The sequence below is a fragment of the Furipterus horrens genome, unplaced genomic scaffold (genome assembly GCF_987537825.1).
Source record: "Furipterus horrens unplaced genomic scaffold, mFurHor1.1.pri manual_scaffold_2, whole genome shotgun sequence".
In the NCBI taxonomy this organism is placed as follows: domain Eukaryota; kingdom Metazoa; phylum Chordata; class Mammalia; order Chiroptera; family Furipteridae; genus Furipterus; species Furipterus horrens.
In genome coordinates, this window is record NW_028327172.1 from 3,473,459 (window position 1) to 3,614,480 (window position 141,022).

Genomic DNA, 141,022 nt, shown 5'->3' on the forward strand with positions numbered 1-141,022 from the left:
ACATCCCCTTCTCAGAGCTCTTGTCGCTGCTCCGTCCTCGGCTGGAGGCACGCTTAAGGTTCCCATAAACGTTCCCTGGCAACCAAGTGATCCCAGCTTTAAAAGATAATTTCCTTGAAATCTTTCCCATTTCCAGACATAAAAATTATTGAACTAATGTGAAGGAACAGAAAAATTTAAGAAATTCCTTATTGACACAAGAACACTCCATATTAAAGAAGAAAAAATTCACATTTGCCAGCTCTTAAAAAGAATATTCTCTATTATGTAATTTTTTATGTTTTTTGAATACTTATCCAAAACACGTCTGGTACTTGGTTATTCAGAGTTAGCCAGATACCAAAAGAGTAATTCAAAGTAAAAGATAATACCAGCAACCGAAAAACAAAAGAGAGTAAACACGTCTGCTGGACGGGCCAACGTAACGGGAGCTTCAGGCACAGAACATCTCGGGGAGAAGGAGAAACCAACAGCTAACCTCTAAGTAATCTCAACAGCAGTAACAGAAAAAGGCAGGACACACTGTCAAAGTGCTAAGGAAAAATAATTATCCACCTACACGTGGGTGTCAGCCAAAGATGCCTTTTAAGAATGACACAGATAGATAAGATAGACAGTCTGTGCAGAAAAAGCGCTTGAGGACAATACGAGAAACACGGTACAGAGGACAGTGATGCCTCAGTCCCCTTCAAAGTGGGCACCTTGGGACCTCAGCGTTCCCCCAATCGCCAGTTGCTTCCTCGTATTTTCCTAAATTTCATCAATGGTCTAAAATCTCTTCCCTTTCAAAGGAGATTTTAGTTTTGGGAGAAGCCAGAAGTCACAGGGCGCCACATCTGGGCTGTAGGGGCTGAGTCCCCTGGGTGATCTGATGTTTCACCGAAAAACTCCGCACGAGACGTGATGATGCACGAGCAGGCGCGTTGTCCTGATGAAGCTGCCCATCACCGGTTGCCATGGCTGCGGCCTTGAATCATCTGAATAGTTTCCGTGAAGGAACGTTCAGGCGTAAGGTAAAATTAGATGCAGACTCGCTGCTCTACTCACTCAGTGGTTTTAAATGCGACGGCCACACAGCACACCCGCTCACTCAGCAGCGTCTACCGCCCCCACTGACGAGTACAGTGAAGTCATCCTTGTCCGACAGGCGCATTCCAGCCCACTCTCCCTGATTGCCAGGTTACATCAACGTGGCAAAAACTGTTCTCATTATTTTAACAATGGCTGGACTTTTTCCTGATAGATCATTTATATATCTATACATACATACACAAATATATACAATATATACATATGATGCCTAAAATTTGTGTAATTTTAAGAGAAACAAAATGAATATTAGGCACTAGCAGCATTAAAATTGGGAAGAAGTATAAGACTATAAAGTATTGTAAGGTTTTAATAAGGTAAAGGTATGCATTAACTTTAACTGCAAGTTAAATATGAAATGCCTAAGATTACCAAGGAAAAAAAGTGTCCAATTAATATATTACTGTGTTTGTATATATGCGGTGAAGAGGAATGAAGAAAAAATTCCACAATACAAAGACAAGGAAAGGAAAAAAACAGGAAAAAGCCAAAATAGAAAGCACATAAGATAATAGAAATAAACTAAGTATTTCTATCTCAGTGTAAATGGACTACCTCATCAGTTTGAAGTCAAATTATAAAAATGCAATCTAGCTGTGTGTTGCTTTCACAAGTCATACCTAAAAAAATGTGAAGGCCACACAAAGTAGTGAAAGGACAGAAGAATAGTATCAGACCAACATTAGTGAGAAGTCACTTGGCACAGTTATACCAATATCTGACAAAGCATACTTTAATGGAGAAAACATTCCTAGAAACAAAGATTCACAAATTGTGCAAGTAACTGGAAATTTAAGAATTCTAAACTTACAGGCACAAAGCAAAAACGAGAACTACAGGAACCTGACACATCTCCCATAACTAGATTCTAACAGCACCCTTATCTGTAACTGACAGCACAAGGAGACTAAACCAGTTAAGAATACTAGTTTAAGTGTGAATTCAATTAATGTGTTTGATCTAATAGACATGAAAAAAACCTCACCTTAAAATTAGAAATGCACATGGAATATCGGTAAGAATTTGCCACAAACTACACAATGTTAAAACTGCCTCAACCAACTTCAAAGAATCGAAATCACATTGGACCACATTTCATTAACACAATCATGTCAGCAATCAGTAACAAAGATTTTTTAAAAAAGATATTGGCCCCTGGCTGGTGTGGCTCAGCTGGCTGGGCGTCATCATCCTGCAAACCAGGGCTCCTGCCTGGGCTGCGGGTCTGATCCCCAGGCGGGGCTCTGTCCCTGGTTGGGGTGCATGTACGAGGCAACTGATCAATGTTTCTCTCTCACATCAATGATTCTCTCCCCCTTTCTCCCTCCCTTCCCCTCTCTCTGGAATCAATAAAAGAAAAGAAAGAGTGTATACATCAAGATTTTTCAAAACACTTTTTCAACTTCTAAGTCAAATAAGAAATCAAATGAAAATCTGAGTATATTCAGAACAAAAATATAAGCAGTTCGACACAGTAATACTTTGGGACACAGCAAAACTGGCACTAAAAAGGGGAGGGTCTAGTAGAGGAACCAGTATGAACGGCCCGTGGACATGGACGGCGGGGTGGGGACTGACTGTGGGAGCGGGGGTGGGTGGGGTGGGAGAAGAGATGGGTGGGGTGGGAGGGGAGCAGTTGGGGAAAAAGTGGGACAACTGTAATGGAAAAAACAATAAATTTAAAAAAATTAATGACTAATGCAAACTGTTCAAAAAGTGAATATGAGGGATTAATTACAAATAAGGCAGAGATTCAAAAGACAAGAAATTAGAATTTTCTGCTATTATATGTAAAAATGCAGACAAAATAAATTTTAGAAAAATATAAATGACCAAATGTGACTAAGAAAAAAAATAGATTCTAATGATCCTGTGGCTGCTAAAGCAACCACATCAGTAATTTTGACATCTCAGACAAAAAGCACCAGGCCCCGATGGTTTTATGGGCAAGTTTTACAATGCCAAACACTGAAGAAACAAGGATTTCCAACTTTACACAAAAACTCTTTCAATAGAATAAAACAGAAGAAATACTACAACTTATTTTATTAGACTAGAATAACCTTGATGATCAAAGTCATCAAGGTTGACACAAAAAGTAAAAATTATAGACTAATTTTATCAACAAACATAGATCCATAAATCATAAGATATTAGCAGGTAAAAAACAAAACATACCCCCCAAAAGTTTTTTTTTTTTTTAAAGAACATGTCATGACCAAGCTGGATTTATCCCAGAAATGTAAGGTTAATTTCAGTACTACCTTTTAGAGCCACTTTTCACCTTACCAGGTTAAAAGGAGAAAAATCATATTATCATTATCTCAACAGATGCTGATAATGCATTCAATTAAGTTCAATACCCACTTGAAGTTTTTTTTAATTATCTATAAACTAAGATGAAAGGAATCTTCCTTAACCTGTTAAAAAGAAAGGACAAAAAAAATGCCCACACACTTGAAGGTGGAAGATAAAAGCCTTTCCTTTAACCCAGGAACACAATGATGCAGGCCACTGCCACTTACATCCCCCATCACAATGACTGTCCTGAAACAGTGTGCCCAGATATAAAAAGCAAAAGAGCTGAAAAGAAATGAACTGTCAATTTTCAAATATAAGATGATCATTTACATAAAAACCCCAAAAGAGTCCACAGGGAAATTAAGTTAGAGACGTTACTGCATATAAGAGCTGCATATAAAGTAACCTGCATTTCCATTTACCAGCAAAGAGAAATTTTAACTTAAAAGTTATTTACAACAGAAACAAAAAAAATCTATAAAGTACTCAAAGAACAAATCTAATAAAAGATGTGCAAGACTTAGAGCGAGACACCCTTGAGGCTTGTTAACAGACAACTACCTTTGCACCCAGAGCCTGTCCCCTCTCCCTGGGGAGCATGAAGGCTGGAAGGAAAGGGGGGACCCTGAGACCCAGTTTTGCCCTTTCGTTCCATGCTTTCAGTAACTTCTTTTTAAAGCTTCCATAAACACAGTGGAAAGGCAACTCACAAATTGCAAAAAGATATTTGTCACACATAACTAACACAAATTATTAATCAGAATATTAGGAACTACAAATAAGACAAATCAAACAACTCAGCAACAACAGGCACTTCGCAGAAGCGGGAACCCAAGAAGCCGAGAAACTCCACGTCCTCAGCAATCCGAGAAAAGAACATTAAAACCACGCGAAAATAAAATAACTAAGGCGGGCAAACTACTTGCACGGACCTTGCTCTGAAGAGACACAAGCGGCCCCCAGCACAGGACAACAGCGTTAGCGCTGGGGAAAGGCAAGTCAGAATCACAATGAGAGGCTACAGCATTTCCTAGTGGAAAATAATAAATGTTGGCAAGGGCCCGGAGAAATTCGAAACCTGCTGCAGGGTTGGTAAGAACATAGCGCGGTGGAGCCACTGTGTGAAACAGTTTGGTAGCTCTTCAAAATCTAAACATAGTTACCCACCCCGGCCGGTGCGGCTCAGCTGGCTGGGCATCGTCCGGCAAACCGAAAGGTCGCCCGCTGGGCTGCGGTCCGGTCCCAGGTCAGGGCTCATTCAGGAGGCACCCGCTGATGCTTCTTTCTCACATCGATGTTTCTCTCCTTCATCAATGTTTCTCTCCCTTTCCGTCTCCCTCCCTTCCCCTCTCTCTAAAATCAAAAATTAAGATTAAAATTAAAATAAAGTTACCACACTACCCAACAATTCCACTCCTAAGTACATACCAAGAGAAATAAAAACAGATGTCCACCCAAAGATTTGCACACAAATGCTCACAGCAGTATCATTAATAGTCAAAAAGGGGGGACCAACCCAAACATCATCAGCTGATAAATGGATAAATAACAGATACGTATATCCACACAATGGAATATTATCTGGTAATAAAAAGCAATTAAGTACTGATACTGACACACTACAACATGGATGAATCTTGAAAACATTCCGCTAAACTAAAGGAACTAGCAACAAAAGACCACATAAAGCGTAATTCCATGCATACGGACCGCCAGGACGGGCGGCACAGGAAGGAGAGAGCACAGCAGTTGTCCAGGCCTTAGGCAGAAATGGTGACTACTAGTGGGTATGAAGTTCCTTTTGGGGGCGACGAAAATGTTCTAAAATTAGACTGTGGTGACCACTGCACAATTCCGTGAATATACTAAAACCCACTGAATTTTTAGTACGCTTTAAGTGGGTGTACTCTACGGTATATGAATTATATCTCAATAAAGTTTTAAAAGATATATTTTTAACTTATTTATTTTTAGAGAGAGGGGGAGAGAGGGGAAGAGAGGGACAGAAACATCACTGTGCGGCAGCCTCTCACGATCCCCCCAACTGGGGACCTGGCCGCAGCGCAGGCCTGTGCCCTGACTGGGAATCAAACCTGCGACCCTCTGGTTCACAGGCCGGCGCTGAATCCACTGAGCCACAGCAGCCAGGGCAATAAAGCTGTTATTATTTTAAAATGACATAAATGTTCACACCCAACAAACTGGCCAAGCAGGAGAAAGAAGTGTGACACCACCAGAGGCAAGCGCCGTGCGGAACAGCGCTGGTGGGAGGGCAAACTGGACGAACGCCGGGGAAGGTGATCTGCACCCTCTACTCCAGTTAGAGACGCGCAGGCCCCCCTGCCCTGTAAGGGCCACACCACAGAGAAATGGTTCTGCACTCGTTCACAGCAGCTCAGCCCTTTACTGGGAACAATCCTACCCGCCAAAGACAGGACAGAGAATCAGAGACATCTTCAGTCTGGGAGGGGACACAGCAGGGAAGAGGGACGAACTGCCACCACACACACCACTGTGGACAAGCGTCACGCCCCACGCCCACGCCACCACCCCTCCCCGCTCCAACCCCAGGCCCACCAGTGGGCCACTGCCTGACCCGCGCGCACGCCCGCCTCACTAGGCCACGGAGCACCCCCGCCTTTCCTCTCCCGCAACCGTGAGCCCGACTCGCCCCCCTCTTCTCTGACCCCCGGAAACCCTCCCGTGTCACTGCGGAAGACAGGAGGAAACGGCACCTGCCCCCACTCTCCCAGCACAGCACCAAGGAGGCGGCTGTGGACGACGCCCCGCGGCCCCCCAAAGCAAGGCTCCAGCAAGCGTCCCTCTCCCGCCTCACCCGTCGCTCCCTCGGGACAGACTCATTCCCCACCAACAGGACAGAAACGCCCTACTCTCTCCCGTCCCAGCAAACCTCCTCAGGGCCCCGCGCCCCACAGCACTGGGGGTCCTCGCCTCGGTCCTTCCTGCCCACGCTCACACCCCGCTTTTCCTGCACCCCCTCTGGGACCTGCCTGCTGAGGTCTTCTGCGCTTTGTGCTGCCCAAGCCGACGGACAAGGCGACCCCCACGTGAGAGGGCCTTGCGGAGACAGCGCGCACAGGTCTCCGTCCCTCCTCCACGACAGCAGCCCCCTCGGCGCCAAGGGGCGGCCCACGGGCCTCCCCCTTGCTGACTCCGGCCCGTCCAGCCCCGGGCCTTCCCTCCCTCAGCGCCGGCCTCTGCTCCCCGCTCCGCGCGCACTGTAACCTTACACATCTCCCGTGGGCCCTGAAAGCGTCAAATGTGGCGCGTCCCAAAGCCAACTCCTGACCTCCGCCCACAGCCTTGGCCCCTGCAGTCTCCCGTTCTCCCTAAGCGGCAACTCCCACCGCAAGCAGAGCCCCCCAGGGCCACCCTCCGTCACGCGCTCTCAGCAACACACGTCCCCGCCTCGTCCCAGACACTTGTCACTGCCACCGTGGTCCCCTCAGTCCCGCTGCCATCGCCCTGCGGCAGGACAGTGGCAGCTATTCTTAACACAGCTTTAAGGGGCCTTTCAAAACCAGAAGTCAGACCTCCCGTCACACAACTGCTTAAGACGCAACAATTCCCATCCAATTCAGAGAAAGAGCCAAACCCTGAGGAAGGCCTGGGTGGCGGGCTCCCACGCCACCTACGCCCCGCTGGCCCACCCCTGCCACGCCAGCCTCTCTCTGCCCGGCTCACTCCCACCCTCCCACCCACCGCCCCAGGCACACGGGCGCCTCCCACCGCACCCGCACGCACGGCCCCTTCACAGGGAGGCCCACCCAGATCACCGTATTCCAACCTGCAAACAGCCCCCTTCCCGGGCCCGCTCACCCCCCGCTGCGGCCCTGACTCTGCCGCGCTTTCCCCACTGAAAGGGAAGCGCCGTGAGGACACACTACCGCCCGTCCACTGTGCTCACGGCCACCGCGCCCAGCGTCAGAACCCGAGCCTTAGTGCCCAAGACATGAGAAGCACAAACGGTCGAGTAAACGAATCTCAGAAACAACCGGTGGGTGGGTCAGCACAGAACAAAACGATTCAATTCATAAAGGGACACACAGAATTAAGTCACATAAAGGATGCATTCACATGTAACACCATAAAGCAAAGCATGAAAATGATACGTGCAGGGCGCGGCTTGCCCTGGGGAGGACACACGGGGCGCCAAAGGCAGTGGCAAGCCCACAGTGGGTTCACAATCACCGGTTTTAACGTTTAATATCTGTACACATGCTGATACGCGTTCTTTGCACATAAGATCTTATTAAAAGTTAAAACAAGCCCTGGCCAGGGGGCTCCGTTCCCCTACACCGGCAGGTCACTGGGTCAGTCCCCAGTCAGGATGGACATATACGGGAGGCAATGATCGATGATTCTCTTTCACATCGATGTCTGTCTGTCTCTCTCTCCCTTCCTCTCTCTAAATTCAATAAACACGTCCACAGGTAAGCATCTTTAAAAAGTTAAAATAAAAGCTAGGCTAGAACAGGACTGGCCCGCCGCAGCCCCCCGCCTGGAAGACAGCACCCCCGTCCCGTGCAGCCGTTCCCGCCACCCTGGCGGGGCTGAGCAGTCACTGAGACCACACAGAATTCAAAGCCTAACACTTTATTAATTAGCCCTTTACAGAGGGTTGTCTGGTATTAATGTAGAATTTATTAAGAAACTGAGTGCAAAATTAGAACGATCCAATCATCCATTAAAACATACTAATTCTTCAAAGCAAATGCGATTTTTCTTCAAGAGCACAGTACACTGAAAAATACTGTAGTTCTACATAACACGCGAGGCTGCAAAGCAAACGAACGCACCTTTATGATGGCAGAGAGATTTTAATAACAATCTAAATGTGAAAATAAAAAACTTGCATACAAACACAAACTCCAGAACCTCCTCTGACCCATGTACCTCTGGCCCATCGCCTGCACATCCCCAAAGCGGCCAGGAAGGCCGCAGAGGCCCTTCACGGGCCCACAACGGTCCCTGTCACTTCTTCAGGGCCCTCACTTCACTTTACACTAGAGTCACTTCTGAAGTTATTTCTATTATTACTGGAAGACTGGTGCCCAATATTAATACAGATGTTACCCTTGCACTAGACCTTGTGCTAATTAGTCTATATTTAAAATTCACTTCACAGATAACGAGAAGAGATGTCATCTAATATCAGGGTTACATGGCTGGAAGACAGTGGGAGCCAAACTCGAAAACCACCAGTTTTAGACCCCGAGCACTCAACCTCCGTAACATACTCTGAACGGGACAGAGAACAGGTACCAGTCCGCGCAAACTCGCGGAGCTTAAAATACCGTGGCTCTGACAGTGTCAAATGCAGAGCTGTTGAGTCCAACGTAATAAAGCAAGAGAACAAGAGGTCCACGGGGGAAAGAAGTCTGGGCAGAGCAGGGAGGCAGTAATTCATTCAAGGAGTGTTATTTAACCGCAAGGGGCCGGGTCCCACGCACAGCAACAGCGGTGGATGAGACCCAGCCACGGCCCAGAGGCAAAAGAAACCTGGTGGACCCATGCGGGCAGAAGAAAACCAGGAGACAGTACCTCTCACCTACGACAATGACAAACACTGACATGTACTGCCATCGAAAGGCAACCATTCACAAGTTACCCTTCATTCTTAACTCTCAGCGAGACCCCTGGTGATGTCGCTCTAGAAGCGAGCGCCCCTCGGAACCGAGATTCCTCAGCTGCCTGCAGGCCCGCTCCCCAGCACGGCCTCAATGTCCCTCTAAGAAGCAATGATCGCCACGTTACGTGCCAGCTCCAAACCACGATTCGCGTGAGCGGAACTCTGAACAGCCAACCGAGTCATCGCCTGTCAATGCTCCTTCCACCACTGCCCCCGTCTGGGGACTGAAAGCCCGTCTTCTCCAAGGTCAGCCAGTGTCCGCCAACGCCTAGGCCACTGTGGAGCGTGCTCTGGTGGGCAGTGTAAAACGGCCGCCTCACTTACCCGGATCAGGGTCTCCGAGTGCCACGCGGCCCAGGCCAGCTCTGCCTTCCCTTCCTGTCCAAGTGTCCTGATGCAGTGCTGTGGTTCACCTCCAGGCACAGCGGATTCAAGGCTCCGACTAGCAATCCACACGGCTTTCTCCGTGTGTGACTCAACAGCCAACCATGCTCTTTATTTCTGCACCTTTAATTTTTATTTGCTCTGCAGCCTTCTTTAGTCTGCTCTCTGATGTCTTAAAAAAGAATCTTTCACTCATCTTTCCTTTAGGCCACCGGACTTCACGGCAGGCAATGTCTGGGGCACACGACCAGTCCACGTCAGTATATGTTCCCACTGTAAGACGTTCTGCAACCAGGAATACCCTGGCCTTCTCCAGAGTACGAAACCAGAGCCTCCTTCTAGCAGTAAAAAGAGGCTCAGAACTTAGCAAACTTTATTGAGATAAATCCACAGCCAACTACGTAGTCTTCACTAATACTTGTAAAACCAGTCAACACTAGCGAGCTGCATGTGACAAGCAGTCAACTGCCCCTCCTCAGAGTAAACCCAGGTCTTCACCAAGTCCATGACATGAAAGTGTCCCAGTTAAGGCGCGAAGCTTTCCAAGTGCTGCCAAGATCCCTTTTACTTGCTTCTTTACCATCCAGCCAACCTACTTGGTATCCAGATGCCAGTTTATCGTGATCTAAAACCTGAAACAAACTGGGTATTGAGTCAACTAGTAACTAGAATCTCCCCCTCCCAGGAAGGAAAAATAAAGGGGGGAGGGAGGGAAGGAGAAAAAGAGGTTCCCGTAGCAACTAAACCGAAGCCAGAGTCAAAGGCCACAACCACCTGCAGCCCCCCTCGAGCCAGACGGCAGCAGGAAAAGCACCGCTCCCCCTTGAGGCGCCGTCAATTTCAAGGAGGCGCGAGAGGCTCGGCGGGAACTCCCACCAAGCCCTGATCAGCGCGGAACCGGTCAGTGGCCCAAGGCTGACCGACAGCCAGCACCCGTGGAGCAGAAGACATTGCAGACCCGCGTTAGCAGCCATCACAGGACGGTGTCACGGGCATAAGAAGAGCATTGCTCCTCGAGACACACCAACACAAGGACGTACGGCACCATGTCCACGGGAGAAACAAAAGGGCGACTCCCTCACTCTTCGGGAAGGGCTCCCGGCCGCCTCGGCCACCCAGCCAGCAGACTCCCCCCGTGGCCTGCAGGGCCGCCCCCCCGAGAGCCTCCTTCCTGACAGCACACACAACTTTAACAAGCCCTGCCCCCCGGTCCCTGCCGCCTCTCCCTGGCGACGCACCCTCAGCCCTGCTCAGGAGCGAACCCCTAACACTACGGCTCCTGACAGCGTAGGGCGCCACGTATCTGCTGATCAAATACGCAAAGACGGGACCAAGCAGATGGGGGGGAGGGCTGCTGGACATTCTCAACTCTGACCATAAGCCATACTTTTTTTTAGATTTTTATTCATTTTTAGAGAGAGGGGAAGGGAGGGAGTGGGAGAGGAACGCCGCCCGGCTGCCTCTCACACGCGCCCAGACGGGGACGGAGCCGGGAGCCCTGTGCCTCGCGGGCCGCCCAGCCCACCGGGCCGCCCGGTCAGGGCCGCAGGCCGGGTCTCAGGACGAAGGGTCCGAGAGTGCCTGCGCGATTTCTCTCTGTGGGTTCGGGTACTAACGTTCGGTTGCTAAGAATCTGTGTAGTTTTTATACTGACGTCCTTCCCCTCAATAAACTAGATCACCTAAGTTCTAACTGTGTGCGGAGAGGCCTCTGCCCTTTCTCTGCCGCTGCTCCCCACCTTCCCCAGGAGGAGAAACCCCCGCCTGGGCCCCAGTCCAGGGCTCAGAGGGGCCCCGTTCCTCGCAGGCCAGGGTCACTGTGGGAAAGGTCACGCACAGCGTATGCCGCCCTTGCCCTCAAAGGGCAGAGCTGGCACACCGACCGGGCCAACCCTCTGGGAATGAAATAACGATGAAGCTGGCGCCTAAAAACAGAACTGACAGGTGACAGACAGGATGAGGGCAAAGGATACAAAACTCAGAACTCACGGGTTCACGGGTCCTCAGCACAGGAGCAAGCGACCCTAGACACCTGGGAGTGTTGCTAAGTTTCAACACAGCACGGAAATTATTTTCATGGGGGAAAGTTTCCTAAGTTATTTTATAACATTAATTCATTAAAAATCTCTTCTGAAGTTCAGCGTCAGGCACTCGAAAGTAATGCAGGTACACCGCCTTTCACGCTACGTACTCAGTGACTTCCAGGATGGAACCGAGGTAAAGCAGACAGCTCACAGGTCGCCGCAGGGATTCCTTGACCCACAAGTGGTCCCTAAAATTTGGGGTGTAGCACAATGGTTCCAAGACCTCACTGCACTTCAGTACTACCTGAGCAGCTTTTAAAAAATACATTAGCAATCCCACCACAAATTTCTAGAGGTGGGATCCACCATCCGTGACCCTAAAAAGTATCCCAAATGATTCCACTGCAGGCCAGTCTAGCATCTGCCTAGAGCAGGTCTCTCTACCTCAGCTCTGCTGCTCCTTGGGGGTGGGTTGTGTGCATGTGAGCGCGCACGCATACAGTGTGCGTGTGCTCCAGGGAAGGACAGACGCCGGCCCGTGCACTGCGGGGTGTTTAGCAGCACCCCTGAATGCCACCTGCTAGCAGCCAGAGCAGCACACTGCCCAGTCCCACAGTAAAAACACCCCCAGACGTGGCCAAATGTTTCTGTGGGGCAAAACCATGCCCTACTTGAGAAGCAATGATCTAGAGTAAATAAAAAGCCAATCAAATGAGCTTCTCTTAAGAAAGAAAAAATATACGAAAGCTGCTCAAAGCCAACGGGCCAGGGCTATTTTTCAGCCCCTCTCACCCAAGACACGAGCGGGCCCTCCTCAGCCCACACCGGGGCTCCAGTCCCGACAGACGGGGTGGACCCCACCACAGCTCTTGGCGCTTTGTATGAAACAAACTCAGTGCTGAGTGCTAGGTGAGCAGAGGGGACAAGAGCTTCCCTGTCACTATCACCTACTCTTCTGAAGGGTAATACAAACATTATAAAATTTTAGACCAATATATACTCAGGCTGCCTCTCAAATATCCAAAATAAAAAACTGCAAGACACAAGTTTACCACAGAAACAAACTAAACGCCACAAGTACGGTTTTTAAGGAAGAGCTGCTGTTCTATCTGCAATAAGTGGCGATATAAAATTTACCTGAAAGAAACTAAGCAAACTTCACCCTGCCCAGTCTTAGTCTTCTGACAACTCGCGTTATGTCCAGCTAGGGTCTGACTCCCGCATTCTCAGGCCCTTACCTGAAACTAGCAAGTGTTTTTTCCCTGTACTTCACACAAAAGCTGGTTTTCTAATCCCAAACAATCTTCTTCCTGTTCCTGAGTAAGCCACACCGGCGAGATGCTCAGCGGCACTGAAGGCTGAGTCTATCAAAACAACACTCGCCGAGCGCAAGCCAGGCCCCCGCCGCGGGTGCCCAGGAAGGGGAGCGAGCGCGGGCCGGAGCTGCAGGCCCCCGAGGAGACGGCCAGAAATGCGCGGAAATGCACAACGGTCTTCAGCGCGTCCATCCAGGCCCACAGCCATTTCCCAAACCATCTCCGCTCCATGCACAGTACAAACCCGAACGCCCGCCCGGGGGACAGCGAGAAGCCCGCAGCCAAGGGCTGGGCGCCACGCCCCGCGGGAGGGAGCGTCCCCCCCGAAGTCAGAGACCCAGGATCCGGCCCGAGCCCCCGCGGGGTCGTCTTTACTCAGCCGCCTGCTAAACGAAACGCTGTGGCACCGCCGCTCACGACGGGCCCGGGAAACTCTTCAACCACCTGAGAAACTGGAAAACAATGTCCACCTCATCTTCCCAGCCCAGCTGCCCCTTCAGTACCGGGTTCCTACAGACGTGCGCCAAGGGCCGGGGCTTTGACACTCGTCTAACTTCCTAATAATACCTGATCGCTAAAAAAGGCAAAGTTTAATTAACAGCCGCTAATTATTAAGCCGCTTCCACAGGCCAGGGCCCTTCCTAGCTGCTCTGCACGAGGGACTCACTCCCTCCTCGTCGTTCCCACGTTCCAGAGGAGGCAGAGGCTGAGGAACCGGCCCCAGGTCACAGCCGCCGCCGCCGCCGCTCAGGGGGCAGCCCAGGGGCCGGGGACCCGGGGACCCGCACCCTGACCCTGGGCGCACACTCACACGCACACAGTGGGACTACACCCGCGTTACCCAGCGCCGCGAGGCCGTCAGGAAACACCGCCAGGGGCCCCTCCCATGAAAGCGGAACGTAAACAGAGCTCTGGGAGACCCACGGAGAAGCTGTGACAATCACATAAAGCTCCGAGGTGGAAACGTCGGGACACGGAGTGACGACCCGGGACCCCCCGCGGCCCTGCCGCCACGCGCCCACGCCGAGCAGGCTCCAGCGGGGAAGCCCTCCGCGCCCGCGGCGAGCGCGCGGCTTTAAGGGGAGGTCCCGGCGGCGGCCACGAGGACCACCCCCCTCGCTCACGCCCGCCAGGGACGCGTTCGCGCCGCGGTCTGCAGCTGAGCCCAGCGTCGGAGTCGCAGACGCGCCCGGAAAGCCATTTAAATGCTCCGAGCGGGTTCCTGCGCTTCCCGAGGAGTCTGCGGCGCCCGAACAGAAACGCACAGAACTTGCTTCCCGGAGAACGAGGTCCGACAATGGTCTTCGCGGGTCCGCGGCGGGCTGTTCGTCCACTGGACCCGCGCCGGGGCCCGCGCGGAGAGAAGTTTTCCGGGGGCCGCGCGCGGGGCGGTGCCCGGGGCGGACAGGCCGGAGAAGAGCGGGGCCCGGCCGGGTGAGGGGCGCGCCCGCCCGCTGCCGCGCAAGGCCGCGGGCCTCACCGCGGGCGCAAAGTTCGCCGCCGGGTCCGCGGCCCGCGACGGGCGGCTGACAGGCGCGGGCGGGGACGGCCCCGGGAGTCTGGGCGCCGCGCCTCCCGGGCCGCGGAGCGACGAATTCCGGGGGGGGAGGGGAGGGGGCCGGGACGCTGCCTCCCCGCACCGCGGAGGCCGGGCGAAGGGACCCCCGCCGCCGTCCACGCGCCGGCGCCCCGAGCACCCCGCGCCGCCATCGGCTCCGCCGCCCCATGTCCCTTCATTACCTAGAGGTGCCGGCGACCCGCCGCTAGTTGCGCTCAGGCGGGAAACGCGCTCACCGACACCATCAGCGAAGCGCCCAAAATGGCGGACGTATCAAGCAGGCCTTGAGTTCCCCCCGCCCTCCCTCTGGCGCCTCGCAACCAATTGCAGCCCTAGCCCCGCCCCCAGCTCCACGTTCATTTGCCTTCCTCTCCCGCCCCCTGCAGGCTATTGGGGCTCCCGGCGTCCCGGTTGCCCCAACTCCGATTGGCTTTCAGTCCCAGTCAGTCAAGCGCGAGGGGCGCATTCTTTTCCCATGGACTTGACGGATCCGGAACCTCTAGGACCCCGGTGTCGGATGAAACAAATAAGAAACCGGGATGAAACCTGGTCGGGTCCCCCTACGCCGTAGCAACAGCCGGGCTTCCCCTTGACGGACGTATCGGAAGACCAATCCGTTAGCCAATGCTTTTTAAAACTCGACTGAGCCAAACCAATCATGGCCGTGGAGCCGGGAGCTGCAAGGGAACCAATAGGGTAGCGAGACCAGAGGGCGGGCGGGTCGGAGGGTCCTTTGGGGAAACCGGTGATGACGTGGTTGCCACAATGTGCGCCAGCGGCGGGACCGTTTCCGAGCTGGGGAATTAGCTCAAATGGTAGAGCGCTCGCTTAGCATGCGAGAGGTAGCGGGATCGATGCCCGCATTCTCCACACCAGAATTTTATGGCGTGAGAGTGTGGTTTGCACGTCCTGGTCACTTAGAGGGAAAAAGGGACTGGTAGTAGGGTCAAGGTGAAGTGCTGGGTTCCCACACTGTGCTCTCACCACTGTGAAGAGTGGAGAAGGGTTTCCCTTTTGTCTTACAGAGGGACTTAGGCGCGATCTACTTTCTAGAGCCGTGCCACAGAGAAGTATCCTATCTTGTCCACTTACTAATAACCTACCTTGTTACTAAAAGCACAGGAGGGCGACATTTGGCGGGGCGGGGCTGAGAAGGGCAGGGGACAAGGTTAGCGCCCCGTGGAACCTAGCTGCAGGTCAGAGAACGCCCCATCTCGCACCCACGAGTGTGTGCGCGGTTCCGGGGAGGCGGGAGGCTGCGGGTGCGCCGCATTCGTGGGCAGCCCTCTAGTGAGCGCCTGCTGTGTCCAGCCTACGGGGCTGCGCGGCTCACGCGCAGTGGGGGACATCAAATACCACCCCGGTAACATCAGGTAGCGGTACCAAAAACAGGCCACAGAGTGGTGGGGTCCTTTCTGAGCAGGTGGCGTTTCAACCCACGGAGCCCCAGGCTCCTGGGCTCAGATGGCAGGGAGACAGACAGACCAGAGGCCCCAAGGTGGGTTGTGGTGGGAGAGGGGCATTGCAGGGGTGATGGGTGGCGCAGGGCCTTGAGGACAAGAGGAGGAACTTGGGGTTTATGCTCGGAGAAGAGCTTCTGGGTGGAGAAGGGCATGTTCAGGACTGACCATGTTTTAGAAAGGACGGTTTGAAGTCAGTAGCACAGGACCAGAGGGGCAAGCCCAGGGCATGGACCTAGGAGCAAGGGGATGGGGGCTACAGAGAACACTGGGACAGGGGTTGGTGCCTGAAAAGAAGGCTGGGTGTGGGCAGCAGGGCGCAGCCAGGGCTGGGACCTGCCCTCTTGGACACTTGGGGAGGGCCCAGCTACCCACCGATTTCTTTCCTCATTCATCATCCAAGGGCTTGCCAGTACCTGCTTCAGGCTCCTCCATCCCAGACTCTGAGGTGGGTCACAGGGCCATGTGCACTGTAATTAAAATAATGTAGTAACCTCGCCCAACCTAAGTGGGCCCCAAAGTCTCCAATTATTGCACCCAGCAGTTCTTAACCTTTTTCATCTCATGACATACATAAACCAATTACTAAAATTCTACACCACACCAAAAAATAATACTTTTTGCCAATCTGGCCACACACACACACACAAAAAAAAAAGGTATAATTTTGATTTATTCCCACTGGACAACAGTTTTGTTGGCTGTTGTCTTTTTTTTATTTGACAATCTAAAGGAAAAGAGGTCAGTGCCCATGACTAGTCAGGTATTGCACATTTTAAAAATTCCTCCGGCACACTGGTTGAAAATCACTATCCTAACCTAATCCAAAGGGTTGAAATCAGGAGAACTTCCTGAAGGAGGAGGCATCTGAGCTCAGCCAATTACCTGAGGGCCATGGGGCTTTAAGGAGGAGAGTAACTTCAAAGCCTTGCATTGGCCTCACCATTGTAGAATTTCAAAATTTCACAGATTACCACCTTCCCCTTTTTGTCCCTAATCCTTCCGTGATTTAATTTTTAATGTTTAACATTTCAACCCATCTACCCTTTCAAAAGATTAATATACGGGACAACTGTAATAGAACAACAATAAAAAACTGGAAAAAATAAAAAGATGTTGGAACAAAAAAATATAATTTCACACATACTCAACAGTATAGAGAAACATATAATGAACACCCATGTGCCCATCGCCCAGCTATTACTCCTTAATTTTGGGAACAGACTGAATGGCTGCCTGGACAGGACAGAGCAGATGTGTTTCCAGGGGAAGGGCAGGAGAGTGAAGAGAGGGTCTCCTAAGGGACCCCCACAATGCAGCCCCTGCTTCTGGGTCAGCAGGAGTGCCCTCTGCTCCCCGCTTGGCAGCCCAGGTTGAGATTAGGGCTTTAATTAGCACCTCAGGGCACGTGACCCAACCTGGAAGAACAGGAATTCTGAACGCTCGGGAGTCGCCCAGCCCTGCCCCTCAGGCAGCCCTGTGGGGCAGGGAACCCCACCTTGAGCTGAGACTCTGGGCACACCATCTAGCTCTGCCAGTCCTTAGCGGTGTGACCTTGACTAGGTGTGTCACCTCTGAGCTTTAACAGGTTCCAGCACCCATTTACCAAGGGCCTGCTACTTGCCAGGCAGACTGGGTGGGGCATCTTCACAGGCATAATCTCCTGGAAGCCTCCCAACAGCCCAAAGGGCGAGTGACAGCACCTTCCTTAACAGATGGGACCAGCTGGCCTTCCCAGATGCACGCCTGACCCCTCCTGTCTGCAAAGGAGCCTTGAGCGTGGTGCCCTGGGCCGGCCTCAGCGCCGGCCTCCGGGCTCACTGCTGCTTGGTACCGAAGGATGGCAGGTGGCCCTGTCCCTAGCATCTGCTCCTGGTCCCCGCCGCAGGAGCGTCAGCAGGGGAGGTGGCTCCCGAAGGTCTGTCCCAGGAACCAGGCTTGCATCTTGAGGTTCCCAGCTACGCCCCCAGCCAAGCAGTCTGAGTCCTAAGGGCCCCTGCCTCCTCTCCCCCTCAGCACCAGGGCCACAGGGTCCAGGGTGTGCTGGGGCCTCCCATGCAGGAGGCTGTCCAGCAGCTGGTCCACTCCCCTGGCTCGGCTGTCACCTCTGTACTTCAGGCCCTGCCGGGGGGCGGGACAATGTTCAGGGTCCTGTTGGAAAGCCCTCCTTCCAGATCTCTGCTCTGAGTCCCCAGCGGAGTGTGCGCCCAGCCCTACGCATGGGGGTCCTTCCATCAGGGTCAGGCCCTTTCTGGCTTCCTCCCTCCACTCTGAATGTGGCCGTCCCCACCGGCCCTGGGAGAACGGCCCAGCTTCGTCATGACACACCACTATTTGCTGACTTCTCTGTCTCCTTGCGCAGACTGAGGACCCCCCTGGACCTGACAGTCTCCTCCAATACCACCCAGGTGGGCGCATGACAGGCCTCGGGCAGCGTTCATTGCCCGCCTGCATGAGGACCAGGCAGCAGGAGCCAGGGCAGGCTAGGCCTCCCTTCCCCGGGTCAAGCGTGGCCTGGCTGCCCCATCCGCTGCCCACACGGATGGCAAGGCCAGGAGGGGCCCCTAGTCCCCAGCCCTGTCTTGATGGGCACAGCAGCCTGGGCTGGCCGGTCAGTGGCAGAGACTGGCTGGGGAACAGGCCAAAGCCCAGCTATTTAATCTGCAAACCCTGATGCAAACCTCAAACACAGGGCCTCGTTCCCCAAAATTATTTATGACTCCAGGATGACAACAGCAGAGACGCGACCAGGCGTGGGGCCCTTCACGACGACAGGACTCAGGCACCCGTGCGCTGGCCCTGCCTGCGGCCTCTGCCCTTCCCTGGGGAGCCCAACGTGCGAGGGTCAGAGGCCGGAGTTCACGACGTGGGGACCCTCACCTCCAACGCACACATGGCACGAAAGAATGGCAGTAATGTTTTAAAAAATTAAGTTTATAAATATTTTCTCCACTGTACAAAGTTTCCCCAGCCCTGCCCACCCATCACTGTTCACATTTCTCCTGTTTTTAAAATCCCAACTATATTTATTTTTTAAATCATAAAATATATTTTTTTCTTTGTTCATATTTAAAACTATTTACAGGGGCGCAGAGAGGCCGCGCTGGCCCGGCCGAGGTCAGGACGAGTCCGTGCAGGGGGACGGCGGGGGCGGGAAGAGGTGGAAGTAGCTCCGCTCCGTGGCGGGCGACGGCGGGCAGCTGTCCTCCGCGGACAGGTACTGGCTGTGCGGTGTGGGCGGGGGCGGGTAGGGGTCTGAGTCCGAGTTCAAATCCAGGTAGTACTTGCTGGCCTTCCAGCGGCTGGTGCTGTAGTCGCTGTCACACACGTCTGTGCTGCAGGGCGTTGTCGGGGGCGCCACGCCGCGGATGATGTAGGGCCTGCAGGGCACAGAGGGAGCGGGATCTAGACGCACGGCCGCCAGACGGGCACGGGGAGCCCTGGCGGTGACCGTGAAGAGTAGGCCTCTCCGGAGGCTGCATAGCTCCCCCGGAATTCCCCAAACAGCCACTAGATGGCAGGTGACACCTCGCTGGAGTCTCCGCTGTGCCAGGCGACTCAGTAGGAGGGCGAGGGGCCTGGACAACTCCAGAGCTTCTGCCTCCGCCTGGGCGGTCCAGGGATGCGCCAGAGCCCCGATCTCTACATAGGGGGGCAGGCCCGCCCCGGGCCCACTGGCCCACCCCCCGCCCACCCCATCAGGTGGCTCACTTAAGGGTGAGGAGCCTCGGGCACCCTGCTGGCTGAGACCACCTGGTTGAAGGTCAGGAGGTTCACCCCGCCACCCCCACCCCAGGCTGTGACCGGGCCCTGCGCACAGGCCAGCACACTGGATTCCACTTCTCCTCAACATTCTCAAGTGCCCCCTTCCGATCCAGGAAGGTGGGGTCTGTGACCAGAACGTGGACCACCTGGTGGAGGGGGTGGAGGGGGGCTGACTAGGCCTGTGGGTTTCTAAGGCTTGAACAGGCCCTCGTAGGGAGGAAGGAGACAGGACCCCCACTACCAAGAACCCACAGGGCAGGTGCCATAGGAGCACTGCAGTGGACTTACATGTGGTCCCTGGCGTCACTGCCAGGGTCCCACAGCCAGACCCCGGGGCCGGAGCCTGGCCCCTGCGTGTCGGTCCCCCACGTGCGGGGCCCGGCCGTGCCGAGGTGGGGCTGGGAGCTTCCCTCCAGGCCCCGTCTGCCTGTGCCGCTCAGAACATGGGTTGGATCGGGGAGGGGGGTGAGGGCCTCAATATGCAAGCCTGGTCCTCCGGTTTGGGGGCAGCCCGGGGAGGGGGAGGAGAGCCCAGGGAGGCAGGGCCGGGATCCGTCGTGGGTCCTCCAGCGCCCTGGACCTGTCTCCTGCCACAGGCTCATCTGGAGGCCCAGGGCGACGCAGGGACTTTCCTACCTGTAGGGTCTGGCGGGGGCGGGAATGTTTGAAGAGTAGAACATGTCCATGTTGTACAAGGAGGGGTCCGTGGCGGGGGACGGCGGCGGGTTCAGGATCTGGGGAGAACCAAGCAGGGGTCACGGAGGCCGGACGCCGCCACCTGGTCCTGCAAGCCACCTACCCTGGTTTCTTCCCAGAGCAGGGGATGCAGGTCCACACGGGCCGACTGGTCTCCGCGGGCCCGCGCCTCCCAGGCCCCTTGTTTGGTGAGGGACTTCGCCTGTCTGGGCCTCGGGTTCCTCATCTCTAAAATGGGGGTCCCAAGGCTGCGTCCCAAGGCTGTCCTGACGCTTGGTGAGTCACCTACAGGAAGCGGCCAGGCCCTTCCTCTGCCCTCTAGTACCTGGCATGGGCCCATGGTCCTTATTCTGGGGAGGGTCCTCCTCAGCCCATATAGCCGCCGTGGGGATTCCTCAGGATTCGACCCCAAAGTTGGGAGGGCACAATACTGGGGGGAGGGGGGTTCCAGAGAGGGCAGCAGAAACCAGGCAGGGAAGCTCCGTGGAAAGGGCCTCCAGCAGCTTCCCTGCACCTGAGGCCTGTGGGGTCCTCTTTGGACATCTGCCCATGAACTTGACTGGAGTTGGTTTCTCTTCACTTCCTCCTCCAAGGGGAGCTACAGGATTTTGCCCCCCCCCTCCCCCGGCTGGTTGTCACTGCTACTTTCCCCAGGGTGGCAGGAGGGTAAGGTCAAGGAGTCATGGAGAAGATCTTCCCAATACTGCAGTGGGCAGACTTCTAGCAAGTTCCACTGGTGCAGCACCTCAGCACCTCCTCAGCCAACTGGACTGGCCCTCGGCCCTGGGGGTTCTTCTTCAGGTGCTCTCTATCAGCTGATCTGCTTTCCCTCACCTCTCACTGGTCAGTTCCCTGGCATCCTGACCCCTGCTAGTAATTCTGTGTATTGAACTTTCTCTGTTCAGATCACCACGTGAACCTGAACTAACAAAGACCACCTGGCAGCCAAGAGCACAGAAAGAGAGTCAGCTGCTACCTACGTCACTCAGTACATCTGATAACGTTCCAGGAGAACCCAAGGTTTAAATATAAAACATGAAACCCTGAGAACATGGAAAGAAATCTTTTTAAAAATAATCAGAGGAGGGAAAGACTTTTTGAGCATGACCAAAAATAAAAAAATAGAATAACTTTACATGCTCATAAAAGAAAAGATTGATCATTTCATTGCATAAATGGCAAACACACCAACACCATAACCCAAATTAAAAGACAGAAGTCTAGGAAAAATATTTTCTACACATGTCTCAGGGAATGGGCTAATTTTATACACACACACACACACACACACACACACACACACACACACACATGGAGCGCTTATAAATGCATAAGAAAAATACCAACAACCCAAAATATAAAGGATGTAAACAGACCCTTCTGAGAAAATAAAACTGCAAAGGTAAATAAAGACCCCAAAAGATGTTCACCATCCCCTGTCACGGGAGGAATACTGAGATCACACCACCACACCATTCTGACCCTAAATTAGACCCGGGGAGAGTGGGTGTGCGAGCGCTGGGAGGAGGAGGGGCTGTCCCCTCGGGAGGGCCAGCGTGGTCACGGCGACCCCCCGAGGCTCGGGAGTCCTCGGCAGCAGCCCTGGAGCCCCCGCCCCCGGACGCAAAGGAAGGACTCGGGCTGGCACTTCTCACTCAGCCTCAGCCTCAAGTGCAAAACGGGGCGGTGGCAGCGCCCCCTTCTGCAGCGCGTGGAGAAGGCACTAGTCAGCCAGGCGGCCTGAAGTGCGCAGGCGCCGCCGGGGCCCCTCGGGCGAGCAGCAAAAAGCAGGGCTCAGAGAGGAGCGCCCGTCTCCCCCAGAGTCATTGGCTGGGTCCCCCAAGTGTCTATGCACCTGCTCTGTGTGAGCTTAGAATGGGGGATACAAGGCATTATATGCCCAAACCCACAGCATGTACGACCCCAAGAGTGAGGCCAATGTCATCTAGGGACTTGGGGTGATAAAGACGTGTCCATTGTAACAAATGTCCCACTGGGGGGTGGGCGGGTTGACAATGAGGGAGGCTGTGCATGTTGGGGAGCAGGGGTATGTGGGAAATCTGTACCCTCCTCTCAATTCTGTGATTTTACCTAAAATTGCTCTGAAAAATAGTGTTAAAAAACAAAGGACACCTGCGAGCCAAGTGTTGCTGGTTCGATTCCCAGTCAGGGCACATGACTAGGTTGCATGTCAGGTCCCCAGTTGGGGGCGTGAGTGAGAGGGAACCACACAGTGATGTTTCTCTCCCTCTCTTTCTCCTTTCCCCTCTCTCTAAAAATAAATAGATAAGTAAACAAATAATTTTAAAAAACCAACAACAACAAAGGACATATGTAAAACTGGTGAAATCTGAGTAAGGTCAAAGGATATTGTATCGCCCTGACTGGTGTAGCTCAGTTGGTTGGGTGTCTTCCCACAAAGTGAAAGATGGCCGGTTAGATCCTTGGTCAGGGCACATGGCTGGGTTGTGGGTTCAGTCCCTGGCTGGGGCGCGCACAAGAAGCAACCAATTGATATTTCTCTCTCACACTGATGCCTCTCTCCCTCTTTCTCGTATCAATGTCCTGATTCCCTGATTCTGATACTGTACTATTGCTATAGACTGAATATGTACATCTCCCCAAATTCATACGTTGAAATCTAAACCCCAATGTGATGGTATTAGGAGGTGGGCCTTCAGGAGGTGATTGGGTCATGAGGGTGGAGCCCTCACCAATGGGATTAGTGCCCTTATAAAAGACACCCCAGGAGTTCCATCGCCCCTTCTACCATGTGAGGATAAAACAGCCACCTATGAGCCAGCAGCTGGCCCTAGCCAGACACCAAATCTGCCAGCACCTTGATCTTGGACTTCGCAGTCTCCAAAACTGCTGTTGCTGTTTAAGCCACCTGGCCGATGATATTTTTGTTGTGGCAGCATGAGCAGACTGAGACCATAGCTATGCAAGATGGTACCACTGGGAAAAACCGGTGAAGGGTAGACAGGACCCCTGTGTTATTTCTTACAACTGCATGTAAGTCTACCATTATCTCAAAATGAAAAGTAAAAACAATCTCCCTCGGTTGGGAAGATAAAGTCCACACTCTTGCATACTTGCTAAGGTACAGATTACCCGGGGAGAGCACACAGGAATCTCGCCACAGGACGCTCCTCCGGAGGCTCCTGCTCGTGGAGAGGGTGGGCCCGCTTCGCACTGTGCATTCTATTGTGCCTTTGAATTCTGTACCATTCTGAGCATGTATTACTGGTGCAAAACCATGTCGTTGACGTAAAAATAGCTGGCTCCATGCAGGTTCCTTTCTGGGGTGATGAAAATGTTCTAAAACTAACTTTGGTGATGGTTGCATATATCTGTGAATGTGCTAAAAACCACTGAATTATGCAATTTAAATGGGTGAATTGTACGGTATGTGAGTTATACAAAAAGAAAGTCGGCTGGTCGGTGTCATCTCTTGCTGCTCCCAACTCCCAGCAGAGCCTGGGGACAGAGAAGGCAAGTTTCCTGGGCCTCCTGCTGTCTGCATGGGAGGCCAAGGAGACCCCTTCCTGGGGCTGATCGGTCTTACATGGGTTTCTGATGCTCTGGCTGGTTACACGGGCACGTGAGAGTCTGAGAGTGGGGACAAGAGGAGTGGAGGACAGTATTCTAAACTCCAGGCTTCTGGGTCCTTGCTTCCTCTGCCCCAAAATGCAGTCGGGTCCTGGAGCCTCTGGGAGACTCAGTTCCCGTCCTGCAAATCTGAGACAACCACCTCTGCGGCCCCTCCCCTGCCCCTGCAGGGCCTGCCAGGGTCAGGTGTGTTTGATGGGGGGGGGGGGGGGGCAACACCCTGGACATGGGATACCCAGAAGGGCAGGAAGGCCCAGTCCTGGCAGGCGGGGCTTGCTGGAGACCCCCGAGAAAGCTCAAGGGGCCGCTCTCACCTTGGGAGAACAGATAATCGCAGAAAGTCAGGTTTCAAAGAATTAAAGACACAGAGCCATGTAAAGTCAGACTCCGACGCTTATATATGCACAGGTTCACGTCTGTGCATCAAGCTCCCCCAGTGACCCACAAGCTGCGCTCTTGGAAGTGGAGGTCCCTCCATCCATCCGAGGGACAGGCTCCCCATGTGGGACCCTGCGGGGGGCCTGGACACTGGGGGCTTCTTTGCTTCACCCTCCGTACACTTGCGGAGCTACTGCATGTGGCTTGCGAGAGCCGGCCCCTCACTCCGCTGGGGCTGCCAGAAGCTCCAAGGAGCATTTGGGCTACAAAAGTCATCCAGGATGCCTGCCCCCCTAAAACTATCTAGCTATCTTCTGGGAACCAGCACAGCTTTGGCAGGGAAATTGGGTGTTCCTGGTGGGGATGCTTGGGGTCGGGGGGTTGGCACAAGCACACCTGAGCACCCTGTCCAGACAGGCCCTGCAGAGACAGCCACTGACAATAGGCCGGTGCAGAACAGAGACAGCCACCCAGACCCCAAAATGCCCAACAGCAACCTGGGAGGTGGGGTGATGGGCGACACTTCCACTCTCGAGGTTTGTCTGTGGTTTCCAGATTACCCGTAAGGAACAAGGAGTACCCTTTTCTGAACTGAAAACAATGTCACTAAAGAGAAAAATGACAGGGCTTGTAGGGGAGGAGGGTGGGCTCTCCCACCACTCCCTGCGGTGAAATAGCTAATAATTCTAGAAACGCTGAGGTCACAAGAAGCGCCCCCTGGCCAGCCAAGGGTGATGCGCGTCCCCAGCCAGCCAGGCCTCCTCCCACCCCTACGCACCGGTGGGTACAGTGTGGCCTTAGTGCTGGAGGAGCTGCTGGATGAGGCCCCGGTGACGTGGTTCCGGTCGTAGAGGGGCACCCCGCCCCGGCCCCCCATCAGGCTCACGGAGCTCATCATGGACTTGCCGCATGAGATGCCTGCGGGGGAAGGGGACAAGGCAGGTCAGGGCTGGGGTACCCCCCAGACCCGGCGCACCCTCCATGGCCCCTGCCGCCCACAAGACTCAGGTTCGGGTGAGGAAGTCCGTCCGCCCCAGGCCCTCCACCCATCACCCGTGTGAGCCTCATCTGTAAAACGGAGACACACAGCACTTCCCCGGGGGCCGCTGTGGGCCTACAGAAATGAGCTCACAGGGCTTCAGCACAGGGTCGTTCAGTGCAGCGGGGGCCCTGTCCTCTGGGGGCTGCAGCAGTGACCCTGCCGCTACCTCAGGCCTCCAGGAGCTGGGCAAAGGCCCCTGACACCCCACTCCTCCATGGAGAAGCAGGCCTCCTCTGCACACAGACGTCAGGGGCCCACAAGGCTGGCTCTGGGCAGGGGGACGGGACAGGAGAGACCAGGGCTGGGCAGGCACTGGGGAATCCCCACGGTGGCCCTGGAGGTGACCCTGGCGACCCTCTCCACCTTCTAGGACACGCTGTGATGTGAACCGGCGTGGTTCAGCCTGGCGGTGCCACCTGGGAACCTAGACACCTCGTGGTAGTTTTAACTATGCGGCAATGGTCCTGACTGCGCTCTGGACAAAGCTGCTCGTTACATGCCCAGCGACCCCTTTGATTCTAGAGATGGCCCAGCTGCCCCCCCCCCCCAGAGGACTCAGGATATGTCCCACGAGAATACTGAAGGTCAAACCCAAAGAGATGTCCCCACAGTCCCGAGGCCACAGGACAGGTCGGAGCCATGCAGCCTCTGTGCTAAGGGCTCAGACACCGGCTCAGCGGGAGCCAGAGCGCTGGGATCAGTCAGGGATGGCTGTGCGTGCACAGTGTGCGGCGTGGTAGCAGCGCGCCCGATCCACGCGCCGCAGGCCCTGCCCAGACTCTTCCACCCGCCTCCGCCCAGGGCCCCTGCACACCTTGAGCTGCTCACCTGGGAAGGGCCCGTGCTGTGAGGCGCCCGGGGCTATGAAATTGAGGGGGACGTGGGGGGTCCCACTGACATACTCGTGCGGGAAGGGCCCATTGGCCCCCGCGTAGCGCTGGCACACCACGCGCTGGCACACAAAGTAGACCCCGCCCATGACGAAGAGGGAGAGGATGATGCCGATGACGGGCCCGATGGCGCTGCTGTGGGCCGGGCTTTCGTCCAAGGGCGGCTTGGTGATTTCTGCCAGGACGGACAGGAAGAGGCGGTCAGCGTTACCTACAAAGGAGCAGGCTCCCCTGTGTGGGGACGCCGTGCGCCCTGGAGGGGCTGGTTCTGCCCGGGCCCGGCACCCACTGACGGAGGGCCAGAAAAAGGGAGATGCTGGGGTGCTGGGTCCAGGCAGCCATGCTCACCTCAGCACCAGCGACCCCTGCCCCCTTGGCCTGCCTGGAGCGCCCTCCTTGCCCTCCCCCTCCTGCTCTGTTTGGCTAAGCTCCACCCTGACAGCCCCTCAACAGTGACTCCCCCTTTGCCTGGGGTCTCCATGGGGGCTAGAAGTGTGTACACAGTGGCTCCTATGAGTCCTGACCTGGACAGGAGGCCCGTGGCTACCAGGCCCGACCACCAGGCAGGAGGCACAGGGCAGGCAGGCAAAGCCGGGTGTCTCCCAGCCCGTCCAGCAGTGGGCTTCACCCGTGCAGAGGGCCCCGGGCCTTCCCTCGCAGGGCTCACTGAGCCCCACAGACATCCTGAGTGGGGACTGTGAGGGGCAGAGTGTGACAGGCCCTGGGCTTAGGGGGCTCAGAGCGAGCTCGGCGCTGCCAAGGCGCATCCAAGGTATCCCTCTGGGACTCCTGCGCATGGGACCGCCAGGTGAGGGCATGCTTCCTGGGCGTGGTCCAGAATCAAAGCCACCAGGGCCTTGGAAGGCTGTCTGTGGTTCAGACAGGATGGACGCTGGAGTCTGGGCTCTAGACTCCGCTTGGACACAGGCCGGCAAGGGTGATTTGCTGCCTGACAGAGGCTGCCGAGCGAGGTTCCTGGGCAGAAGCATGGCATTCTGCACTCAGGCCAGGCCGGGCACAATCAGCCCCACCTACACAGGCCTTCTCCCACGGGGACCTGCCTCGGTGCCTCTCCCCCAGCTGGAATGCCCTGTGGCTCCTGGTCTCCCCTCCCCCTCCCAGCTCAGCCTCCCAGCTTCCCTCACCTCCAGGAAGCCTTCCCTGCCTGCCACCAAGGCCAAGTACTCCCAACCTCCTAGGCAACTTGAACACGGCCCCCAGTATGTTTCCTCCCCCTAGACCCCACACCCCTGGGGCAGAACCTCAGCACCGGGGAGACCCCTGCACCACTGCGGGAAGCTGCTCACCACACATGAGCTCGTCAGAGCCGTCGATACAGTCAGGGAAGGAGTCACACTGCTGCTTAATGAGGATGCACTGGCCGCTAGCACACCGGAACTGGTTGGGCAGGCAGACTGCTGAGAGGAGGGGAGCTTGCATTCAGAGAAGTTGGAGCGCAAGACGTGACTCCCTGCCCACCACCCAGGACCCAGCAACAAAGGTCGGTCTGGCTTCCAAGTGCAGAGCGGACAAATGAAACCCTTTCTAGGACCAGGTCAGAGAGTAGCAAATCCAGCCTTCACCTTCCCTCTGATGACCCCTGTTCCAAGGCCTCTGCAGTGCTGGCATCAGGACTGGCAGGGAAGACACCCTGAGGGTCCCCCTGAGGTACTGATCAGGCTCTCATCAGGGGGCAGGCCCCCGCCCCCGCCCCCAGGCTCTCCCAGGTCACAGGAGGTGAGAGCCAAGTAGAGCATCACCCATGAGAAGCCTTGGCTCCCTAGCGAGGATGGAGCAAGGGACAGGTGATATCTCAGCAGAGCTCAGCTGCGAAGGCAAAGGCACCCCACGCCAGTGACCAGTGCAGCCCACAGCCTCCTGGGCTGGGAGAAAGAGAAAGGCTGGGTCCTGATGACCGCTGCTGCCTCCCTGCTCCCGAATGCCGTCCTGGAAGGAGCCAGAGCCTAGGCAGGAAGGTCGCTACCCAGGGGCGCAGCCACCAGGCATCTACTTGCTCTCTAAGCTCCCACGTGCCCTGCCCCAGATGCCCTGCTCTGGGAACTGCAGACAAGAAGTCCCTGTTCTCAGGACGATTTGGACGGCTTTGGGAACAGAGCGTGGAGCCCAGAGCCGGCACGAGGGCCTGCTGTGAGCACTGCACGTGCCCCAGGAGAAACCTTCACGGTGAGGGGAGTGAGGGCATGGTTCTTAATCAGGGTGCCTGCAGTCCTGGAGACGAGGGCCAAGCATGGTGCTGGGGCAGGGGTACCGCACGGCTCAGTATGCATTCAGGCTTTGAGGACCACAGGTCTCTATCGGTACCTGGGCAACTCTGCTGTTTTAGTGCAAGACAGAAATGAATGAACCTGGCTGTGTCCCCATCAGACGTTATCTACCAAAACAGCCCGTGGGCTGCACTTAGCCTTCAGGCCAGTCCCTGGTCTACAGCCTCCACCGGATCCTCAAGGGGTCTCTTAGCTGGAAAGACTTGGCTGTGGCTTTATAGAAACATCTGGGGAAAAGACCCCCAGACCCCAGCCGTCATCTTCCACCCACAGGCTGCTCGTCATGAATCGGGGTGGCAGGCAGTGACCAAACAGTACTTGAGTCATCTAAGAACAGGGCCCAGTGACTCTGGGGGAAGGCGGGAAGAGTCACCATTAAGAACTCAGTGGCGGTCACGGGGCCGCGGTGCTAACAATATGTGACACGAACCACCAAGCCGGTCACTTAGAAAAGGAAAACTCTCAGGGGGCACAGTCAAGGTCCAGAGGAAGAGCCTGCTGGTCACAGCGCCCTGGGGCGACAAAGCCAATCTCTTTGTAACTCCTGGCTCCATGGGCTGCTGGAACGTCTCAGGAGTAAGTGCTATCCCACACACAGGTCGGACGGAGAAAGACAGCACCCTTTTTGGGGGGTGGGGGTTGACCAGGGTGTCAGCCATGAACATCCAGCCGCCTGCTGGATTTGCCTCGGCTTCCTGTAAAACCCTGACTGGGTGCAGGACGGCAGGGCTGAGTCGCACCGTCCGCCTTCCAGCCCAGCTGCTTGGCAGGGCAGGACGGCGGCAAGACGCAAGGTTTTCCTCGTTTAGCCTAGAAGTAACTTCTTTCCCTCCCAAGCTGAGGAGGGGGCCTGGCAATTTCGTTCCTGGCAAAGGTTTTACGGAAACCCTACCTGTGGGGCCACACAGAGACCTGCGAGGGTAGGACAAGCGACTTCAGGGAAATCACGCTGCTCCAGAAAAGAGTGGGAAGGGCGGAGTCTGGGTAGGGCCAACAGGAGGCGGGGCCTTGGTGGGCGGGGCCTGGGTCGGGCCAACGGGATGGGGCTTTTGCTGGGCGGGGCCTGGGTCGGGTCAACAGGAGGCGGGGCCTTGGTGGGCGGGGCCTGGGTCGGGCCAACGGGGTGGGGCTTTTGCTGGGCGGGGCCTGGGTCGGGTCAACAGGGGGCGGGGCCTTTGGTGGGCGGGGCCTGGGTAAGGCCAACTGGGGGCGGGGCCTCACCATCGCAGTCAGCCTCATCTGACCGGTCCTGGCAGTCAACCTCACCGTCGCAGCGCATTCTCAGGTCCACACACTGGCCCCTCGCGCAGGGAAACTGGGCTGCCGAGCACACAGGGCACCCTTCCTCGTCGCTCTGGTCATCACACTCAGGGAAGCCATCGCAGCGCCAGGCCCCAGGGATGCAGTCGATCTCCCCAGTTGCACAGGCGAACTGATCCGGGGAGCACGTGGGAGGCTCTGGGGAGGGCAGAAACACAGTCACAAACCACATTACCCGGCGGGTGAAATCAGCATGTGTGCTTCCCACTCTGCTACGTCTCCTGTGCGTCTCCTGTGCGCTGCCCTACCCCAGTGTGAGACGAAGGCAGGCCCTGGCTGGTGTGGCTCAGTGGGTTGAGCATGGGCCTGCAAACCCAAGAGCCCCTGGTTAGATTTCCCGTCAGGGCCCGTGCCTGGGTTGCGGGCAGCTGGGGGCAAGCCAGAGGCAACTCATCGATGTTCTCATGAGTCGATGTGTCTCTCCCTCTTTCTCCCTCCCTTCCCCTTCCTCTAAAAATAAAATTAAAAAAAAAAAAATGATGAAGGTGGAGGTAATAATAGTAGCTGAAAGCCATGGATTTTCTTTGGGTTTTTTTTTTTTTTTCATTGAAGGGAAATGGGGCTGGATGCAGACAGGCAGAGAGGAGGGCGCACAAGCAGAGAGAAGGGAGGGGACCCACTCCATTAGGACTGCCCCATTTCCAAGGTTTCCCATCACCATCCCTCCTCTCCTTTGTGAAAACTGAAGCCAGGAAATAGGCCAGGAATTTCTTTTTAATGTTTAACAACAGTCCTCAACACCCTTTAAACCTAAGAGAAAAGTATGCGTCACATAGAAAGAACACATGTAAACATTTCGACATTGGGGGCCTGGTGGCTCCCGCATAACCGCCAGGCTCTCCCCCAGCTGAGGCAGGGGTGTGAGGCAGGGCAGGGGATGTGGGCAAACACAGAAAGAAGCCTGGCCGTCCCCACTGGACCCACCCACCCACCCGGGACGTGACAGGGACAGCAGGAGCCCGGGGCACAGGGTGTCTAAAAGCAGCCAGTGCTGGTTGCCTGCAGCTGAGCCACCAACAAAGGCCATGCATGGGGGCTGGGCTCCACGGGACCGAACAGCAGCAGGTGACACATTCTTCTCAAGCTCACATGGACATTCACCAAGACAGACACATGCCGGGCCATGAGGCAGATCTGAACGAAGTTAAAAGGACAGAAATCATACAATGTCTGCTCTAAGACCACAGGGGAAATCAGTAACAGAAAGATACCTGGACAATCCCCAACTGTTAAGATATTACACACACACTTCTAAATAACACGTGGGCCAAAGAATAAGCCACAGGAGAAATTGTATTTTATTTTTTTATTTTTTAAGTATATATATTTTTCATTATTTTCCTATTACAGTTGTCCCATTATTTCCCCCATTTCTCTCCCCTGTCCCGTCCAGCTCCCCCCTCCCCCACAGTCATTCCCCACCCCGTTGTCCATGTCCATGGGTCATTTATACAGTTGCCTGAATAGACCCTTCCCCTTCTTTCCCCCCTTTTCTCCCTACCCCCTTTCCTCTGGTCACCGTCAGTCTGCTCCTTGTTTCCACGCCTCTGGTTCTATTTTGCTTGTTTGTTTGTTTTGCTCATTAGGTTCCTGTATTAGGTGAGATCATATGGTATTTGTCTTTCACCACCTGGCTTACTTCACTAAGCATCATACTCCCCAGTTCCATCCTTGTTGTTGCAAATGGCAGGAGCTCCTTCTTTCTTTCTGCTGCATAGTACTCCACTGTGTAAATGCACCACAGTTTTTTTGATCCACTCATCTACAGATGGGCACTTAGGCTGTTTCCAGCACTTGGCTATTGTGAATAGCTCTGCTGTGAACATAGGGGTGCATAGGTTCTTCTGAATTGGGGTTTCAGGATTAAGTATATTTTATTGATTATGTTGTTACAGTTGTCCCAATTTCTTTTCCCTTTGCTCCCCTCTGCCCAGTACGCCCCTCCCCTCTAGCAATCCCACCCCCACTAGTTCATATCCATGGGTCGTGCATATAAGTTGTTTGGCTTCACCCTTTCCTATACTATTCTTAACATCCCCCTGTCTATTCTGTACCCACCAATCATGCTTCTTAATCCCTGCACCATTTCCCAATTTCTCCCCCTCCGCCCCTCCCAGCTGATAATCCTCCAAATGATCCCCATACCTATGATTCTGTTCCTGTTCTGGTTTGCTTAGTTGGATTTTGTTTTTATTTTTTAGATTCAGTTGTTGATAGTTGTGAGTCTGTTGTCATTTTAATGTTCATAGTTTTCATCTTCTTTTTCTTAAATAAGTCCTTTAACATTTCATATAACATGGCTTGGTAATGATTAACTCCTCTAGCTTTACCTTGTCTGGGAAGCACTTTGTCCACCCTTCCATTCTCAATGACAGCTTTGCTGGATAGAGTAATCTCGGTTGTAGGTCCTTGCTTTTCATCACCTTGAATACTTCTTGCCAGTCCTTTCTTGCCTGCAAAGTTCCTTTTGAGAAATCAGCTGATAGTCTTATAAGCACCCCTTTGTAGGTAACTCTCTGCTTTTCCCTTGCTGCTTTTAAGATTCTCTCCTTATCTTGAACCTTTGGCATTTTAATGATGATGTGTCTTGGTGTGGTCCTCTTTGGGTCTAGCTTCTTTGGGACTCTCTGTGCTTCCTGGACTTGTATGTCTATTTCCTTCACCAAATTTGGGAAGTTTTCCTTCATTATTTTTTCACATAAGCTTTCAATTCCTTGCTCTTCCTCTTCGCCTTCTGGCACTGCTGTGATTCGGATGTTGGCACGTTTAAAGTTGTCCCAGAGGTTTCTATGCCTCTCCTCATTTTTTTCAATTCTTATTTCCTCATTCTGTACTGGTTGACTGTTTATTTCTTCCTTATGTTCCAAATCCCTGATTTGAATCCCGGTTTCTTTCCCTTCACCATTGGCTTTGTGCGGATTTCCCTTTGTTTCATTTAGTATAGCTTCACTTCTTCCCTTATGCATTTGCCGTACTTAAGCATGTCTGTCAAGTCTGTGAGCATCTTTATCACCAGTGTTTTGAACTCTGTGTCCATTAGGTTGGCTATCTCCCCATCACTTAGTTCTCCCAATGGAACCTTAATCTGTTCCCTCTTTTGGGCCATATTTCTCTGCCTCTTCAACTTAACAGCCTCCACCACAGAAGAAATTTTAAAATATTTGAACTGAAAATGAAAATCAAATTATGAAAATGTGTGGATGCAGCAAAAGCAGTGCTATGAGGCAAACTGATAGCCCTGAATGCATATATTAGGACAGAAAGGATGACAAAGAGACAGAATTCCAGAGGGACTATGACTTTCAAAGGATGCAGGGCAGCAACCAGTGGGCACAGAATCAGGTCCCTGTCTAGCTTCCCACAGAAAGTACTGAGGTCACATCTACCGCCACAGGTCAGCAGGTTCTGCAGGAGCACGAGGTGGACGGGGCATGAGCACCGCGGTGTCCCATCACCCTTGGCAATGCAGATGTGGGAGCAGCCGCCGTTGTCCCGGGCGCACGGGTGGGCCGCTGCAGAGACAAAAAGAGGGAGGGAGTCATGCTCTTCCTCCCACCTCAGGACAGCAGTCCAGAGGGTGGAAGGCATGAGTGCCAGGTGAGAACTCACAAGAACTGCCATTCCTATTGACCAGGCTCCTCCAGACCCTCCCACTTAATTCCCAGGGCAGCCCCCATAAGTCTGTGTCTAGTGTTTGGTAGTTGAGGAAACGGAAGCCGGAGGCAGTTACCAAACTTGCCCAAGATCACAGACCAGCAGGCCTTCACCAGCTCCCAGTGCCCACAGCCATCACTCTACACTGCCCAGCTGTCTGTCTGTCATGGCGCAGTGGGCTGAGTGGTGGCCCCCACAAAGATATTTCCATATCCGAATTCCAGGAATCAGTGAGTCCAACCTTATTTGGAAAGGACCTTTGCAGGTGTAACCAAGTTAAGAATCTGGAGATGAGGTCATTCTGCATTCTCTGGTGGGCCTAAATCTAATGGTAAGACGACAGAGGGGGGAAGACACAGACACACAGGGAAGAAGGCCATGTGGTGACAGCAGTCGAGACTAGAGAGATGTGGCCACAAGGAATGCCTGTAGACTCCAGAAAGGAGAAAGGACAGAGCAGTCTCTCCTCCCAGAGCCTCCAGAGGGCACTGATCTTGGCCTTCCGGCCCCTAGCACACGGGAGAACACATTTCTGTGCTTACCATCAACCTGTCAATGCGCTTTATGACAGGGACCGCAGGGCACAACTACTCACGGCAGTTGAAAGAGCAGGGTGCTGATCCCCCGGGCAACTCACATATTTCAATTCCACTAACACCGCACCCAGCACCTGAATGAGGGGAAGGAGCCTGAGGCGGGCAGGGCGGGCCCTGACCTGCCTCCGATGAGAGGAGATGACAGAAAGCACTCTGCTCCCCTCCCCCAGCAGCCAATACAGAAGTGACAGATTCCCTGTGCCAGAGGTCGCACCCCAGCTCCGAGCAGGGAGCCCAAGACCTCATTTAGACCCATGAGTCTGTACTTTGCACAGAATTTCATTGAACATGGTCACCGGTTTGCCTACAACAGACAAGCACCGTGGCTAAAACATGAGCCCCATCATGTTTATTAGCTGATTGACAGGGGACAGGTAACATCCCTTCTGAGCCCTGCGTTCCTCAGATGCAAAGGAGAATTATTACAAAATCTGCCGAATGGAATAATACAGTGAGCACAGGGCCCGGGAGGCAGGATAGCCACAACGTGGCACGGCCGAAGGGTCCGAGGATAGAAGCTCATCCACTAAGACAGGGACAGCTGAGCTATGTGACAGCAAAGAGCTGGCAGCAGTTAGATGGAGAAGGGAAAGTGACCAGACACAGGCAGAGGGACTCCAGGGAGCAGGCACCTGGTCAGAGGGAGGACGGGGCGCTCGGGGGACACCGGTCAAAGGGGCATCCCCCGGGGCCTTGACAGCGAGCCCCTGGGAAGTGGCCAGACCCTGGGCATCAAGGACAGGGGTACGACGGCCCTGCTCACCCCGCTGGCAGCCGGGTGTATTAATGAATGAAGAACGGGAAAAGAAGGGCACAGGCAGGCACTTATACGCACACCCCTTTCCAGTCCTACACGGGGAGGGTGGAGGAACAAGAGTTCCAGGGAGTAGAGGTCGCTCTCTCCCAAGCCCCTGGGCAGAGCCTAAATGGTGCCCTGATGTCCCACCCTCACCCCCAGCACAGGGGACGGGATGAGCTCGCCATGCCCAGAGTTTTGCAGGTGTAACTAAGGCTACTGGTCAACTGACTTGAGTTCATCAGAAGAGAGACGTAAAGATGGGCCGAATCTAGCCACGGGCCCTTGACGAGCAGAGTGGGCTCTCCAGCTGGAGCAAGTGAGAGATTCGGATCTGTTGCTGGGATGGAGGGGAGCACGGGGTGAGGACCTGAGGGTGGCCTCTGGGAGCCAAGAGCGGTCCAACTGCCAGAAAGAGAGCCGGGCCTCAGTGCCACCACTCCACAGTGGGCCGACCTCCTGTCTTTCCCTAAGGGGGCTGGTCCGGGGTCGCTGTGCTGTGAGCATGTGCCCACCCTCCCCCAGCCGCCCCCCACACCGCTGCCCACCCCCCACATACAGAACTCCTCCAGGCTGACGTCCTCCACAGCGTGGATGCCTGTCAGGTGGGCGACACGGCCCTGGACGCGTGTCCTCTTGTCCCCCGTGGTCTTGTCCACGCGCTCGATCATCTGCTGCTGGCGGTCGGTCCAGTAGAGATGCTGGCCCAGCACGGCGAGGCCCACGGGCTGCACGATGTTGGCGTCCTCCAGGGTCAGCCGGTTGGCCCCTGCGCGCGGGACAAGGGCCCTGAGTGCAGCTCACCCCGAGAGCTTAGCCCACGCTGGGCTCGGGAGAATGGGGGGCTGCCAGGGAGCCGGGGGGCTCAGACAGCCCTGCTCGCACCTGGGCCAGCCTTGGGATCAGGGACATGCCCCCCCCCCATATTCCCGCCCATCTTACGGAAGGAAAGGCCCTTGGAGCACCGACCCTCGCTCCTCTGCAGCCCACAGGCCTCCTGGTCTAAGGTGGCCCACCTGTGAACTCAGGCACCAGAGGCAGAGGCTGAGGTCAGACTCCCGCTCCACCCCATGCTGTGGGACCCAGGGCCACGTGCTCAACCTCTCTGAGCCTCATTTTTGGCCTCTGCCACGCAGGGATCTTGGAACTCTCGGTGGAACTACATACGGTGTATGCGAACACCCAGCCCTGACAGCTGCGGCCACTGCCACACGGTTACTGATGACAAGGAAGTCCGGGTGGCCCTGAGAAGATAAGACTGCTGGGCTGTGCGACACCCAGGGCATGTACCTGACAGGTCACAGCTTTCAATGCGCTTCAGGTCCGCGTCCACCCAGAAGAGCTTGCCCAGCGCGTTGTCCACCACGAGGGCCACGGGACGTATGAGGCCCGTGGTGAACAGGATCTCACGCTCGGTACCGTCCAGGGCTGCACGCTCAATCTTGGCCGCTCGGTCCTGCATGTTGGTGAAGTACAGGTACCTGCGGGAGGGCAAGAGGTGAGGGACAGGTGCTGTGTCCTGCCATCTCCTCAGCCAGGACCCAGCTTGCGAAGCACCGGACGGTCCAGCCCCTGACCCTGCAGGCGTCTAGAGGGGCTTTGGAAAGTTACCAGTCACACAGCCTGGCCTCTCGGGGCTGACCTCCGAGGCCTAAAGGTCACACCCTGTCCTGGGTTGAATGGTGTACCCTCAAAATCCATGTTCATCTGGAACCTTAAGACATGACCTTATTTGAAAACAGGGTCTTAGCACATGGAATTAAGGATCAAGATGAGGCCACTCTAGGTTAGGGTGGGAGCTAAATCCAATAAAATTGTCCTTAAAAGAGAGAAGAGGCTACACAGCGAAATAGAAAGTCACTGCAAAAACGGAGGCAAAGGTTGGAGGGATGCAGCCCCAAATCAACGAACACAGGGGACCCGGAGAGGCTGAGGGGCAGGAAGGACCCCCACCGCCTGCCGCCCATCTGGAGGGGGCGGCCCTGCCCCTGTGTGACTTGGGACTTCTGGGGCAGTAAATTTCTGTTGTTTTAAGTCCCCCCACATGGAGTCATCTGTTGTGACAGCCCCAGGGACTAGTACTCGGCCCCCGACCCCCCAGCAGCTGCTAAGAAGTCCCTGCCTGCACGGAGGCCAGCCTCGAGGGCGGCTCATGCGGTTCCCGCGGAACCGCCAATGTCACGAGGGCTCCTGCTGGCTGAGACCCCGTGCGCTGCGGGGGCCAGACTGCTGGTATCTTCGCTTTCTCGGACCAGAAAACTGAATCTCCCAGAGGTTACATCGCCCGCCCGCGGTCGCACAGGCGGTGAAGCGGCGGAGTCAGGGTTCCAGCTGGGGTCTGCCTGGCCCCAGGCCCTGTGCCCGCTCCAGCCATCCCCGGGACGGGCTCCAGCAAGTCTGAGTCCCACCTTGCACGACAGCCCTGCGGGAACTTAGACAGTCACTGTGCTCCCGCCTCCTGCCCTCAAACTTTTCGGCTCTCGGCTTTATTTCTGAGCTTCCTGTCATGTGGATTTAGGTCCCCCTCCCCCTCCCGCTCATGCCCTCGACGTCTATCAACATGTCCCTGGTGCCTTCCCCACCCATTAGAGAACCCGAAGGCCAACAGGTGGGAGCATCAGGGACCTTCATGGGGGGAAAAGCTCTCAGGAGCTGGAGCTGCACTCGGGCACAGCCGGCTGGTGAGGTAGTGAGCTCCCCGTGGTGGGGCCTATGCGAGTGAATAACCACCCCCCACCTGCAATGCTAATGGAAGGGATTTTTATGTAGGGTCCAGTTTGATGGGGATGGTACCAAACTCACATCCTTCCTGTGTCTCTCAGAAAAACCTGTGCCCTCCCCACACTTGCATCCTGTTAAGGCCCTCCCTGGGCATCCCTGCTTTTTTGCTGTGACCATGAATGAGGCAGTGTTTCCTCGTCCTGCTCTGGCTGCTGTGGCGGGGACCCTGGGGACCTCCTGACCCATCAGAATGTCAGGGGTAGGAAACCACTCCCAACCTGAGAGGCTAATGCTCACCCAAGGGTCTCTGGCCCTCCCCAGCAGGGTACAGCCCCCCACTTCACGGCGTCCGCCTGCCCTGTGTGCCTCTCACCCTCGCTCGGCGTTGACAACGATGGCCCTCGGCTTGTCTCGGTCCCCGCGGAGCACCACGCCCATGGCGTCCCCATTGAGCCTGTGGACGTTGATGGTGTTGGTGGCCTCACACGTCCAGAACAGCGTCCGGCTGTAGATGTCGATGCTGAGGTCGTGGGGCTGCCTGTCTGGGTTCTGGTTTTGGCTCAGGGAGGTCAGAATGAAGGGCTGTGAAACAGAGACAGGAGCGCAGACTGAGGGCGGGGCCGGGAGGGCTGAGGCCCCGGGACTGCGTCCAGGCCGGGAGTCAGAACTCCGGCCCCATCGAATCGGCTCTCACCCACGTGCACGCTGGAGAGTGGAACTGACGCCTGCAGCAGCGCCGGTGGGGGCGGGTCGGGGGGGTTGCTCACGGCCATCCCTTCGGACCCCAGCCCGCCCAGACCGGCCACCGTCCTCCTCCCTGCTCCTGCTCCTGCACGTGCGGAGCAACAGCCTCACGGCGGAGCGGTCAACCGAGGATCACAGGCCCCTTCTCAGGACATCTCCTCCCTCCTTTCTCATTTCCTTAGACTCGTGTTTTGGATTAAGACCCTCAAATCTTGCTGCTTTTTAAGTTTAGGGGGCCAGAACAAAGTGTACAGAAGAGAGGTTAACCTCTCGCAACCTCTTCTCTAAGGGAGAGGCCAGGGGCACGAGGTCTGCTGAGGGTGCAGGACCAGGTGAGGCCAGGTGAGGACCCAGGGCCAGGTGAGGACTCAGGGCCAGGTGAGGCCATGTGAGGCCAGGTGAGGACCCAGGGCCAGGTGAGGCCAGGTGAGGACCCAGGGCCAGGTGAGGCCAGGTGAGGCCAGGTGAGGACCCAGGGCCAGGTGAGGACTCAGGGCCAGGTGAGGCCATGTGAGGCCAGGTGAGGACCCAGGGCCAGCCAGGTGAGGACCCAGGGCCAGGTGAGGCCAGGTGAGGCCAGGTGAGGACCCAGGGCCAGGTGAGGACTCAGGGCCAGGTGAGGCCAGGTGAGGCCAGGTGAGGACCCAGGGCCAGGTGAGGACCCAGGGCCAGGTGAGGCCAGGTGAGGCCAGGTGAGGACCCAGGGCCAGCCAGGTGAGGACCCAGGGCCAGGTGAGGCCAGATGAGGACCCAGGGCCAGCCAGGTGAGGACCCAGGGCTAGGTGAGGCCAGGTGAGGACCCAGGGCCAGGTGAGGCCAGGTGAGGCCCAGTGAGGACCCAGGGCCAGGTGAGGCCAGACGACAGTGCTGTGGGAGCCAGGCTGCACATGGGATGCGGGGACACCAGTCATCAGAGCAGCCAGCCAAGCACCGCGCAGGTGAAACAAAGGCTGCCCACGCCCCGCCCTGGGAGACAAACTTCAGTGGCTGGCCAGTTTTATAAAACCTGAACCTCAATGCAATAACAATACTTAGGCTAACGCAACATTTCTAACTGGAACTTTATTCAGCGCCCAGTCCAAAAGCCCCTCCTCACCAGTACAAAGCGCTGCTGACGCGTCACAGTGTCCCTGGCAGCACCGTCCTCCCACCAGCGGAAGCAATCCCGGTGCCCACTGACAGATGAATGGAGAGGCCACGCGTGGCCCACCCACACAGTGGAGTAGGACTCAGACTCAAAGAGGAGGGAAATTCCGACACCTTCTGCGGCACAGAGAAACCCTGAGGACACTATGCCCAGGGAAATAAGCCAGCCACGAAAAAGACACATGGTTTTATCCCACTTACGTGAAGTACTTAGAACAGTCACATTCAGGGACAGAGAAAGTAGGACGGCAGGTGCCAGGGGCGGGGGGTGGGAAATTACGTGCTTCCTGGGGGCAGAGCGTCAGTTTGGGAGCATGAACAGTCCTGGAGACGAAGGAGCTCATGCCGACCCAGCAACGTGAACGTGCTAAACGTCACGGAACGCCACGCTTAAAAACGATTAAAGTGGGTCACCTTACGTACATATGTCACAATACAAGATTTAAAATAAATGGGAAAGAAAACTTAACCAAGCAGATAATCATTTAAAACATCATCCTTGGGGGCTGGGCAGGGAGCACCCCCCAAAAAAAACAAAATCAAAGCCAGAGCCCCTGGAGGTGGGGCTTAGCAAGAGACCAGGAGGGAACCACGTTCCCAAATTAAGTGAACACCAAGAAGCTGTTCTGAAAAGGGCTTTTTTCTTCAAAGCCTTCCCCACTCTGGCCCAGATACCATAAAAGAGTGTCTGCGCCAGGCTTTAAGGCAATTTGCACCCTGTAGCTTTCCCAGCAGGGACGCCAGAGTCCATCAATTATCACCTCCCATTCTCAAAGGACTCCCAGGGCCTGTCGCCTACACTGAGCAGGATGAAAGAACTCCGTTGCCCCGGGCTCTGCACCCTGCCAGATGATGGCACACACCTCGCAGGGTGACCCCAGCCCATTCACACCACGACAGGAACCAGGAACCAGTTCAGGGGAGAAAACAGCAAAATATGCTTTACAGACTCGAAAACCATCTGGAATTGTCCACCAACAAGCATTTCTCTCCACCGCCGCTCTGGTGGCACCAGGAGCTCAGCATGATGACATGGCCCCCCATGGACCACTGGACTGAGAAAGAAGCCTCTGGGTCCATGGCTTCAGCACAAGGAGCCTTTGGAGGCCTCCAGGATGAACCAAGAGCACTGATGGAATGGTGGTCACAGTTCCCTGTCACGCGGGGGCACTGGGTGAGTCCTGAGACTGCAGGGAGAACATCTGTCCTGGGAGAGGCCACAAGCCTAACACCAGAAATGGAAAGCAGTCACTCCTGCGAGAAAGTACATTTTGAAAACTCAAAAAAGTGTTCCTATGCAGTGACATACCGGGGACCCTCTGCACAGAACATGGATTTTGCATTTGCTCACGTGCAACTTCACCTGGGAGACGTTCCAGGTGAAGGCCCCCAGCGGGGAGCCGAGCAGGAACACACTCACACACACACACACCCCGTCTGCCTGTGAACGAACACACACACACACACACACACACTCACACACACACACACCCGTCTGCCTGTGAACGAACACACACACACACACACACACACACACCGTCTGCCTGTGAACACACACACACACACACACACACACACACACACACACACACACACACACACACACACACACACACACACACACACACACACACACACACACACACACACACACACACACACACACACACACACACACACACACCCCCCCCCCGTCTGCCTGTGAGCCCCCACATCCGCTCCGCCCTTTCACAAGAGCCCACAGGCAGCAACCGCCACCCAAGTCCTCAGCCAAGTTCAGGTCCCCTCAAGGAAAGCACCATCTCCATTGGGACATTTTGTCCTGAGCCACTGAACACGTGCGACGGAGCTCCTGCATTAGGTCCCCATCTTCCTTGTAGCCTGTCAGTGATAGAGTTTCGGGGACTGTGCCCCAGCCTGCTTTTCCCCACGAGCCCTGTGGTCTGCGCTGTGTGATTTTGCAAAGCGTGGAGATTTTTGGGACGTACACACTGCATTATAGCAGAACTGACTATACAATTCCTTTGAAATAAAAGCAAATCAGAATAAGCAATACCAACTACTCTGCACAAAACCACTGTGGAAAGAAAAAAAATCCCATGGGGTTTGACACTATTCCACCCCCACCCCTCCTACCCCCAACGACCTCAAAAACTATCACACAAAACCCAGTTCCTACCCATAATCAGTCTAAGGGTTTCAACGCCGCTCAGGATGACACCCGGAAACGACAGAATCAGTGCCCAAACCACCGCTCACCCTAAACCGTGCTCTGTGGGCACCGCCTCTGCTAAGAAACGTGGGCGGAGCCTGGAGCCTACCGACAGGGACACCCACCTGGGTCCCATCGTCTCTGGCTCGCTTGATGTTCTGACGCCCGTCCACCCAGTAGATGAACTTGTCCAGAGGGTCGTAGTCAATGGCCTTGACATTCCTCAGCCCATGCAGGGGCAGGATGAGGTCCGGGCTGTGCTGGTCATCGGGGATCATCCGGCTGACGGCGCCCTTCTGGCTGAACAGCAAGAAGGTGCTGGGCGCTGGGGTGGGGCAAACAGACGGGGGAGCGGCACGTCAGCGTCTGGGAGCCGGAGGGGGGGCTGCAGGGAGGACGGCACCGCACTTTCTCACGGCGGGCGATCTGTATACGCACCCTGCCCCGGGGCCCACGGGAAGAAGGCCGGAAGGACAGAAACCTACGGTATTTCCTGGGGGTGGGCCATGGGGAATCCTACTCTCCATGTTACATGTGTCCCAGGTGCAACCTTTCATGAGTACATGTTATTTTAAAAATAGATATCCAGCCCTGGCTGGTGTGGCTCAGTGGATTCAGTGCCAGCCTGCAAATCAAAAGGTCACCGGTTCGATTCCCAGTCAGGGCACGTGCCTGGGTTGTGAGTCAGGTCCCCAGCTGGGGGCGTATGAGAGGCAACCACACACGGATGTTTCTCTCCCGCTCTTGCTCCCTCCCTTCCCCTCTCTCTAAAAATAAATAAAATATTTTAAAAAACAGCCAGCCATTCACTGTTAAGTCGTCAAGAACTGAGATGGAAGGGAGGCAGTGAGCACCAAACTCCCACTGCAAGTGACCGTCATGCTCGGACGACGGACAACTTGCCCTGTGTCTCCATATGCTCAAGGGGACTGCTGAGGACCCCATGGAGTGAACAGGGACACCAGGAGGGGAGGCTCCTCGGGGGTGTCAGTGAGCAAAGCTGCCTGGATGCAGAAGCTGCGTCTCTCAGAACGTGGAGGAGACCACCATTGGCAGTCCGTCAGAGAGATACAGGCATCGCCCCGGGTCTGCCGGCCACAGGGGCGGGGACCCAGACACAGGCGTCCCGCTGGGTGGGGTCACCTGCACCTCTGCTTGGTCCTTCAAGGTTATGTCCCCCAGGGGAAAGGGACGAGACCAAAGGGAGCCCAAGAGGGGGGAGTCCTAGGCTTTGGCCCCAGGCCCATCGTGCACCCGCTCAGGGCCCCAAACAAGCCCTCAACTCCTCGAGGCCTCAGGCCCTCATCAATCCGACCAGGATGAGGAAGACCAGCCCTCCCAACGTCTAGGGCTGTGGGAGCCACCGACAAGGCCCCGGGGGGCACTGAGATTTATAAATTGCCACGTGCTGCGCAGGGGCTGCCGACGTCCCAGGAGGAAAGGCTGCCAACGGGACGCCCCTGCTCTGCCTGTGGCCCATGGGGAAGCCGCGCTTGGGGCTCCCTGAACCTCGCTCTGATTACTGAGACGGGAACTTGTGGAAAGGCCGACCTAACTCAGAGGGTCCGTGTGAGGGCTCAGTGTGACTGCACGTGAGGCCACGGGCGAGGGGTCGAGAGCAGGGACTCTGGAGCCACCCTGCGTGGGTTCAAACCTGGTTCAAACCTTCGCAGCTGTGTGACATTGCATGGGTTACGGCGCGTCTCTGTGAGACGGGGATGCTGATATCTCCTATCCCGCAGGCTTGAGGATTAAATGAGCGCCACAGCCCTGGCTAGTGTGACTCAGTGGACTGGGCACTGGAGCACTAGCCTGCAGACTGAAAGGTCGCCGGTTCAATTCCCAGTCAGGGCACCTGCCTGGGTTGTGGGCCAGGTCCCCAGCTGGGGGTGCATGAGAGGCAAAAGATCAATGTATCTCTTATGTAGTGATGTTTCTCTCCCTCTCTTTCTCCCTCCCCTCTCTCTAAAAGTAAATAAATACTTAAACTAATAATACTAAGTAAATGAGTCACAGAAAGTACTCTGAGTGAGTGCTCTCCCCCAGTGACTGGTTTCCACAGCCCGAGAGGCCCCCATGGAACGTGCCAGCTGAGTCTGGAGGAAGCGACAGGTCCCCCGCCCAGCCCAAGCCCGCGGGGCAGAGCGAGGCCCTTACGGCTGCAGTTGCGGCTGCTGGGGTCCAGGGTGTAGTGGGAGGCGCAGCTGCAGCGGCGGCCGCCGGGGACCGCCAGGCACAGCTGCCCACACTGCCCGTTGCTGTGCACGCAGTCGTTGAGGCCGTCCTGGCGGGAGGAGTGGAAGACCAGGATGTCCATGACGAAGTCGAGGTGGCCCTGGATGAGGGTGCGGTTCCGGCCGCTGGTCTTGTCGGCCCGCTCGATGCTGTGCAGGTTCCAGTCCGTCCAGTAGATGTAATCGCTGTACTGCGTCAGGCCGAAGGGGTGCGGGAGGTCGTCGGCAATCACGACCCGCTCCTGGCCTGCGGGGGGACACGGGGGCGGGGTGTCAGCAACAGCACAGGGCGCCCCGCAGCCCGGCAGCCTGTGCTGGAGCCAGAACGTGCAACCCCTTTGGAAAATGACCAGGACCGGCTGACGCTGGGTGGGCACCGGCCCTGGGACTGGGTGACCCACGCCCTGCACAGGGGCCACCTGGGTAACACAGACAAGGGTGTCCCGGCAGCCATGGGCTGTGAGAGCCACAAGCTGCAAACAACCCAAACGTCCGTCAGTGGCAGAATGGATAAAAAGTGGGGGGATCTTCGTAATGGAAACGATGCAGCAATAAAAAAAAGTATAGCCCTGGCTGGGGTGGCTCCGTGGATTGCGCGCCGGCCTATGAACCAGACAGGTTGCCAGTCTGATCACCAGTCAGGGCACAGGCCTGGGTTGCGGGCCAGGTCCCCAGTAGGGTACACAGGAGAGGCCACCACACATGGATGATTCTCTCCCTCTCTTTCTCCCTCCTTTTCCCCTCTCTCTAAAAATAAATAAAATCTTTTCTAAAAGTTTTTTTTAAAAAAGAAGAACAGCAGCAGCATGGGGGTCCATCTCATAGTCATTAGGCTGGAAGAAGGCAGACAGTGAGGAGCACATGAAGTAGGACCACATGGACACAAAGTTCCAGAACAGCAGGACGAGTGCACCGAGACGGAAGTCAGGACAGCGGCCTCCCCACGTGCCAGCGGCGGAGGGCTCATGAAACAGTAGCCCGCGGCAGCGCGGCTGGGCACCCAGCACACTCATGTGCTCCTACTGTGCGCCCAGCGCCGGGCTGTGTCAGGGATCCAATGGGGACCACGCCGGTTGGAACCGGGTGGGATGGAGTGCAGTGGGGACGGTGCTGATGGGGGCAGCGCCACGGCGGTGGGAGAGAACAAGCGCAGGGCCCGGGTGACCCCAACAAGTTCTGTCCCTCGACCTGGGGGTGATTCTCCAGGTCTTTCCTCATCAAACTGGGGGTCATGTGAATGCTTCACGTATGTTCTATTTCACGGCCGATGAAAACATGTTAGTGACATGAGAACATGCTGGTCATACACAGGAGTAAGAGAAAGCAGATTGAAAATTATAGATGACGTGATTTGGAGCAATGTTTAAAAAACTATTTCCAAAAAGTAAAAATTAAGGTTTGTAACGATTAAGAATATTACAAGTCAATGGAAGACTCTGAAACTGGAAAGAAATGATAACGCGAATGCTGGTTATCACTGAGCGGTGAAATTATGGATAATTGTAGTTTCTCTTCATAGTTTTCTGCATCTTCAGAAATTTTCTAAGTTGTTTATTTTACCACTAAGAGGGAAAAGTGGTGAAATAAAGATGCTCCCTAATGTCTCCCCCAAACACACACCCCCACGAGAACAGATACCACACACACACACACAGTCCAGGGCCCTGGATGAGGAACACACAGTTTTCTAACAACTGGCATTGTAACTGAACATTTAGAAGGCACCTGCTGTGTGCCAGGCCCAGTGAGAGCGCTCTCCCCCACGTCACCTCATTGAACCCCCAGAGCCATGGCTGTATGAGGAAGGCACTGCTAGCACGGGGAACTGAGGCACGGAAAGGTTAAGTAACTCGGCTAAAGTCACGCAGTTACTATGTGGCAGAGCCAGGACACTGGGCAGCGAGACCCAAGTTCACGTTCGGGCCCAGCTCTAAGCATGTCGGGCATCATGACCCATCTTGACTCTCCCGGGCCTTCACCCATTCCTAAGCACTCAGTAAACATGTGTCGCTAAATGGAAAACATGCTAGGGCACAGGGACAGCCGAGCCCAACACACGAGGCCACCCTCAGTCTGCAGGGTTGTGGGAGTGTCGGGGCTTTTGCTGGTTTCCATCCAAGTGTGTCTTCACTTTGGGGTCATCGGGGAGCTTAATGCTTTCTGGCAACCACAGCTGAGCTGTGACCGTCTCACCTGGCATCAGCCCCTCGTAGCTCACGGCTGGGTGGCGGGCGCCAGTGCTGGGCTCGAGGACCTTCAAAGAGGACCATTGGCCTCACACACCAGGGTGGTCGGTGTGCAGGGCGGGTGCAGTTGCCCCAAGCAAAATCCCAGGCCCTGGAGTTCTAGTTCTGCTCACATGGTGTCTGGGACCGGCCGTTCAGCCCACCTGTGCCTCAGTTCCCCCTGGAGCATGGGCACACCCATGCCCAGCACGGTGACAGCAGCCATCATTAGGGAGGAAGCCAGGCCCTCAACACTGCACGGAGCAGCCATCACCCCAGCGAGCGGACGCGCCCACGCCCCTCCAGCAGTGCAGAGCCCAGAGTTGCATGCTGTGGGTTCGAATCCTGCCCCTGCTGTGTGGTGACTTGGAAGGAGGTCCTTTTTTTTTTCTTAAACCTAATCCCAGGGTGTTGGCTGTAGCCTATGAATGGTCCCAGAACAAGGCCTAGCACATAGTAGGTGCTCAGGGTACAGACTGACTGTGTGGCCCTGGGGTCTGAGCGGCACTCTGTGACCTTAAGCAAGTCCTGTGACCTACTTGGGCCTCAGTTTCCCCATCAGTGATACCCTGTGCCGTGGGGTGTTTGGTCCAATCAGAGGCCTAGCTCAGGGCTTAGCCGGAACCCAGCTCCCGGTGCTGGAACAGCAGCCACCAGGGCCTCTGTCCACACACCCACGTGCAGCGCGACAGGGACAACCCAGAGGGGGCGGGGCTGGGTGAGCCCTGGGGGTGCGTCCACAGCTCCCGTGGGGCCTGGGCACTCGCGGCCGGAGGGCACAGCGCCGTGGGTGCTGAGAGAGGGCCAGTGCAGCAGACCAAGGCCGCCCCGCAGGCCCGCTGGCCCTCACCCAGCATGCTGGATGACTCAATCATGTTGGTGTCCAGGTCAGTCCAGTAGAGACGCTGGTCCACGTAGTCGATGGTGAGGTCATTCGCCCGGCCCACCTTGTCCACCAGCGTCACACAGTTGGTCCCGTCCATGAAGGCACGCATGATCCTCGGCTTGCCGCCCCACTCAGTCCAGTAGATGTAGCTGGAAGACACGGGGCGGAGGGCGGGGCGGGCTCAGGGGCGTCCCACTCAGGGCAAGGCAGCAGGGGACACGACTGCCACCACCTTCTAAGCTTGGCCCTCCACGTCCCAGAGAAAGCCACATCCGTGCCGCCGCTCCAGGGAGCAGGGAAGAGGCAAGACCCCTGCACCCCACCACCCGACATGCCTCTAGGGACTGTCACCTCTCTACCTCCCGCCTCCTGAATTCCTCCCGCAGCAGCAGGGAAGGTGTGAGTGCCCCATTTACAGACACACGGGGGCACCGAGGGGACAGTGTAACGCTACAACCCGGCCGGGATGCCTCTGCCAGGGACAAACGCTTGCTGAGCCGGGACAGGACGCCGGGTGACAGAGGAGGCAGGGTGTACGTGGGCAGGACGGGATGTAAGGTCCCTTTATCCAAAGAGAATAGGGAAGAGGGCCCCGGGGTGGCAGGCGCGGCGGGGCCAGGATTCGAACAGCCTCCTCACAGCTCCAGGAAAGGAAGCGTCCGCACTCCGGGCTCGGGCGCGGCTGCCTTGCCCTTTCCCTGAGACCTGGACTTCTCGGGTCTGCCCTCCCAATGAAACCTTTCCTTCCCCAGCAGAGCCCGCGACAGGCGGGGTGTGGGGTGCTCCCTGCACACTGCTGATGCTTTACGGGATGAGCACCATGTCTGCTGCTCAGGAAGGAAACTCCAGGGCAGAGGGACACCGCACCCTGGCCGCTCGGGCCCCAGTGCCCAGGGGCAAAGTCCAGGCCTCGGGCAGATAAACGCTCAGGTGTCAGCCCTCAGCTAAGTGGCCTACATGGAGCCTGGACTCCAAGGAGCCCAAAGCCAGCTCTGAGACATGGAGTCTGGGGACACAGGGCGAGGGAAGAACAACAGGACTTCTGGGCCAGCCCGGCTCTAACTGGTTATGTGACATTGGGGAAGTCCCTCAGCTTCGCTGAGCCTCGGCTTCCAGCTCTGTATGATCAGGGACAGAGGCCTCCCGTGCGCCGCAGTGAGACAGCCCATGGGGGCGTGCCTAGGGCAGTGGCCACGGCAGGGGCTGCCATCCCGTCCCGCTGCTCTGGCCAAGTGTCCCCCCTGTGACATGGACGAGATGGTCTCCCAGGGTCCAGCCAGCCCTGGCCACCTCTGCTCTGAGCACAGAGAGCCGGCGGGCAGTCACCGTCCCGGTCTCAGGCCCCCACCGTGCCGGCTGACGCACAGAGGCGGGACGGGGACCGGGACCTGCAAGCCGGGCAGAAATGGCCCTTACCCCTTGGTGGGGTCCAGGGCCAGCGACCTCGGGTTGTCCAAGTCCCTCCACACGAGGACCTGCCGGAACTGCCCGTCCAGCCGGGCCACTTCGATCCTGTTGGTCCCGGTGTCCGCCCAGTAGAGGTTCTTGCCCATCCAGTCGACGGCCATGCCCTCCGGGTAGTCGAGGCCGAACTCAATGACGTGCTCCACCGAGCTCCCGTTCAGGAAGGCGCGGCTGATGGTCTGGGGGCGGAGGCACAGGTTAGGGGCCGGCGTTCAGGCCGACGCTCACCTGTGAGCCCCTCGGCCACCGGGAGCAGCTACTCTCCACGTCCGGGACCAGATCAACAACATTCGAGAGTTTCTGAATAAATTTTTCAAATGTGGCAAAATATAAACATTTGTAAAAAGCTACTTGGCTATGCTTCTACATATATATATATACACACACACACATATACATATATAAAATCTCCTGAAATTTTATCCAAAGGCACGGACAAGGCACAAAGGACGGGGAACCACTGGAAATACAGAGGGGCTTCACACACAGAGACCGTCGCTGCTGTGGTTCTTCGGAGTTGGGAAAAGGGGAAATGACCAGAAAACACTTAAAATAAGGCAGGTAATGTTAGTTAAGCTCAATATGGAATATCTGTGCAGTGGAACCTTTTACACATTTAAAGAATTCTGTTAGCCCTGGCTGCTGTGGCTCAGCGGACTGAACGCCAGCCTGCAAACTGAAAGGTCACAGGTTCGATTCCCAGTCGGGGCACAGGCCTGGGTTGTGGGCTAGGCCTCTGGTTAGAGGCGTGTGAGGGGCAACCGATCAATGTTTCTCTTCCTCTTTTTCTCCCTCCAGTCCTTTCTCTCTAAAAATAAGAAAATAAAATCTTCTTTAAAAAGAAGAAAATAGAAAAGCCCATCTGTGGGCCTCCTGGATCTGCTTATAATCATTCATGCTAGTTTATGAAAACAGGCTCACTGATGTTTTACTGGCTTGAGCTGAGTTACGATCAATATTTAAGAAAGCAAAGCCTTTGAGGCGGCCCGCCCGCAGGCATGGTGCCCACAGGAGAGCTGTGCCCGGGCCGCCGCGCACACGCACCTTCAGGCTGACGTCCGTCCAGTAGATGTGGTTGTTGGACACGTCAAAGTCCAGCGCGGACGCCTCCTTGACGCCCGTGAGCGGGATGGCCACATCATTGTTGTTGGTCTCCAGGGAGATCCTGTGGATGGTGGCCCGGCTGGTGAACACCAGGAAGGCCTCGGGGACAATGCAGGTCTTCATGTCACTCAGCAGCTCCAGGCCGATGGGGCAGCCGCACTTGGCCGTGCGGGGGGTGAAGAAGCAGAGGTGGCTGCAGCCCCCGTTCCGGTCCGCGCATGGGTTGGTCCCTGGAAGCCAGCACACAGGCCTGACACATCAGTGGCCCAGAGGCCACACGACGGAGCCACGGTCACGTGGGGTGGAGATGGTGGACGCCCAGGTCTTCCCTGGGACTGGAGCAGCAGTAACCAAGGGCCCCAGCGGGTCCCCGGGTGTTAACTCGCTCCAACCACGCAGCGAGCTGGGGGGCAGAAGTTCGTCCCATCCCTGTTTTTCAGTCGCAGGACCAGAGGGCAGAGAGGTGACACCGTTTGGAAGTTAGGAAGCGGAAACCCAGGCTGGCAGCAGTAACGCCCCGAGGCAGGGACGGGATCATGGTCCCTCCCCGGCCGGGACTCCTGGCCTGATCCCACCCAGATGCCTCCTCCGATTCACTGATGACATCAGCGACCTCAAAAACTCAGGTTCGCTGGGACAGTCGGGGGCGCCTCTTCTTTATTAAAGCAGATGGCACTCAGCACATTCCTTCGTTTTGGGCCAGCCTGCTAACCCCACCCACCTACGGCAGTGCCGTTACCTTGGCTCTGACTTAATGGTAATATTGCGGTTTACGAAAAAGAATCCTCCTCCCCATCTCTCTCAGTCAATCCTGAGATGAGAGAGAGATACGGGGGAGGGCGGGGGGGAGCCTACTTTCTCAACTCTAAGTCACACCCCGTGGATACATTTTTGTCGTTTCTCCACAGCGGACGGCGAATGCGTTTCACAAGGTGGCCGGTAAGACCAAGGGTGCTGATTCCATCACGTCTGTCTCAGGAATGCAGGTGGGGACTAACCCAGAGACGCAGAAGCAGCGGCCGCTCCCAGGTCAGCCCACACAGCCCCCACTCCGGTCCTCCCCTCAGCCGTCCCTTCTGCTGGCAAACCGTGCACCCCACCTGCTCCCTAAATTCCAAGCTCAAACGACCACCCTTGGGGTTTAAAGCCAGGCATTCCTCTGCCTCCCTGCTACCCCCGCCCGACTGGTAGCAGAGCTCAGGGGCATCTCACCCACCAGCCTGCGAACTATTTGAAGGCAAGTCCTGCGTCCGCGCTGATGAGGCACTCACTCATCTAGCGAAGGTCTGCTGAGCGTGTCTAACGCACAGGCGCTGGGGCCCCGGCGGGGATCACAGCCCCCGCCCCGTGGAGCCCACAGCCCCCCCATCCCGGCCCCATCACACCGGGACGCTACTCTCTCCAGTGCGGCTGGGGGACCTGCACCCGGAATCCTTTTCATAAAGAGACAGAATCGTGTGAGGTGAGCTGTCTGCAAACCTTGGCGCTGAGGCCGCGGCAGACCAGGCACGGCTCACCCCCTTCCGCCCGGTAAGTGGGACGTACTGTGATCGGCACGTGGGGTGGCTCTGGGCACTGAAGCACACAGCAGGCAGGCGATAAACGTTCGCTGTTGTCATGACAATTACTGCCCGCAGGGCCGGCCACGGCCATGCCCACCTGTCCCTAACCAGGTAGCGCCACCACCTCCTGCCCCGCCCATCCCCAGGGTGAGGCATCCCAGACGGACACTTCTGCGCCCTGAACTGGCAGCGCGTGGATGGAACAGCAGCCACAGCCCCGGCGCTTCCTCATCACACCCGCTGGCACGGCTGACCCGTGGCTGGAGGCAGCCCAGACTCACCGGTGACCTTGGCCACATTCACGGCCTTGAGCCCCATCAGGTCGGGCAGCTGGTCGATGATGACGTCCCGGCTGGCCTTGACCTTGTGCACCCGCTCGATGCTCCGACGCTGCCAGTCAGTCCAGTAGATGAAGTCCCCCAGCAGCGTGAACCCAAAAATGTGCGGGAGCTTGTCCTCCAGGAGCGTCTGCCTCTTAGTTCCATCGATGTTGATCACCTGGCGGGACAGGGGACAGAGGTCTGGACCGGCCTCGGGCCTGAGCTGCCTGCGACAGCCCGGGCTTGCCTCCTGGGGGCCTCGGAGGCATCTGCACCTCGCAGGCCACCGTACAAGGCCGGGGACACCACTCATCGGGGAGCTGGGTGAGTGACGGGTGAGTGACGTTTTCAGCGAGGGCTGGCCCGGAGCCTCGCCCTGCAGCCCCCCGACCTGGGGCGGATGCCCTGCTGAGAGGGGCAGCGTGGTCTGGAACGAGGAAGGCAAACAGGCGCCTTCTCCCACACCACTGCCCATCAGCCGGGGGTGGCCGCCCGGTACCGAGGCGTGGGTCTCAGCCCCGGGGTGGGCTCTGCCAGAAGCAGCCTGGCTTTGATTAGCAAGCCTGTCCCCAGGAGGCCCCGGATCACACCCGAGACGCAAGCTGAGTTTCAGAAGCCTGCCCCGTATGGCACTGCAGGCTCTGGGCAAGATGACCCCGTGCCTGTGGACTAGTTTCTCGCTGGCTCAGGACCAGACGGACTCGGAGGACCCTTCTGGTCCTGCGTCTGAGCGGCAGCTCTAGGGAGCCTCCCGCCCAGACACACCAGCGGCCGTTTACTCCGAGAGGTACACGCTAAATCCTTTCCTTGCAGAGTCCGTGCTGATTAAAAGCATCAACCACAAAAGCCGTAGAGGGGAAGAACACTGTCAAACACAAAAGCGCCTTAACCAGCCGGAACACACACACACGGGCTACGACGTGATTCTGATGACAGGGCGTCCCGCAGACGTTTATGTGAAAAGGAAGACGGTAAAAATGCAACATCCAAACCCCGGGCTTTCGGGCCGGGATGAAAGCGGCGCCGTGAATCAAAGGCAGGTCCCAGCGGACCCCCTGCGGACAGATGACATTTCCACCTCATCAGAGAAACCGACACCCTCTGCTCTGCAGGCAGCAGACGCCCAGGACAGGCCAAGCGTGTGCCGAGCAGAGGTCGTTGGTCCCCTGTGGCCGGACAGCACAGGACACAACTGCTGGGTCGAGAGGGAGGGCCGGCCGCCGGGGCCCCGCTGGTAGCCCCCTGCACCCCCGTGCACCTCAGTTTGTCCACCTGTCACTGAGGGGGCAGCCCAAGTCACCCAAGGAACTTAACCAAACAGAACAATGGCTGGGCCCCACCCTGGGGCAACTCAATCGGAACTGAAGGCCCAGGGCCCAGCTACAGACCCCGAAAGCAGCTCCCGTAGGTGGTGCCTATGAGCGGCCCAGGCGCGAACCCTAGATTAGACCATCCCCTTGTACCACAAACTGGGGAGCTGCCGGCCTCAGGCTGCATGGATTTCTGTGCGGAAGGCTAGATGCCACTCCTGACGCCCCTTGGGACTCCTCAAGTCAGCAATGCAGGGGACCCTCGAACAACACGCACTTAGGGGTGTCAACCCTCGGACATCCTAGTATAATTTCTGACTCCCCCAAACTTAACTATTAGTAGCCTACTGTTGGCTGGAAGCCTTATCAATAACAGTCGAGGAACACACGCAGCCCGACCTCGGTACTCGCTGCATTTTGACAAGAAAAAAACGTTTCAGTGCTCAGCGCCCGCTCGCCACCCAGTGCCCCTCTCTCATGATGAAACAGAGGCCGGCACGTCAGTCTCACGGTCGCTTGTGAACAGTTTGGTACTCGTCACCAGTCTGGAACGAATTAACGACACGTACCGAGGTGCCCCTGTATTTTGTACATGCGTTATACGCTGTATTCTTACGATAAAGTAAGCCAGAGAAAGAAAACGTGACTAAGGAAATCAGAAGAGAAAATGGATTTAGTGAAAACAACCCACATGTACGCGGACCCACGCAGGCCCAACCTGTGTTGCTCAAGGGTTCACTGCAGGTGGCAGGGTTAACTCTCCAAAACAGTCTGGGTGCGGGTGTGCGCCTGGCCCCACGACAGGAAGGCACAAAAAGGTGATGAAAACACACCGGCTGCTGGACACCGGGCCCCTCAGAGAAGCCTGAGCCCACAACTCGTCCCCGGGAGGGGCCGTGCTGGGGTCGCAGCTGAGAAAGTGGGGGGTGGGGGGTCCGTGTGTCCCCAGGAACCCAGTCCATTAGAGGCAGGACTCGAACCCTCGGTCTTTGACTTGGAGGGGTCGGGCTGGGGGTGTGTTAACACCACGAAGAAAATAATCCACATCTAGAAAAATCGAGACTCAGAGGTCTGTCCTGGCTAGTCTGGCTCAGTGGATGGAGTGCCGGCCTGCGAACTGAAAGGCTGCCAGTTCGATTCCCGGTCAGGGCACATGCCTGGGTTTGGGGCCAGGTCTTCCAGTTGGGGGCGTGCGAAAGGCAACCAATGGATGCATCTCTCACACATCGATGTTTCTCTCCTTCTCTCTCTCCCTCCTTTCCCCTCTTTCTAAAAATAAATAAATAAATAAAATTTAAAAAATGTTTTTTAAAAAAGACTCCAAGATTTTAATATTCCCAGATGCCACTCAGGAGGAAGAGATGCGCGGACTTCGCACAGGGAACAGCCTGCATGTCGGCCTGTGTCCGCGACCACCCTGGGGTGGAGCTGTGTCCAGCACAAGCCCCGAAGCCAGGGTCCACTCTGGACATGCAGACGGACAGCAAGTGACGGTCTGGGCCCTGGTCCGCTTTCCCCCAGTGTGTGCCAGCAGCGCCGCCGCGGGACAAGGAGGGGTCCCCAGGCAGGATGGTCGGAGGACACTCACGCCGCCCAGTCCCCTCGGAGCGGCTCAGTTGTTTTAAGCACAGAAGGCGCTCAGAAGGTGCTCAGAAGTCCTGCAGGAGCGCGCCCCTGACGTTCCCAACTCTGTTTGCTCAGAGAACCCCAAACACCTGCCATCCGCTCTCCTTCAAGGCCTCCCGGCGATTAGCTCCAAACGGTTAGGAATCCGCTCAAAGTGTGTGGTCTTGTTCTGTCCCCAGCACGGCGGCGGCCTCGTCACCCCCATCTCCCCACCGTTTTCACTTCCTGCTGGTTGCCCTGGGAACTCTGATGGGCTCCTGCCATCCCCCACCCCTCTGGCCCTAACTTCTCTCTGTTCTGCTTATCCGATGCCCCAGCAGGTCACGTTTACATTCTGTCTGGTAGCCTACCACTGTCTTGGGGCTTTCTCTGTGGGTCGATTCTAAAAGTGCAAAATCACCTGCCTGCTGTGTGACCCAGGGCAGGTTATGGTCCCCTGGACCTCTGTTTCTTGTCCACAAACAGAGACTGTGCCCCCTGCCTCAAAATGCAAATGTGGGACAGGCACATGAAGAGGTGTTCCACGCCCTTAGCCCTCAGGACAGGGCAAATCAAAACCAAGAGACCCCACAGCACAGCCACCAGGGTTGCTATACACACAGGAGAAGATGAAACATGACAGGTGTTGGTGAGGATGCGCTGCCGTCAGAGCCTGTACCTGCCTCCGTGACACTGTAAAATGGCGCGGAGCGTGGGAACGGCGAGGCGGCCTCGGCAAGTTAGACACGGAAGTACCGCACGGCCCACCAAGGCCACTCCTAGGTACCCACCCGGAAGGTGCAGAAACAGGTGCTCAAAGAAACCTGCGCACAGATGCTCAAAGCGGCACTATTCGCAATCACCAAAAGGCGGAAACAACCCAAGTGGCCCCCGACCCGTGAACGGATAAACCCGGCGTGGTCCACTCACGCGACGGGACGCTACCCGGCCACGGAAGGAAGTGAAGCTCTCACACACTGCAGCGTGGGCGAGCCCTGCAAACACCGTTCCGTAAAGAAGCCAGACACAGAAAGCCACATGTCGCAGGGCTGCGTCCACATGAAATGTCCAGGATAGGCAAGTCCAGAGACAGACAGATGAGTGGTTGCATCGGGGGAGGGATGGGGAACTGACAAACAAGCGTGGGGCTTGGGGGCGACAAAAACGTTCTGGAACTAGAGAGTGGAGATGTGAGTGTACTGCAGGCCCAGAATTGTGCCCTTTACAATGGCTGAGCCCTGGCTGGTGTGGCTCAGTGGATTGAGAGCCAACCTATGAACCAAAGGGTCGCCGGTTCGATTCCCAGTCAGGGCACAGGCCTGGGCTGTGGACCAGGTCCCCAGTTGGGGGCATGCAAGATATAACCACACACTGACGTTTCTCTCCCTCTCTTTCTCCCTCTCTTTCCCTCTCTCCCAAAATAAGTAAATAAAGTCTTTTAAAAAATAAACAAAAGTAAAAATAAAATGGTTGAAGTGGTCAGTTGTATGTTACATTTATTTTACCGCAATGAAAACGACACCGGCGATGCCTGTCCCACGTCCATAAGTGTCAGCGGGACACGTGCATCCCAACCCACTCCCAGGGGACGGTGGGGCCTGTGGAGACGAAGCCCCCTCGGCTGACCTCTCCAGGAACACGGGTCTCGTGTTCAGGCACAGAGGCTTGAGGGACAAGTGTCTTCGAACGCCCCTCAGCAACAACTGCAGCAGCTCCTTGGGACGGCACGGGGAGTCGTCCCCAGGCCCGGGCCCCCGACCGTGGCCGCTCAGAAGTGCGGCTCGACACCCCGCAACACAGACACACACTTGTGTTCTCGCTTCTGCGCTCCCCCCTGCAAGCTGCCTGCCGGGGGTCACCCACTGGAGCCCCGGGAAGAACAGAGGCGACTGCCCAGCTGGTGACGTCAACAAGCAGCCACGTGACCAGAAGCAGACAGGACTCGCCCAGAAGTCACTGGAATCGAGGGAGGCGGTCAAGCCAAGGAGAAGCAAGGATGTCAGTCAGTAACCTCCCTGAGATGGGGACAAATTTAACCATGTGTCGTCAAACAAAACACGCCCGTGAGCAGAAAGCAAGCTGCTAAAGCACGCACATGGACTACCACTTCGATTGCCACGTAACGTCACGGCAAGTCACGCAGAGCAAAATGAAGGCTGTTCAGAGAGACGTCCACGTGGTGCCAGAAAGCGTCTTAACACATGAGAAGGATACACCCCGTTCAGGATGGTGGTCACCCCTGGCTTCAACGACGCTGACATGTGCTATCTCAAGCTGGGTGCTGGATTGGGGGAGGACCCTTCCTTTTCTATGACGTTGCATCTTGACATAGTTTAAGACTCCCAAGACATCACACAGTAGTCAGGAGGGTTCCCACACACCCTTGGCACAGCTTCCACCGTGACGGCACAACCACAATACACGCCCTACGATGTCTTAACTCGGCCGTTGTAATGACAGGAAATTTATCACAATAAGTTATTATTTCGACAGCTGTATTTGGCCAACGAACGGAGCCCAGGCCCCGACACACCTGATGGGCTCCGGGCGGCCAGGCCCGGCCTCTGCGTGCAGCTCAGGGGCCATGGATGGCTGGGCCGCGCAGTCTGTGTCGCACCGCTTCACGGCCTGACACGCCCCTGTGGGGACAGCTCACCTCAATTTTGTCTGTCTTGGCATCTCCCCAGTAGAGCTTCCCCTCCTGCAGGTCCAGGGCCAAACCGTTGGGCCAGCCGAGTGACGTGTTCACCAGGACATGCCGCTCCTGCCCGTCGAGGTTGGCACACTCGATTTTGGGGTTTTCTCCCCAGTCTGTCCAATACATGAGGCTGTAAGAAAAGCACACGTCTGTGACCGTGGCCGTCTGCCTCGTCCCTGCTGCATCCCCAGGGCTGAGAACAGTGCCCCCCACACACACCCCATCTCCCCCGTCACGTGGGAGGGGCTCGAGAAAGGCTGGCCAAGGGGATGGATGAGCACAGAGCCCCAGACGCAGGACCAGGGACACCACAGGGACGGGTGTGTCCCCGGTGTGGCTAACTGCTTGGGGCCCCTGGACTCAAAGGGGCAGGCCAGCAGAGAGTAGATCCCCTGACAAGGGACCTGGGGCTGGAGAGGCTGAGCACTGAGGGAGGAAGAGGCAGAGCAGAGCCTTCCCCAAAGAGCTCAGGGGTCCCCACATGCAAAGCAGGTGACACATTCTCTGAGGCCCCAAAAAGCAAAATCAGAGCCTGCAGCGGCAGCTCTGGGGCAGAGGGTCCAGCACTAGGAAAACCTGCCAGACCTGGGCCCCAGACCCCAGGGGCTTACACACCCCATTGCCCGGGGAGTCTCTGACTCAGAGCTGGGAGGGGCCTTGGAGTCTGCTTCCCCCCGCCCCCATCACAGATGAGGACACTGAGGCCACAGAGGCAGTCACCTGACAGCCATTCATCGGTGGCTGAGCGGTCACAGTCCCTACCCGGGAGCGGGCATCCAGCACCTCTGTCTCCTGGCCCCTTACACCCCGGGGACCTGCGTCTCATCCTCACCCACCCTCCACGGGGGACCATCCTCCATCCTGGCCTCGGCAGCTGACACAGAGCAGCGTCTGCCTCCGCGGCCCCCCCTTGAGCAAGTCGCTTAACCTCTCTGGGCTTCAGCTCCCTCCACTGCACAGCCCACCCCACGGCGTGAGGGAGGGGGGAAAAGATGTAACTAGGTATCATCTAAGCGTGGCGCGTGCCCAGAAGAGGCCGGTCTGTGCGCAGTGAGCGCAGCAGCGGCCACCCCGTCGCCGCCATTATTAGCCCAGAAATCGCCCTGTGCACTGGTCCGCTTTGCAGGCACAGAGACTGACCCCAGAGAAAAAACGACCTCCCCACGGTCTCCAGGACCTTCTGTGCATTTGATCCATAACAGCCTGGGTCAGAGCTTCTCAAAGTCTGGCCCCCGGACCAGCAGCAGAAGCCTGACCATGAGAGACGATCAGAAATCAGTTCTCGGACCCACCCGGGGCCCCGAAGCCAGAACCTGGGGGCACGGCCCAGCCACGTGCGAGCACAGGGGCCCTCCCCCGGGGGATTCGGACAAAGGAGACAGTTCCAGAACTTCCGTTCAGCCCCGCTGCCAGCCCCGGCCGGTGGGCGCCCCGCCCGCCGCCTGGCCTCACCCCATCAGCGGGTGCAGCGCGATGGCGCGGGGCTCGTCCAGGTCCTCGGACACCAGGATCTTGCGGGAGGTGCCGTTGAGGCGCGTCACCTCGATGCGGTCGGTGCCCGTATCGGTCCAATAGAGGTTCCGGGCCACCCAGTCGACCGCGATGCCGTCGGGGTCATTGATCTCGGTGTTGACCAGCGTCTGCGCCCCCGAGCCGTCCAGGTGCGCCCTGCGGATGGCCCGCACCTCGTCGTCCGTCCAGTAGACGTGGCCCTCCAGCGGGTCGTAGTCGATGGCGATGGCGTGCCGGATGTCGGCGACCTGCAGGACGATGTCCGTGAAGTCCGGCGTGTCCAGCGAGATCCTCCGCAGGTCCGTCCGCCGCGCCAGCAGCAGCACCTCCTCGGCCCCTGCGGACACACCATGAGCAGCGGGGTGAGGGACTGGGCCCGGGCGGGGGCGGGGGCGGGCACGGCAGGGGAGGGGCTCAGCAGGCCCCGGGGACAACGTTCCCTGGCGAGTCCCACGCAGCCCCCGGCGTCCTCGTCGGAGCTCTGCAGGGCCGGCAGGGTTTGTGTCACCGCAGCAGAGATGGGAGAACAGAGGCTCAGAGAGGCTGAGCAACCAGCTGACAGGCACACAGCCACTGGCTTCAAGCCCCTCTCCCTACCACCCTGGCCGGGTGAAGGCTCCAGGCCCCGCCAGTGGGCCAAGCTGCTCACGGCTCCCACTGGGCCCCACGTTCTCTACGCGCCTGCCCCGCAGGGCAGCTTCACATCCCGCAACCACATGTGTCATCACACGGTCCGAGGGGGCCGTCTCGTGGACAAGGGTGAGCACCTTGGGACAGGCGCCCCAGCCTTCCTGGCTGTCATACAGCAGTGCCATTGTCTGACTCTGTCCTGGATCCTCCCTGCTGGGACTTATCAGCACTTCCAGCAGACGGGGCACATGCAGCCTCATGTGGACTCAGGGGTCCTGGGGTGCTCCCCAACCCTGGCCTGGGCACCTCCGAAGACTGCTGGGGTCAGCACGTGGCCCTCTACCCGGAGTTCAGTCATCACTCACTCGTTCATTCTGGCCCTTTCTCGTCTCAAGGACCCACAAAGGCAGGAAGATCAGGCACAAAGAACACTTCTGGCACTGTGGGGCCCCCTACCTGATTTGATACAAGACCCAGAATGGGGTGGGGCCCCACCGCCGTCACGCAGCATCACAGGGTGCAGACGGGAACGGAACCAGCCTGCCCTTCCCTCACACCCAGGCCCCCAGGCCCAGCCCACTGCCCGGCCTCCTCGGTGCCTGGTCAGGCCACAGACGGGACGGCCTCCCACACCCCGGCGCCAACTTCTTGCCACCAGGGCCAAGCCTTCGGAACCAGTGCCCTGCATTTCAAGAAAGGGCAGGAACGGGGTCCCTAGCCTCCTGCGCTGAGGCCCAGAGGTCCTAACCCGATTCCTCCACTAGAGGGTGCACACGTGACAGAAATGGTCTCATGAACCCAAGACCAGGGAAGCTGAGGCGGCCGCCATGGAAAAAGCGAGGCTGGGGGCCGGCAAGGCTCAGAAGGTGGCCCCAAATGACCAATGACCCTGGACACTTCCGAGATCCAAACTCAGACTCAGACGTTCTGATTTGATGTGCGTTGGAGGGAGAGGAGGGGAATTCTGGATTTCCACAGACCGTCTTCCTCTGGGCTCCATTCCCAAAATGTTCTGTTGACATCTGACCTGTCTTTCAAGGCCCAAGTCACACTCCGCCTCCTGTCCCGGAAGCTTTTCCTGCCTCCCCGCCCCAGTGGGTGGGCTGGCCACCCACTCACGGTGGTCCCTCCGCGTGGGCACCGCCCCTCCTGGCTCCAGCAGGTTCTGGCACACACGTCTCGCCCTCCGCAGCGCCAGCACAAGGCCACGCTCAGGGCCAACATCCTAGGACAAGCAGGAGGAATTCAGGGCAGAGACCTCCTGGCACGGACTCTGCGGTGTGACTTGGGGCAGGTCCCTATGTCTCTGGGCCTTTTCCTCATTTATAGTGAGGAATCAGACCAACCTGATGGTACGTGAGTCCCTGTCTAGCTCTGACATCAAGGGCACCATAAACCAAACTCCACAGAAGGTTCTGGCCTTCTCTGCTGCCGGGGGGGGGGGGGGGGGCACCCCCCAGGGCACCGCCAGGAAGAGTCCTGTCCAAGAGGACACCTGCAAAACTTTCCGAAGAGGCTGTCAGCGCCCAGGCGGAAGTTGGGCAGCCTCACTGCGCAGGACGTGAGTGGACATCAAAGCCCACTTGACCTCAAGGAGCACTTCCACCACAACCCCCCGGGAAATGCTGCTCCCCGATGGAAACCGACACTCGGTCCCAAAACACATTTTGACCCTGCTTTGCCTATCCCTGTTCCCATGATCCTCCAGACGCAATCACCTAAAATAGCACCATCCTCACACCAGCCCCCGAGGCATGATTATGCCCCATTTTACTGATAAAGAGCCTGGTGCACAGAGAGGTTAAGCTTCCGCCCAGGAGCACACCGCAGCAAGTGGGAAAATCAGGCCCCACAAACACTTCGATCCCTGGGGTTGCCACACACAGGAAGCCTGAGGTGACGCACTGCCCAGCCGGCCCGGTCACACCACCACGACCTTTGCAGGCAGCTACTTTCAGCCAGGCCCTGAGCCAGGTGCTAGGGGTGAGGACGGAAAACACAGACGCGGGCTCAGTCCCCCTGGTGCTCCAGGGACACAGGGCAGAGACCCTCAGGGCTGGGAAGGCAGGCTGGGGCACAGAGGCAGCTGGGACTGGGGCCTGGCCTCCAGGTCCAAGAGCTTCTGGGACTCACGTGACTGTGACCACCAGTGGCTCCAGCAGAGTGTGCCCAACAGGCGCCGACCGGCTCCAGCACCCCGGTGATCAGATCAACACAAAGCCTCGAACACACCCCCACCATCAGGGAACCCCATTATCATGGCCCCTGAAGCCTCTGTGGCTGAGGCAGTGATTTAATGCTGGGATAAACTGGTGGGTGTTAACTGACTCCAAAGGGGGGGGTCTCACACACCCCTTTGGCTGCAGAGCCTTTGAGGTTCTCATTTGAGCTCTGCCAAGAAAAATGAGAAATACACAGAGACCAGGACGCTGGGAGGGACCACGCCGTGCGCCTGAAGGTCTGAGGGGGCCGTGCCCAGCAGGGAGGGGGCAGGCAAGCGCTCTGGCCAGGGCCACCAAGAGAGCCCATGGCCTGCACCCTGAGGCCACTGGCCAAGGCTGCTGCCCACAGGTGGTTCCCAAGGTCGTAACAAGGTCAGAGCCGCCCTGGCCTCGGGCCGCCTGGGGGTGGCGCAGGGCGCCGGGCCATGAGGAGGAGGGCCCCCCCCTCCCCCCGCCCTGCAACCAGACACAGAGGCCGGGTAGGAGTTTGTTTAAACACCAGGGAAGTAAACTGTTTAAAACTAACAGTTTGGCCAAATGGTTTTCCTTGGGGTTGTCTAAACAAATAGCCTTCCTCGCAGCGCTGCCAAGGAAAGTGAAACTGTCCTCTCGCTGGCTGCGCAGCAGTCCCAAGGCCTCCTCCCGGGGCGGGGGGGGAGGGGGGAGGCAGGGGCCGGGGGGTGCTCCCGACTTCGCCCCATCCCACCTCCTTGCACGCAGGCCGGAGAGGGGGCAGCACCACTGCCTGGGGCCAGGCACGGGCCACCGGGCCCAGGCCAGGCCAGGCACAGCCTCCTTGGCAGAGGCTGTTCTCAAAACGGAAAAGCAGCCCTGAGGGACGGCCTGGCCGTGGACACGTCCAGCTCCACTCCCTCCTGCCCGCCAGCGCCACCCGGGCCAAGCCGCTCCCCCCCACGGGCGCCGGCCCTGTGCCCAGCCCGGAGCCATACGGTGAGGCACAGAGGGGGCGGCCGGAGCGCGGCGCCCCAGACGGGGGGCTGCACCATGAAGGTCCGCAGGCTCCAGGGCAGGGCCCTTCCTGCCTCTTCCAGCCGCTGGTGGCGGCTGCGACCCTCAAGGTCCCTTGGCTTGTGGCTGCATGCCTCCAAGCTCTGCCCCCGTCTCCACAGGGCCTCCTCCCCTGCAGGTCTGTGTCTAAAGTTCCCTCTTACAGTCGTTGGACGGAGGACGCACCATAACCCAGGGAGACTGGGTCCCTTACATCTGCACAGACTCTCTTTCCAAGTGAGATCACGGTAACAGGTTTCTGGCGTTGAGACCTCAACATCGTTTGGGGGCTCACAGTTCACCCCACAACAGGTGGGGAGCAGAGTGTGAAAGGAAAGGTTCCGTGTGAGGTTTGAGGGCGGGGACCCCAGGCAGGAGGAGGAGAAGAAGCCTGGGTGACAGCGCGGAATGGAGGCTGGGGTGCGCTAGGGCCACTGGCAGCCAGAGCGGGCAGGAAGGGGGCTGACGGCCGGGCTGAGCTCAGAGGCCGGTGCCACCTTGTGCCTGAGTTGCCGCGCAGGCCACAGCTCTTCCCTGAGGACGCTCTGCCTGCAGGACGCTGGGCAGCTCGGGGGCCTGTCCTTGTCCTCAAGGAAGCCCAGGCACACAGTACGCTGTGCGTCCTGCAGGCGCCCAGCCCCGGGACACGCACGCCGCCCTGACACCAGAGCCTGGCAGGAGCCCGTGCAAGCGTCGCCCTCACGGGTACCTCTGGACAACGCCAGGTCATCCCCAGCAGTGAGCAGGTGGCAACCAGCCCAGGCGCCGGGGCGTTGACTGTCTGTCACCCCCACACGACGCTCCAGGGCAGCGCTGAGGCCACCCGGACAACGCACACGCAAGAGTGCACAAACTTCCCTTTCGGACGCAGAAGGGGAACATCCCATCGTTTCCCCACGTCACAAATCATTCTCCTTGGGACTTTTTTTTTTTTTTTGCAACCACATAAAAATGCGGAAACCATTCTGAGCTCCCGGGCTGCAAAACCCACAGGCAGTTTGCTAACCCTCGTATGAAAAGTGTGTGTGACTTGGACGGTATTAGAGAGAAAAGTCTAGTAACAGGGGAAACTGGGCAGCAAGTGAGTGGCTTCAGACATGGCCGGTACGTGCCTTCATTTTCCTGTAAACCTACCACTGCTCTCAAAATTAGAGTATTCATTTCTTTTTTTTTTTTAAGATTTTATTTATATTTAGAGAGAGGGGAAGAGGGGGAGAAAGAAAGGGAGAGAAACATCCGTGTGTGGTTGCCTCTCGTGCACCCCCAACCGGGAGCCTGGCCCCCAACCCAGGCCTGTGCCCTGACTGGGAATTGAACCGGCGACTCCTTGGTTCACAGGCTGGCACTCAGTCCACTGAGCCACACCAGCCAACCCTATTAATTTCTTTTAATTAAAGGTATATAAGTCAATAAGAAAACTACTCAAACCCCAGCAATAAACGGGTGAAGACCCGGAAGAAACAGCGCAGTATGTAAACATGAAAAACGGGCTGCCTCTCGGTAACATGCAAACAGAAGGAGAGCCCACGGCTCCCGCCTCTGGCGGGAGGACCTGGCTAATATTTGGTATGGGTGCCCCTGGTCCCTGCCTGCCCAAGGACTTGCCACTGCACACTTCCTGGACGGTCACAGGGCTCAGGGACCCTCTGAGAACCCAGTCCAGAACAGCAGCTGGAAATGCTCATGGACTCAGCGTCACCGACTCCTGGTCACCAAGAATCACCGTCATGTAGTGACAACGGCAAAACCCAAACCGAAGAAAAGAACCTGTGAACGATGTAAGCGTCCCACAACACAAACCTTGAAATAAAGGCAGGCGCCGGGCTCAGGCCACCACACAGCCCCAGGCTCCGCGCTCAGCAGCGGGGCCAACGTGGGAAGCACTCGTGAACAGGGCACGGGGACGTTAGACACGAGCCCACGCGCGGTGTGAACAAATCCCACAGGACCAGACCCGAAGGAACGCACAGGAAACAGATGAACAAGAAACACACCAGGACACCCACAGCAGCTACTCCTGGGTGGCAAGATTACGGTGGCTTTTATTTCCTCCATTATTTTTTACGATGCTTTCCTTTCTATGGTGAAAACAAACAGCACTTTACGACAAGGAAAAAACCAAGATTTAAAAACCCGGGTGGGTGCACGAGTTTATCCTTCAAGGATCTCAGGGTCTACGTGGGAAGGGGGGTCTGGGCTCGGGGGATGAGCGACCCAGCTGCCCATTAAATTGCCACTTGGGGACAGTTTATGTGGCCTCCGCAGTCTGAGCCGTGTGAAAGGCAAGGGCGCCGGGAGAAGGAAGGAATGGGGCACAGGCACCCAAAGCCCCCAGAGCCTGGGAGGGGGAGCCTGCCAGCAGGTCGCCCGCGTGGGGACACCTTGAAGGTGCTCGCTGTTTCTCCCCCCTACATGCCAATGTGGGAAAAGATTTTTGCAATGAGCCGAAAAACAGTCCATTCCGGGGCATGGACTGACCACGTCTGCACAGAGGAAAGAGGAAGGGCCCCGAGCCCCATGCCGCATCCCCCCCCATACCAAGTGGACATCACCCCAGGACCCCCGTGACCCTCTCTGCAGTCCCAAGGTTACGGCCCGCCTGAGGAAGGACGGGCGCACTCAGAGGCCAGCACCGCCCCGGGACTCCTCCCACAGGCTTCTTTCCATGCCCAGGACGGCGCCAGAGAACGGCCTCCCCCGCCAGCCCTGCGCCCGCTCCAGGCTCTCCTTCGGCTGCCCCTGAAGCAGGCAGGGCCTGGCGCTGCCTGGGAACCACCAGGTCCCCGTGCTGGCTGTGTCCCCTCTGCAGACTCTAAGGCCACAAACAGCTTCACAGCGGGCAGGCGGCCGGCTTGTTTTTGTTTTTTAGCAATTGATTAAGTTTCTCCAGGGCCCCCCTGGGACAGTGGCTGGACAAAAGCTGAGACCGCAGCCCAGCATCCTGGCCCAGGAAACTGCGCCAAGTGACCACAGGGTCACAAGGCACGGAGGAAGTGGCCGGGCCGGACACTGGCTCTCCTGGAAACCTGAGGCCCGAGCAGCTGTCCACCCGCGTGGCTGCACGCCGCCAGGAGTGGCCGGGCAGGTGCCCTTGCCGGCTTAGCTCTACAACGGTGGTCACTTCTCTGCCCAGAGGCCTGGGGCGGCCGGAAGGCAGCAAGGTGAGCGCCAGCCTGGCAAGCCCCTGCATCCAGCCTCCCCCCACCCGTCCCCATGGCCCTCTGCCACCTGCTTCCCGGCTCGAGACTGCTCACCACACAGGCAGCACAGGTAAACGGTCACACCTGACTTCAGCCCCCGCCCCATTTCCTCACTGAGTTACGCGGAGCAAGCAGCCTGACTTATGTTTGCGCACAGGTGCAACTCAGGAATGGACAGCCCCCCCCACCCCCGCCCCACCCCGTGCCCGGAGGCTGGTAGGGTCCCTTGACAAAGCCAGTGAGCCCTGCAGCCCAAGGCCACAGCCTCAGCGCACAGCCCCTCCCAATGCCATTAAACACACACCGGGGGACCTGTCTCAGCCACGTGTTCTGGGAACGAGGGTCAGAGCTGTCTGCTAAAGTCTCGCGTCCCTGGCAAAGATGGGCTCAAGAGAGAGACAGAGACACATGAGCGAAGGTGGTTTGTTGGGCAACTTAAAGACGGGCAGCCCTGCCCTGGCCAGGGGCTCAGTTGGTCAGCCAGCATCCCATACACCAAAAGCTGCAGGTTCGATTCCCGGTCAGGGCACATGCCTGGGTTGCGGGTTTGATCCCCAGCGGGACATGTACAGGAGGCAACCAATCGATATTTCTCATACATCAACGTCTCTCTCTCTCCCTCTCTCTCTCCACCCCGCTTCCTCTCCCTGAGAGCAATGAAAAGATGTCCTCAAGGAAGGATAAATAAATAAATAAAAGGTGGCCAGCCCTGAAACTCAGGAACACGGGTGTATGAGGCTGTAAAACTGCTGGTGACTAGGTGAGGGGGAGGCCGTGCGCCACCGCTGCGGCACGTGGCTCGGGTCCGTCAGACGCCTGCACAGGGTCTTTCCGAGCCAGGCGCACGGTCGGTGCTCCCCAGACGGCAGCGCCTCTTCCCTCCTGACCATACACTGTCCCGTGGTTCCGGGAGGTGGCATGGCTGGGGGCACGGCACTTCCCTCCTTGCTCAGGGCCCAGGCAGAGGGGGGCGGGGCCAGGCTGCTCAGGCTCCAACCCCGTCTCTGTCCCTTCTTCTGTGGCTTGCGGGCGCTTGACCACCTGTGCGCATGAAGCAGGCCAGTCGCAGCCCCCCCCCCCCCCCCCCCGCAGAGCGCCTGTAAAGCAGGAACGAGCACATGGCCCCGGAGGGGGCCGGCCCGGCGGCCCCCAGGAGTATGGCTACTACAGCCCACCCGCCCCCGTGGCGGTGCCCAATCATGGAGCGGGCTGACGGACGCAAACACCGCCCCCCAGACTCCAAGGCTGCGGAGCGGCAGCCGTTCGCACGGTTTGATGCAATTGTCCCACACACCGCCGTTTACAAGGCGCCTTCCGAGACGTGACTGCGTTCGATTCTCCCGGGTCCACGAGGCGCAGGATGCTGCATTTCGCTGGGGTAACAGCCACCTTGTGCAGGGCCGGGGCCAGACTCAGATGGCCTGATCCCCACCAAATCAGGTCCCTGGAGGTGGACGGCAGGGACAGAGAGAAGCCCCTTGCGGCACAGTCCCCAGGTCATTCTTGCTCCACCAACCAACACTCCTGGAGGCGACCGGCGGCCGGTTTTCCGCTCCCAGCACGTCCCCGGCCTGACGTTGGTGCCATGAGACGACACCGTCCCTCCCGCCCTCCCAGAGGGCCAGGTGTCTGCATGAGGTCTGCAGCCCCAGGGAAGGACGCGTGCTCCCTCAGGGTTGCGGGCACAGCACAGGCAAAAGCAGAGAAGCAAGCGCTCGGAGGGCAGGCTGGAAGGAGCGAACCATCACTTCGATCAGAATAGCAGGGAAACTGTGCAAAAGACCCTCCTCGTCTCTCTATGAAGACAAGGCAGCCGCCCACAGCATGAGCCCAGCTCACCCGGGACACACGGAACTGGAGGGGCAGAGGCACGTCACCAGACCCTAGACAGAGAATGTGCAGCTATCACCCAATGCACAGACGCCACAAGGCACCGTGACCCGGCGTGACTGGGGAGGTGGGGACTTCCTCTGGGCAGCCTGGGGCTCTGCCGGGACTTGGACCCTGTGAGCCCAGAACTTGCCTCCGAAGCGAGGGGACACCCCCGAGCTCTGGGGACGTCTGGGGCCAGATGAAAGCTCGGCCTGGGCTGTAGGAGCAAGGGGCACACTGGACAAGCTTGGGGGACAGCACCAGCGTTGGGGGAGGAGGGGCACACGGAGAGCTGGCCAGACCCGGCAGCTCCAGGGCGTCCGTTTTCTAAGGATATGGCATGCTCTCCTCTCCTCCTCTATTTGATTTAAAAGTATGTTTCAGACCCAGACACAAAGAAGCCCAAGTTCTCTGGTTCCATTTCTGTGACCTTCCAGAACCAGCACGGCTCATCCTCGATCGGAGTCAGGACAGCGGCTACGGCCGCAGAGCAGGCGCGGCACAGGGGGCGGGGGGCTCCTCGGGGGTGGGAACGTTCTGTATCTGCACGGGGGTGGTGTTTATGTGGAGTTATACAACTGTCAAAGCTAATCAAAACATACACTTAGAATCTGTGCCTTCATTGTCTGCAAGTTATACCTTGGTTTCCAAAAAAACACAAGTGAGCGCTCAGCCTTGTCAGACCGTTTCCTGGGACGGTGCCATCTGATTTTCGGGCTATTAACAATTCACGGCCCACGGCTGAGAACAGCAGCTGCCTTCTGTTTGCAGTCAAGGCCGATCACAGGCCAGGCGGCGGCGGCAGTCACAGGGCCTCCTTTCTTCTCCCTTTGACCTACTTCCCCGATCAGTGACAAGACGGCCAGACTGGGAACAAATGCGCCCCTTATTCCTCAGCCCTGAGCCACGGCTAATCCGCCCGGACAGACGGACGGACGTGAGGGGCTTTGAGACGTCAGCCAGTTGTCAGTCTGCCCGTCAGACCGACAGCGACGCCTGGCTCCCCCCACCGCCGCCGCGGCCGGCCACATCCCCGCCGTCTTTGTGCTTCCTGTCCCTGCGAACATCTGTTAAAACTACTTCTCGGCGAGGTGGGGCAGGCGGACCCGTAAATCACGGAGTGGAAGGCTCCCGCCTGCCCCGACAGACAGCAGCCACGGTCTGGGCAGGGGCCCGAGGACCCACCCCGGCCCAGCCAGGACACCCACATGACTTGGACGCTCCCATGAGCCACCTGCCCAGGTCATTCAGGCCCGGAGTCGGGGGGTACACTGCCCAGAAGCCCCCCCACCCCCCCGTGATGAGAAACGCGTGGGGACAAAAGTCAAAACAACAGGAATACGTCCCACAAAGAGGCGGCTGCTGAGGGGGCTGGAGCGAGGGAGGCGGCGGGCTTGCTTGGGCTGCGGCGGGAACTCCCAAATAAGGCCCCGCTACTGCTGTTTTTAGCCCATTCCACATAATTGGAAAAACGTGGGGAAACCGAAGCCAGCTGGGCGCCGCCGTCGGAACGGCTGCTGCGGAGGGGGCGGGGAGGCCGAGCCGGAGGCCGGCGGGCGTGGGGGGCTGCGGCCCGGCCCAGGAGGGCTCCTTGCGTGCTGGCTTCCCGGGACAAGAGTCACTGGGCCCCCGCGCGCCTCCCCAAGCCCCTGGCAGACCTGGGGCTACTTGCTGAGACTTCCTTTGTGGTCTCAAACCTCAGGCCCCTCACCAGGGACACTTCAAGAGGGCCTAGGGGATGAGGCTACGCACCCCAAGCCCCAAGGAAGGGAGTCCCGAGTCTCACGCCCTGTCCACAGGGACCCCACACAGGCACCCTGGGCAGCATGTCCCAGCCCGGGGACTTCCTCCCCTCTCCGATCTCACGGAAAAGGAAGCTGCAGCTCAGAGGGCTGACGTGAGCAGAGAGAGGGCCCGCCCCCCATCTAGGGGAACACCTGTACACCCTGGGATGTCAATCCCCCCATTTCCGGGGATCCAAGCATCACCACCCTCTCAGCCCCTTCCTTGGAGAAGGCACCGACTCCCTATATAGGGCTGGCTTTCATTTACTCAAAGTCAGGAGGAAATAGGAATCTCACATGTCACAAAAATTTGGTTTTCAGCTCCATGAAGCAGACGCCCAGAGGGAGGGCCCCAGAAATCCGAAAGTCATGCCCATATGGCCGTGGCTTCCAGTGCTGAGATGTTTCCTGCTGTGCCCGTGGTTCTGACCTGCCGCCCATCCACCGGCCGGGGCACCTGCCACGTGCAGATTCAGCCCTCTGCCCCACCCCCCCAACCTGACCCCTGTCGTGGAGACTCAGATTTGGGGCCGCTGGGGAACCTCGATGTGACCCGAGAATCTGAGGAATTCCAACACAGCCAGGCCCCTGCCCTGGACCCCAAATCCCTCCCAGCCCAATGCCAGCCTTCATTCCAAGGGGTGTCACCTGCCCTGAGCACCTAGGACACACACCTCACCCCTCTGCCCCTCACCCACCCAACTATGCAAGGAGGGCATCCCATCCACCCTTCGCCCCCACCCAGCTCTTCTTGGCACTATGCAGCCTGTTTCTGCTTCTGATTCCAAACAGAAAGGGAAGATTTGTTCTTCTGGCGTCAAACCAGATTGCCTGCCTGGCTCCCAGTTCAAGTTCAAATTCAAGGCATAGCTCATACATGTGGGGCCGCCAGACCTTTGTCCCAACAACCCAATAAGTCGCCTACTATTATCATTCCTTTTGACAGGTGAGGGCACTGAAGCACAGAGAGGCTGAGTCATTTTCCAAAGGCCACACAGCCAGAATATGAGTCAAGGTATCATAAACGATGGCTGGACATCGAGAGCCATCACACGATTGAAAAGAAATTGCTCTCAATCCTGGGTTTGCCTGAGACTGAGTGTCCTAACTGCCACAAGTCTCTGGCAGGCTCTCCACTGCGGACCAAAGCCATGTCATCATCTGTCCTGAACAGCGCTGGCGATGCGTCCCTCCTAGAACAGGGGTAGCCACCCACACAGACTTGTTCTCCATCGCAGGGCTGCCTCCCAGCTCTCCCACGTGGCCTCAGTTCTTCAGCCCCCTGGGACTCTGGACATCACCAATCCTGCAGCCAAGGGGCTCTCCGGGCCACCCCGGGGCCTCCTTTGCCAGACCCTGAATTCCACCCTCAGAACACTCCCCTGGAGCCGGCAGCCCTCTGCGGTCCTGCTCCCTTCCGGCTGGCAAAGCGCCTGCACGGGGCTTCTGCCCACTGGGACCTCAGAGCTCCGCCATCGGCAGTGACCTTCAACAGGAGGCAGTGTTTCGTTTTCTTCCTTTTGGCCTTTGTTACCAGCCGCTGCCTCAGAGGAGTTTCACAATCGGTACCCAGCACACCGTCAGCACTGAAAAACCCACACCCCCTGTACAAAGAATGTCCACTGGCGTGACAGCTGCACACGCCAACGGGTGCTGGCCACCAGACGGCCGCACACGGCAAGGAGAACAGCACTGAGCCCAGGTGACAGGACGGCGGTTTTTTAATCAAACCTCTGTCTTCAACGTGCTTTCTTGTGGCACGGAATAAGACCTGGGGGGGCAGAGGAGGGGCGCAGGAGACCGCAACCCAAGCCCCAGTGTGCAGGCGGTGGTGGAGCTCTTGGGGACATCGGAAGCCCTCAGCCCCACTCGGGCTACGTGCATGGTCCTGTCTCTGGCTTGCTGTCCGGGTCCCCCTGCCGCAAACAGACAAGAAAGTCCTCCAGGGGCCGAGTCCGTTTCTCGCTCATGCCCCGTGTCCCCATGGATGAAGGGACACGGAGATGTTTAGGACCACCTCGAATTTCCAGAAAGCCACCTAGGAGAAGTGCTTCTGAGAGGCCTCTGGGGCTTTTCTCAACTCCAACTAAAACTTTTAGAAAACTCTGTTCAGCCGCCCCTGGAGCGCACTCGGAAGGGGCCAGGGCTGCAGAGGCCCCACCTGCCCCCAGGACCAGCCAGCCCTTCGCTGGGAATCTGTCTTATAAAAGCACGGAGCTCTTGTAAAAGCACTAACCGAGGAACAATTCTCATGCAAAGCAGGGCTCCCTCCCATCCCTTTGTCTCCTGGGAGCCTGTTCTTCCTTTGGACAGAGCTGCCTGGACAGGGCATCTGGGGTGAACGCAAAGATGCAGGCTCAGTGGAGGACAGTCCCCGAGCTGAGGAGCCTCTGCAGAGAGCCCCCTCGGACCATACCCACACCCAAACCAGCCCCTCGGAATGACAACAAATACTGTTTCTTCTGCACACTTGGCATTCTCCAACTGATTTGTAAGTGTCCTTCACAGTTGGGGGAGGGGGACAGTTCTCACAAGACCAGGGAAGGTGGTCCTGAGCCACTGAATCCTGGGGGAATCTGCAGGCTTGCTGTCCCCACTGAAGAAGGAAGGCTGGGTGCTACGGGTCAGCACCCCCCTTCTCCCAACAGCTTCCCACAGGAAGGGCAGGCTTTGCTGCTCATCCACCAGTTCCACCCTGCCGATGCCAGTGTCAGCTCCCCACCAGACAGCTCCCCCATGACACCCCCTCCAGGAAGCCCTCCCGGTCAGGCTGCCTCCTCTACTCTGCCCCCTGTGCATGCCCTCCCCCACCAACCCCCAAGGCTGAGGGCTCGCCAGGGCTGCTCTGTGCCTGGGTGTGGGGATGTACATTTAACACCTGCAGAAAGAATGCAATACCCTCACAAGGGCTCAACCATGGGCAGGGTCACCAGGGCTCCGAGGCTCCAACTATGGGAACACGGGGAACCAAAAGGAGGCAGCAGTCCGTGTGAGCCCATAGCCCCTGCCCCTTCTGGTTGGGAATGAAATCAGCCCATCCCCAAGGGACAGGAGGACCCTGGAAATCTGGAGGCACACCTAGGCCTCCAGCAGACCTCCTCAGGCCCCTCAAACTGCACAACACAAGGAGACGCCAACGGCAGGAATGGAGGCTGCAGCCACCATACACTGTGCCCCTACTTCGCGCTGGGCACCCTGCACAGAAGCCTTCAATTCCTGCTGAGACACTGGGTCGTCCACAGCTTCCCTGGGCAGGGGGTGGTCCGCAACCCCATCTCACAGCTGAGGAAGGGAGGCACAGAGTGACAAGGGCCCGGCCACCGCCCACTCCCAGGGGACCGGTAGCACTTTGCACCCCAGGTGGCCAGGGCAAGTCCCTCCGGGAACACCAGCTTCTCCAGCAAATGAAACTTCACTGGGCCATGACTCCAGGGTCCTAGAGGGTTCACACGCTATTCTGGGAATTCTGACGCATGAGGGGGCCTCACAGGACCCGTCACGAACGCTTCCTGCACCAGTCCCCCCATCAGGGCAAGGTGCCTGACGGGCACTGCTGCACAACCCACCCTTTGGGGGGTCACGTCCATCCCCCACTCCTTCCCCAAACGTCCACATGCAGTCTGGCTCTGAACACCTGAAGTGGGCAGAGACGGCAACCAAGCCTGCCCGCAGCCACAGCACACCCGCGCCCAGAGCAGACATCACAAGCTGATCGATCGATCCATCGCACGGCTTGGGCAGGCATCACCAATCAATGAGGCAACGGACCCCAGATGCAGGCCCCCTAAGTCCAGGGCCAGGGCCAGGCCGGCCCTCTCCTGGCCGCACGGCTGAGAAACAACAGAAAGATGCCTGGCCAGGGAAGCAGGTTCAAATACACCTCCGCCTGGTAAAATACTCTTCAGGCACCGTGACCCACCTTTCTGAAACATACACACAAATTGCAAACGCTCCCACAATAAAGTCAAGTGAAACACACAGACAACCAGAAAGAGAGCAAAGACGCACCAAAACGTTAGCAGACTGGCTCTGGATCCCCTCGGGTTCTCGGGGGGCATCAAGCAGAGACCACTGCAAAATGAAGAGTGGGCCCCTTGTTCAAGCCAGCGACAATGGAGCCCTCTCCGGCGGAGCTTTCAGAGTCGGGGTACCCTCCTGCAGGGAGGGGCAGGGGCGCCCTGCACGCCCTGGAGGGAGGCCGGGACTCACCCTGCCGCGGCCAGGCCACAAGAAACCAGCTATCAGATCGTGTCTCTCCGAGACAGGGGCAGCAGCAAACCCGGGCCTCCGGGAGCTAGTAGGTCCCACCTTCTAGAACCTCCTCTGCCACTTGCTGCAGGCGAGCCCAGACCGGGGACCTCCCTTCAGCTTTCTCATACGAGAGCATCGATCCAAACCGACTGAGCTGCTCCTGCCCCCGCCCAAGTGTCTACCACCCACCCTTAGCCCGAGTAGCCCTCACCCGGGTGCTGCTGAACTGCTGGAGCCCACACGCCCGGTCCTCCTGGGCCGCGGCCTCCCGGCACCACCTTACAGGCCCAGGCGAACCGTACACAGCAAAGGGCCCGGAAGGGACAGAGGAGCTGGCCTCCCAACGCACCAAATAACTCCCCAGCTACTGGCGGCGTCGGTCTCCCCAGCCCGCCCGCCGTCCCAGGCTCGAGCGTGAGCCCAGGAGCCAGGGCGCCCGTCTGTGCTGCGCCCTGCGTGACGCTGGTGCCAGCACCCGGCAGGGGCTCCGCGAACACCTGCCCCTGCCAAGTGCGTGAGTGGGGTCCGGCGCCGGCGGTTTCTAAGGCGTGCTCCAAGTGGCCGGAGCCCACTTTAAAACCACCGTGTGGGCGGCATGTCCCCTGAATGACTTCCCACCACACAGAACCCTCTCACGGCCACCTGGGAAAACGGGGCCCTTCGTGGGGGACGCTGCCGGGGCCAGCGCACTGCGCACTAACGTACCCTTTGGTATGACAGCCAAGTCTTCACAGAAGCAAAAGCCCCCCCCACCCCAGCCCCCCAGCACGACCACAGGACCACCCACGGACAGCAGAGGAACCAGGAAACAGCCCGGCCACAAGCCCGAGACCTCAGGCAGCGGGGGACAGGCCAGCAGCCGTGGCAGAGCGTGGCGAGTGTGTCTGGGAGGGCTGCGCCCCTCAGCCCTGGGCACCACGGTATGAGGACCCACGGGATAAGCCAGCCGCCCAGGAAGGCCCCTGCCCTCCCTTCACGTCCCCTGACTGGGACTGGGTCCAGGGACGGCTGCTTCCCTCCGGTCCCCCTGCTCGCCGCACTGGCCAGGCCCACGCCCGCCTCGGTGTGGTCCAGCCCTGGACGGCCCTGGGCACGGCCCGACTCCTGGCTCACTCCGCTGCCGGAGGAGCACACCCTGAACCTGCCCCCTGGGACGGAGAGGCTCAGGCACCACCGCAGAGCAGGGGACGACCCTTCATTAAAAAGTACTCATAGCAGGAGTCCTGGAGGCACCAAGTGAAAATCAAGGGGGAGAATAAAGGGGTGAGAAAATACCCGAAGCAAAGGGAAAAAGGGGGTGAGGGAGAAATCCACGGCCCCTGTGCACGGGAGGTTCCCCTTCGGGACACGTTCCCCACCTGCATTTCCACGGGGGTCGTTACGGCGCGCAGGCCCCGCGCGGCCCCGGGCGGGGCGGGGGCAGACCCCCTGCGTCTCACCTGCCTTGCACGTCCTGCCGTTGTCCTGAAGCTGCACGCCGGTGGGGCAGGCACACGTGTAGAAGGGCTCGCGCGGGGACAGCAGGCACAGGTGGGAGCAGCCACCGTTGTCCTCCTCGCACTGCGTGTGGACTGGGGAACACGGGGCAGGCGAGAGAGAGTTCCAGAACAGGGCCCTTGACCCGCCCCTGTCCCTTGTTTCCAGACAGGCAGTACCCCACGTCCTTGCGCCCTGGGGGCCCCAGCGTGTCCGTCTGCCTGAGCGCCGCCCTCCTGCGGCATCGGGCCATCACCATGGCACCCACCCCGCCTCAACACTGACTCCCACCACGCCTGGCCTTCAGCCTCACCAGTTCCTCCCAGTCCTCCCAGCACCGTTACAGCTGAGGCGTGGGCGTCCTCCTGCCCCCTCATCTTCTTCAGGGCCCCACAAAGGACGCCTCCTCCAGGAAGGCCGCCCTCAGCCTTCCCCAGCAGGATCTCAGAACCTGCCCATGCAGCAATGACAGAGACCCCGGAGACGGTGGCTTCCTGGAGCGGAGCCTGTCTGGCCTATCTCGTCTCTGCATGGACTTGGAGCCTGCAGGCTCCGCACTAAACCTGGCGGCCCCGGCTGGACACAGGGCTTCTCGTTGCCCCAAGCCCTTCCACAACCAATAAGCAACTGAACTGAACAAATACTCCTGGGATCTTACTCCACCCCTGGTTAACTGGAGACACTCGCTGGAGGTGCTGCTCCCGCCCTGCCCCCACCCCCGGTGGGCGGGCCAGACTGTAGCCACATTTAAGGACCATGAGTTCGTCAGAAAGTAACTCCAGGCAGCACCTCCTTCCTCTTGGTGCCAAAAACAGGTGCCCCTGCATCCTCACTCTTAAGTTCACAGTTTGAACCTTCTACGGCACTGTGGCCAGAAGCCCCTGCCCCATCCTCACAGGAGCAGGTGAGCCGAGGTCCCACTGGCTGCCTGTCACAGGAGCCCTGAGCCTGCTTGGTTCAAGGCCTTCACCCTCAGGGGCCCCTGCCACCACCCCTCGGGGGCCCTAGGCTAAGGACCGTGACTCAGGGCAGATTTTCATTAATAAATATGCAACTTCGGGGAGGCCTTGAAAACAGGGCAACCGCCCTTGGGAATCTCTCTGCTACCTCTGAGCACGGCTGGAGGGGAGCCCACACCCGCTCTGCGGACGGCGCACCAAGCCGCTGCCCAGCCCACCCCTGTGCTCCACACATCTCTCTGCTCTGGCAAGCACCCCGTTTCTCCCCCAGACCACGGGCCCCTGCGGCAGGGAGAGGCCTGCCCTGCACCCCGCCCCCGACGTACAGTAAGGCTGCCGCTCGGGGCTGAGCACTTGGATGTCCATCGGCGAGTAGAGGGCGCGGAGGATCTCCTTCCGCTTCTCCCCGGTCCTCTTGTTGCAGGCGTGGATGGAGCGGGTCTGCCAGTCAGTCCAGTACAGGGTGTCCCCGGACAGCGTCAGCGCAAAGGGGTGCGTCAGGCTGCCCTCCACCACCTTCTGCCTGCAGGTGCGGGGGGCAGAGAAGCCATCAGGCCCTGCGCAGCCTCCGCACCCATCACCGCCACCCGTGGACAGACACGGGACGACAGGAGCTCGGGCGGTGCAGAGGGACTCCAGGGCAGAGCGAGCCGGGAAGCGGAAGCCCCTCTCGGGGCACACGGGGCACCTTCCAGGCCCAGCCAGCCTCCCGCCACCTCTGACAGTGACACAGGAGACCCCGCGCATCCAGCTGTTCCCTGTCCAACCTGTTTCTAGAACGGTGGCTGCTGGCGGAGTGCCCCGCAGGGAAGGAAGGAAGTGGCAGGAGGAAGCCACACCTGGTGACGGCGCACCTGTCCTGCCCCGACGCTCTCACAGCTTCCTACAGATCAGAGGGACCTGCTCATCCCTGCAGGGCCAGCAGTTTATACTTTCAGAGTAAATTAAACTTGATAACAACACAAGAAAAGGACTTTGACTTCTATGTGTGTGAGACACCCGCAAACCAGGACAGCAGATGTGTCTGTACAGTCTCCTTGTGGACCCTCCCCCTGTCGAAGGCTCCCGGGGGCAATCTGTGGGCGAGCTGTCACCAGCACCTCCCCAGCCCCTGGTACAGCACCGAGGAGAGTGACATTCATCCAGAGCACCCAAAGCCACCCTCACCACTTTCATCACCATCACCACCATCACCACCATCATCACCACCATCATCACCACCACCACCGTCACCACCACCGTCATCATCGTCACCACCACCATCACCGTCATTACAACAATCACCACCATCACCGTCACCACCACCATCATCACCGTCATCACAACCATCACCACCACCATCACCATCAGCATCACTACCATGCCCACCACCATTAACAGCACCACTGCCTCCATCATCACCACCACCATCATCATTGTGACCATGGCCACCAGCACCACCACTGCCTTTATCATTGTCACCACTACTAACACTAGCACCATCATGCTCACTGTCCCTTGTCACAATCCCTTGCCCAGGGCATCCCCCACCTACAGCCTTTCTAGCGTCTAACCACCTTTCTTAACTGCCAGGGTCCCTCAGCTACCCGGAGACCACAGTCTCAGGCTGTCACACTTTCTAAATCTCAAACCAGGCCAGAGGCCAATGTGCACTCTCAGGGACAATGGGCTAGAATGCTTCAGTCCAGCCCTGGGCCCATGGCTCAGCTGTGAGGAGTGGGCCAGGAGCAGCTGAGGCCTCCTGCCATGAGGGCAATATTGGAAGTGGACCCTCCAGCCTCAGTCACACCACCAGATGACCACACGGGGCCAGAACCATCTAGCTCAGCCACTCCAAATTCCTGATCCCCCCCTCAAACAATGCTGTTTTATGCTGCTGCATTTGGAGTACTTTGTTACACGGCAATAGATAACTGATAAACGAGGCTGGATAAAATGTGGCAAACCTGCCGACACCCTCAAGTGTGTCTGAGCTGGTATCTGCCTGTGGCTGCAGAGAGCAAGCCACCGAGGGCCCCCCATGCTGTGTACCCACCACAGCCCTTGGCACTGGCACGCGCACACATGCTCCCCGCCTGCAACAGGAGCCCAGCCAGCATGGGAACAGGGCGGGCAGACCCCCAAGTCCTGGCCCAGAACCAGTGGGCGCTACCGGGTTCATGCATAAACTGCCCTGCACCTGTACCTGGAGGGGACGGTCCTACACCTTAAGCGTGATGAAGTAGGGGGACCATTAGCTCAGCTGACCAGAAAGCTCAAAAACAAATTACCCGGGATGGAAAAAATCCTCGATATTCATTCACTCAACCCATTTTATTGAGCAGGAGCTACGTGTAAGGCCCTCTGACAAGACTGGGGAGTGCCGCGAACGCCAGGGCCAGCCCCGCTCCTGCCTTCCGGGTGCTTGTGTGCTGGGCAGAAATGGCGTGCAGGGGGCTGCCAAAAACCTGCCGGACCCCTGGGCTTCGGGTCCGCAATCCCTCGTCTGCAAACCTAAAAGTCTGAATATGGGAAGAGTCTTCTCCTCGTTTAATGCAAAGCCTGTGTGTGGATGGGAAGCGTGTTTGTGGTCTCTATCTCACTTCAAATTAACGCTTTTCGTTTTGCTATAAAAACATTCCCGCGGTCGATGGCAGATGTTGCCCCGAACCCTGCGTGGGGTGTGAGGTTAGGTGAGGCACGTGCCTGCGACTTCTACTGTTCCAAGCGCTGAAGACTCCTGGGTTCCGCAGGCCCCGAGGACTCGGACACAAGGCTGTTGGCCTGGCCTGGACAGTGCCAACACCCTGCGTGGAAGGCCCGAGGCCGGCTGGGCTCAGTGGGGAGGGCGAGGGCCCAGCGCCGGGCGGCCACTCACCGGAACGAGCCGTCCAGGTTGACGCGGTGAATGAAGCTGAGCTTGGCATCGGCCCAGTAAAGCTTCTGCTCCTCCAGGTCTATGGTCAGCCCATTGGGCCAGTAAATGTCTGAGTCCACAATGACTTTCCGGGTGCTGCCGTCCATCCCTGCCCGCTCGATTCGGGGCGTCTCACCCCAGTCTGTCCAGTACATGTACCTAATGAGGGGAGCAGAGGAGGAAGGGTAAACAGGTCGGCTTTTCGATTTTATTTTGTCTCCATGGATGCAAACGGGAAACAGAAACAGTGAATTTGTCTTAAAATCGCACCCATCAGAGATAACCAATGTTTAGAACCTGGGGTATCGTGGTTTCTGATTGGTTTTAAGCAGTTAGTACTATTCCAAGTTTTTTATTTGTTTGTTTGTTTATTTATTTATTTTTAGAGAGAGGGGAAAGGAGAAAGTGAGGGAGAGAAACATCACTGTGTGGTTGCCTCTCACTCACGCCCCCAGCTGGGGACCTGGCGTGCAACCTAGTCATGTGCCCTGACTGGGAATCGAACCGGCGACACTTGGCTCGCAGGCCGACACTCAATGCACTGAGCCACAGCAGCCAGGAGTACTATTTCAAGTTTTAACAAAGGTGGGGAATCAAAATATACTGATCCTGTTCCCAATTGTTCTCAGTTAGCAATATATTCTGGGCGCCCCATCGTTTTACGTACAGAAATCCGCCCTCTGCTTTTAATGGCAGTTAGTACTATGGATTATTTATGTGACTGCATGTCGGGCGTTCGGACTGCACCTGCTCTCCTGGGACTATGAAGGGGCTACAAGTGAACCTGTTACAGACACTGACACACACGCGGGGTGGAATATTATCTAGCTCTTAAAAAAAACGAGTTCTTAAACTATGAAAAACCATGGACGAGCTTGAAAAGTCTATTAAGTGAAAGAAGCCCGTTCTGAAATGGTTACATCTTCTGTGATTCCAACCATATGACGCTCTTGGAAGGGGGAAAACGCTGGAAACATTGGGGCGCTCCGGGGCTGCAGGGCCTCCGGGGGCCGGAGGGGCGTGGGAAGCAGCAGGCGGAGCACAGAGGATGTTTGGGCACTGAACCCACTCTTGTTGATACCACAGTGGTGGATGCATGTCATCATGCCTATGTCAAAACCCACAGAATCTGCACGGGTGTGCGGACACGCTCCACTGCCCCTCTGTTTTATTTAAAAGATTTTACTTATTTTTAGAGAGGGGGAAAGGGACGGAGAATAAGAGGGACTGAAACTGCAACCCAGGCCTGTGCCCTGACTGGGGATCGAACTGGTGACCTTTCACTTTGCAGGATGATGCCCAACCCACTGAGCACACGGTCAGGGCTCCCTTCCCTCAATTTTGCTGTGAACCTAAAGTTGCTTTAGAAAGGGAAGTCTAGCCCTGTCTGGTGTGGCTCAGTGGATTGATTGAGTGCTGGCCTGCAAACTGAAAGGTCGCAGGTTCGATTCCCAGTCAGGGTACCTGCCTGGGTTGCGGGCCAGGTCGCCAGTTGGGGACGTGCAAGAGGCAACTGATTGATGTTTCTCTCCCTCTCTTTCTCTCTCCCTTCCCTTCTCTCTAAAAGATAAATGTTTTTTTAAAAAGTGAAGTATAAAAAAACAAAAACCCAGCCCCACACGGGTGAGACGGACCCTGAAACCACGCAGGCCCTCCAGGGTGGGTTTGTGGAGGACCTGGCTCGGGTCACCCACCTTTTCAAGTTTCCAACAAGAGGACCCACCCACACGGAAGCGCCACCTCCTTAAAGGCTCCCACATTTCATGTCCCACCAAGTGAACGAGGGCAGGCTGCTGTGACCCCAGGCATCCAAAGTGACAAGTTCAAACGCCACCAGTGCTCACACTGTCCCCAGCTTTGCCGGCAGGGTGCTGACCTACGTTGTCTACTCAGAGTCTCTCCACAGAGAAGGGGGACAGTGCGTCTCTCTCTTGCAGTCCATGACACTCCCCAGGTGGCCTGGTCTCCCCAGGGGCAGGCATGGATCCCGGCCATCGGGAAATCCCATCACCCTCGGCCTTTGTGACTGCTGCAGCGACAGGCTCCCAAGAGCCAGCTGTGCTGTCCCCCCACGCAGCGGGGTGAGGCTGAGAACAGAGTCACCTCTAGGACGCCCTAGTTCCGGGGCCCACACGCTGTCTGCTCTTCCAGCTGCTTCTCTCTATTCCAGGTCAGGTCCCCCCGTCACCGTTGGCCTCCATTACTTCAGGGGTCCAACCGCACCCTGTTTCAGCAAACCCCAAGCTGCCATCCACCGGGGATCACTGTGGTCCCCAGGGACACGGAGAGTCAGCCTGGCCTTGCCCTTCGGGGGTCTCTGTCCAGCAGGAGAGGGAGGGTGTTACACACACAGCTGCCCCCTGTCCCCTGGGAGCTCTGACCCAGGGGGTGCCATTTGAGTCAGTCCATTCGCCAGCTTCCCCCGACAAGTTTGAAAATGAGCAGGGACTTTATACAAAACATATCCTCCTCCCCGGATGGGGGCCAACTACATCCGGCTGTTGTCACCCAGACCCTGAGCACCTCTCCAGAGAGCCTCTCCCGCCGTCTCCTTGGCATCTGGTGAGAGCTCAGCGGACACACGCCTCCCCTGGGGGGGCAGACGAGAGGACCGGGGCTCTGCAAGGCGGCCCTGCCCCGGGTCACAGGTCCGCGGCAGCCCCGGGTCACAGGGCGGTTCTCCGGTGAAGGCCAGATGCCGGCCGCCACATGACTCAGCCCTCTGCCAGCAGGCCTGGGTGTGGGTGCGCCTTTCCTGGCAGCCCGAGGCGCGCAGGTACCGCCGGCCAGCTCAGCGAAGGCTCCCGTCGGCCTGGCTCGGGGGCCCCTCTCTGCCCCCGCAGCCCGGACCGGGCCCAGCGCCCCACCGCCCGCCCGCCGCGTCGGCACCCGGGGAATAAATCACAGAGCGGCCCCCTCGCGGCCTCCCCGAGCGCTCCGCTGCGGCCCGCGGGCCGGGCCGGCAAATGCGAAGGCTCAGGACCTCCGGGAGGAGCATAATTCAAATTCCTTCCCTCCGGTTTCATAACAGAGGCGGCTGCTGTCCTTAAATGGGGAATCGGCGGGCCGCCCGGCCACCAGGGACGGCTGGCGTGGACGCGCTCCTGCACAGTCCCGAGCTCGGCCACAGGCCGGCCGGGCTCCGCGGAGGAAGGTCTGCTTCCGAGGCAAAGCGGCGCGGCCTGGCCGTGCGCAGAGGCTGCGGTTGCGGCTGTGTTATTTTAGGGAAGGGCCGTCCTGCATTTTAAAGAGGGCGTTGGGTTTCAGCACGGCTCTCACTGCAGACCTGCACAGGCTGGGCCGCGTGGGCTCTGCCTCCCCAGAACGGCCCCAGGCCCCGTCCCCGTGGGCGCCCGGCAGCGGGCTCCTGGTCACACGCACACTGGCCTGGGCTTTCGAACTGAGCCCCTTCCTTCCTGATGGCGGCCGGGCATGGACACCCTGTCTCAGGAAGGAGTCTGGTGGGGACAGGGCACAGGAGGGCACAGGGCGTGGCAGGGGCTCCAGCAGGACCGGGAGGAGGCAGAGCTGCCCCCTGCAACCTTGTGCTGGAGGCCAGGATGGGGGACAAAGCCGCTGTCCCCGCTCTCAGACAGCGGCCCTGCCCCCAGGACTCAGAGGCCACCTTTCAGGCCAGTATTAGGCCTGTTACCCGCGGCTCCCAGGGACCGGCCTGGGGCCCTGCCTCCTGGGCAACACGGCGCCTGAGGGAACACAACAGGCATCTGGGCCTGCACCACGGCCACTGCGAGGGGGACACCATGGCTCTCTCCACTCCGTCCCTGATGGGGGCAGGAGAAGGCCCGGGGCAGGCCGGGCCGCGGGGCAGACGTGTGATCTCGGGAGATCTGGGGGGGAATTCAGAGGCGAGATCAGAAAGGACTTCCAACATTTAATGAGAAAAGCCAGAGCCAGAGCCTGACCGGCTCCCAGAGGTGCTGCAGGCAAAGCCAGCCGGGGCAGGGCGTGAAGGCTGCTCCCAGCCCAGCACGGAGCACTTCCCACTGAGTACCGAGTGCCTCACGGCCAAGGTCGAGCACCTCCAACCGAAAGGGCCAGCGGCCACAAGGAAGAGAGAAGAGACACCTTCACGTGGACGTGGGGACTGTTCGTGGCGGGGAGGGCCGTGCTCAGTACAGCGACAACAAACACGGACTGAACCGCTAACTGCTCCTGGTGTTTCCTGCATGACGTGGGCCTTGGGAGCACCCCGTATAGATGGGGACACTGAGGCCCAGAGAAGCACCTCGTCATCCTTGCTTCCTGTCTTTCTCCCTAACCTCCATGCAAAATGCCAGCCAATCCAGCTGGTTCTGCCTTCAAAACAGAGCCCAAGTATGGCTACTTCTCACCCCCAGCTCGCTACCTCCCTGGTCCCGGCCGCTACCCTCTACCACTAGCACCCCAGCCACTAACGGGGCTCCTGCTCCCACCCCAAGAGCTACTTACTCTCCCTCCAACGGCCAGTGGGACCCCCTTAAGCTTGAGTCAGACCAGGCGGCTCCTCCACTGGAAGCCTGACTTGCCCCTCTCCCCCACTTTGGGTAACCCACCCCCTCCCTCACGCCACCACAGCCCCTCCTCGAGGCCCGGTCCCTCCTCCCCCACACTGCCCCATGGCTCTTGCCCTTATCCGTTTCAGGCCTCTGCTCAAAAGTCACAAGAGACCTTCCCGGGCTCCTGACCTCCCAGCCCTGGGGCCCTGCGTTAGTTACTCTGCTCCTGGGCACGCACCCCTCAGACACATAGTCCACTTAGTCTTCTCCCCCCAGGGCATCCTGGGGCCCCTAGGCTGCTTCCCTCAGCCTCTCCCACCATGGACAGGTGTCTGCTCTTAGCCGGAGAGACTCGACTCCCAGAAGGGGGGAGAGGACCCCAGGAGTCCTGGAATCAGTGCGGTGTGAGCAGGGTCTAGGACGGACACTGTGCCCCAGCAGCACAGAGACCACCGGGAAGTTCAGCTCAGCCCGCCTGGCAGGGGACCAGAGGGGTCTACAGGGAGGCCACTGCCCGGGATGGACCCCAGCCCAGGACCCAAACACCGGGGCGCTGCTGTGGTGGTGGGGACACCAGGTCTTCTGGACTGACCTCAGCAAGTCAGAGAGAGTGGCCGTCAATGCTGCCTCCAGCCCATGCACACACATGATCACATGCTCACATGTACATGTGCGCACTCGAACACGCACACGTACTCCCGTGCGCACGCACACACACGTACACACAGCTTGCACACAAACCAGCTAGCTCCCCCCAGGGGGGCAGAAGCCAGCCCAGTGCACTTGCTAAGTCGACACAGATGTAAGCAGGCCGCTGGGCCTGGCCCTGAGCTTCCGGACGCCGCCCCCACCCCGGGCCTCCAGCTCCCCCAGCGTGGCCCACGGGCAGAACACACAGTCACAGGCATGGGCCCCCCAGCGAGACACGGCTGCACTCAAATCCCATCTCTGGGGTTTTCTAACTCAGACGACGCAGGCATGGCCTGCAGACAGTCCGCTCTCGCTGTCCCCATCTGCAAAGGCCTAGGCTGGCACTTCCCCGAGGGGTATGGCAACATTAAAGGGAGAACCAAGTGTTCCCGCAGGGCCTGAGGCCAAAGAAAAAGCTATTGTGTTTCTGCTCATGATGTCACAGGGCCATCTCTGACAACCGAACCAGCAGAGAGCTGGACAGACAGGACAGCTGGCCAGTGGCGGCCAGCAGGTGGTCACCTGCCCTGGCACCGCCCAGGTAAGACTGGCACCACCCAGGTAAGAGTGTGTTATTCCTGGGCTGCAGGAGGAGGGGACAGAAGGCTGAGCAAATAGCTCCGGCTCAGAAAAGTCTGGAATGAGCCCGGCCAGTGCAGCTCAGCCCTCTCCCCACAATCTCTCCCTCCCAGCCTTCAACTCTGATGCTGCACTTGTCTTTCCCGCCACTTACAACCCCCTTGGGGACCCGATGGCCAGGCCCTGTGCCTTCCTGGGCCTCAGTGAGCTCAGACAGGGAAGCAGCGGGGAGCAGAGGGCTTCTGGGACACACCAGAGCAATGGGCCCCCAGCTAGTTCTTCTGGGGACAAGGAGCTTCAGTTTCCTGCCCGCCACAGCGCAGGCGCTGATCAAAGGGACCTAAGGTGCAGAGTCCACCTGCCAAGGCGTCCGCACACCTCGCTGCCATCACAGGCACACCCGGCGTTTAACAATTCAAATCCCCAGCCAAGCGCTTCAGCCGCCTGAGACGTGGGAATGAGCCCTGGCGAGTGTGGCTCAGTGGGCTGAGCACCGGCCTGTGAACCAAAGGGTCGCCGGTTCTATTCCAGGTCAGGGCACAGGCCTGGGTTGTGGGCCAGGTCCCCAGTCAGGGGTGTGTGAGAGGCAGCCGATCGCTGTTTCTCTCACACACTGAGGTTTCTCTCCCTCCCTACCCCTCTCTCTAAAAACAAATAAATACAATCTTTAAAAAAATAAAAGGAAACATGACTGTGCAGTAGCAACAGGGAATGATTCTTAACAAATTCAGAAAGGTGAACGCATTTTAAGATTGCCAGGTTTTCTTTGAAAAAGCAACTTGGGCTCAAATAAATTCAAGAGGGAAACCACGACCCCACCGCACCCCAACCCCGACGCCACCCGGGGGGAGAGGCAGCTGGGTTTACCCGTGAGCGGGGTCCAAGGCGATGGCCCGAGGCTGGTCAAGGTCCTGCCAGAAAAGGACCTTACGGCACGTGCCATTGAGGTTGGCCACCTCGATGCGGTTGGTCTCCGAGTCCGTCCAGTACAGCTTCTTGCCGACCCAGTCGCAGGCCAGGCCGTCGGGCGACACCAGTCCGGAGATGACCACGCTCTGCACGGCGGCCCCCGTCCGGTTCAGGGAGGTCTGCTTGATGGCCTCCTCGCTCACGTCCGTCCAGTACACGGTTCCCTTGGAGAACTGGAAGTCCACCGCGGCCGCGTCCTCCAGGCCGCTGACCACCACGGTGGACTCCAGCTTGACTCCGCCGGCGTCCACCAGCCGCACGTCCCGGCGGTTGGCAAACAGCAGGAGCGGCGAGGCTGTGGGGACAGAGAGGCAGCCCGTGAGGGCTGGTGGCTGCGCCGGGGGCACATGGCCCGGGCGCCCACCCAATGCGCACCCAAGGCCCTCTGCCCTCCCTGCCGCTCCCTGGGGTGCTGCCAGGAAGGCACTGGGGCAGCCAGAAGCTCGCCATTCAGAGGCCCCCTCGATGCAGCAAACGGTGTCGTTTTAACTAAAATCACCGCTGAGGGCCGCTGCTAGTTCACCTGGCCCAGGTGACTGACTCTTCCTGCCGTGCCCAGCACGTCCCACCAGGATGCCACAACCCGGCCACACCCGCCTTCCAGGAGCTGCGCAGAAGTCACGTCGCCTTCGTCAGCTGATGCAGGGGAGGGGGCCCGTGGGCACAGCTGTGGCTATGAAGCCCAGGCCAGATAGCCCCAGGGTTCCCTCACAATCCTGGACCACCGCCCACCCTTGGACCCCTTCCCGGGACTGTGGCCTCCGTTCCCCACTCGGGAATGCCCCCCTCCGCCGGCGCCATTCAGAGTGAGGTCCGGCTGCCAGGGCAAGCGCCCGGCTCAGACTCCGGTCCCTCCTCTGCAGGGTGAGAGGACACGTGAGGTTCCGACGGCAGGACCCTCTGGGGGGCTCCGCCACTCCCACCATCACCATCACCGTCACCACCACGTCAACCCTACAGTTCTCTGTGGCAGGAAGGGAAGTGGTAAAAATCAGACATTGGGATGTTACAATTACATCTCAGTTGGACATCCTGACCTCTCACGGGGGGAGGATGGCCACCAAAGAACATCTGTCCCCAAATCTCACCCCTGCTGCCCCAAGCAGGTGCAAACAGGTAACAAAGAACACTCGCTGTCACAGGCTGACAGCAGCTGGCATGCAGGGACCCCGCCTGGTCCCATGGAAGACATCACAGCCATTTCACAGAAGGGGCAGATAAGGTTTGAGAGGAGGCCACACTGCCAAGTCCCGGGCACCGCGGGGTCTCTGCACCTCGGAACACTCCTTGTGAGCCGGACGCACAGGTGCATTCGATTTGTGAAAATCCATCCCTTTTCTGAGTATTCACACTTCAATAAGGAATTTAAAAATTAAAAATGAAACCTTCCCTGTTTTCCCAGCTGCTCACAAGAATCTTCCCCAAAGTGTCGAGGGCCCCGGGGGGCCCTGAGCTCCAGGACGGCCCACCTGCCCATTGAAGAATGCCGCCACCCCCGCCCCGAGCCGGCACGCAACTGCTGCTCTGTAAGTGCCCACTGAGGCGTCTGCATTTCACCCCCACAGCCTGCCTGCCGCACCCCAACTTCAAGACAGTGAATCATTTCTGTCCTGTGAGAGGTGAGAAGGAAAAGGGGGGGCTGCCCGGAGAGCTCCCGTCCCCACCCCCACCAGCAGCTCCAGGCCATGGGGCGGCAGTGGTGCCCACAGCTGGAAGCCCGGCCCAGAGCCAGGCAGTGTCGGAGATCAGAGGCAGAGGGGACTGGGCCAGGATCGTGGAGGGTCCGGAAGTATCTGTGGGACGATCAGGAGGCAAGGGGTGGGGGGCCTTCACAAAGAAAGTCGCGCGGGGGATCCAGAGGGCCCGTCCCGGTACCCTCGGGGGGGCTGGTCCTCCCAGAGCTCGCTCCCATTCACCCTCACCATGGTGCTCCTGGGGCCGGCCCAGGGGTCACCGGTGACCCGATCCCACCTGCAGGCTGCACGGGCCTGGGCTCCCGAGCGTCCCTGCAGCAAGCTCCCCGGATCACGCCAGGATGACGCGATGTGCCTGGGATGCCGAGCTGAAATTCTACACTGTGGTTCTGAAGTCACAAAGCCCTCTGAGAACCCGGTCCTCTCCCCAGAACAGACACACGCAGGCATGTACACAGGGTGCTGTCCCAAGGCCCAGCCCGTGATGCCCCCACCAGGGTGGCCCAGCTCCCCGGGAACCCCCATGAGAGCAGGCAGAGAGAGGGACTCTAAGTCAGCATCTCTGGCCGCAGGGGGAGCAGCCTCCCAGGGCCACAGGTCTCCCGGGTGTGAGCCTCAGCAGGTGGATGCTTTCCAGCCAGCAGGGGACGGGACGGAAGGCAGTGCCCCAGGGGGCAAGTCGCCAGCCCCGGCTGCAGCCAGACACCCAGGAAACCGCCTCGCAGAGCAGAGTCCCAGAGGCGGACAGGGAACAAGGCCGGGGGGGGGGGGGGGCAAGGAGCTCTTGGAAATGCCCCAGGCACCCCAAAACCCTCGCTCTGCTGTGTTCTTTCTCCCCAAACTGGAAAGACCACATTTTCCCCACGGTTTACACTCTGGGCAGTTCAGGTGCACCCTTCAAAGGCCGCAGCTGGGGGTGCTTTTCAATTTCCTGTGCTTTCCCAAACTGAGACCGGGGCGGGGCGGCCAGGGCAGCCGGGGCCTTGGCAGGCAGGCTCTTTCCCGGAGGAGCCGGTTAGAAACTCACTTCCTAAGTTTCCAGAGGCGCCCCTTCACCCTCCCGTCACCTGGGGAGCGCCCAGCGAGGGGGGCCTCTGCGTGGGTGGCTCCCCGCCCTTCCAGCGGGCACCGCAGCACCTTCGCTCCCAGTCCCCTCCTCCGGGGCCGGGCCACCCTGGCTCACATGGCCCAGTGCCAAGGAAGGGCCCCGGCCCATCCTGGGGACATGGCCCTCCTCTCCCACAGGTGGAGAAAGGCTGGGGCAGGATGGACAGCTGGGGTGCCAAGTGGGAGGTGGAGCGCAGAGCAGCGGAGAAAGAGGAGGAAACGGGCAGGAAAGGCAGGGGGCCGGCCGAGACCAGGAGGGCCGCGACACAGCCTCTGTCCAGCACGCACGGCCGGACCAAGAACCCACCTCCACGCCCCAGACTACAAGCAGGAAGCGTAACAGATCAGGCAATGCCAGGTCCTTGGGACACGCACCACAGCAAGCAGAGGGCTTGGGAGTGCCGTTTCACAGAAGACGGTTACGGCGGTCTCACTGAGAAAGGGACAACTGGGCAAAGGCCTGAAGGGGGTGAGGGAGGCGTCCCCGGCAGAGGGAAGAGCCAGCGTGACTGGGGAGGCGGGCAGACGCTGGCGCGGTGGGCTCCTTCCCCAGGGACGAGCCCATGTGCCCAAGACCCTCTCCTGTCACAGCCCCCCGCAGGTCAGGGGGCGCAGCTGCACGTTGTCCGGGGAAGGGGGCTGTGGCTCTTGGAAAGGTGCCTTCGCCTGCCCAAGGTCACTCACCTAGGGGTGATCTCTTGACTGGTAGTGGGCGGGGACAAGGCCAGGAGAGAAGGGAGAGGCGGGGACGGCGGGCAGGTGGAGACCTTGAGCCGCTGGCCCAGGCACCGCGAGCTCCAGGACCCACGTGGGGTCACCATGCAAAACAGGACACCTGGCGGCTGCAGGTGCTGGGACAGCCCTTTGCGAAAACACTGCGGTACCTGGCACTACGGACCATAAAAACGCCTCAACGCTCTCCCTGGGGACCAGCCTCGCAGGACATGTTCCCGAGGAACACCCAACGGGAGGAAAACGCCCCGGTCACAGGATTGGCTGCAGCCTAATTTGTAATAAGAAAAAACAAGCAAAATGTCCACAATATCAGGGAGACTAGACGGTTCTCGGTGGATAGTTGTGTCCATTAAAGGAATAAGAAAATGTTACGTCAAAACACACACCCCAGCCTGCGAACCAAAGGGTCACCAGTTCGATTCCCGGTCAGGGCACAGGCCTGCGTTGTGGGCCGGGTCCCCAGCTGGGGGCGCATGAGAGGCAACCACACACCGATGTTTCCCTCTCTTTCTCCCTCCCTAACCCTCTCTCTAAAAAATACATAAATAAAATCTTAAACACACACACACACACACCCTCCACGTGGCTGTAAACTGTGCTATGCCCTGGAGTTGCGGTTGAGAAAGGGCCGGGGGGGACAAAGTCCGCAAAGGAGACTGGATAAGGAAAGGCGACTTTGTTGAGTCTCTGGGTACCTACATCTTCTTATGTGTGACCCTCAGGTTCCATCCAGGTCGCGATGAGGGTATCTGTCAGGGCTGTGTACCCCGAGGGCCGGCAGACCGGCCGGCTGTCCGAGGGTGAGCCCAGGGCCGGCTCTGAGCAGGACTGGCTCAGACCCTGGCCCCTCGGACCTCAACATCCCACCTGGGACGTGGGGTCATTACTGCACCTCCCCGTCGGAGCCGGCGAGGCTTCACTAGGACGATTGCTGTGGCGGCTCCGTCCAGTCACGGCACATTTTCGGCACCCCATAAACCCCGGCCAGACGGCGGCGGCAGCTATAATTAACCAAATGTTCCATTCACGCGGCCCTGGGCCAGCTCAACTACAAAGCACATCGACACAGACCCAGAGGCCGGGGTTCAAATCCCAGCCTGGCCTCCAGCGGTGAGATCTCGACTCTGAGCCTCAGTTTCCGTGTTCGCAGGAAGTCGGAGCCACCCTGCAAAGGCAGCCCCACACGCCTCAAAGGTGCGCACAGAGCGACCCCGTGGCCTGGCCCGTCCGCTCCGTGGTCCATCCCTGAAAGAGCTGAAAGCAGGGCCTGAGACAAACCGGGAGACCTGCTCGTTCACAGCAGCGTCATTCACAGTCGCCAGAAGGTGCCAACAGCCCGAAGGCCCATCACGGACGAACGGCGACACAAAATGTGCCCTACGGAGTACTCCTCGGCCACAACAAGGAAGGAAGAGCCGCCACGCCACGACACAGGTGGATCCTAAAAGCATCGTGCTCTGCAAAGGAGCCGACACGTGTCATAGCGAGTCCATGCACACGGAATGTCCCACGGAGGCCGATCCCTACAGACAGACGGTAGGTCAGCGGTCACCAGGCGCTGGGGGGCGGGGAATGAGGCATGATGGGTTTTATTCTGGGGGATGGTGACGTTCTGCAACTGGATAGAGGCGCGTGTACTAAATGCCACCGAGTTATTCACTTTAAAATGCTGATTTTATGTTACACGAATTTCACCTCAATTAATTTTTGTAAAGCACCCCTGGGCCTGGCCAGTGTGGCTCCGTTGGTTGGAGCATCATCCCATCCACAGAAAGGTTGAGGGTTCGATTCCTGGTCAGGGCACACGGCTAGGTCACCGGTTCCGTCCCAGGTCAAGGTGTGTACAAGAGGCAAGCAATGGACGTTTCTCTCACATGTTGATGTTTCTCGCCCTCTCTCTCTCCATTCCCCCATTCTACATTTCAGTAAGTATGTCCTCGGGTGAAGATAAAAGAAAAAATGAATGACTAAAAGCACCCCCAGGCCCTGAGCGCACTGAGTTCCCTGTGACACTCGCCCTTCGTCCTGGCTTCCCAGTCTGTTTTACAGGCACAGATTCATTTCTGTGACCCTGGATTCACACACCTCTGCTCAGCACGACCTTCAGGGCACCCCACAAAATCCTGTGGGTTCTCTGCACCGCCCTGTTCAGGGAGTGGGGGACCTGGGACAGGCATGACTTCCGAAGACCCTCGGCACACGGGTGTCAGAGAAAGGCCACGCCTCCCCCTTCTGCCTCAGGTGCTAGGCCCCGTGACTAACTCCCAGTCCCCACCACACTGGAATCAGGAGTCTGAAAGTCCCAGTGCCAACAATTCCATGATAATCCACGTAAGCGTAGCCAGTTTTTATATATAGAATTCATAACAGATGCCTGGGCTTCCATTCCAAGAGCCTGTATTTTATACTGTTCACATGGTTACACTAAACACAACCCAACTCAAGGTAATCCAATCCCCTGCTACTGCACCAAAATCAGCCACATTCTAAGTACATGCCTTATTGATATTCACCAAGCGTTACATTGCTCACTGGAGCAGGCTGGGGCCTGGACGCAAACTGCGGATTCATCAGGCAGGAACGGTCCTCTGTCCTGTGCCAGCCCTGCAGGGAAGGCCAAGACAGGGGAGACAGCGTGGGGCCACATTCAAGGAGCCAACCATTTAGCTGGCCAGGACACGCATCGCGCACACACACACGTGCACACACATGCACGCCTGCCATAAGCCACCTCAGCAAGAAAAGGCAGATGCGTGACGTGGACAGGCAGTGCCGGGAGCCTGGAGAACGAGCTGTCTGACGGACCTGGCAGTCTTCTGGGAGGAGGAAGAGCCAGCTCTGGGTGGCCCTGGCAGGCTTCCTGGAAGAGGGGAGACTGGAGCCTTGAAAGATGAACAAGACTTAGCAAATGCTGAGCATGCCCTGGCCTGACACCAAGATGCATCGACACACTGGAGCTAATTAATTCCGCTCACAGCGCTCACAAACAACTTCCCTGACACCTAACAGCTCTGGGTGCCTTCTAGCCCGGGTTCCTCACACTGGGTACGCCCCCGCACACGATCTCGTGCCCCAATCCCCAGGGCCACACCGCCAGGTCTGCCTGGGGCCACTCCTGTCTTCCCTCCGCGGTTGTCCTGTCTACCTGACCGGCCCTGCGCCGACGCCGCGTGCCCAAGTACCAGGGCTCTGTAACCCGCCCAGTGCCCGCAGGGCCGGTCCCTCCTGATCACTCCTTCAGGCCGCCCTGGGCCTGCTACACCCCCTTCCACGTTTTACAACCAGCTCCCAAGTTCTACAAAACCACCGTTGCAGTTTTATGGCATTTGATTTAACATTTTTACAATATAGAAAAGCACTGGCAAATCACAGCTTAGCTGGGGGAGGGGGAGAGACAGACAGTGATGCCTCGTTGTGTGAAAGCGCGGCTTCAATTGTCGATTAACTTACGGTACAAGCCGGAGGGAGGTGGTGTGCTTAACGCTGCTGAGCTGGGCACTGGTGACTCCGGTAAATTTCACATTATGTGTAATTTAACGCAATTCAAAATAACATAAATAAAAATGGGGCGCAGTAATATTAGAGAATGCTATAAGCTACTGAAAAGAATGACTTAGAACTACAGATCCAGCCTTCATTCAGGATCTTGTTTTTAAATGGTGGCCATTCAAGCGCATCCACAGCAGGCGGTTACTCACTTATCGGGCCAGTGTAGACGCATCTCTACCTGGTCCATTAAATGGGCGTTTGCATGGTGTGGAGAGGGACCTGCAGGCGCCATGACCCGCCCTGGGTGTGCTCACTGCCGCCAGGAGTCCCTGCCTCTCGGCCTCCGCAGTGCCAGACCAGGAAACACGCCCGCGGTCCGTCCCCATCACCCCCAGGCTCCCGACTGAGAACACGCCTGATTCCCAATGTGTCACTTACACCCCCAAATCCACCCCAGCGGAGCCTCTGTGACTGTCCTACGCGCGCCCACCGCGCGCGTCCCCAGCTTAGGTGGGACCAGGCCACGCTCTGCTCCCGCCATAAACAAGTGTCCCCTTCGCAGTCCGGATCGTGCCCCGCGGCTCCCGCTTCTGCGCATTTGCAGGTGATTTGGTGGCCAAGGGCCCCGGCACAGGGCTGAGGGGCTGCCCGCGTTCGTAGCTGCGAGGCGGGTGACGCGCCACTCGGAGACCCCCTGTGTCTGATGCGCTCCGTCCAGGCTGCGTTACAGAGCGGCTGGCCGTGGGGTCAGCGCTAATGAATCCACAGCGTGTATTAAATGCGGTGGCTTTCAACAGAAAACACACAGAAACCAAGGCTGTGTGCTGACCAGGGGATGGCGCTGCTGTGACCAGAGGCTTTCAGGAACCAGACCCCACGCCTTGGCCGGGAGCAGCGGGTCAGCACCCGCGAGGGTGGTGTTCTCGGCAGCTTTGTGGGACACAAACACCGCCACAGCGGGGACCGAGGACGTACGCAGGCGCGCGCTTACACAGACACAGCCATCAGCAGCTCCAGTCCGGTTCTGCGTGCGTGCCCACGTGGCAGGCGGCAGTCCTTTCGATTTTAAATACCCTCTTGGGGTGCTAACCCTTCCCCTTTCTACACTGGTCAGGACCTTCTCCAAACCGGAAACCTGGCTTTTGTGATTATCGATACATTTACTTGTACTCAAGCTAACCAACTCCCAGCCCCTCGTATAGTTTTTAGTATTTTTTTTAAGATTTATTTATTTTTAGAGAGAGGGAAAGGGGGGGAGAAGAGAGGGAGAAATACATTGTGTCAGAGATACGGTTGCTTCTCACACGCCCCCAAGTGGGGACCCAGCCCGCAACCCAGGCACATGCCCTGACTGGGAATTGAACCAGTGACCCTTTGGTTCGTAGTCTGGCACTCAATCCACTGAGCCACACCAGCCCGGGCAATAGTTTATTTTTTATTGTATTTTTTCCATTACCATTTATCTCCCTTATCCAACCCCTCTTGCAGCCTCTGCTGGCCCCCCCCCCTCCCCACTTCCACCTTCTCAGACGCCGGACACGCCTGACCACACTACCACCGGCACCCCCACATGACACCCCTGCACCACCCCACTCTCCTGAACACCAGACACCAACATTTCTGCACTGGGGGCGGGGGGAGCAACTGTTGGGAATCAGATGGAATCTACAGATCAGTTTGGGGGAAAGCACATGTCTGTGACATTGTCCTACACATGAACGTGGACTTAGATTTTCTTTAGTGTCTCTCTGTAAAAGTTCATTATTTTTTGCACACACTCTTGCACGTTATTACTTAGATACAATTCCAGGTACTTTAAATAAAGTTCAAAACATCATTTTTTTAAAAAATTAGCACGACTATCAAGGAGAGAGAGACGGGAAAATTCCCATGAATCTTATGATAAAATATGGAACCTCAGAAGATACTTGGGCTGGGGCGGGGACGATGTTTAAGGCGCGACAGGGGCCTCCCGTCGCCGGGCAGGAAAGTTCTATTTCCCGTCGGAGAGGAAACGCGTGAAAAGCACTGATCTGGCTAAAACAGTAGTGGCCGCGGAGAAATCTGTGCGGCCCCCCAAAGGCATGGGAAGTGGACGCCCGGCTCTCCAAGAGGTCCAGTCCCTCCGCTTCAAGTGCAATACAAGGGCCAGGCACTTGACTGCCTGGAACAAAGCTCAGAGGTCTTAAAATGGCTGCAGATGTCATGACCACATTCTCAGAAAATCATACCTGTGCTCCTCCTGGGCCTTGCTAATGGAGGTGGAAGGCTTGTTACACACCCACTCACTTTCATGTGAACAGTGCCTAGAAGCCAGGGGCTCCCGACATTCCTGTCCCCCAGCTCACGGAGGCAGTGGGCACCTGCCGCTCTCCCGCAGGGCAGCGGGGGGACGGGGGCAGGGGGGGGCAGCCGTGTGAGCCCTCCTGCCACCAGGACGACCACAACCCCAGCGCCAGGATTCCACGTTTCCCTCGGGCTTTGACCCGACCCACACAGGCTCCACCCGGGGGCACAGCTGTGCAGTCGTCCCCGTATCCTGAAGGGCAGACCTGACGTTTATGACAATAATAAAACCTTAGGTTTCCTGTAACGGAACAGATGTCCTGCCTTTTATAGAGCGCTCGGCACTCCAGCGTGCAGGTCGGAGGGGCCGAGCCAAGTGGGAGCCTCGATACCATCTCCACGCCCCCGCCTCCACCTCGGCTGAGCCATCAGGGACCCCCAGAACTCCCCGACCCAGCCATGTGCCTCAGGACTCGCTAAGCCAGGGGACAGCCCCAAATTCTCCTCCTGGCCTCCCCAATGTGGCCTCAGCCCCCCAGACTCCTGTACATGGACCCCAGCAAGTCCCCAGCAGACCCTGACCCCCCACCCACATCCACACTGTCGGCCGTTCCCACCCTCACAAAGCCCTCCATGGTCCCTACACCTGGCCCAGGTGAAAGCCTGGGGCCTCCATGAGCCTACCCAGCTCACCCCACCTCCCCTGAAGGCAGGGCCCACAGCCAGCCACCTGGGGCAGGGACAGCCCATGCCACCCACACGGTCCCAAGCAGAGCAGGGCCACCGCCCAGGGGCCTCTGGTGGAGGGCCCTCCCCGCCCTCCGTGTTAGGTGTTGTCGTGATAATGATCCAGTAACCGATCTGTGAGCTGCAGACACTTACATAAAAATAACGAATAAAGAGCATACTTTGCTTCCATTGGAGGCAGATGTGTGTGCCCAGGACTGTAACCCACTCCCAGGCACTTCCTGCCTCTTCCCGAACCAAGGCTGCTGGGGTTCTAAGGAGCTTTTGTTACAACCACAAGAGTGGGGGCACTCAGAACAGACAAAAGCAGACGGGCACCTCCTGGGGCGGGGTGGCAGGTGAAGGCTGGGAAGCCGCGGAGGAACCTTCCAGAACACTGGAAATTCTACTCTCAACCTGAGCTAACACGGTGAGCTGGGGACATTCATCAGGCTGCCCTCCCGAGGTCTGTAAATGTCGCTGGCTGCAGGACAAAGGCCACTCCCTCTCGTCCCCAACTTCCCAGTCCCAGCCCAGCACAGCATCGGGGCCCTGCTCCCCGCACTCGCATGGGTCTGCTGGGGTCCTGGTGCCCCCGCCCCCCACCCACTCTGCTCCAACCACACCTGCCCCAGGACCCACCGCCAGGCCTGGCTCCAAACGCAGCTCAGATCTGGCTCATGCTCTTCCTCCTGGCTCAGTCACCCCCGTCCTGCTGCCCCAGCCCCCCATCCCGGTCTCTATTCCTGACACACACACATGCTCACATGCACTCACACACTCACGTGGGCACACATGGCCCCTTCGGAAGGTGCAATTAACCCTGAGGCCCAGGCAGGTTTCCAGAGCAGGGACCACATTGCAGAGGTCAGGGAAGCAGGCGAGCAGGAAGTGGCCGGGGTCAGGTTTGAGAGGTGGAGCAGGAAAGAAGAAATTAGTTGCAAAAGATGAAAAGAAAAGGAGGTGGCTGGTTTCCTATACCTTCAAGCACAAAGGAACAGGACTTCACCTCCCGGCCCCCATCACCCAGGGAAGCAGGCTGCGTGCGGGGCCGGGACAGGCAGGAGGAAGTCCGGCGTGCCAAGGACAGGACTGGGCCAGAGGGACCCCCGAGTGCCAGGCAAGGCAGCCCACTGCCCCCGAAGTCACTCTGATGGTCCCAACCCTGGCTCAAGTGACCTGGGCCCCTCCCGGGAGTGACAATGTGGGCTTAATTCCCATCCAGCAGAGGGTCACCCCCAGCCTATGGGACGGCCATCAGGGGGTCGGGTCCACGCCTTGCCAGTCTCAGCCACCAGCTCCTGGCCCCAAGCCCAGCGCTGACACGGGACAGCAGACCCTCGGGGGATGGGCAGAGGAGGAAACTAGTGTCTGCCGCGGGGCGCCTGTGCGTTAGCCACCCCACGGCTGCCCTAACTTATCCGTACAACCTGCGAGGAGGAGCAGGCGTATCTAACTTTTTAGCAGATGGAGATTCCAAAGCTCTGACAGGCCACGCAGCGCACGTGATGGGCAGGTGCAACGGGCCCCCGTCCGAAGCGGGGCTTTTCCTCCAGGACCTCTCAACACCACGCGCCGCCCGACAGACTTGAGACTCTGAGCCTGTCTGAGGGGAACAACCCCAAAAGCAGCGATGTAAGAGCCGACAAACCTCACCAAATCCCTTCACAGGAGAGGCCGGGAGATTACAGGGACCTTAGACTCGGACACAAAGCCGCGAGCGGGGACAAGACCTCCCAGAGGTGGCAACTGGGAGGAAGCCACACCAAAGCGAGAGGAATAGTAAAAACGGCGCTGCAGAGGTCACACATCACTCTGGGCACAACGCGGCTCACACCCCAGTAATCCGCTCTCCTCTCAACGGGAAAGGGCGCCCAGATAGGGGGGCACACAGCCTGGGGCGTAACTGCCACTTTAAAGGCTCGGAGAAGTCCTGCAGTGCAGAGACCCAGGTAGCTTCCTAAACCCCAGGGTTTCCCCAAGGTATCGAATGACAAAACATTTTCTAGTTTTGACCCAGAGGACACATTTGGAAACACACCAGCCTGGAGGCAAAGTGGAGCGCAAAACGCACACGTCAAACTGAACAGGGCCGGTCAGCAGACACCTAATAAAGGCACGGGATCCTGGAATGCTGGTGACTGCCAGCTCCGTCCCCCAGGGCTTTCACTCTTCTTCACCAGCAGGACTGATGTCCCCAGAGGCTGGGGCTGCCTGGGGCCACACCTCAGCATCCTCCTCTCCTCCTCTCCCCACACCACGTGGCCGCCGTCTGGACGCAGCGGGCAGACCGTCTGCCTTGAGGACGGGGCCTGTCCGTCTGGTCCCTGGGAAACCATGTACAAACGACCGCCCCAGACACAAATGATGCAACGGTCTGCAGGACAGTGGTCCCCATGGGTGAGGAAGCAGCCCGTCCACCCACACAGCGCAGGACCAGAATGACCCCACCTGACCAGCTCCGGCAAGGGGGGGACGCAGCCCGTGCCAGGGTCAGACCCCCTATTCCCAGCGCAGTCCCTGCACTGTGGCGGATGTGGGGCCTGGTCCCGGAACGCTGCTCAGCAGAGCTTTCCCGTGAGGGACGGTGCTTCTCCCTGAAAGCCATTTCCTCTGCTAAGCGCGCTTTAATTGGGCAAGTGTCTCTATTTCACCCCACAGGCCGGCAGGTGCTGACAGGGAGGAGCGGGGTGCGGAAGCAGAGGCCCGGGGGCCCGCAAGGGAAGAAAATGGCGGCCAGGGGTCACTGAAGGGCACCTCCGTCCCTCCCTCTCACGCGTGCGCACACGCGCACGCGTGCAAGCACCCACTCACTCCGCAAGCCCTCATTTAGCAACCCTGGGATGTGACCAGCTCAGGGACACCTAGGACAAGTTTTCAGGGACTGTGACATTTGATTTATATCTGCCAATGTGCGTTTTCTCTAATTAGAAGGTTTAGGGCAGAGCAGGGGAAAATATGTATTTCAGAGTCCCAGTCTGCCTTGCCAGAAACCAGCCTGTTACTAACATTCTTATTTTCGACAAAATATAGCATTCTGATTACATACCATTTCGGGTCAATGGCTCCCAGCCCACCGGGCTCCCGGAAGTGGCCCGAGGCCACAGCACAGACGAAGAGAGGCGTCCCGGGATCCAGTGACTGGGGGCCCCGCGGAGGGGGTGCCGGGGGCGGGGCTGACTCTGCCGGTACATCCCTGCGGAAAGCCAGTCAGTAGCTTTCACCCAAAAACCGAGGCCCCGGGGAAACAGCCATTAGGTCCCTCCAGGAGGCGGGCCAACAAAGGGGTTCAGTCCTGACCGCACGGCCCTCTCAGGCCTCGGGTTCCACCTTTGTCCAGTGAGCCCAGCACCAGGCTCACTGAAATGCACTGGGGGCTCATTGGCCAATTTCCACATAATAGGGTGGGAGGCACCCTGCCCCGAGCACGGACGGGAGGAGTAAACAAGTCAATCAATGAACATCTCTTAGAAACTGCCTCGTCCTCTAAATGTGCCATAAACATTCGCTATTTTTATTTATTAGGTCTAGATGCTTGTATCGCAAGTGTTCTAAGGTAGGACTAATGAATTAAAAAATAAGGACTTCACTCAATGCATTCCCCAAATAAGGGGACTCCATGAGTAAGTCCTTAGTGGAGACCAGTGACAAAACCGCCGTGAGTGGAAGCTCTTACGGGTCCGTTAGCTGTCCTTGGAAATCAACCAGGTTGGCACTTCTGAAGTCCTGTGTGTGTGTGCACACCTGTGTGTCCCTATGTGCGCATCGTGTGGCTCACAGCGCTCCCAAGGAGCACACACACACTTGGTCCCAAGAAAGCAGTGACAGACGGAGCAGCCAAGGAGGGCCCGAGGCCCCGCTGGACTCTGGGGACACTCATCCTACCTGGCGTGTCCTGGAGACCCGCTCTTTGTGCAGGGACCAGTGTCTGAGGCCGGAAGGACAAAAAGAAGGGGAAACGGACCAGACCAAACGCAGGTAACAGATACAGTACCAGGTCCCAGGGTCCCCGCATGCCACGCAGCAGGCACCCCAAGGATGCAGGACAAAGGTGCAGGCTGCGGTACCTCTGAGCCACCACCCTACAGGTGACCGCCCCGGACCAGGGGACCACCGAATCCCACGAGGCAGCGGGCCCTCTCCCTGGCAGGCAGAGCCCGGAGGCTTCCTCCGCGGTGGGAGAAGCCCGCCCCCGGCCCACTGGCGTTTCCCCGCGTGCGGACAGAGACCGCATTGTTCTGCCTGCAGAGGAAACTGGAGAGTCGAGCCCTCTGCATTTGGAACTGGCAGAAAAGGACATCTGGGAAAGGAAGCGCATTTCAGAAACAAACATACCTTTGTACCAGCTTTTATTTTCTGTAAGTGTCGCACAAAAATCATAATAATGAAGACGCGCCAGATTCACCATCATGCTGCAAAACCTCTTTTTTACGGGGAAAACCGGGAGGCTCTGCTGCCCAACGACCCCCTGTTCCTGAAAACAGCCGCTACCTGGGCGCGGCGGTCCGCGGGCGCCCGCCCGGAACCGACAGAGGCCCCCCCGCCTCAGGACGTGCCTGTCCGCCACGTGGCCAGGTGAAACCCGTGTCCCCAGGGCGGTGTGCGTGCAGCCTCCTGCCTCCCGCTCCCTCCTTCGAGGACCCCACGCCTCTCGGTTCCGAGGATCCATGCGTGTTGGGGGCCGCCTGCAAAGCACAGCGCCCGGGACCAGCTCGGATTACCCAGGGGCCCCAGCTCAGCATCGGGTCTGGAGGATCCTAAGTATGAGGAGACGCCCGTCATTCGGGTCCTGCAGGGCCCTAGGGAGCTCTTCCGGTGAGCGGGGCACCCTGCAAACAGGTCCACGGTGGGGAACCAGAGTTCCCTGCAGAGAAACCTGGACAAGCCCCGGGTGAGGCGTCCTGGTCTCCAACCTGGAGCACCCCTTCTTTTTTTAAAAAAAATGTTTTGTTTCTTGACTTAAGAGAGAGAGAGAGACATTGATTTGTTGTTCCACTTGTTTGTGCGTCGTTGATGCTTCTGGTATGAGCGCTGATCGGGGACCGACCGCAGCCTTGGCGTGTGAGGACGGTGCTCCAACCCCCTGAGCTCCCCAGCCAGGGCCTGCAGCACCCTTTCTGCTCCTCGCACCTGACATCACTGAGTCCTCGCGGAGGTGGGACTACTGTCACCCCGTTTTACAGGCAAGGAGACTGAGGCACAAGGGGATCAGCGACCAGGTCCTTTCCACAACACGTACTTAAAATTCATTCATTTTGTCAAACGGGGCAAATGATCTCTGCAGAAGAGAAGGGGGGAACACAGAGCAGCAGCCAGTGAGCCCGTCCCCCCAGCACTGCGGTGACCCTCCCGCACGCCCAGGAGGAGGCATGGTCCACAGACTACCTGGGTCCCCTCAGGGCCGTGGCCTCCCTCCACCTGACCACACATCATCGTCCTGTCCAGGACAGCCCCTCAGTACTCAGGAAGGAGACGCACATTGCCCCCCCCCCGGTACTTTGGAGAGGGCAGGTCAACAGACCCCCCGGATCATCTCAGGGGGGCCCCCAGGCCCCACCTGCCACAGTGAGCAGGAAGGGTAACCACCGTGCATGCCAGCGGGCGGGTCCAGCTCAGACTCAGTGTCCCCGTCTGCAGGATGGGGGCGTGGGTATGCTGAGCACTAAAACACACAGCAACCCCTGAGGCCAGACTCCAGCCTCCCCGGGGCGCCCCTCACGAGAACCACGTGGGTACCTCGGGGTCTAAGCTTGGAGCTCCATGTCTGCTCCGGAGGGAGGGCTCACACTGCAAACCCGTGTCTGGAGCCTCCAGACCCAGTGACCCTCCAGACCTGATGTCTAGCTTGGTTCCCAGGGGAATCGGAGCTGGTCCCGGGGCTGGTCCCGGACGGGGCCCCTGCCAGCCTGTGCTCATCCTGCTCCCCGCGGCCTAGTTCCAAGCCGGGCACACAGCGGCAAGGCAGCACACCTGCTGGAGGCTTAAATTACTCCGGTCAGAGGCAACAACAGGAAGTAGGAAAGCCGGATGCCTGTCTGCCCAGAAGAGGCAGGTCCCGCGGGAGGTCCAGGAGCTCAGACTGCAACCTCCACACAGAAAAGGGGGCACTGGGCTGCACCACCCACGTGACAGCCACGGCCTGGCAGCCGGCCTGGAGAGCGGCACCTCTCAGTCCGAGTACCTACTGGCCACAGCACCCGGTCAGCAGTCCAGGGAAAAGGTCCTGACCATCCAAGGGACACCCAGGCTCCCTCCTCTGCTGGCAGGGGAGAAGCTGACCAGGGGGGAAGGGGAAGAGGAAGGGGACACGCGGCCGGACGCAGGGGGACTGGAGAGGAGAGGCCGTTGGCCTCATGTGCCGGGCCAGGCTGGCTCGTAGGGGACGTCGGAAGAAAGGCAACAGGGAAAGGAGAAAGCAGGGTCCCTGACAACGTCTCCCAAGGAGGGAGAGGCGGGGGCTGGGCTGGCAACACCAACAAATAGGCGGACGGCCTCTGGATGAAGGAGCGAAGCCGAAACGCCCGCCGCCCACGGCTCTGCCGGCAGAGGCCCTCAGACAGCTGCACCCGCTCCCCCGTCGCAGGGTGCGGGAGCCCACCCCACCTGGCCTCCCCCGGCTTTGCCTGGGCAAGGAGGCAGGCTCGGGCCTGGAGCCACGAGGCTCCACGCAGCAGCTAGACAAGCAACGCCACTTCGCCTTACAGGTGACCACGACGCCTGCGTCCGAGCTAAGATCGTCTCCACCAGGAAGGACGCTTTCAGCCGAGGCAAACCTGCTCCCAGGGCCCCAGGGGCTCGCTGCCCAGAGAATAACAACTAGGACTGCCACAGTAACCCTAACAGCTCCTAACTACGGAGCACCCACGGGTGGCCCGCACTGAGCACTTCACGGCGCCGCTGTGCGGACACTGTGCTTACCGCCCAACAGGTGAGGAAACTGAGGTCCACAGGGGCTAACCCACCCGCCCGCAGCCGCAGAGCTGAGCGGAGCCAGGAATGTGAGCCAAGCCGCGACAGGTGGAGGGGCCCCAGGATTCCGGGCCCCGGGGCCGGGCGGGCGGGCGGCCCCAGGCTCGCTGCTGGGATTCCTCTGGCAGCCCCCTCAGCTGTTCACAGAAAACGGGGGGGCGGGGAGGGCAGCAGAGAAGGAGACTGTGGTGGGGGGGGGGTCCGCTCAGAGGACCATGCTGGGCATGGCCGCTGGGGGAAGTACACACCACCACACTGCGTGCACCACGCCTCTGAGTGTCCACGGGTGACCACGCTGGCCCGAGGTCCCACAGACAGGCAAGAACGGACCGAGGCCCACGTGTCCTCCTCACACCTACAAACGGCGGGAGGGGCACTTCACCAAACGTGTCACTGTCCCTCGAAGACCTCATCCATCACAAACTGGGACACGGTCCTAATGCAGCAGTCCCGTCTGCGTCACCAACCTGCTCTGCTGAACAGCCCCGGGCTTCCCCAGGGCCCCCCTGAGATCCCGGCCATTGGGAGGGACCTTGTGCCCCCACGCAGTAAACATGTGATTAGATGATCAGCCCGGAGACCCTGGAAAACTCCACCCGCACGGGCCCACGGTCGGGCGGCTCCCTGACACGACCTTCAGGGGTCCCAGCCAGGGCCACACTCCATCCTGGCGCAGCGGGGCACAGAGGGGACACTACAGGAAGGCCCGCCCGTGGGCTCAGGGACGCAGGCGCCTGCAGGAGGCATGCTGGGCGGGGGAGAGCTCTCAGCGGGCCTTTCCTCACAGATGGAGCGGAGCAGGGGGGCCCACCTGAAGCCCTGAGCGCCCCCCGAGGCCGGCCCCGCCTGAATCCTGGAGCTGGGCCCCCTCACTCCCACTTGGGTCCACAGCCCCCGGAACCACGAGGCCTGCCGGCTCCCTGGGCGCCTCCAGTGCTGAAAGCCAAGGGGAACTCGGGGTGAGGGGCTCCCAGAAACCCTGCAACAGAACTCTAACCAGCTCTGCGTGGCGACCGCACCCGTCTGGGATCAATAAGCAGGAAAGGTTATTACTTAACAACTGTACTTTCCTGGAAAGGATAACAGCTTTCGAACAAAAGGAACATTTTTTAAGAACTAGAAGGGGGAGCCCAAGGGGGGGGAACCGCTCCCTGTTCTGCCCCCTCCCTCTGCGCAGCCCTCCGTATGTCCCCCGCCCGCCGCGCCAGGGCTGTCTGACCACGGCGAGGGCGTCCCCCGGGAACACGTGCGGCCTCAGCGGACCGTCCAGCGGCCCTGCTGTGCACCGTGGGGGCACTCGGCAGAGGCCACGCCGGGCGGCAGACGGGCCCACCCCACGCCCGCCCCGTCCCGTCTCTGAGCCTCCCTGTGGACACTGGCACCCCGCCTCCAGCCCAGCAGGCCCGGCCCGGGGCACACGGCGACACGCCTTGGGGCTGCTCTGTTCGCAGACATCAGGCCCAGTTTGTTTTGTTTTTAAATCCTCACCTGAGGGTATGTTTATTGATTTTTAGAGAGGAAGGAGCGGGGGAGGAGGGGAAATGGAGAGAGACAGACAGACGGACATGCATGTGAGAAAGAGAGAGGGACGTGGATAGGAAAGAGAAACGCCGATCTGTTGCCTGCTGTGCGCACCCCGACCGGGGATCGAACCCGGCCAGGGCTAGGCCAGGTTTTCATCAGCTCCTCAGGGAGAGGCGGTACTGTGACCCTGGCTGCACTAAGGGGACCCAGGACCACGCTTCTCTCTGGGCAGGAGGTGCACGAACGGGTCCCCGGCACCAGGGGCTGCTCTCTAGCCGGGCTGGAGACCGGCATCGCGGCCTCTGTGAGCTGACGTCCTGCCCGGCCCACGGGAGAGAAGAACGCGGTGCAAATGCAGGCGACGCCATGAAAGCGGGTGCACGCGGCAGACCCCCTGCGACACTCCATGGGCAGTCGGCAGAGCGCCGGGCAGGGCCGGCGGGCTGCAGCGGCCCCCGCAGGCATGAGGGGCAGGGGCGGCCCCCAGCAGCCAGGGTCCGGCGCTGGCACTGCCTGCTCACCCACAGGGCAGACGGGCCCCCCAGAGCCGACCGGCACTGGGCACACTCACGCAGCGCCCTGGGCAGTGTCCGCGTGGCGGGAACACCCGTCAGACGCTCGAGGGGGCTACGTGGAAGGCGTGACGCTCTCTGAGGCCTTAAATCCCTGGACGCTCATTGCACGTCGCCCTCACTCAGACACCTGCTCCAAGCACCAGAGCCGTTTCTTACGGCATGAAAAGCTGCTGCACCATTACTGCTATTTGGGGCAGGAGACTGAAAACACCAAAACCAAGTTTTCTGGAAAACGACAAAAGGACGAGGGGAGGACACAGCCCCACCATGACATTCCAGGGAACCTGGGCTGCGGAAGGTGACCTCCCAGTCACGTGCGTTTGGGAGGCACTGGGTTTCTCTGGAGCAGGCCTTCTCCGAGTCCGTACCTTGGAGATATGGGCCCTTCCTGGGGCGGGGGCCCCCCTTTCGGCCCCATGAAGTAGGACCCTAAGGGTCCTACAGTCTGGGAAGCAGGGGGCTGGATTTCAGGGCCAGAGGAAGGAAGGACAGTAAGATTCACTCCCTGGAAAGATGAGGCTTCAGGAATCCTCGAGATGGCTACTGGGTGTCTACCCCACCGCAGACACCATGCCAGAGACAGAAGGACAAGGACGAAGCCCCCGTCCCCAAGGCCCTCTCAGCCGGGTGTACCGTGGAAGGTTCCAGACTCCGAGATGGATCTGGCTGGAGCAACACTCAGGGAGCAGAGAAGGGGCTGGCACGCAATGGTGAGCAAAAAAGCTCCAACTCTGGACCCTGAGAAACGAGGGTCATTTGCTGAGAAAGGGAAGGAAACAATCTCATTTCAGAAAAATTAGTCTGGCCAGAGTGTTAGATAAACAGGTGAGGGGAAGGTTCTAGAAAGCAAGGAAACCAAGCAGAAGCTATGTCCACTCTGACGTCGTCTTCCACGGTGAGCACCAGGAGCCAAGGGGAGGCCTCTGAGCGCAGGGCACGGGGAGCGAGCATGGCCGGCTTGCCAGCGAGGAAGGACCAGAGACAGGACCCGCGTCCCGTCTGGCCTGGGAGGCAGAAGACAGACAGGCGTCAGAGTCGCCTCCACACCTCCGGCCTGAATGAGGAGGAATCGGGGAGGCCAGGACAGCGCCCCCACCTGATCCCCCCACTCGGCCTCCTGTGGGAAACCAGGTTTGCACCGAGTAAAGCCTGGAGAGACAGCCTGGCAGGGAGGACGTCCCCCGGCTCCCATCACCCAGCGTTGCTGCTCCTTCCAGGGCGAGCCCAGCACCAGGCTCCAGGTGACGCGCTCCGCCCCGGCCTCGCGCTCGGGTGGTTTCTAACGCCCCAGTGACCAATTTCCTGAGAGTTTTGCTAGGCGGGTACTGCCGCCCATCTAGGCCCCTGGAGGGGTGCCGCCTGGGGAAGAAATGAAAGCTGTTCACCTTTTTTCTGGAATGAACTAGAGGAGGGGGCAGTAATTTACACGGTAATTCTGTTTGCCTCCGGGTAACACAGGAGCGTCTCAGGCAACCCCGGACAAGCGTCACCTCCGATTCCCTCCAGGCGCTTCCAGAAACCAAAAAAGGGGAAGATCTTACGTCCACCGCCAGGGACCAGCCTGCCTGTCGGAGAGCACTTCCAACATCCAGCCCTGGGACACCTGTTGAATGTCACCATTCACTGTCCCGATCGAAAGATCAAAGGAGGGAACCCGATAGGCCGACTCTGAAGTTTATCACAAAAGAGTAAACGAACAAGAAGAGTCAACACAAGGTCGCTGTTTTTCTCTTCCAGAAGAATGAGGAGGGAATTGCACAATCCATCTGAAACTCTACTGTGAGCTACACAGATCAGCACACCCGCCTGGAACCACGCAGGCCAGTGGAGCACAGAAGCGTCCAGAACCCGCAGCCGAGCACCTGTGGACACAGCACACGAAAGAGCGACATTTTAAACGAACGGGAACCCCTTTTTAAACACGGGGGGTGGGGCACTGAGAGCAGCTCAAATCCCTATCTCATCCCATACACCCCCCCAAACTCGGACAGCATGTCTGAGTATAGTCACAATCCTAGAAGAAAATAAAGGAAGACGAATTCCTACCCTGGGACAGAGAAACAAGGCACAGAACCCGGAAGCCATAGGAAAAGAACGTGTGTGTGTGTGTGTGTGTGTGTGTGTTTGCTTGTTTTTAAGAATGACAGTTTTGATTATACAAAACTTTTTAATACCTTAAGGATAATAAGCCACTGAAAACAAGCTACAGATCAGAAGAAAAACCTGGAAAGTATATATATAACCAAGAATTAATGTCCCCACTAAATAAGCATCTCCTGCAAATCAATAAAAAACAGATCAATGACTCAACAGAAAAATAGACACTTTGCAGGAAAAACAAACGGCTGCCTGGCCAGACTCGAGGGGCGTGCAAACCAAAACGTGTTCTGCTTCTGAAGCACAGGGATTTAAAAACAGCAGACTCTGGTCCCGCTGGCGCTGGAGAGGATACGGCCAAGTGCACCCTGGGCCTGGCAGGTTATAAACTGCTGCATCCTTTCGGGGGAATCTGTCAGCATTTTCACAAACTTATCAAGAGATCTACTCTTTGACCAGGAATGTGTCCCATAGAAACACTGTAGCAACGTACCCAGAGCCTGGAAAATCAAAGCGCGTGCTGCTCCCCGGGGCCAAGGCCGTGCGGTATACACTTGCAGCCCCTCTTTATATCGCGGTTCACTGATCGCGGCCTCACCGTATCACAGGATTTTTTAAAATATTATATTTAATTATTTATCGCGGATTTTTCACTATATCGTGGGATTTTGCGGTGCTGTATACGTATGTTGTTAAAGTTACGTAGGTTTAAGAGTGTAGAATAAATGGAAGGTTCCTACTTCACTGGGGGGTCTAGAACGTAATACCCGCAATAAGTGAGGGAAGACTGTACTCTGAAAAGTACTTGCTTGTAAAAAGAATAACAGTCTGAAGGATCCAGAAAATGTTTACCATAGCGTGGCAAGTGGAAAAGACAGGCTAAGGCCTGGCTGCTGTGGCTCCGTGGGCTGAGCACCGGCCTGTAAACCGAAAGGTCGTGGGTTCGATTCCCAGGCAGGGCACAGGCCTGAGTCATAGGTCAGGTCCCCAGTTGGGCACATGCAGGGGGTAACCCCACAATGATATATCTCTCCCTCTCTTTCTCCCTCCCTTCCTCTCTCTAGAAATGAATACGTAAAATCTTTTTAAAAAGAAAAAGGCTATGAAATGACAGGTAGAAAGTGACTGGGTTTATGTAAAAAGCATGAGTTCAAAACAACATAACACGTTAAAACATGTTAAAGGTCTGGTCACCTCTGAGAAGAGAAATACAATAAAACACACGCTAAAAAGGGGGCTCAGCTGCACAGAAACAGGCCCACGGTAAACACTGAAGCTGTTCATACGTGCTCACGTATGTCCTGCATTTAAACATACATTCTTGTAAAAGACAGCGGCCAACAAGCGTATGTAAAGATGCTCAAGGACATGAGTCACCAGGAAAACGAGGTGTCTCTTCCCACCTGCTAGGGGAGCTGGGGTGAAAAAGGGGGCAATGGCAGCTGTGTGGGGGGGTGTGCGGGGGGGGGATTGAGCGAGAAGGAAAAAGGACTCACAGACGTGGACAACAGTGTGGGGATTGCTGGGGGGAGGGAGGTATACGGGGACCAAATGGTAACAGGAAAAATACAATAAAGATTAAAGAAAAAGAAAAATAAATGCAATAAGACTTGTTAAAATGAAAATAAAAACCCAGTTGTATGCTGCCATCTCTATAAATTTATGGTCTTAGGAAAAGATAAATACAAACACATTTTAAGAAAAGAAAGAAAGGGACAGCCCGGACTGGTGTGGCTCAGTGGGTTGGGTGTCACCCTGCAAACCGAGGGGTCACTGGTTCGATTCCTGGTCAGGGCACAAGCCTGGGTTGTGGGCCAGGTCCCCGGTTGGGGGCGTGGGAGAAGCAACCAATCAATGGTTTTCTCCCTCTCTTTCTCCCTCCCTTCCCCTCTCTAGAAATAAATAAGTCAGTATTTTAAAAACAAGAGGTCGGGGGTGGGGACAATAAGTTTGGATCAGGATGTAGAGAAACTGGAACTTCGTGCCTTGCTGGTAGGAATGTAAGATAGTGTGGCTGCTGTGGATGACGGTTAGCTGATTCCTCAAAAGGTTACACATAGCCTTGGCCGGTGTGGCTCAGTGGATAGAGTGCCGGCCTGCGGTCGCCGGTTCAATTCCCAGTCAGGGCACGTGCCTGGCTTGCAGGCCAGGTCGCCAGTTGGAGGCGCACGAGCGGCAACACGATCCATGTATTTCTTACACACTGATGTGTCTTTCCCTCTCTTTCTCCCTCCCTTCTCCTCTCTCTAAAAGTAAAAAAATTAAATCTTAAAAAAAAAAAAATAGGTTAAACATAGAATTACCACATGACCCTGCAATTCCAAAAGGGCACGCAGGGACTCACACAGATCCCGCACACCCTCGGGCACAGGAGCAGAACTCCCCACAGCCAAGGTGGAAAAAACCCACCTGTCCGTGGACGGACGGAGGGAGACACAAGGCATGCGTGGGCCCCTCCCACACAATGGAATATTATTTAGGCGTAAAAAGACATGGTGTTTTCACACATACTACAACTTGGACGCACCTCAACGTTCCTCCAAAAGAAATAAGCCCAGCATGAAGGACAAACAGTTCACGGCTTCACAAATCAGTGGCACCCAGAAGACGCTCATTCAAAGACACAGCAAAGCAGATCAGAAGGCACCAGGGGCTACGGGCCGGGGGAACAGGCAGTGACTGCTTAGTGGGTAATAAAACATTATCTGGGGTAATAAAAACATTTTGGAACCAGACGGTGGGGAGGTGGCACAACACTGTGAATGCCATTAACGCCCTGAATTGTGCTCTTAAAAATGGTTAAAATGGCAAATTGTGTTATATGTAATGCACCCAGAAAAGAAAAAGAAGAGAAAGTGGTTCCGAATTTAAAATAATCGGACAGGAAAAGGGGCCGGCAGAGTCCCAGGAAAGCAGTTCCAGAGCCAGCCCACTGCTCCAGGAGGCCCCCGTGCAAAGCCTGAAACGTGAAAGGAAACGTGGACATGTAGGCAGGACGGCTCACCTCCTCCCCACGGCGGCCCACCCAGAAGGACAGCCTCCAGGTCCCTCCAGACACTGGCTCCCTGAACCCCACAAGAGCCCTGCAGGGGAGAAGCCAGGGCCCCAATTTTGCAGGTGTGGAAACTGAGGCCAAGAGCTAGCAAACCCCCTTTCCAGCGCTGAAGAGAAAGCAGAGGCCAGCCTGGCCGGGCGGGCGGGACCCGGGGCCAGCTCTGAGGAAGACCACAGCTGCCTCCACCTGTCAGCGGTGGGACAGCACTGTCCCCAGGGCAGCCCCACAGGGGACCTGTCTCCAGCAGACACAACATCATTTTCTGAGCAAATGTGTCAACAGGCCCCGAAGGTGAGGGGCTGGACGAAGCGCCCCCCATCCCACCAGAGCCTCCCCATTCTGAGAGTTTGTTAAGTGACAGCGAAGTCTCCGAAGCCACCAATGCCTAGTGTCTCTCAGGGGTTCTATTGTACTGATCACGGCACTAAGTCCTCCTCCCAGAGATCCTGCTCCCCGGAGGCCAGCATCAGTGTCCCCTCGGCCCCTCCGCCACCAGCTCTCACGTCTCTGAGCCGAGGCAGGAGACTCTAAGCCCACCGACAACAGCTCCCACCCTTCGAGCCCCATGAGGCCCCACGGCCCCCAGCCCACACCCAACAAGGGCAAGCCATCAACAGGCGAGTGACAGCCAAGTGTGCTCTTCCCTCACGCACGATGGAAGGTCGCTCAGCCACGGACAGGAACAGGGCATGCGCTCCAATGAGGCAGTCCCTCACAGCCCTCGCACTGCCGGCGGCCACTGCACGTGAAATGTCTGGAACAGGCAACCCCGCAGGGACAGAGCGCACACTGGGCTGCCCGGGGGTGGGGAGTCACGTGTGAGGCGTACGGAGGTTTGCTTTGTGGTGACGAAACTGTTCTGTAACTTGACAGAAATGGTGGTTCACAATGTAGCACTGTGTGTATGTATACTAAAGGCCCCTGGACGGTACACTGTGACATGATTCATTTTACATCACATGTACTTCATCTCAATTTTTTTTTTTTTAAAGAAAAGGTCAGGTCAACACCGTTCACCTAGGACAGGTCTGCCTGCAGCCTGTGTTTCCTAGCCCCCCTGACAAAGCCTTCCGGAAGATTCCATCACCTTCTGGCTCACATCCAGACTATGCAGCATGATCTGGCCTCTTTCTTGCTTTTTTTTCTTTTCTTTTCTTTTAAATATTTTACTTATTTATCTTTAGAGAGAGGGCAATGGAGGGAGAAAGAGAGGGAGAGAAACATCCATGTGTGGTTGCTTACTGTGCGCCCCCAACTGGGGACCTGGCCTGCAACCCAGGCCTGTGCCCTGACTGGGAATCGAACCTACAACCTTTCAGTTCACAGGCCGACACTCAATCCACTGAGCCACAGCAGCCAGGGCGTCTGACCTCTTTCAGTGGAGACCCCCTGGTCCGTGAGCACAGGGCCTGGGATCACGAGCTGGAGGCCACTGGGTCCAGCTCTCCCCTGGCAGACAGGCGGGGAACACCTGATAGCAAAGGCCAGGCCTCGCCGGCCCCTGCACCCCACTCTCACCCCAGCACGTCACACAAGCGCCCAGCGCAACATCAAGCGGAGCTGGAGCTGACACCGTGCCAGGCTGCCGGTGCTCGCCGAGCGGGTGGGAGGAAGTGTGATCATCCCCATTTGACAGAAAACTGAGGCACACAAACGGGCGGGGTCAGGTGTCCGCCCTCCCCACAAAGCAAGAACCAAGGCCCTGGGCCTCTCAGGCTCGGCCCCTGCTGCTAACCACCCCAAGGCACCCCACTCTGTCACAGCGACAAACAAGCCAGACAGCAGCCTAGGCCCCCAAGCTCACACACAGACGAGAGAGCCAGACTGGAAAACAACAGCGTCTAGACCTTCCGGGCCAGAAAGATCAAGGACCCCATTGCACCAGAGGAATGACACGCGGCTGCCACCACCAGTCCCTCACTCGGGGCAGGGGTGGTGTGAAGGGCTTCACACATCGCATTTACGGCTCCCAAACGCCCAGGGTCAGGGGCACCACGTAAGGACACCAGACACAGAAAAGCTAGGTCGTCCAAAGTCAACCAGCGGCTAAGCATATACACCAGGCTGGCCGGACCCCAAAGCCCCTGCTCAGGCCCAGAGAGGCCCCGCTGCCTCAGGCAGGAGTGCTGTGTGCTGAGCCCCCCGGACTGCACCCCTCCCCAACCAGTGTGCAAATTCCGCTAAATGCCTGAGCGGTGACACACGGCAGCTGAAATTAGACGGGTTCCAAATGCGACAGGATCTCTGTAGCAAGTGTTGGGCCATATGGAGTGACCGGGTAAAATCTTGGATCCGAACAGGAAGGTTGTAGGCTCGTCAGCCCTGTTTTGGAAGAAGAGGGTCCTCTGCAGGGGGACTCTCTAGTGGACTCCACACATTTAGTGAACACCCATGGCGGGGCCCCCCCATGGGCCGGGCCCTGGGCGCCTTCAGTAACCTCCCTGGGGGGTCCTGCACAGGCTGGGCCTGGAGGAGTGGGCCGGAGGGGCCAGAGGGGAGCGGCCTGAGCCGTTCCCAGCACCAAGCCCACCAGAACAAAGGCACTTCCGTGGGCTCACAGCTTCAAATTGCAACAGGATGCAATCAGGGAAAATAATCAGCTAGCAACTTATTGGCTCCACGCTGGACCCCAGCATAAATCAAACCCAGAAATCAGGGACAGACCCTACCGAGCACAGTCCCAGCGGACACGGAGATGCCGCCTTGTCCTTCCATTTTAGGCCGGGGTCACATTGGCCGGTGCTCTGAAAACCTCGTGCTCACAAGCTTCCTAATGTGAAAATAATCGACTCTATTTTTGCCTCATACACCACTGAGCTCCACAGATGGGATTCTTTGGGGCTCGAACCGCACACTGGCAGGCATTCGCCTCCAGCCACGTCACCCCAAAAGGTACAGGAAATCCAAAAGTGCAACGAAGCGCAACAGAGCCCGCTGAGAAACCCCACCTTTAAGACAAACATCCCCCCCCCCCACACACACACACACAAAAGAAAACCCCTCTTGCCTCCGTGACCCAGGCGTTTCCGGAACCAAAAGGCACAGCGTTGGCCTGAACTACCCAGACACTGTCACTGTTCCGTCGTCACCTTGTTTTGCTAGTATCAGACATGGCCGAGAAACGTAAACATGCTCCTGAGACAGACAAAACGGGGCGGGGGGTGGGGGAGGGTGTGAAATCGCCAACCGTCTTTAAGCCTGGGCTGGGGGGCGGGGGGACTGGAGGAAACCGTCCATTCTCTGTTCCCCCAAACCTCAGTGGAGGGGCCGCAGCACTGGGAATGTGACCAGAGCCAGGCCTGGCCACCTCCCTGCAATGTCCACACTGGAACTATTCAGGGAGACAGCTGTTTGCCTTAAAAAAGGCCCAGACAAAGGGACCCGAGTCCCCCCCACCTCCCAGAAGGAAAACCGCAACCAGCAGAAATGCAGTCGTCAGGACACAGGGCTCGCTGGCCGTGTCCACTGGGCCAGCCACACTCCAGAAAAACAACACTCACGTCTGAGGATAATGATTTAGGTAGCGAGAGACTTGCTTCAAAAACCACATGGCAATCTCCAAATTAAAAGAACATGTGTAGCATTTCACAGGCGCTTGGGTTTCCTGAGCCCTCCCGACCTCAGCTCCACCCCTCGGGACACACCAGAAGTTGCACGGAAAAATCCCCAGCCCTCGGTCTCCCCGAGGGTGTGCAAAACTCAGGCACGAGCCCGCGGCCCCACCACGCCGCGCCCTGGAGCCCCGCTCCCCGCCGTGGCCCCACGCAGCCGGGCCCTGGGGTGGACTCCGGCTCGGTGCCCGTGTTTGGGGCCCCAGCGGCCAGACGGGTCGTCCGGGCACCTGGCAGGTGTCAGGCCATTTGGAAACCGACTGCAACACAGATGAAAGGCCAGCGCAACAGGCCAGGCCGCCTGGCGCCGGGTCTCAGAACTTTCTCTGCAACTTAAATCAGTTCTTGGAGCTCGCAGGCCGGCCGCGCGGCCATCGGAAACAGGCTCGCCAACGAGTTCCCGACGCAGGGCGGCCAGGCCTGCCTCCGGGCCGAAAAGTCCCCGCTCGGCGCCCGCCCGCGGAGCCGGGGTCCCCACCGTCCCGGCACGGCCTCGCCCGCCGGCCTCACGCGTGCGCACTTCCGAGCGCGCCCCGGGGCCCGGGCAGGTGAGGACCCGCCCGCGCCGCACCTGGCGGGGACGGCGCCGCCCGCGCGCCCTCCTCGCCGCCCCGGGACTCCCTGGACCGGGCCCTGAGTCCCCAGGAGGGGCCCGGACGGTGGAGACAAAGGGCCGCGCGCGGCACCCGAGCGGCAGGGACGGCTGCGCACGGCGGGGACCCTCGGCACGCGCCCCAACTCGCCCCCAACTTGTAAAGTCGCTCCGCGCGTCGCGCACTTGGCCGCGGGCCGCCCGAGCCTCCTGGGCGCCCGGGCCATTGTCCCCGCGGCCCGCGCCCACCTACCCGCGGCGGGGGCCAGGCTGCAGCACAGCGCGAGCAACAGCAGCGGCGGCGGTGGCGGCGGCGGCCGGGGTGGCGCCGCCTCCATGTTGTCCGGGGCCGGCGGGCCCGCGCCGCGCTCACTCGGGCTCCATGGCGCGGCGCGGCGGCTCCTCGCGCGGCTCCCGGCGCCTGCCGCCTCCCCCTCGGGCGCCGCAGACCAGGACGACGGGGGAGGAGGGAGGAGGCGCGGGAGCGGAAGCCGCGCCGCGTCTCCGCCCCCCGCCGCCGCCTCCGCCGCCCGCCCGCGCCCCCCGCGCCGGCCGCGCCCTCCCACGGGCGCCCCCCGGAGCCGGCTCGCGGCGAGGTTGCCGCAGCGCGCAGCCCCCTCGGCCCTCCCTGCGCCCCTCGCCTCCCCTGGGGCCGACCGCTGGGGTTCCTCCGGGCTCTGGGTCGGGCTCCGGGCTTCCACCCCGCGGGGCCCAGGGCTCGGCGAAGCCCCAGTAGCAGGTGTGTCACCTGCAGGGTCGCAAAGACCTGGCGTTTACCCGTGGGTAAACTGAGGCACGGGGGGTTGGGAAGAGTGTTGCCCGCTGGCACGCAGTGAGGCAGTTTGGTAGCTGGTAGTCAGGGGTCCCGGGCAGGTCTGTGCGCTTTCCCGCGACCGCAGCCACCGACGGGAGCGGGTCCGGCAGCCCCGCGGCACCTGTTCGCACCGGGGAGCGCGCCTGGGCGGGCAGAGGAAGTGGACTGTGAGTGGGTCCTAGGTGGGGACAGAAGCAGATGATGGAGAGAGGCCGGATCCGCACCAGGTGGGATTGCAGTGGGCTTGAAATTTTATTTTTAAACTAAATGAACACCCTCTACATTACGGTACAGAGACTGAGCGAAGACACGCTGGTCTTCCCAATGCCCTTCTGGGCGGCCTGAGCAAGAAAACCCCCTTAGGATGGCAGACCTCGCCTTTGACTCACTCAGCAGGCAGGCGCCGACCTCCTCCGCCTCCCCTGCCCTGTGCCCACGCAAGCATCCAGCATCGTGCTGGGCCCGGCCTCTCAAGGTACCGGAGGGTCTGGGAGGGGCCCAAGCACTGGCTCTGGAAACCGAGGGCTTTAGTTCCACCTCTGGGTCTGCAGGCTTCCTAGCACCAGCTGTGCCCTTGGACAGGTCTAAATATCACCTCCCCCCACAAACGCTCTCCTCCCTTATAGAATAGGGCCTGCAGTGCCTGCCTCGGAGGTGCGCGTGCACTGTCAACAACCCACCAACAACTACAGGTGCTCACGGATGCCAATGCCAACATTCTTCGCGTATTTGTGACAACTTTACAAAGCTAGGCAGGACATCTCTATCCTATGGGGTTTATATTCTAGGGAGGGAGACCTGCAAAAACAAGAAGACAGATACAAGTAAAGCAGACAAACAAAAAGCCCCAAAGCACCATTAACAGACTGAGGAATGCCATGAAAAAGTGAGGAGTGGCCCTGGCTGGGGTGGCTCAGTGGATTGAGTGCTGGCCTACAAACCAAAAGGTCGCTGGTTCAATTCCCAGTCAGGGCACAGGCCTGGGTTGCAGGCCAGGTCCCCAGTTGGAGGGCACGCAAGAGTCAACCACACACTGATGTTTTTCTCCTCTTTCTCCCTCCCTTCCCCTCTTTCTAAAAATAAACAAAATCTTAAAAAAAAAAACAAAAAAAGGAGTGTTTGGCTGCAGTGTCTGGGGACCCTGACTTAGGAAAGGCGGGACCTTTGACTAACAAGCAGCAGGAACAGCTGCCCAGGCCCTGTGGGTCAGACCTGGATAAGGAATCAAGAGTTATCCCAAGAGCAATGGGAGCCATTGTAGGCCTTGAAGTAGCAAAATCCCTGCTCGTTTCTCTCCCACACCCTATGTCCAAACCTAGTATAGTAGCACGTCCTGTTGGCTCTACTTTCAAAACAGAGGCAGATCCCCAGCTCCCTCACACCTCCACTATCACCCGCTGGGGCTCCTGCTTCCCACCCTGACCCCCGCAGCCTAATCTCCCAGCAGCCAGAGTGAGCGTGTTAAAACAAGTCGGATCACATCCCTCCTCTGCTCAGGAACCTTCTATGGCTCCCATAGCAGTCAGAATAGAAGCCAGAGGCCCCATAACACCTACTGGGCCGATGGTCTCCCTTCGTTCCTCCCATCTCCTTATGCTCTCTCCTTCCCCTCCCCCACCCTGCCCCAGGCACAGCGGCCTCCATGCTGGTCCTCAGATACCTCTGCCTCAGGCCTTTCCACTTGCTGGAATCGCCCTAGTTATCCACAGGGTCCACTTCTTCACATCTTCATTTCCTCAGCCAGGCCTTCCCTGACCCACTTTGAAAATCACCAATCAGACCCCCTCCAACCCCCACCCATGCCGGCACCTCCTGCTCCACTCCTCTGCTTTCCTTTTTCCCTTTGCCCTGACCCACATCTGACAAACTGCTTATCTTCCTTCCCTCCACTAGTCTGGAAGCCCCAGAACAGAGACTCATTTGCTTGGTTCCCTGTGTACTCCCTGAGCCTAGGCCAGGGCCTGGCGCAGAGCAGGTACTCCATAAGCATTTGTTGAGTGAATAAAGAAGAAAGTGAAAAGATTTGAGTCACATTTATAAAAGGAGCGCTCTGGCTGCTGAGTGAGAACAAGACCGCCAGCGGGGGGTGCAGGCAGCTGGTCAGCAGGTAGGCACCGTGCGAGCAGCCAGGAGAGATGGCAGCTTGGACTGGCAGGGGCCGGAGCCCAGGAATCGCCAGCAGAGGCTGGGTTCAGGGTGCTTTACGAAGAGCAAATGGGACTCGCTGAGGGCACTGCAAGGGGGTGGGGGCGAGGGGGTCCAGGGTGGCTCCCTGTAGGGGCTCTGCTAATGGGCCCACGTTCAAGCAAGTCGAGGTTCTAAATCTGAGAGGCTGAAGATCCTACACGCTCAACTCAGTTATGCAGATGATTAAAAGTAAAACGAACCAAGAGTATAAAGAACAGATCGCGGGATTCTCTATTCTCAAAGAGGGAGATGGGAAGCTTGAACTCTCAGAACAGGAGAATTCAATCCATAGAAAAGAGGCCGTTTGAGTCTGGGGAGCACGGAGGCTGGCAGCCGCTCCCGGGATGCTCTGGGGTTTCCTCTGCAAACTCTTGTGAGGTCACTTGTGCAGGGCCCACCGGAGACACACGCCCACAGGAGGGAAGACACAGTGCCCGGGTCTCCAGGCATCCGAGCGAAATCCCGGGTTGCCTGACTCTGCTCAGAAATATTTTTTTATTTTTTATTCTTACCCAAGAACATGCTCACTGATTCTAGAGACAGAGAGACTTGGATCGTTCGGTGCTTCTCACCCGGACTGCGGACCAAACCCACAACCTAGGCACATGCCCTGACCTGGGAAGTGAACTTGTAACCCTTTGGTTTACGGGATGACACTCCAACCAACCAAGCCACGCCAGCCAGGCCACTCAAAACTTTGAGAAAAGTTGTTTACAGAGAGCAAATGGGAGCTAGCCGCGGTTTTATTCTGCAGAATTCTGACATCCCAAGGGCAGTAATTTTTAGATTCTTCACTAATGTAAGAAGCAACCGGAGAGTGTGCTAAGCTTCTGCTTCCCCTGAAGGCTGCCTGTCACAGCTCATCACACCACCGAACTTTTCTTGGGCCTCACGTTTGGAAATGTTCACTCTCCATCCACTCCTCAGATACAGGTTCCATCCCAGTGAAGCAACGGGAACTCGGCAGCTGCCAGATCGAATCATTTTCGGGGACAAGGGCTCCATCGGGGTCCATTTAGGGCCCATCACAGGCTGCCACCTCGGCCCCATGACACTGGGGGAAAGCGCCTTTTTGGTTTCCCTCCCAGGCTGGAACGTGCTGACTCTGGAGAGTTATTCTGGGCACGAGAGCCTTCCCACCAGGCTCGGTCCTGTGGGCGAACGTGTGCCTTTGGCGCCCAGCATTCTTGACTCTCTGAGCCACGAGCACCCTCCGAGGGCAGCTCGGTGGAGGAGGGCAGAGGGAATGTCCCCTGACCAGCCCGTGCCTGTCCCCACACGCCTGAGCCCTGCAGCAGCACCACTTGCTAGCAACCCGCACCGGGAGCGGGCAGGGGCGGCAGCCGCCAGCGCGTGGTGGTGGCCAGGACAAGGCTTTGTTGGTAGCACCATGGTTTCCATGGAGAGAGCTGGGGGGTGAGGGACACAGGCTGCACTTCCCCTCTGAGCCTCAGTTTCCTCCTTTATAAAGCGGGAGTGATGATATCTGCTCGACTTGTCTCTCGCACGAGAGAAGATTGGAAGAAAGGCTCTTCATTCTTTGAAAGGCTGCACTCAGGGGAGCTGTGATGAACATGGGCCAGGACGGAGCCTGAGGGTGGCTGTGCTGGCAGCCTCCCGGGGTGGGCACCGCAACGGCCCCTCTCCTTCCCATTGTTGTCATCAGCCCTGAGCTCCCACGTTCCTGATCACATGACCTGTCATGGAACTCACGCCCCGGGAGAGAACGCCCTGGAAAGGCACGGGAGGGTCTGGCCCACCTAGCAGTTTTATTTTCAATGCAGACTAAGGAGTTGACATTCAGGTTTGATTTCCCTTTTTAAAAACTTTAAAGACACCTGTAGTGGGTTGAATAGTGGCTCCTAAACAGATCTGTCCTCGTCCTAATCCCAGGAACCTGTGGGTGTTAACCTATTGGGACAAAGGGTCTTTGCAAGTGTAATTAAGTTAAGGATCTTAAGATGAAGAGATCATCCTGGATTATCCCAGTGGACCCTAAGTCCAATGACAATGGTCCTTAAATACAGGAGGGCAGAGGGAGATTTGAGATAGAAGAGAAGAAGACGGAGGCAGGGGTTGGACCAACGCGGCCACAAGCCCGGGACGGCCCGGCGCCCCCAGAAGCTGGAGGAGGCACAAGGGACCCTCGCTGAGGGCCTCCAGAGGGAGCTCAGCCAACAGACAGCGTGACCACGCACTCCCGGCCTCCAGAGCCGAGAGCCAGTCACTTGCTGCTGCGTGAAGCCCCCAGGTCACGGTGACTTGGTACAGCAGTCCCAGGACACTGATAGTCCTCCGTCCTCACGGATCCGCTTTACAGGGAAGGGAGCCGAGGCCAGAGAGGCCAGGCCTGGTCAGGGCACCGCCTCCAACTGTTCCCCACTCTGAAGCCAGAGAGGCGTAGTTGCCACGGAGAAGCCTAAAATATTTACCATCTGGCCCCTTTACAGAACCGGTGGCCCACCCCTGCCCTTGGCGGTCAGATGATGATACCTGTCCTAGAAAAAATAGGGCAGGTGAGGGCATCGAGGGGTGAGAAGGCCTCACCAGGGAGGCGGCCTTAGTGCAGGGACCTGGGGGAAGGCAGGGAGGGAGCCCTGCAGCCAGAGGGAAAGGCCAGGGCAGGGGCCCTGGGGCACAGTGGGGGGCTGGAGAGCTCAGAGCAGAGAGAGACAAGGTCAGAGGGGCCATGGAGGCTGTGTCCTCTGAGTGAGATGGGGGGACCACCAGGGCTTCCGGAGCCGAGGGAGCCTGACCTTGAACTTCCATTTTACAGAATCTCTCTGCTACTGTGTGGGGAAGAGACTGGAGGGGCAGAAGAGGAACCCGGAGGCCAGTTAAGGGGCCATGGCAGTGGTCCAAGTTCAAGGTGTAGTGGCCAGGAGAGCAACGGCAGGGAGGGTGAGAGCTGATTGGGCTCCTGGTCGCTCTGAAGGCAGAGAAGGTGTGGAGAGGACCATCAAGGCTGAGGGAAGGTGTCAAGGCTGATGTCAAAGCGTTTGACTGTAGCACGTGGAAGGCTGGGGCTGCCGTTCACTGAGACCTGAGTGACAGAGAAGGAAAGGAAAGGTACACTGGGCTGCAGCACACCATCTGCCTTGACCGTGTCTAGCCCAGACCCTATCAGACTTCCCCGTGAAGGATTAGAGTGGCCAGGGTCTGGGGTTTAGAAATGTGGTCCTGCAGGAGCAGCTATGAAGACAAGTTCAAGGGCTGCACATTGGGGCTGTCCAAGCTTGGGGTGAGGAGGCTCAAGGAGAGAGCAGGTCCCAGAAGTCAGGAAAGAAAGTAAGGGGGAGGGCCAAGTGCTGCCAGACAGGCCGGGATGCGGATGGAGACCTGTCCCCTGGGGGATCACACATGTGATAGATATGCCATTAGTGAACACACAGGGCTCCACGGGGACGAGGCAGGAAGCACCTTTCTCCGCACCTGGACGTGAACCTGGGCAGCTGCCGTACCTCTCTGGTCAGGCTCAGGTGCGGTGAAGTTCATGGGTCCACTTGTGGTCCCGGGAACAGCCTCAGTTCAGGAGCTGCGATTCCAGTTTCTGTTTAATGAACAAAACTCAAGTTCCAGCTCTACTGGGCCTCAGGGAGGGAAGCCATAGCAGCTGCCCTCTGCTCTCCTCCTGGCTGGAGCTGGGGACCAGGGACGGACATAAGGCACAGGAAAGTGGGGGTGCGATGGGAGCCCCTGTGACTCAGCTTGGGTCCCTGTAGTTCCAGAGACTCCAGATGTTGACTCTTTCTCCCCCGGGCTCTTTGTGGGCACCTTGGATATTTCTCAGATGACGTCTGATCTCTGGATCACACACACCTTTGCCCGGTGATCCAGGAAGCACAGCCACCTGCCCAGTCCCGTGGCTGGCCAGGCAGCCACCGCAATAGCCTTGACCTTTAATTCATGACGCATGGAGCAAGCACCAGACACGTGTGTTGTCTCTGCATGCAGACCACAGCCCCAGAGCACGTATGTCCCCTCTTGTCAGCCTTGAGATGGAGGGGAGGTCCCTCAGGGACTCTCCCTCTCTCCCCCACCCACTGCTTTTTCTGGGGGCAGTGGGCTCACTGGGAGGACCAACTATCCTGATCTGCCTAGAACTGGGGGGTTCCCAGGACAGGAGATCATCTGGGCTAAAGCTGGAAAAGTCCCTGGCAAACAGGCAAGTTGGTCACTCTGGGCTGGTGGAAGCCGTCTCCCCTCCACACAAAGCCCGCCCGAGACCGTGGGGGACAGAGGCCCCACCCCGTGCTTGCCCCTTAAAAGTTAAAACTCACTTTTCAAAATATCAATGCCCTAAAAAATAACAACAAAATAAAAGTGGAGGGATTTTTCTAGGTAAAAAGAGACCCAAGAGATATCCTGACTGATCTTTTTTTAAAAATGTTTAAAAAATAACTCTGTTGATATTCAGAGTTATGAATGTTTTTTTAAGATGTGATAAAACTCTTCTGTTTACGTAGGAGAGTGCTCTTCGAAGATCTCTTCTAAACTATCTAATGGAGATCCGTCATAACTATCTGCGAGGAACTTTCAATATTTATATTTTTGGCAAATGTAACAAATTTGGAAGCTCTGTAATAAAATTATGGGTGGTCACTGTTAAAAAAAAAAGAAATGTATAAACCTGCCCGCAAATGCAGCTTCCTTACTGCGGAAGGCGGTGCCACGGGGAACCTCGGGGACTCCTCGGACCCCACGCCGGCGCCCGGGGGCACGAGGACACCCAGCCCAGGACCTGCGAGACCGCGCCCCGGGCTCAGGGCTCCTCCCGCCGCCGGCCCCCTGTACCGCCTGGAGCCGCAGGGCAGCCGAGCGCCCCGTGCGGGGGGCGTCCTGCCAGCGCGCGTCCCGGGCCGGGATCGCAGCCCGTCCCCGCGGGTCACCAAGGCTCTGACCAAAGATCCTGGCCGGCGGCCCCCGCCTCCCAGTCAGCGAACTCGGCTGCAGACTTTGCACCCAGACTTTGTTTTCCGTTTGCGAGGAAGGGGCGAACCCCGGGTGTCCCGCTGCGCACCCCCGGCCGGAGGCTGCGGGGGGAGGTTCCCCAAGTTCGTATTCCGGGCTTTCCAGGAATGCCCGTGAGCCCTCCTAATGACGCCCATTCTACGGAGGGGGAAACTGAGGCCCGGGGCAGGCTGGGCGTCTTGACTAAGGTCCCTCCGCGAGCAAGGCGTGGAGCTGCAGACCCCGTTATTTTTACTCCCCGCAAGGCCCTGTGTCCTCGGAGGGGGGGGGAAGCGGCTGGGGCTGGGGCTGGGGCTGGGGCGGCGGCCAGAGGGGCTCGACCACGCCACCCGCTGGCCGCTCCGGGCTCGGGCCTGCAGGGGGCCGTGTGGCCACGAGGGGGCAGCAGCACCCAGCCCCGCCAGGCTCGTCCCGGCCCTGGCGTCGGAGCACAGACTGCCATCAGAATGGGGGGGGGGGGGGGGTCTCAGAGGATGGACCTCGCCAGAGACTGTCAAGATCAGATAAAAGGAAAGAACGTGGGCTCCTGGATCAGTGCGCACTGCATGACCTTGGGCAAGTTGCTGAAGCCCTGGGGACCTGTTTTCTAATCTATGCCAAAGGGGAAAGTAGTTCCTGGCTTGGCTGTGTTGGGAATTAAGATAACCAGGTAATAAAGACAAACTGTTAGTGCAGGGGTACAGAGGGCCCAAGCTGATCCACCAGCGGGGACCGGGGCTGGGCTTCCTGGCGCATACATGCAGGAGGGGTAGGGACTCCTCAGGGCAGGTCCGCTCCAAGTCTCCCTGGTCTGCCCGTGACTTCTCTGCAGCTCCGTGCCCACCATTGAGCACCCATGACGCCCCCACAGAGAGACTGGTATCGTCTTCATGTTGCGATAAGGAAACTGAGGCTCAGAGGGGCTGAGCACGTGCCCTGGGGCCACGGACCACAGCCTGTGTCGGCCTCAGAACTGGGCACCGGAGATTTGCCCCAGGGGCTCCGCCCTGCGCGTCCTGCACAAACCACTGCCGGGTCACCTGTGCGGCATGAGGGACAGTAACCCCCTCCCTAATCCCCTCCGCGGCTAACCTGAATGAATGTTTCCTCCTTTGTGTCAACCTGGCACTTATCCATCATTCAATTATTGATCTCACAGATAATTATTGAGCACCTACTCTGTGCCAGGCACTGTTCTAGAAGCTTCGGACACCAAAAAAGGCCCCTGCCATCATGGAGCTTATATTTTTGCGGTGGAGAAGGGGGAGACAGATAATAGGTAATAAACGTAATAAATAAATAAATTGTATAATGTGTTAGAAGAAGTATAACAAAAGAAAGAAAATGTAGACAGGGTTGGGGGAGTAGGAGAAGACAGGCTGGTCAGGAACGGTCTCATTGAGAAGGCTGACTGAGACGAACCGGAAGGGAGGGGCGGTCAGGAGGACATCTGGGGAGAACCTTCCAGGCAGAAGAACAGCCGATGCAGCAGCCAATGGTCTGAGAATGTACCTGTGCCTGCTTTTACAGAATTACAGTGGAGGCTTCCGGCCAAGACGGAGGCGTAGAAGGACACGCTGCGTCTCCCTCCACAACTAAGGAGGAACACAACTGCCTCAAACTAGAGACAACCAGAAGTTCCAGAAAATCAAAACTGCATGGAAGTCCAGCAAACAAAGATATAAAGAAGAAATACTCACCCAGACAGGCAGGAGGGGCGGAGCCGGGGCGGAGAGGATGTGGTGTGGTGATGGCAGCGGTGGCAGCAGGAGGCCCGCAGAAAGCGCAGTCACTCGTTTTAAAAAGTCAGGAGGGACACCTGCGGAGCGTTCCCAGCTCCTCACCAGACCTCGCAGCTCACGGTCCCAGCACCAGGAAAAATCAAGCCTCATTGCTTCTCACTGTGCAGATCAGTGGGGGTTGGGGCGGAGGCAGAAACTGCCGGTCTCTCAGCAGAGTCCGCTTGTTTAAAGGGTCCCCACGGTCCTAGAACATCCACAAACCCACCCACTCTGGGAACGACGGCCAGGGCAGCAGCTAGAGGGGTGCCAGTCCCATATGGAAGTGGGAGAGGTGCCTGGGAAAGGGGCGAGTGCTGGGCAAGCAGCATTGTTCCCTCTCAGACCCCTCCCCCGCATACAGCACCACAACGTGGTGAAATGGGTCACCCTGTACTGACGCATTCCTAAGGCTCTGCCCCTTACAACATAACAGGAGTGACAGCTCTACCTGGGGCGTGGAGGTAAACACACACAGGAACCTGTCAGAATGAGGAGACAGAGAAGTACGGCCCAAAAAGGGGAACGAATCAAGGTTCCAGTGGGAGAACTAACCGATGAGGAGATGGCCAACCTAACAGATGCAGAATTCAAAACACTGGTGATAACGATGCTTACAGGTTGACAGATATGCTTGAGTACAGCAAACGCATAAGAGAAGAAGTGAAGGCTAAGCCGAGTGAAACAAAGAAAAATCCACACGAAACCAATGGTGAAGGGAAGGAAGCCAGGGTTCAAATCAATGATTTGGAATATAAAGAAGAAAAGAAGTCAACCAGTGCAGAATGAGGACGCAAGAATTGAAAGAAAATATGGAAACCTTCCCAAATGTTGCAAAGGAGATGGACATACAGGTCTGAGAAGCACCGAGGGTCCCGGGTGAGCTGGACCCAGAGGAGACCACACCAGGACGCATAATGACTGAGATGCCAAAGGTGAACAATAAAGATAGTCCTGGGTACAGCAAGAGAGAGGCAGAGTTGCCTACAGGGGGATGCCTATAGGACTATCAGCTGATTTCTCAGAGGACACTTTGTAGGCAGGAAGGGACTGGCAAGCAGTATTTAATGTGATGAAAGGCAACCTACAACCAAGATGACTCTATCCAGCAATGCCATCATTTGGAATGGAAGGGCAGATGAAGTGCCTCCCAGACAAGGTGAAGCTAAAGGAGTTCATCATCACCAAGCCATTATTATATGAAATGTGAAAGGGACTTACTTAAGAAAAAGATCAAAACTATGAACACTAAAATGACAACAAACTCACAACTATCAACAATTAAACCTAAAAAATAAAAACAAAATCCAACTAAGCAAACCAGGATAGGAACAGAATCATAGGTATGGGGATCATTTGGAGGGTTATCAGCTGGGAGGGGGAGGGGGAGAAATGGGGAAATGGTGCAGGGACTAAGAAGCATAAATGGTTGGTAGAAAATAGGGGGGAGTTAAGAATAATGTAGGAAAGGGTGAAGCCAAAGAACTGATATGCATGACCCATGGACATGAACTAAGGGGGGTGGGATTGCTGGAGGGAAGGGGTGTACTGGGCAGACAGGAGCAAAGGGGAAAAATATTGGAACTACTGTAACAACATAATAAAATATACTTTTAAAAAATTACAATGATAGTCCTGGCTGGGTGCCTCAATTGGTTGGAGCATCATTCCTTGCACCAAACATTGTGGATTTCACCCCCTTCAGGGCACATAGGGGAGGCAACAAATTGATGTTTCTCTCTCTTATTCTTTCCTCTCTCTCTAAAATCAATGAACATTTTTAAAAAATTTTTTTTAATTACTGATAAACCCATTGCATGCTAACGCAAACAGCATGGTATGAAAATAGCTGCATTGATCAAAGCAAAAACTAATGAGAAGTGGCATCATTTTATAGTTTTACAAATCTTTTTTAATTTCCTTGTATCTGTTTCTGCATTCCACTTATTGTACATGTTTGTTTGGTTGAAGTCCAGGGAGAAAAGGTGGCCTCACACAGTTGTGCCGCTGGGAGAAGAGTTATTTTGCTCCTCTTCAAATCATTGTGGGTAGTTTAGTTACCTCGCCAGAACTCACAAGGGTAGTTTCCTAGAGGTTAGCTACAGTGTAGGCTCTGAAAGCATGGGAATACATTTTCTGAACTTTGTAACAGTCAAGCCCAGTTATAGAGCAGGTAGTATTGTCCTAACACCAGAACTGGTATTAGAAATAAAAAGATAAAAGGGAAGAGAAAACCAAGCCATGTGGCCTGGCTGTGCAGTCAGGCCGGGAGCAGTGTGGAAACCAACATCAGCCACGCATGTAACGCGTCGCAAAGCATCAGGTTCATTCGTCGTCCGTGATCACTTGGGAAGTCACCCAGACACCAACCGAGCCTGCAGACCTGGGGAAGATGGAAAACAGAATGTTAACAGCACACCTTGGTTATAACCAAGTATTGGCAGCAAGAGACACAATCCGGCAAAATGGGCCCATTTCCAAGCAACAGTGAAAGCGAATGGTGAGAACCAGAAACACGGGCCTTGTGGATTAAGAAAATGGGACCGTTTTGAGAGGCAAAATTGGCAACGGTTGTGAGTGACAAAGCTCCAGCAACACTCAGTTTGGTAACGGAAGGGACCCCACAGGGTGCAGAGGGCTCCGAGGAGGCGAAGAAATAAAATCAAGGTTAAGAATTGCGTAAAAAGGATTGTGGGTGGAAACAAACAGGTCAGAAGTTGCAAATTCTTTGAGGAACTGACATTGCCAAAGCAGGCGTGAGACCAGACTTTAAAATCCCCCGAACTTTCAGGGGCAGGATGTGGGCTGCCGAAGCCAGGCATTCCCCACAGGCCCAGTCCCCAACATGCACTTCAGCTGTGGCCCCAGAGGACAGTGGGCAGGAGAGAACGCTCAGAGGGTGGGGCCAGCGCTTTGCTATTACTTCTTCTTTATTTTTTGAAGTATATTTTATTGATTATGTTGCTACAGTAGTCCCAATTTTTTCCCCTTTGCTCCCCTCTGCCCAGTACCCCCCTTCCCACCAGCAATCCCACCCCCACTTAGTTCATGTCCCTGGGTCATGCATGTAAATTCTTTGGCTTCTCCCTTTCCTATATTATTCTTAACTTCCCCTGTCTTTTTTCTACCAACCATTTATGCTTCTTAGTCCCTGCACCATTTCCCCATTTCTCCCCCTCCCCCTTCCCAGCTGATAACCCTCCAGATGATCCCCATACCTATGATTCTGTTCCTGTTCTGGTTTGCTTAGTTGGATTTTGTTTTCATTTTTTAGATTCGGTTGTTGATAGTTGAGAGTTTGTTGTCATTTTAATGTTCATAGTTTTCATCTTCTTTTTCTTAAGTCCCTTTGACATTTCATATAATAATGGCTTCGTGATGATGAACTCCTTTAGCTTCACCTTGTCTGGGAAGTACTTCATCTGCCCTTCCATTCCAAATGATAGCTTTGCTGGAGAGAGGAATCCTGGTTGCAGGTCGCTTTTCATCACCTTGAATACTGCCTGCCAGTCCCTTCTTGCCTGCAAAGTTTCTTTTGAGAAATCAGCTGATAGTCTCATAGGCACCCCTTTGTAGGTAACTCTGCTTTTCTCTTGCTGCTTTTAAGATTCTCTCTTTATCTTTAACCTTTGGCATTTTAATTATGATGTGTCTGGGTGTGGTTCTCTTTGGCCCTAGCTTGTTTGGGACGCTCTGTGCTTCCTGGACTTGTATGTCTATTTCTTTTGCCAAATTTGGGAAGTTTTCCTTCATTATTTTTTCACATAAGCTTTCAATTTCTTGCTCTTCCTCTTCTCCTTCTGGCACCCCTATGGTTCGGATGTTGGCACGTTTAAAGTTGTCCCAGAGGTTTCTAAGCCTCTCCTCATTTTTTTCAATTCTTGTTTCCTCATTCTATACTGGTTGACTGTTTTGTTCTTTCTTATGTTCCAAATCATTGATTTGGACCCTGATTTCCTTTCCTTCACCATTGATTTTGTGTGGATTTTCCTTTGTTTCATTTAGCATAGCCTTCACTTCTTCTCTTATACATTTGCCGTACTCAAGCATATCTGTCAAGTCTGTGAGCATCTTTATCACCAGTGTTTTGAACTCTACGTCTGTTAGGTTGGCTATCTGCTTGTTTGTTAGGTTGTCTATGTCCTTGTCACTTAGTTCTCCCACTGGAACCTTGATCCCTTCCCTCTTTTGGGCCATATTTCTCTGTCTCCTCGTCTTGACAGGCTCCTTTGTTTTTTTGCCTCTGTGTCTTAGGTAGAGGCGTCGCTCCTGTTACGTTATAGGGGGCAGAGTCTTAGGGATTCATCAGTATAGGGCAACCTGTTTCACCACGTTGTGGCACTGTATGTGGGGGAGGGGTCTGAGAGGGAACAATGCCACCTGCTTAGCACTTGCCCCTTTTCCAGGTACTTCTCCCATTTCAGTATGGGACTGGCGCCCCTCTAGCTGCTGCCCTGGCCGTCGTTCCCAGAGTGGGTGGGTCTGCAGATGTTCTAGGACTGTGGGGACCCTTTAAACAAGCAGACTCTGCTGAGAGACCGGCAGTTTCTTCCTCCGCCCCCACCCCCACTGGTCTTCACAGTCAGAAGCAATGAGGCTTTATTGTCCCCGGTGCTGAGCGGTCTGGTGAGGAGCTGGGAACAGTCCCCAGGTGTCTCTCCTGACTTTTAAAACGTGTGACTGCGCTTTCCACCAGCCTGCTGCTGCTGCCACTGCTGCCACCACCACACCATGTTCTCTCCACCCTGGCTCCGCCCCTCCTGCCTGTCTGGCTGAGTATTTCTTCTTTATATCTTTGTTTGCTGGACTTCCAGGCAGCTTGGTTTTCCGGAACTTCTGGTTGTCTCTAGTTTGAGGCAGTTGTATTCCTCCTTAGTTGTAGAGGGAAATGCAGCCTGTCTGTCTAGGCTTCCCTCTTGGCTGGAAGTCTTGCTATTTTTTCAGTATCTACCTCTCCACTCCCCTTTCTGCTCCTGAAAGTCCCTGCTCATCCTCAAAGTCCCCCCGCCCTCAATTTTCCACCTCATAGCCCTTGAGGCATGGTCCCTGGGATCCTGAAATATAAATATATCCAGCAGCACTGCCGCTCTTGGCCGTGGAGGCCATGGGTGAGTGAAGACCCCCCTTAGATTTGCTCGGAACTTCACAGTGGAGCCATGAGCGCAGGGTATCTGTGTGTGCTGCTTGGGGCCCCGTGTTTGCCATCAGACCTTTTTCTGCTCTGCCACCCTAAACAGGGCCCTGGATGAGGTGGCCCTGTGGGGCCAACCCAAGGGCTGAAAGTAAGCCAACACACACTGGTTGAAACTCCAGTGTTATCTGCAAGTTTGATAAACATATTCTTTTGTCTTTTTAAGATTTTATTTATTTATTTTGAGAGAAAGAAAGGAGGGGAAAGAGAAGGAAAGAAAAGTGGATGTGCAAGAGAAACATCTATCGTCAATCAGTTGCCTCTCACACGCCCCCAGATGGGGACCTGGCCGGCAACCCAGGCGTGTACCCTGTCCAGGAATCAAACCGGCAACCTTTCGGTCTGCAGACCAGTGCACAATCCGCTGAGATACACCAGTCAGGGCAGACATATTCTTAATTCTTTCCGCCAGGACATCCAATCAGGCTGTCAACCTTAGCAAGACTAAGCCCACCCCTCTTCCCTCAGCTCCATCCCCTGATGACCACGTATTTCTGTCTACACGTTTGTCTTCTCATGAATGTCATGTGAGTGGGATCACATGTACCTTGTCTCTTACGTCTGGTTTCTTTCCCTTAGTATAATGCCTTTGAGATTCTTCAGTGTTGGTGAAGGTACCAGTAATCTGTGCTTTTTCATGGCTCAGTAGTATAGTTCGTCACGTAGATGTAATGCGATCTCTATATCCGTTCACCCATGGATTGCCATTGGGGTGTTTTCAGCTTCTGGCGATTATGCATGAAGTTGCTATAGACATTTTCATACAGCTCTTTGTGTGGGCATAAACGTTCATCCCCACTGGGTAAATACCTAGGTGTGGGACAGCTGGGTTGCGCAGTGATAGTATGTTTAACTTTATAGGAGTTAACCTGTTTTCCAAAGTAGCTGTAATATTTTGCATTCTCACCATGAATGAGTTTAAAGTTGCTCTGACTCTTCAGAGATAATTGGTATTTTCATTTGGGGGTTGGAAGAGGGGCAAGGGGGGCTCCAGGCAGCTGGTTCTGCTCTGTTTCTTATCTGAGTAATAATTACACAAGGGTTTCAGTTGGTGAAAATTCATCAAGATGTAAAATTATATGTATGCTTTTCTGTATGTGTATTAAACCTCAGTTAAAAGCTTTTTAAAACATATAAAATAGCTTTAATAATTCCATTAAGTTAACTTAAAATGTTTGAAACCTGAAACATGCTTTTAAAAAAATGAAATGAAAAAAAAAAAAGCCACAGTGTAAATCCATAGCAGCCCGGTTTCATAATCTTTAAGATTTTTTCTAGCTATCCACAGTATACAAGGTCTGTCCAGAAGGTATCCAGCCATGCACTATGGAAAAGAGAGACATTTATTGAAGAAGATACAAGATACAAGAAACATTGTACAGAGGACAAAGACGCCTCAGTCCCCTTCAAAGGAGGCACCTTGGGACCTCACACAGTTCTCCCAATCACCATCAGCTGCCCTGTCATATTTTCCTGAATCTCATTGATGGTCTGAAATCTCTTCCCTTTCAAAGATGATTTTAGGTTTGGGAAAACCAGAAGTTGGGGTTATAGCAGGGCTGAGTCACCCGGGTGATTTGATGTTTCACCAAATAACTCTGCATGAGACGTGATGCACAAGCGGGCGCGTTGCCCTGATGAAGCTGCCCATCACCAGCTGCCCATGGCTGTGGCCTTGAGTCATCTGAATAGTTTCTGTGGAGGGATGTTCAAGCTTAACGTGAAATTGGATGCAGATTCATTGCTCTACTTGCTCAGTCATTTTTAATGCAACAGCAACACATGCTCACTCAGAGGCATCTATCACCCCCACTGACTAGTACAGTGAAGTCATCATTGTTCATGCATGAGCATTTCAATCCACTGTCCTTGGGTGCCAGGTTACACTGATGCCATGCAAACCATTCTCGTTATATTAACCATGGCTGGACTTTATCTGGACAGATCTCTTTGTATACCTGCAAAGCAGATTAATAAATGACAAATGAGAAAGACCAATCCAACTATGTACATAGAATTATATTTCTATCTTCACCAATTATTCACTTTTATTCTCAAAATTCTCATCATTTTAATGGCCTTAGTTTTGTGTTCAGAGCATAAAGTGAACCTTCGATGAATAATGACAAGAAAGGATAGCATGTGGAGGGAAGTGTCCGCTTTGTTTTTCCCCCGAGGAGTAAGGGTTCAGTATTCACTAAGTCCCTGCTCACGGAGACTTCATTAAACAAAACTGCCATAAGAAATGAGAATCAACTGCATTGTGAAGCAGGCAAAGAGTCTCCGGTCTAAGCCTCTTGCTCTCTGGCAGTCGATTGAAACAGGAAGGAGCCAGGCAGTGTCACCCCAGAGCACTAATTTTTATATGTGGACTCCTGCATGACCTTAAATTCAAATAATATGGTAACTTAACAACTAAGAGCGTCACAGTAGACAGTCGGACAACCTGGGAGTCTCCCCATTGGCCAAGACGGTGCAGGGGGCGGAGTTCTTACACTCAGCAGACCAAATGCTAGAAAAACAAATGGATAGAGCTCCAAATGCACCAAAAGCTAGTGAGATTATTGAATAGAAAAAAAAAAAAAAGCCCTCTCCTCCCTATCCTTGTAAGAACCGCAGACTTGAGCAGGAAGAGGAGATGGTCTCTGAAGCGGGCGTCCACCCTTCTCCCAGGTCACGCAGCTCCTGATAAACCTCTTTCCTTTGCACCAGCACCTGCCTCACGGGTCCGGCTTTCATCGCAGCAGGCAGCCTAACCACCATTTTTTCGGTTACCAGAGGACAAAGCTTTTTGTTATTAGCTATTCTGCATAGAAAGCACCCGAGATGACCTGCGCCCTGAGACAAAAGCTTAAGGATTTAAGTGGATCCTTCTCTTTCCTAATTCACCCACTGCCATCTGCAGAAGCTGGCCTGCCCTGCTTAACTCTTCATAGTACTCTACAGAGACCGAGATGCAGTTTCCAGAGCTGTGCCCAACGGCACTAGGTTCCAGGTGATCCCAGTCCACCCAAAGGTACTAGATCCCCTCTGAAAGAATGTGTTTCCCTGGATCCTGGACCATCTAGGCAAGGTGTTCCCACTGTTGTCTGAAACCCATTTTCTAATAACATCCTAGACTGGGTATTGGCAAACGTTTTCTGTAAAGGACCAGGCAGCAAATAGTTTAGGCTTTGTGAGCCATACTGTCTGTACTGCAGCTACTCACCTCTGCCCTTACAGTGCAAACGCAGCCAGACACAAGAAGGAGGCATCACTGTAGTCCAATAAAACTTTATTCATAGAAGCAGACAAGGGCCAGCAGACCCTGTTCTAAACTAGGAGCTCCCTGAGAAGGAAGGCTGTGTCTTACCTTTGTAATCTCAGCCCTAGGAATAAAAATAACTCCAGTTTTGCAAAGAAGGAAATGAAAACAGTAAGAGAGACATCGATTTTTGAAGAAGGCAAGCACAGAACTACAGCTGGATATTTCAGCGTATTTTCACTTGTGAAGTGAACAGATACGGCACTTCTCGTGTTAGATCTGAGCTAGCTGGGGAAACTAAAGCAAACACAGAGCAAAAGCATCTTATCTTCACAACCCTACCAGCTGCCCTAGGTCTCAGCAAACTCATCATGCAACTGAAGTTCTACACAACTGAAAACTATGAAGTTGAACTGGCTGGCGATAGCTGTAAATTGCTTTTCAGGTGTTCCCAGAGCTCAGAGCAGGTGAGTTCATCCTGTCTTTGCACACCCTTGGTTTTCTACGTCTGGTGTAGTTTCCTACCAGAGGGCCCCAGGACAGGTTACAAAATTGTCTGAAAATAAAGCCTTTGGTGTACTCCCATCGGTGGACGGAAAAGAGGTTCTACAGAAAGTAACCTCACAGGGTGATCCGATCGTAAATTTCTAACGGGGCAGATCACGTCCATAGTCACACTCCAGGCGCGTATAACTTGTTTAGTAAAAGGTTTACTGGCTTAAGCAGGCCCTACCCGTTGTTCTTGTGCATCTTAAGTTAACATACCTTCGGAATAAACGAAATCCTACACTCAGCTTCCCCATTGTTATCCCAGGGCTGACAATGATAAAACGTTGTGAGTCTCAGCTCCTGCGTCTGCAAAATGGAGGCTAAGCAGCTCACGGTACTATTGCAGTCATTAAATCCCTGGACCACGCTTAAGGCTTGGCAAGCGGTAAGCTACCATCCCTGCTGTTGCTACCTGCACCCCGGAGGGCAGGAGTATAACAGGGTCAACCCCCTCGTGCTCGGCCCCTGTGAACCACTGGGGTGCCCTGAGCTGACCCTGCCCGAGACGGGGAACTCCGGTCGCTGCAGGAAGGTGCCCAGATCCAGGCGGCGCGGACCAGGCAACCACCACTTCCGCCAAAGACTTGTCAGGAATAGCCACTTCCGGCCGCGTGGGAGAAGTCTCCGGGCCGCGCCCACGGGAGGCGGGGTCTTGGAAGCCACGCCTCTCGCTTCCGGCTCGCAGCCGGAGGCGGCGCCAGGAACCTCCTAGCGGATCCCTGCGCCTGTGGAGGCTGCCCCGCCCCGCCACGCCACGCCTCCCAGCGACGTCACTTCCTGGCGGCGCGGGGCGGGGCGGACCTGGGGCGGCTGTCCCGAGCGCGCTGGCTCCGGGCTGCTCTGCCCTGCTGCCGGCCACGTCCGCACGCACGCCGGACCGCGGGCGTCTCCGCCGTCCGAGGGCCGCCCGGCCTCCGCAGGCCTGCCGCGCCCGGGTAAGGGGCCCGCGCTGCCCTCTGGCAGGCTGCAGTCGCGGCTTCCCGAGGGGCTTGGGGCTGAGAGAGGGCGGTGGGGGGCAGCAGGATGAATGGGGGCCACGAGGGGCAGAGGCGGGGACCGCAGAAAGCGCGAGCGGGGGCACTCAGTGCAAGATGATGAGGACGGAGGCGCCCGGTGAGAAACGTCCAAAGCGGCAAAGAGTTTTCATGAGTCTCTGAGCCAAAGTGGTGACAGTTGCTGGGACGCAGAATCTCAGCGACTTGAGAAAAGGCTCTGCGGAAGGACAGCCTGCCGCTCGGAGGAGGGCGCCGTGGGATTCACTGGTGGCAGATGCAGGGGCGGGAGAAAGCGAGCGGGGGGTCTCTGGGCTCGGATGAAAAGTAAAGCGGGCGCTGGCGGGCACCGGCTAGTGAGGACCCGACACAGCCCGTCGGGGCAGCCGGGTCTGGGTTACGAGATAACAGCCAGGGTCCTGTGCGCTGGCTGGTGGGTGCGCCCCGGGGGTCTGCAGGGGAAGATAACAGCCAGGGTCCTGTGCGCTGGCGGGGTGGGTGCGCCCCGGGGGTCTGCCGGGGAAGATAACAGCCAGGGTGCTGTGCGCTGGCGGGGTGGGTGCGCCCCGGGGGTCTGCCGGGGAAGATAACAGCCAGGGTGCTGTGCGCTGGCGGGGTGGGTGCGCCCCGGGGGTCTGCAGGGGAAGATAACAGCCAGGGTGCTGTGCGCTGGCGGGGTGGGTGCGCCCCAGGGGTCTGCAGGGGAAGAGAACGCTGGTGTTTGTGGTAAGTCGTCTTAGATGTACAAAGACCACTGACGGGTTCGCTTAGGGCGATTTGTCGAGGAAACCACAGGCCTAGCACAGGACCACGCTTTTCGTTAGGAAGTTTTCAGTTCAGACCATCCTGTGCGGTTACCTGGCTGGCCTCCCCTGAGCTCGTCAGCTTAAGTATGTGTCCCTTTTCCGGCCGTACTGGCAAGGAAAGGGAGGAGAGGAAGAAACAGGAGGGGTCCGTTCGGGGCCGAAGACTCCGAAGGAGCCTGGTGGGGGCCCAGGAGGTAGGAGGCAGGGGGTAGTTCCAGTTTGGAAGCGGCAGATGGGAACGTTGGGACACTCCCGTTGGGGCGGGGAACTAAAAGATCCTCTGGGGACAAGGCTGGGCCCCAGGAAGCGTTGTCCTCACAGAAAGAGTTGGCCCTTTAGGTGACCCAGACCTCCCTCGGGCCCGTTCTACCCAGGAGGGGGCTGTGCTTTTCCATCTGCTTGCCCCCTCGTGAGTCTGGATGGCTGCTTAGTGTGAGCCCTTACCTGTTAGACTGAAATGAGGAAGCAGCATCCGCGAAGGAGGCTGCAAACATAAATAGGGGGTTTGAAGTTCTGCCTACAACGTTTTGTTTCCTCCCCAAAGGAAGCATCTCAGAAGTTTCAATCAAATCAGCAAGGAAAGTATATAGAATGCAGATTTTTCCACTTACACGCCAGGCTTGCCGCAAAGGCAGAGTTATGTCAGATTTGCCCACATGGCCAACAAAAACTAGAGCCTTGATCAGCATTTAACCGTGACACCAAACATACAGAAACCCGGAAGCAAGCAATGTAATTAAGACAATATCCGCTGCTCCAGGTTCCCATTCGCTACAGAGACACCTCCTTTGGACCACAGGACAATGTCTATGTACACAAAACCACAAGCCCGTGTTCCTTGGGTTCTGCTACCAAAGTTCAGCCAGGTGACGTGTCAGGACAGGTGTCTGTGGCCTGCCCTGAGTTTCATTCCCAGTCCCTACGCCTTGGTTCTCCGGCTTGGGGAAGGACTGGGGTCACGTCGCTACTGATAAATAAGTGTTACCGGAACGATGGGACGTGGGGCTACACGTGTAGCACTTGCTAAACTGCGGATTACTTGTGTTTGATCTTAAGAACCTGTGTAAGCCAGAAAAAGGGATTGAGCGATTTGCAGCCTGGTTTTTATATAAGTTGCACGCAGCGTCCTGAATATAACAAATAGGTTCATGAAAGAGTTTAAAATCAAGCCAAGGTTGGGAACGCAAGGAATTGGAGACAGGAGGTGTTGAGAGGCATCACAAGGTCAAGGGCCACCATCTGCCTTTTTGATGAAGCATTGCCTGGCTCGTGGGGGTGCTGCCTCTTCTCTGCAGAACTAGTGGGGAGCTGACCCCTGCAAAGGGGGACTCCCAGCACCAGCCTACTCCTCTGTCTTTCCACTTGCCCTAGTCTCTCCCTTAATACTGACTTCTTTCTCTTGCTTGTTCCCCTCCGGTCCTAGGGGTCTCTCTCCTTTCCATCTGTTGTAGTCTGAGACCTTGATCTGTCTAGTCTCCAGATAACAATAACTGGCCAGACCCTCTTACAAGGTTCCCCAAAGCTTTTGCAGGGGAAACTATTATTTTAAATCTTGTGAAGGGCCCGTCTATGGTGAGTCAACTTACAAGATTAGCACAGGTCCCCACAAGTAAACGTTGACATCTAGAGTATGCTGTTGGGGAGCGGAGGCAGGGCCATACCAGAGAGACGAGGTCACGGCACAACGAGGGCCTGTTCTTGATCCACGTGCGGTCCATTCCCGGGTCCGTGGGAGTGATCCCCAGCTGCCCTGGCTGGGGGTGAGTAAGCGAGGGGGTGGCGTCCAGCAGAAGTTAACTGAGAAACACTGAAGCAGTGTTACAGAGATGCTCCGTGTGTGCGCGCGCCTGTGTGCACATAACTGTGATCACGTACATGCATGGGAATGACTGCATACGGACAGGTGTGGTTGTGTGCGTGCACGTGGAGCTGTGTGTGCATGGATGTGCCTGCAGCTGTGTGCACACACAAGTGTGACTGCTCCCGTGTGCCTGAGCATGTGTGTGTGTTGGTGCCCACGTGGGCATTTGTGTTAGGGAGTGGGCCGCGGTGGTCCTGGGGCGTCGCTTGCCTGCTCCCCTCTGCCCCTGTGGGAGGTGGTCAGTGTCCGTACCGGCCGGAGCTCACGGCGGCTTCTCAGCAGGGAGGCGGGCGATGGGGCTGGTACAGCTTCACGGCTGCGGTACTCCTGGCGTCCTCTGCAAAGGTTGGTTTGCTCGGCTCCTAGAAGAACGCAGCTCCTGTTGTGTAAATCAGGATGTTTCTCTAAATTATTAAGATCTGTGGTGAAACTATCCTTTGGGCCTCCTCTGCCCGGTTGCTCCAAGTACTTGAAGAAAATCAGACACTGTGTTCTTTCATTGGAGCCTTTCAGCAGCGGTTTCCAAAAGTGATACATGATTGCTTTTTTTAAAAAAGGATACAAAGTAGAAAATGCAAATCACCTGTAAGTCTGTTAGCCAGGGATAACTGTTATTGACATTCCGGTCTACATTCTTCCGGCCCCTTGACACAGGCCTGTGTAAACAAAAGTGACCGTGGTGTGTGTTCTGTGGCTGGCCAGCTTTTTTCACTTAATGTTACACGCTGGGCATCTTATTAGAAATTAGAAATCTGTGTATTTTTTTAAGGGCTATGGTCATGTTTTATGTGGGGATGGGACCGCATTGGACGTAACCGTTCCAGTTCTTCACCATCAGCAGGGATGCTGCCTGCGGTGAACGTCTTCGTAGGTCTCCACCTTCGGACGTCTGTCCGAGGGCTTCCTGGGAAGAACACCGGCTGTAGAAGGGGCCTCATCAGAAGCTAGGACAGTGGCAGTGCTGACCCACGTGATGTCACTTCCCCGGGGTGACGTCCACTGAGTGGTGCTTGCGTGGCGCCTCCCTCCTCACTGGGTGCCTTCCCCGTGCTTCTCCTAGGGGAGGTCGCTCCTCTCCAAACCCTGCACGCGACTGAGCAGAGCGGAGCGTCTGCCTGTCCCACGTGTGCCGCAAAGCATGCCGTGGCCTGGGCGCGCTCCTCCCAGCTGCCCTCGCCTCCTGCAAAGCCAGGCCTCGCCTGACGAGCACACAGCACCAAGGCCGCAGCTCCGCGAGGAGGAAGATGGCCCAGCCCAGGAGCGCGCCCTGAGCACCTGCCTCTGGTGAGTGTCTGGGGCCCGAGAGCCAGGGCCCCCTGCTCAGTGATGGGACAGTGAGCTCAGACAGGACCCTGAGGGCGTTCTGCAAGCTCAGCGCGCCTGGAGGGGGGAGGGGAGGCCGCAGAGCCCAGGGGGCCGAGCCCTCAGCAGCCAGGAGGGGCCTGGTCTGTGGCTCCTGGTCAGACGTTCTGCCTTCTGAGGTCGTCCAGGAGGATGGTCCGTGGGGGGGGGGGGGGGGGGCCGGGGGACGGTGCAGTCATCCGTGGTCCTCATCTGTTTCCGTGACACACGTGCCACGCACCACCAAAGATTCTCAGCCTGTGTCACAAAGGCGTGACACGCGTGGGATCCCTGCTTGTGCACAGCACCTCACTGGTGCCGGGGGGAGGGCCGGTGTCTTGCAAAGAAGGGGCCCTGGGAGGAGACCAACTAGAGGCTGTCCCAGGACCGGGAGGGAAACGGCCCGCGTCGGCCCCAGGGTGAGGCGGGGGGTGGGGGGGAGCCCGTCCGGCACACCGAATCCGCTTCTTCCTGCACCCGCGAACCCTGGAGTTTCCTGCTGGAGCAGCAGTTGGTGAACTGCGGCCTGTGGGCCAAGTCCTGCCTGCCACCTGCTCTCGTAAATCAAGTTTTATGGGGACGGAGCCACACCCGCCGTGTGTGTGTCCTCCGTGGCTGCCCGGCCCACGGGTCTAAAGCATTCGCCAGAGACTTGTAGTGAGCGGACACCGGGGGGCGCTCAGGACGCCCCGCTGGACCCCGCTCCAGGCCCCAGCCCAGAGCCACGCACTCAGCAGCGCGGACTGGCCAGAGAGAGCCGTGCACGGACAGCTGCTGAGAGCCGCCCGCTGCGTGGCCGCCGGGGTGCGAGGTCTCTGCCCGAGACCTCCCAGTTTCCCTTCTTGCCTCTGGTGATAGCGTCTGTTTCTTCTCCCCACGCTACCCCCACTGGCTTCTGTGAAAACAGCGGATGCTTTTCTCTCTAGAAGACAGATGCAAATCTATGGTTTGTAAGGCCCATAACTTCCTAAACCTGTGAGAGCCAGGAGCCCCTCGGGCGCTTTTGGAGGAAAGTGCAGGATGAAGCTAGATACGAGTTAGTGACCCTCGGGAGGGGTCAGAGCATCAGGGAATGTGCCCGCCTTTCAGAAGGGTTTGTGCCCAGTGGGCTTTCCCAGCCCCGGGGCCACCTGGAAACATCCCTTTATGCTTCACGATGGCTGCTTTTGTGCGCTGATGGCTCAGTCAGGCTTGGGGTTGGGAAGGACAGGTATTTCCCATGCCTGGGGGCCAGATTTGAAGTTTAGGATGGTAAGGGGTTTGAACCCTGGAGGCAGGGCCAGCTTTGTGGGTTATCAGGATCTTTTGGGAAGCCATCGGGGTGGGGTGGGGATGAGGCAAGTGGATTGGGGCCAGTATGGGTGTGCTAGGAGGTGATTCATGGGGACACAGGAGCCAGCTTGGCTGCAGGGCCACAGGGAGCAGTGGTGGCATCCGTACGGGGTAAGGGGCTGGTCAGGACGTTTACTGGGTTCTCAAGGCTCCGTTCCGTGATGCCCTGTTAAGTCAGGACCTTTGCCGTGAGGGCCCAGGAGGGGCGTCTTCAGGTAGCACTGACCTTGGGGGGGATGCTTGGGAGCCCCCTCCTCGCCACCTGCCCTCTGCCTCCCAGCAGACCTGTGTTCTGTGCGCATGTCAGGTGGTTAGTCATGGGACAACAGGGCAGAGTGTGGCCGGGCTGTTGTCTGGGGCGGGCCCGGCTCCCCAGGTGGCCGTGCGGGACTCGCGCCGATGGGCAGGGCTGAGCAAGGATTGGGGTGCACCCCGGAGCAGTGGCCTGTGAAGTGGCGGGACACTTGAGGTCACCTGGCTGCTCAGCCCCGTCGCACCTCTGCAGTGAGGAGTCCCAGCCTGCCGACCCTTGGGAGAGACGCAGGGCCAGTGTGGGGGCACCCCGTGCGCTCGGGAGCCTGGCTCTGGCTGGGCACCGTCCTCATCCTGGCGAGGCTCGGCCATGGCGGCATTCCCGGAAGTTTCTGCAGTCACGCCGCCCCCCTCCAGGCAGCCGGGCTCCTGCGCCCAGGTTCTCTGAGCCTGCTCTCCGTCTCTCACACTGGTGCCCCCTTACCGGGTCCCACAGCCTCCAGCCCGCGTCTGCCCCTGCTGCCTCCTCCGGGCTCTGCTCAGGCCTGCCCCGGCCCTCACCTGCTGGCCCGCTGCTCTGCTGCTTCCCCCACTTGTCTCCCAGCAGGTGGAGCCCGTCCGTCTTTTAGAACATGGGCCAGGGGTCACTGTCCCAGGAAACCTTCCCTGACACCCCCACCCACCCACCCACCTGAATTAAGTGCCTCCTTGGGGCCCCTGCAGCACCCAGCCACCCAGAGGACCAGCCTCCACTTACCTTCCAAGACCTGCCAGGCCCCGCCCCCTCCGTGCCTCCCAGCGCCGAGTCGCGCCTCTGCTCCACGGCACCTGCAGTGACCTCCCTGCGCCTCCCACTGGGTGGCAGGCTCCCTGGGGGAAGGAAATGGTGTGGCTTCCATCTTTTCGTCCTGCGTGCGCGGCCTAGCACATGAGCAGGCCCTCGGAGTACTGGACAATCGGTGGGTGGCTGGGTGGCCTCTCGCATGTGAAGGCTGTGGTCAGCTGTCAGGGCGCACAGTCTGGGTCCTGCGGCCACGGGAGAAATGGAGGAGGAAGACCTGGCCTCTCCACTCTGAGCTCTGGGGTGGGGTAGTGGGCAGCTGTGGGGATTGAGACGCAGAGCGGAATTGGGTCAGGAAGTGCTTTATACCCACGAAGCGCAGACGCTGGTCAGCTCACTGGGCCGCCGCGGCCGAGGCACGGTGCGCTCCCCGGGTGCCGGGCCTGGTGGAAGCACTTGGCACGGTTGGCACGCCAGAGCCCTGCCCCAGGCCAGGCTTTGCGTGGCTGACCAGTGCCTTCTCCCCTGACCACAGACCCCTCCGCCAAGCAGCGGACACCGTCAGCAGCCCGAGAGCGCCGGCTGGGAGCCTCGGGGACCGCCCCCGCCTCGCCCACAAGATGTGGACAGCTCTTGTGCTCACCTGCATCTCCTCCTTGTCCTTATCTGGATGCCTTGTGGCCTCCCAGGCTCCAGGTAAGTGAGAGCTGGGGGACGGTGGCCCAGGGCACCCTCAGCCCAAGGGGTCTGCAAGCCAGGCCAGCGGGGGCCAGGCTGGGAAGGGCTCCCTGGCTGAGCGCCAGGCCCAGTGTCGGCAGGAGCCTCTCACGGGACCCGGCCTCTGCACCCTGAGAGGGGCTCGAGCTTGGCCCTGCAGGGCCTCCTTTCTTC

The 141,022-nt window shown here is 57.4% G+C and overlaps 2 protein-coding genes and 1 non-coding gene across 4 annotated transcripts in view; 2 read left to right on the forward strand and 1 right to left on the reverse strand.

The window, feature by feature from the left end:
- Positions 1-15,121: 15,121 nt before the first annotated feature.
- TRNAA-AGC (transfer RNA alanine (anticodon AGC)) lies at positions 15,122-15,194 on the forward strand. The gene has a single exon. It is a non-coding gene; the product is annotated as a tRNA-Ala (tRNA).
- Positions 15,195-18,761: 3,567 nt separating this feature from the next.
- On the reverse strand, positions 18,762-114,406 carry LRP5 (LDL receptor related protein 5). Of its 2 annotated transcripts, none has more exons than XM_090257505.1 (23): positions 114,307-114,406; positions 85,492-85,888; positions 78,821-79,018; positions 76,290-76,486; positions 74,968-75,099; positions 58,502-58,898; positions 57,008-57,179; positions 51,398-51,614; positions 49,495-49,784; positions 48,403-48,629; positions 46,951-47,135; positions 43,799-44,122; positions 41,767-41,966; positions 37,913-38,121; positions 36,109-36,299; positions 35,378-35,587; positions 33,159-33,284; positions 29,719-29,910; positions 27,475-27,585; positions 26,106-26,342; positions 25,014-25,153; positions 20,186-20,283; positions 18,762-19,164 (listed from the first exon to the last, which is right to left on the reverse strand). In XM_090257505.1, the coding sequence occupies exons 1-23, from the start codon at positions 114,389-114,391 to the stop codon at positions 18,903-18,905; spliced, it is 4,797 nt and encodes a 1,598-aa protein (XP_090113631.1). In that variant the 5' UTR covers positions 114,392-114,406; the 3' UTR covers positions 18,762-18,902. The 2 variants fall into 2 exon arrangements, with proteins under 2 accessions (XP_090113631.1, XP_090113624.1); XM_090257498.1 differs by having other exon boundaries at positions 29,674-29,910.
- Positions 114,407-133,556: 19,150 nt separating this feature from the next.
- The window catches only part of CUNH11orf24 (chromosome unknown C11orf24 homolog), a 9,167-nt gene continuing 1,701 nt past the window's right edge, over positions 133,557-141,022 (forward strand). Inside the window, exons 1-3 of the mRNA XM_090257492.1 lie at positions 133,557-133,701; positions 137,486-137,709; positions 140,667-140,827. Of these exons, the coding sequence (XP_090113618.1) occupies positions 140,752-140,827 (76 nt within the window). The 5' untranslated portion in view covers positions 133,557-133,701; positions 137,486-137,709; positions 140,667-140,751. The remainder of the gene's footprint in view (positions 133,702-137,485; positions 137,710-140,666; positions 140,828-141,022) is intronic.

Excerpts from the sequence above, each read along its gene's own strand:
- LRP5 (XM_090257498.1), bottom strand. The coding sequence starts at position 114,391 with ATGGAGGCGGCGCCACCCCGGCCGCCGCCGCCACCGCCGCCGCTGCTG. Across the intron at positions 75,100-76,289 it reads CCCCGAGCGGCAGCCTTACT|TCCACACGCAGTGCGAGGAG; the intron begins GTACGTCGGGGG and ends CGTGTTCCCCAG. Across the intron at positions 58,899-74,967 it reads CGGCAGGACGTGCAAGGCAG|GGGCCGAGGAGGTGCTGCTG; the intron begins GTGAGACGCAGG and ends GTGTGTCCGCAG.